We start from the raw sequence: 144,179 nt of genomic DNA on the forward strand, positions 1-144,179 counted from the left end.
TCTATGATGTGTAATCAATATTTTTTTCGCGGATAATTCAGATATTTCTCTCTGATTTCTCCAAATATTGAAAACCATTTGTAGAAATATTTTAAGAAACATTTTACACCAATGTTCCACATTTATTTTTGAATGTAAGTAATAAATTCGTATTTTAGTGGAAATCCCCATTCTTTCATTCAATCCCGTTTTTTTTTTTTTTTTAAATTCTCAATACATCTCAGTTCAGTCAGCCAAAAGTCTCTGCTTTTAATTAGATGGATTATTCGAACCAAGAGGAACTGGAATGGGGAATGGCGGGAAATTCATAACGAGGAACTGTATAATGTGTACCGTTTACCAAACACTGTTAGAGTCATCAACTCTAGGAGGCTTAGGTAATGTAGCCGGAATGTTGGTAATGTAGCCGGAATGGAGAAAAGTAGGAATGTTTTCAAAATTTTAACGGTAAATCCAATCGGAGAATGACCATTAGGAAGACCTAAGCGCAGATGGGAGGACAATATTAAGATGGATCTAGCAGTGATAGAAATACAAAGTAGAAACTGGATGCAGTTGGCTAAGGATAGAAGTCAGTGGAGAGTATTTGTGAACGCGGCATTGAACCTCCGAGTTCCATACGCCATAGAGTTAGTTAGTTAATAATTTACTATTAGAATAAATTGTACTATCCTATGTTATTTTAGTTCAGAGATTTTAAAACCCTTATTGATACTTCTCGTCTTTTCTCTGAATTATTCTGCACTTTCTAACGAAACTAACTATATGACTATTTCGGAAAGTATATCTCCTAATACTTATAAAATAAATAAATTTTAAGGCGACATTCAAAATCTTTCATGCAATGTTGGATGTCACAATTATGAACAGATCCATAGTAGCCAAAAGGGTCATACGCACTCTGATTCTTATTTTTAGTTCTTAGTTTTTTTCTTTTCTGGTCATCATAATTTTCTACAGCAATAATCTTATACACCAAGCTAACGAGCAAAAATGTCATTGTTGGAAGGGAATGTTCCTATGAAACAATATAGAACATATGTTTATTATAAAATTCAAAATCTTCGGTTTAAAAAACCAGTGTTTGCGAAGTGAATGTAATCATGATGTTAATGTTCTCAACCAAGTTGTTTCTTCTCCGACTTTGTAAAACGTTGAGCTTCGACCGACTTTCCTCACTGCCCTAAGAACAAACGGTGCTGATCTCTCTAAAGACATCTTTGAAGCGAAGAAACTTCACGGTAAGATTATCTTTGGGTGCTTTTCCTAGAACAGACCTTTTATGTTTTAATTTCTCATGTGATTGTACGTTTAAACCTGATGAAAATGCGCTACCTAGAAACATAAGTACACGGGTTGATCAGAAAGTGAGGTTACAAAGTCTGCAATGAAATATGTATATAGGGTGGTAGGTAACTCCACCGACAAACTTTGGGAGGCGACTCCTTATACGAAATGAAAGAAAAAAAGTTCTAATAAACATGGGTCGAAAAATGCCTCGTTTCAGAGTTATGATCCATTGAAAATTCGAAAAATCATTTTTAAAAACTCCCTAACTTAGAAACTATCCGAAGCGGTTTAAGGAATTACACAGGAACTAGTATGTTCTCTATCTAAATATCCATGTTTTACCATCCTCCGTTATGGGTGAAAGGAACTGTAAAATGGAAGTTGAAGTATAGGAATACTCCTTTAAGTACTAGTGGTGCGTTCGTTTCGCTGGTACCGGTGACTTCTGAAACATCGATATTTAGATAGAGCGTATACCAGTTCCTGATAATTCCTTGAACCGCTTGGGATAGGTACTATAGTCCTATAGTTTGAAAAATGATTTTTCGAATTTTCAATGGATCATAACTCTGAAAGGAGGCACTTTTCGGCCCATATTTATTAGAACTTTTTTCTTTCATTTCATATAAGAAATCGCCTCCCAAAGTTTGTCGGACATTACAGTCTCTCCGTAAACCTCTACCAGCTGCCGAAGAATTTCAGCCGCGGTTATGTGTTCCGCCGGCAGAAATCGAATAACTGAGTGGACTTCTTCGCGAGACCAGTTTTCCAAACGAATCGCCATTTGTTTACCTACAACTTGCGCCGTAGGTGTCGGGTGGCTGAAACTCTGCACAGTTGCCAACTTCATGTATTAAAATTACCACACAGTTCTCGTTCCTTTATAACAGACGAAACTCCAGAAATATCGACCTTGGAACCTTACTTTCTGATCTTCCCAGGTAGTAAAGATTAAAATATTTCTAAATCAGTACACTAGTCAACAGGACTTTTGTCACAGACTTGAAAATCGTCAGAAGCAAGTCAATTTTATGTACTATTGACGAACATGAACATCAAAATGTTCCGTTACTGTTCATTTTATAGTATATTATTAAAATCTATTTCCTATTTAGACACCTTTTGTGAAAGGCAGATGTTTTCATATAATCGTCTGTCTCTGCTACTAGAATTATGGTATTTTAATGAATTTGGCCTTATTGTATTAGTTTTATTTGGTTTTAAAATGCTTTCAACTAACTTCTAAATAAGATGGTTAATTAAGTTAAAATTGAGGGAAAATTATTAAATTCCCTAACAGAAATCTTCTGTTTCATTAGTTTGGATCCCGTCTTTACAAACTAGAAGTACGCACGGATTTAAAATCATCATCTAAAATACTCTGTGATATCACCAACAACTTTGGATAGTTTCGTAAACATCGAATGAATTATTGAGAAGAAACTATACATATATTAAAGAAAAATGGAAAACCTTTTCGCTTTGAAATATTATATCCCAGGTGGAAACACTTGTTTAGGATCTATAAAAAATATGACAAAGTATTTTAAAGAGATGTACGTCTTGTAGAAATTCACCGAATGCATTGTAGACCCTTCCTTCCTTTATAACTTATGTTCATACACACATGGTATTAACGAACGCATCAACATCTACCTGAAGGAACTATTTCGACGAAAGCAATATAGTATTTTTTTTTGGGGGGGGTAATTATAGCGTGGGATTGTATAGGCAACTTAAAACAAATGTTCAAAACTACATAGAACATGATATCCCAGGACTTTTGTAAACTAACATTTATAGAGCAGACGTGATGAGTTCTGGACCTGGGATGCTTTGTAAAGGCATCGAAAAAGGGTGAAAGTGGATAAGGATATATTTGGGATAGCAATAATTTACACAGCACTTGCCCTCGGCGATTCTCCAACGATGACTCCTTCGGCCTATTGTTGTCATCTCTCTGGTACATGTCCTCTATCTAATCGATGGCCAGATGGCTAGAATAGAAGTCCGGCGCGCGGATGTAGAGAAAAACTAGCGTTTCAGCGACGGTGAACTTAATCAATATACGGATGCTCTCCTAAATGTCGAGTCATTCTTGTCAAATATCCAAAGAACTTTGTGGTGGACAAGCACCTTATGCGTGGGTTTTCTCAGGGGTTCTCCCGTTTCCTCCGACTTTCTTCATTCCACTATTTAACTCATTTCTCATCATCACCGTCTCCTTTAGGCTAGCCGGCATAATCGTGGGACGTATAAAACTTAAAGATTCATTCAAATATCCAAAGACATATATACAGATATTACCCTTACTTACCGTGGTTAAATTTAGACTTTAAGACTAAAAAATTGTGATCCGCGCGTCTACATCTTCGTCGTAACATAACTTGTCTCCATAGCCTCATCATTCCGTCGTTTTTGTTCGACGGCCTCGGTCATTGTAATCTCAGTTCAATAAATTGCCAGGTGGATGATGAAAATGCAGTGGGTAGATTAACGTCAAATAAGGTGATTCTTGGAACGTGGACAAAGGAAACAATCCGCAGGTTTATTAAGAAATAGATAAAAGGAAATGAGTCAACACAAAATAGAAATTCTTTTATGTCTGAAATGAAACTGAACTGTTAGTTGCGCTAAAAGGAAATAGATTATATATATATATAACTTTAATATAGATCTGAAGATGAGAATTCACTGTAGATAATTTCAAATAAATAATGTATATAGTTTTCGCAGAATTTCAGTCCAATATAATGTCCCAAATTTGTTAGTATCATATATAATTCATCGTGTTGGACGCAATACCGTTACTGAAAGTAGTATTAATATTTCGCAAGACCAAATATATTACTATCATACGCTTTTACAAAGTTTGGTAATGTAACAGGAAGCCATAAATGTTTGCTCTGCCAGAAAAAAAAATCATTTAAAAATAAGAGAACAAAGTATCCTGACACCAGGGGTAAAAGTGAGGGAGAATGCGGGAAGACGCCGTTACCCCACTTCTAAAAATATCTATGGTGTCCCTCTACTTCCTAAGAAATTACAATGGGCAAAGATAGTCATGGGGGACGGCGTGACGTCATCCGTCCGCCACACATTTTCAGACCCACTTTTGTCCCTGCCGGTCACTCAACAACAACCAGAGGCAGATCTTCCGTTTGCGCTATAGACCTATTTACAGATGTCTTTCACATTAATAATAAACAAAATATAATCATTAGAATATTAGTTCTTTTTATTATAAAACGATAAAATAATCTTCTACATAAAATATCAGGAGTTAGTGCTTTTACTACTGACAGAGTAACACGGTAGTACCGTTGAAACTAAGAATATGTAGCAAGTGATTTTTGTTAGAAGTAGCTCACTATATTAAAATGACAGTGTAAAATTCTATTTAGTTTTGTGACATTTATAAATTGACCATACTATTTTGAATGTAGCTATTGGTATTCGCGTGGTACTGTAAAGTGTATTATTGAATTTTTCTGTTTTGGAGTTTAACGTCCCACTATTATGCTTCGAGGCTAAGGGAGGCTGTGATGATGAGATGGATGGTAATGCTCGAATGATGAAAATGGGAGGAAAACGGAAACACTCTGAGAAAACCCACGAACAGTATTTGTCCACTATAAAGTCCACTTGATTGATGCTGGGAGTGAACCAGGGATACCAAGCACCAGAAATGAACAAATCCATGAAAAACTGTGTCATGAATTGGAATATAGAACTTAAAATTGACGAACAAGGAAAGTTATTGGAAAGCCTTAATTTGTAGCTTAGTTTTCCACTGGAGTAGGAAGGGAAATGGATTTGTTGTGTTTAGTTTCATTTTTGGCAACTTTTGTCATGATTGGCTGAATCTGTTTTGATCAGCCAATCAGCGTTCAGAACCATTTTCTGGGATCCTGTTATATTTAGATGGAACTCTTTCTTGTTTTACAGTGTCTGATGAACCCAATATGTTCAGTTAGTTCGCGGAACTGTCACACATTTATTATTTTAAAAATAAACGTTGCTTTGCCTAGCGATTTCCATTTTTAGTGTAAGAAAAATAAAACAATTCATATCAGTTACATTTATTACATAATACAGTAATGAATAAACAAAATGTTTTGTTACGGTGCGTGAATCAAGCGAAATTCGTAGCTTTATTTACATGTCTCTAATTACATTCGTAAATCACATAATTGCATTGTGTACACTCTTACTGAACTTTTTCAGCGATATTGTCTTACTTTTTTTCTTTATAAAACTAACAGAACCTTTTTTTTCAACAAATCTTAACTAACTTCACACATGTCATCCATTTTTTTCATTTTTAAACAGTAATTCGAATAGTATAACGAAATTTTGCAGTACAACCACTGTGTTGTTATGCAACCATAATCACAGTAAAGAATGTATGGTTGCCTATAAGCACATTACTTGGGTGCAATTAACCCGGGATCCGTTCAGATATTTCATAGTCTAGCTAAGCTTCAAGTATTATCATCAATCGGGACCTAGAGAAATGTACATGGGACCACCAGGAAAGTATACTTTTTAAAAGAAAATAAATAAATAATTAATTAAAAAAAGAACACAAAATATGTATAAATGGATTGAATCGAGAACTTCCTCCATTGTTTGAAATGGGTTAAAATAGTTGCATAATGCGCAATCTTTGTTGCAAAGTCAATTTCACAGTCGGTTTTCTTTAAAAAGACTTTCTTGTAATTCTCATTATTGGCCTTGTTATGAGTTTTACCTTTCCAGGAAAGTAAATATAAAATCCTACGGACGAACCAACATACTTGTATACGAATATATACTTGTGTTCCATTACCTGCACTTCATTTCATCATATATATGTTACATACCATGCTCAAGTTTATTACAAAGACGAAGTAACTATAACTCATGTAGTCTACATAATCATAATTTTCATAAGTTCTGTATTTGTGTGAAGATTTATGATCCATGTTGAAAGAATTGAGAATTTCTTCCGAACCCTTCAAGCTATGCTGATGTCCTTTTCACTGCACATTTTTGTAGGCTACAGTTCACCATTCAGGATAGTTATTGGAAGTAGTCTTAAATTAGAAGAGTTCTTCTCAAGGTTCATATATATTTTAACAAACGTATACAGTATATATATTCTTGATTGTAAGTAACTAAGAAGAAAATCGTGATATGTGGGCACTTAATTACATGAAATTATATATTGTATGGGCAACCACGATTACCTTTATGTCTAAGGGGGGGAAATTAATATACCTTTGAATAAAACTGTACCATTTAAGAATACAAGTTTATGATAAAACGCGTTCCTTTGTTAGGTATGTGAGAGTTATTCAAGATAACTAATATCTTACGTTGCAATCGTTCGTAATCAGACTGTAAGATTTGTTAGTGTATTGAGCTTTATTAGCAATTGGAGATACATACGAAGTTAGACAAAATCGTGAAGGTAAAAGTGGGTGCAGTAGCTAATTGGGAAAATTTAACCCGAAATGATAGCAAAGACAACGTTGAACCAAATCTTGATTTTTCTTGTCAGACTTTAGTTGTTTCATTGTAGTAAATTTTCTACACACTTTTATCATTTAAAGTGAAACTAAATATATAACGTCCTGATTTTTATTCTGGAGTTTGGATAACTGACACTAAAACAAATGCTATTGTTGGATAAAAGGATCAGAAACAGAAAACGCTTCTGCTTACGGTTTTCTCCTTTCAATTACAGAGTTCTGGGGGAAAACATAACTAGAAGTCATGAGAGGTTATAGGATCATACTTGGATTGTTATCAATTGCAATAATGACACGGGCTGACAACAGAGTGCAAATTAGTGAAGACCAGTTTGAGGACACCAATGATGATGTTGTGATCCCTCAAGAAGAAGTGCTTGGTTTAACAGGATACGTTCCACAGGAAGAACTACTAGTAGAAGAAGATGAAAAAGAAGTATCTGGATTTTATGGTGATGTAGCGTATGCTAAATGTTTTACAAGGAAGGTACCAGATATTCCACGAATTCCAAGGGATCAACAGATTGCTTCTGGAAATTTCACAGCACAGAACAAAAGTTTTGAAGTATCGGTTTGTGATAGTTATACACCGGAGGAATTTCGAGAGAAAGTGGCTCTGTTAAAACTCATGAAAGGAAAATCGTGGAAGGAACTTAGAAATTTGAATTTGCTCTTTAAATCGCAATGTATTGCCACATGGAAAACTGTTAGGAAGGTAATGTCACCAATACTGGCAGATATTGGAGGAACAGAAATAATATTGTTCGTAGCTCCTCCAAGTAGTATGGATACCATGCGGAAAATCACTGCAGAAATAGTCAATGTAGCTCGCAAGCTTTTGTTCGTCGCTCCTTCAAATACAAGGAAGGCCATCAAAGCAGGATATTATACTAATGGGGCTGAATTTATTAAAGATGTTTCTCACCAACTGAAACTCAACAAAGTAGTCATTATAGATAATATTCAAAACATGAATGCTGACACTGCTCCTGCATTGTTATCCCTAACTAATTTGAATGTAATCCCTATTAGAGGCCTCGTATTACTAACACTGTCAGCAAAGCATGAAGGAGAGTACGACTTGAAAAAGAATCCAAACGAGTTAGCTTGTGCTTATTTGGCTACAACGTGGGCTACATATATTCAAGAGGAAGTTCTTGAAGAAATAGTAAAAACCATATTCCAGACGTCTATCTTGATATACCCCGAGGAAAATCATCTTGTTGTGTACGAATCTCCTGATAAAGAAATCTATACTAAATATCAGGAATCTGTAACTGAGTAAGAACTTTGGTAAATATTTGATGTGATAAATTCTTTCTAAAGCAAAAAAAAAAAAAAAAAAGTTTTAAATGCAAAACATGGAACGAAATTTAGCACAACGAAAATTATGAAGTCTGTAATTATGAATCTTTGTTTAATAATGTGTTACTTTTTTTAAAAAAAAAAAAATAGTATAGTATTTATTTTTTTAAAAAAGAAAATAAACATAGTAATGTAACATGATATAAATTAACATAATATACATGAAGTTTATTAAAAGTAACGTTTGAACTTTGCAGTGGGATAGAATGAAAACAACTGGTAATAATGTTCTATGATTATTTTTATTATGAAAAGTAATCAATAGCACTATGATCTGAAGATAATGTCATTCAAATGTCCTCCTCTGCTTTGATGTGTGACATGAACTTTCCAGGTCTACTTTTGCACACATAGTGAGCGGTAACTTTGAAATGGTGCATTCAATGCTCCGTTTCAGTTCATAAATTATTCCTGACATATTCTCACAGGCTAGAGCTTTGAGGTAACCGCATAGAAGATAATTCGTGAGGATGAGATTATATGATCTGGACGACCAGTTAATTTCACTATTTCTGGTCAGAATAGGTCTGGAGATTTTTTCGTGCAACAAGTCAAGAGTTTGGTGAAGCATGTGACAAGTTGCATGATCTGGTTGGGTAAAATATGATTTATGTCATAATTTGTCAGTTGAAGAGACAAAAAGCGTAATGGTTTAATTGTCATGTTCTCTCCTCCGAAAAAGATCACACCATTGGCCTCAAAACCACACCATATTTATGATGCTCTGAGAATATACTTAGTGAACTTAGTGGGGATTTTTATATGCGCAAATCAGAAAATCAAGTGTTCTGTAGATCAATTATGTTGATAATACATTCTTTGCAATGCACAAAACCTCTATGAAAGTCAACTTTCATTTTGATAATAAAGCAGAATAATTTCCATACTTTGTGGAACTGTGTATCTAGCTATGCTAAATTCAATCTGGCTATGCCAAGATCGAATACTGCTCCCCCATATGGGCCATAGCCGCACCAACACATCTCTCTAGACTTGATTCTATTCTTAATTTGTGTATTATTTGTGATGACAGAAATTTTTGCCATGGTGCGTATTTTCTATTTTTTATATTTTTTAAGAGTTGTGATGTGGTTATTAGAGGTTAGTGCAGAAGTCCCTTACTAACCTTTGTAAACGGAGCGTTAATGAAAGAACAACCATGTAGATACTTATAAGACCTAGGGGAAAGTTGTATTGTAGGTATGACCTTGACGGCAGCCATCTTGAAACCCGCCATTTTGAATTAGGGTCAAACTTTTTAAATGGGAATATGATAATATGATACATAATTTCGGGCTACAATTTAATCAGGAAGGCAATGGTGAAGCTAGTTTTGAGATACACACATTTGGGGAAAAGTTACAGGCATTTAATTGTTCACTTACTACGGGCGAAAGTGATGCCTAGCTGTGGATAAAATAGAGTCAAAATTCAGTCAAAATTCTCATTGAGAGCTCCTTCATGGCTAAGCGGTTAGCCTACGCGCCTTTGGCGTGGGAGACCCGCTTTCGATTCCCGGCGGAAGCTTATGTGGTTCGGATTCCACGTTAATCATTAGGTCCCGTCTCATATTGCCTCGCTGCTGAAAGGGGCGTTAAACTCAAAATCAACTCAACTCAAAATTCTCATTGAAAAACATTTCAATGATTGTGAGACACTTATCTTAGGGAATATGATTTTAGAGCTGAAAAAAGTTTCAGTACACGTTCTATACCTGGCAACAAAGAAATCCATCTAGTTTTACTGAGGGAAAGGACTTTCGAGTTTTCGACTTCCACGAAGTCATAACATTCAAGCTATGTAGCTTCACATACGATATATATGTAAAAGTATGAACATATTATCTGAACTACACCACCTATACAAAATGGTAAACAATCTAGGGAAGTTTGTATACAATTATTCACCATGTGTACATTATAATTAACACCAAAATTGGTTTATTTACAGAATTCTGAAGAATACTGTAAACATTCTTCTCAACGTTCCTTGCTGCACCACTAAAGTTTCAGTTGGTATTATTAGCGCACAAATCTACGACCTTCCTTTCAATTTTATACTCCGTTAACATCTGAAAAATATATATGAACACAATGTTATACCTTTCATCAGACTGATCTTGAAAGTCGAGAACATTAAGTTGCATTCCCCTCGCAGGATGAAGTTTTGAACCAACAATAAAAACAGTTTCGTAGACATATGATTTGAAGCGCCTCTATATACTGTAAAATAATTTACTCGATCCAAATATTTCTGCATTTCTGAAATCGAGTAGGGGAGAGTGGGGGAATCGTGCGGGTGGGGAATCATGGTGTGAGGGAATGGTGCGCTTCGGAGAAAGGGTGCGCACGATTCCTTGGTTTATAAGTTATAATTGAGTGCGTACAATTCCCCCAAATGACGTTAAAGGTAAAACATGTATTGATACCAAGGTTTCAAGTTTGTTCGCGCATGCCCAGAAATTACAACAGAAAAACTGAGAATTCCTACTCTCAGGAGAGTTTAAGAAACGCTTTGGATGCTATCAAAAATGAAAGAAGAAAAATTCGGGAAGGTGGCAGATGCTTCAACGTACCTGAGTCTACTTTGCTGGAAAACTTGTAGAAAATCATGCTATGCCTACTCCAACACGGCTTGGAAGAAAATCAACGTTTTCTGCTGAAGTGGAAACAGAATTGAAGGACTATATTTTAATGCTGGTAAAGTTATTCTACGGGTTAACTCCAAAAGAATTGCAACGTATGGCATTTACATATGCAGAAGATAATGAAATTCCACAATCTTTCAATAGGGAAAAGTCTGTAGCAGGTAAAGACTGGTTGTACAAATTTTTAAAACGAAATTCCGACGTAGCTCTACGACAAGCTGAAGGGACAAGTTTAAATAGAATTACTACGTTCAAGCAAGAAAAAACGAAGCTATATTTCTCAAACCTTCAGAAAGTTATGAATGACTTTAAATTTGAGCCAAGGTAAATCTACAACATGGATGAGACTGGCATCACCGTAGTCCCAAAGAAGTGCCCACAGATTTAAGCTCGGAAAGATGTGAAGAGGATTGGTGCTGCTACTTCAGCAGAAAAAGAGCGTACAATAACTGGCGTTTTTGTTGTCAACGCTGCTGGATTTTATATTCTTCCAATGCTCATTTATCCGCGGAAACGTATGATACCTCAGTTGCAAAGGAATGGTCCTATTGGGTGTTTTTATAAGTGTTCCAAAAATGGCTGGCGAAATGTACAATTGTTCATTGTGTGGCTAGTTCATTTTCAAACAAATGCAAAATCCACAACAAGTGACCCAGTGCTCCTTTATTTAGATAACCATGACATATTTCAATTGAGAGTTATGATCTCTGTAGGAATAACCAGATCCATATGGTATATCTGCTACCTCACACATCGGACAGGTTGCAGCCGCTCGATGTAACATTTTTGAGTCCCCTGAAAAATGCATTGTATAGGGAATATGATCTTCATTTAACTACAGCTGGCCATGAGAGAGTAACAGAATATGATTTGGCTGAACTCTTAAATAAAACTTTCATGAAAGTTGTCATAAGGGAGAAAGCTGTTTCAGATTTCCGCTCTAAAGGGATATTTCCCTTTAACTCTGACAAATTCCGGGGTCATGATCTTCCTTCCGTTCAGGACGTCACACTAGTTATTGCTGAAGATTCTGTCTCCCCCTAAAGGTTCTAACTAATCATATGACATTCCAAACAATGTAGATAAAGACTTAGTGAAAAAAATCCAAGTCATGATGATATTGTGCCTTCAACATCGGCAGGTTGTAGTTCGAACAAATCATGTAGCATTCTAAATAGTACAGACTTAGTGCGACAAACCCCCTTCCAAATCCTGAAGAACAAAATCATCCAAATCCTGACGGTCCTGTTCCTTCAACATCTGATGCAGGAAGTAATTCTTTCCTTGCCTTTGCCCCAGTGGGATTACGTCAAGGGAAAGTGGATACCAAATCTGTAAAGAATTCTCTGTTACCAGGACAACATTTAGAAATTTTGAGCAGTATGCCTATTAAACGCAAGTTAGCAGAGTCACAATAGAAGAAACAAGAAGGAAGTGAAAATAAATTGAATAAAGTAGCGAAGCACCATAAACGTCCGTGTGAAAAGAAAAGTATCAAGAAGAAGCTGATATGGAAAAGACAACTTTCAGAGTCGTCTGAGTCAAACACTGAGTATGAAGAAATTGTTTTTGATATTGATGAATTGGATGACATAGACTTAGAACTGGGACAAGGCCGTGCTTTGATCGTAGAAGAAACTAATGAACGTTGCAAAATTTGTGGTGATTTTGGAAAAGCCAATGACTTGTGGTATCGATGTGTTTTGTGCAGTGAATGGGACCATACAGAGTGTGTGATGTCGATACAGCCAACAATTACGTATGCGATTATCGTAAACGAAAACACGAGTAACTAAGATTACGAACACTTGGCGCGAAGGCGAAGCGGCACGAGAAAATTAGAAGAGAATATCCTCGAGATCGGAACGAACACACAGAACGCGCCACTTCGTTTCGTGCCACATAGCTTCGCTTCACGTTCCGTGTGTTTGTACAGAGTTAGCATTCCGACATTCATTTTTTTCAATTTTACATATTGAAACTTTTAACACATTCAATGTATATGTTTTTAATCTAATATATAAGTATATAATGAGTGTGATTTCCACATTTTTGAAAGAACATCCAACTTCAAATTTTTAACGTCAAAATTCGATACAAACCGAGCAAACCACTTACACCCTCCTAGTTTTGACTTTACCGCTAGCGGAATCCCTGCTTAATTGTCGTATTAGGTTTCACTGTAAAACCACTAAAGTAACACAAGTATGACAAATATAGAGGATGTCAGGAGAAAACAAGAAAATATCATAAAATGGGCTTATTGAGAAAATCGAGTTTTACTTGTTTAAACGTATTACCAAATATGTAATATTGTTTACTGTGGTCATTTATTAGTTTTAATCCTTCGTTCTTTGACAATGTTGTACTTCTTAGTTTCCCCAATAGAATGAACTATAAGTTACAGCACAAAATCGATAGATCTGTTTCCTCCCGACATCCTTAACAGTGACATTTTTGTACATTGCCAAATTTTCCTGAGATTTCTTTTTCTCTCCGAAATGTATTTCTGAGAAAAGAATAGGAGGAGAAAAGTACTAAATTTGTTGGTAAACGTATTAGAACACTAAAATATTATAAAAGGCACTAGATCTAGTACGAAGGTACTAGCGGTGGTCACACTGATTAACACTACTGAAGAGAGCGAAAATTTTCCGCATCGAAAGTCGCAAATGGGCAAATCAAATTCATTTGTATTATAATCAAGTAATAATGTAATTAAATAATTTCATTTGTACCATAATTAATTACTCATGTAATTAATATACAGTATGTACTTGTGGTCGTTTTCATTACTGTCATAACGTAAGAAACCTTTCCTGCCTTACAAACATCTTAACAAGGCTTTCTCAGTGAAAAGAATGTGTTTCAAAACAATGATTTATTGATTGTTTTTCTTTCCTAACAATACTGCAATCTTTTGACGAGTGTTGAAAAACAGCGGTTTGTTATTCAGAAAAAGAATGCTTATGATTCGAAATGTGAATAAAGAATGAAACATTAAAGTATTGCAAATATGTTAACAGAATATTTTACAATTTGTTTTTAAATGAAGGACATTTCTTGATTTTCTAGGAGTCTTGCAACACGTAGGTCAACTCTTTGGAAAATAGCACTGTACTGTGAAAATCAGTATGCCTGGTCACCCTAGGGGTAATAGGTAATCTTTTTCATTGATACTTAAATATATAGGCTATATATTTTCTGTTTCTCCATAGGTAGGAAAATGGCACACAAGGAGAGGGAAATATTGTGCTATCTTTTATCTCTGATCATGTTCGTTGGCCTCTGGTACTTCGTGATTAATGTTAGCCGAGTTGAAGAAAATCTTCTACATCTTCAGATACAAAACTTGAAGGCATCATTTCCTGTCCAAGGAGAGGAAAGCTGGGACACTATTGAAAGCGTATTGAAACCTGTTGTTGTGAAGAAAGCATGGTATCCAGCTGTGTTATTGATAGTGGCACCACCTGGAAGTAAAAACACTGGTCGCTATTTCGGCATCTATCTGGGAAAAATGTGCAAGTCACTTCTGAATCAAAACAAGATTGGTCAATGTTTGCCTCTTCTAGGTGAAGATTATTCTTTACCAAATTCGGGACCAATCTTGTTCGAACATGCGTTTGAAGAGATAAAAAGGGATAAAGTTGTACTTATCGAAGACTTGCAAAATATTAGTCCTAATGCCTCAATGGCTCTTGCAGCGTTAGTCTCTGGCGAGTATTTGACCAATCAGAATATTGTGTTTATTCTGACATTAAACATTAAAAATGTTGACGCTGGTGATGTGCATTTAGGGCCTACTCTTTTGGCGAGAAAGTATCTTCGTAAACATTGGAGACCAATTTTGAAAGAGAGAGATATGGAGCCTATATTGAAATGGATAACTATCAACTCCATCACAGTGGAAAAAGAACTTTCTCTATATAATTAATATTTCATCTTCTTCATTTTCACTTTTCAAATATTCAGGAAACATAAGAACCATAGTTTCGATGTATTTAGTTGTCACTTTGACCTTCGTATGTAACGTTTACAATTACGTTCAAGGAAATAAAGTGCTACATATTTAATGAGTTACTACGTTTGTTTTGTGGAGTAGCTGCTGTTATCCATACGTGACGTCATTGGGTGATAGAGTTGTTGGGAGATTACTATATTCTCAAATGCCAAAGTGCTGACTCACTTCCATTTGGCTAACTCGTTACCCTTATCAAGCTAATAAGCAAAATAATAAGAAATAGATAAGGCGTGTCTAGATTTAACCATTTAAATATGTAAATATGACGGAATATGTTCATAGAACAGTAGGCAGAAAGAAACGGAAACCGACTGTGAATACCAAAATACTACTACATTTTTCATTGAGAAACTGTTACCAATGCGATAGACCACGTTAGGAAGACAATACACTTAAGGTTAGAAAATGTGGACAAATCAGGGAATTGCGGAAAATATATCGGTATGGAAATTTTTGCGCTCAAAGCACGGATATGTCTGCTAAATGCTCACGTATAGTGACCGTAGTTGTTGGAAAAGGAAATATGGCTGGTTTTCTGCAGTACAAGTACTTTTACAAGATTGTCATAATAAAAGAGCACTACATGGCCAATTTCTCATTCTTTTGCTATTGTACACGATTAAGTTATTGTCGCGATTTCAGGAGGAAAATGGAAACTCCGGAAAAATTGCCAGAAAGTTTAAAATACAATATCAAAATTCATTTTAAAAAACCTTGCACTATACATTATGTTGCCGTTTATCACCGGACACCTATACGTTAATTCAATCTCGCAGCACCATATTAGTACTCTGTTGAGCCACCTTTTGCCGCAATGACGTCCGCAACCCTTCGAGGAAGATTTTCCATCAATTTGCGATAAATGTTGACGGGTATCTTGGCTCATTCGTTCTGCAAAGTGGCAAACAGTTCAGTGGTGTTTTCGGGCAGCATAGCCTGGCTCTCAAACGACGTTCCAACTCGTCCTAAAGGTGCTTAATAGTGTTGAGATCTGGACTTTGGACTGGTCAATCAAGTTTATCCACACCCATGTCCTTGAACTACGTGTTTATGAAGTGTACTCTATGACATGGAGAAGGCATGGGCCAATACCGAATTATGCCCATAATGTCAGCAGCACAGAATTCTCTAGAATTGTTTGGTGCGCTTCGACACTCATGTTTCCTCGAACAACAATGCCATATCACGAAAAGCAGGAACACACTATGCCACCTTCGCAGAATTTCACTGTGGATATGATATAGTCCTATAAACAGCGTTCTCTAGGCATACACCGCACTCACACACGTCCATCGGATCGCCATATCTGCACTGAAAAAAATCCATTTTCCGGACAGCGGTATATTGTACAAATGCACGGAATCCTCTTGCTTACTACAGAAGTCAGTATGGAGCATACGTCGTCCATATGGTACGCACTGCCCTTTGATGTTACATCATGCCGTTGCAGGACGTCCGACATCTAACAGTCTTCCGTATATCACATGCAGATACTTATGTTACATTCCTCAGCTATATGTTATATACGTCCATTTGTATGTGAGATCCTGTCTGCCTATATTATTTCATACGAAAAGTACGTACAAATGGAATTCTTATGCGGAAAGTATTATAAAACATGCGTTTTCAGTGATATACATCTCTTGTACGTTAAGTCCAAAAACTACAGGAATTAGGCATGTAACCTACCTTTTTAAGTACGCCATCTACATTTTTTCTCAGTGTGGTAGCGCATTTTATCACTCCATAGGATGGATCCAGGCCCATGCTGGCCCACCGGGACACCGGGACGTGTCCCGGTGCGCCCTCCGAAATATCACACTATTAATGGTACAAGTTTTTAGTAATAAATTCTTACAGTTTTATTGGTAAAGAACCCGTGAAAGGTGCAGTGCGCCGTTTACAATAGGCACCCTTCCGAGACCACATCAAAGATGAACGATTTTATTTACACTTCTGTATAGCACAGTTCTGTACAATAAATACACACAATTACTATTGGTGAAGAACCCGTGAAAGGTACAGTGCGCCCTTTACATAAGGTGCCCTATGAAACATCACATTATAGATAAGTGTGTTTAGTTATCCTGTATACCAGCTTTGTTTAATAAATTCAAATACTGACTGGTAGTACAGAATCTGTGAAGAATACAAGGCGCCCTTTACATAGGATACCCTGCGAAATATCACATTATTATTTTTATTTTATTCTTCTGTATTTCAGTTTTGTATTATAAGTTCATATAGTTGCTATTGGCAGAGAACAGGTAAAGAGTATAATCACTTACAAAAACATTATAAAGTTATATAGCTATAAAACGAAACAATGTGATACATCAAGAATAGTTCGGATAGTCAAACATACGATGCATTTATGTAATACTATACTGACACTAGTCTCTAATTTACGATTTTTACGGCATCGAAGCTTTCAGTCTTAATATGCATCCATATATGCGAGCATATTGATTGTTCCTGTGTGTTTTAAAGCAGCGTTCGGATAATCAGTACCTGTTGTATTTCTGAAATATAGCTATATTAATTTCCGTAAAATGTGGTCTTCCTGTCACCACGACACGGCGCGTCCTCAGGTTGTGGATCGAGGAGAAGGCCTCTGGGATATAGAGGTTAGCTGTGAATATACTGAGTAAGCAGTCGCGGACAGATAAGGGGTGATAATCCAGCTTGAGAATTTGGTGTGAGGCTAACAACCTCATCCTGTAAAAAAAAAAAAAAAAAAAAAAAGGATTGTTCAGATAAGTTCGCAGAATCCTCGGATCAGAACTGATAACTTGGCACGAATTCCGCCAAGTAAAATCGACATAAGATTTGGAACATGAAATGTAAGAAGTCTCTTTAGGGCAGGCGCGTTAAAATTTGAAAAAAAAAAAAAGTTTAGAAATAAAGGTTGGACCTAGTGGGATATCGAGAAATTAGATGAGAAGGAAATGGAGGAGTCAAGTCGGGAAATTTTACGTTCTTTTACGGGGAACAAATTAAAAATTACCAGAGCTTTCCGTTCACAAACGAATACGTAATATCAGCAATTACATAGGTTGAATTTGTTAATAATATATTTTCTTTTACTTCTCTTAAGGGTCGGTGGTGTAATATTATTTTAAATGCACATGCCCCAACAGAAAATATGGATAGCGATTTAAAAAAATACAGTTTTTACGAAAGAATAGAACGGGTATTTGATCATCTCCTGCAATACCATATGAAAAGTCTGTTAGGCGGTTTCAATGCGAAGGTAGGACCAGAGGGTATTTTCAAACCGATTATAGGGAATAAATGTTTGCAAAAGAAAGGTGACAATGGCGTTAGACTCATGAACTGTGCAATATCCAGAAACCTTATCGTTAATATTACAAAATTCCAACATCGCGACATTCATATTAAATAAATATACTTGGACTTCATCAGATGGAAAAACACATATTCAAACTGATCATGTTTTAGTAGACAGAAAAGAACAGTCTAGCACAACTGGTGCTCGGTCGTTCAGAGAAGTTGATTGTGATAGTAAGAGAGAGACTATCGTTGAATAGAGGAAATATTCAATATATGAAAACGAAGCGGTTTAATTTTTTTTAAAATAGAGGAGAGTCAGGTGAGAGGGGAGCCAGATTGAAGTGTCGAATATATTCTCGGTTTTAGAAGGTTCGGAGTGCACTAGTGTTCACGATACTTGGTTGAAATTAGTGATAACATTAAAATTTCAGCAAAAGAAATATTGGAGCACGCAGAAATACTTAGCACGCATTCATTGTTCAACCAGGAATGTACTAAAGTAGCAGAGAAGAGAAAACAGAAGAAACTGCGTTGGCTACAAAATCCGAAAGAAATAACAACATAAAGTTTCATTGTCATCTGGCAGTGACTTTTAAAACTTTTAGAACAAAGAAACGTGACTTTTGAAAGTTAAAATTAATTTAAGTTGAAGATAATAGTGAAAACAAACACATTCGGGACATGTATAAATGCATCAACGAACTTAAGAAAGGCTATCAACTTCGTACTTATATATTAAAGAAACCTAAAGGAACAGTTTTCACTAATACAGATAGAATCTTAAATAGATGGAAAGATTTCTTTGACGATTTGCTTAACACATAGCCAAAAACTAATGCGCGTGGAGAAAGTGAAATGCATGCAACATAACCGTATATTCCAGAACCTAACCAGACAGAAATAGAAATCGCTATTTAAAAAAAATAAGCACACATCTCCGGATGTAGACGAAATTCTAGTTGACTTAATTTTAGCTAGAGGGGAAAAATTGTAGAGCAAGATACACAAACTCATTATCTAGATCAAGGAGGAATTACCACAAGATTGAAGAGAATCAATCATTGTTCCAGTTCAGAAGATAAGCAACAAAACAGATTTAATAGTTATCGAGACGTTTCTCTTCTGTCAACATCCAATAAATCCTCTTAAACATTGTATTAGCAAGATTGACTCCATACCCAGGTGAAATTATTGGAGATTATCAGAACGGTTTTAGGTAAAATCGATGACCTATTTATCATTCGACTAATACTTGAAAAGAAATGAGAGAATACAACATCCTGGCACATCAATTATTGACTTTAGGCACTGGTAGGAGGGAAACATTGTACAGTACAACATGCTTACAGAATTTGCAATACCGAAAAAGGTAGATTAATTAAGATATGTTTAAATGAATCCCAAAGTAAGGTTCGAGTAGAGAAATTCTTGTTCACGAGCTTTCACGTTGAGAATGACTTGAAACAAGGAGATGCATTGTCGTCATTATTATTTAACTTTGTTCTGGAGAACACGATAAGGAAAATCAAACAGCAATCAGGTCCTAGAGCTGAATTGTATTTGCCAGGTTATGGCGTATGATGATGATGTAAATTTAATAAGTAATGATAGAATAATAGAAAGGAATACAGAAATCTTAATTAACGCTTGCAGGGATATTGGCTTAAAAATAAATGCAGAGAAAATTGAATAAATGGAAGTTTGTCGGGATCGTAATACTGCATTTTATTGATGCGTTCAAATACCAAATAATATTTTCTTTCGACAAAGTGGATACTTTCAAATATCTAGGATCATTATTAACAGACCAAAACTATAATCACTAAAAAGTTTGATGTCAACTGAAAGCAGGTATTTCATGCTATTATTCAGTTAAAAATCTTTTGTTGTCGCTAATTCTGTTGAGGAATTTGTAGCTCAAAATATAAAACGATAATCATGCCTGTTGCGCTGTATGGTTGCGAAACATGGTAACTGACTGAGGAAAAATCGCAGAGTGAAAGCATTTGAAAACAAGATTCTTAAACCAATATTCGAACTCCAAAATGAACGGGAATGGGGAAAGGCGGAAACTTCATAAGGAGGAACTGCATAATATTATACCGTTTACCAAACATTGTTAGGGTCATCAAGTCTAGGAGGCTCAAATAGTCATTTTATGTAGCCAGAATGGAAGAAATTAGAAACGCTTTCGAAGTTGTAACTGGAAATCCAAATAGGAAAATGACCGTTAGGAAGACCGAGGCGCAGATGGGAGGACAATATTAAAATGGTTCTCGCAGAGATTGAAATATAAAATAGAAACTGGGTTCAGTTTTCTAAGGACAGAAATCAATGGAGAGCTTTTGTAAACTCGGCAATGAGCCTCCTGCGTCCATATGCGTGCTATATTAAGTTGTTGATACATTTAGCTTCTTTTTATTTGACAGAAATGTTACTACAGGAACTAAAAAGTTTTTTTGTAGTAAAGAGGATTTCTATTTACGTAAATTTGGTGGTGATTTTGATATAAAATGGCACCCATACTTTCTTTCAAAGCCTCTCTCTCTCTCTCTCTCTCTCTCTCTCTCTCTATCTATCTATCTATCTATCTATCTATCTATCTATCTATCTATATATATATATATATATATATATATATATATATATATATATATATATATATATATATATATATATATATATATATATATATATATATATATATATATAAATTTATTCCCGTTTGTATAGGCGCCCTTTTAGTAGACTTGTCCACCGCCCTGATTATTATCCCAGCACTGCCCTGGATGGATCTCCATTATTCGAGAGTCCAATGGTGGCATTTCTTAATCATGTAAGTCGATAATATATGTAGCCCGGCATAGCATAGTCGCTAACATTTTTTCCTCTGGTGTGAGCGATCCCGGATTTGATTCTCGCTAAAGGCCTGAAAAGTGTAAAAGCCTTTTGAGGTCCGCTACTATGAGCGAGGTTTTTCCTGAGTTTTCCTCATTCACACCAGGGAAATGTTGGTATGGTACCTAACATGAAGGGTCCCACCCCGCTTCCTTGCTTCCCTCATATGTGATGGGCTATAATGGCCATAGATGTTGAAAGACCAGAAATATATAATTCTAATTCTTTCCATCGTGGTCAATAATATATGCAAAGAAAACCCTCCTGTTTTATATTATAGTAGATACCACTTCACGAGTTTATCATGCTGTGTTACAGGAAGAACAATATAATTCAAGTATAAATAAATTTCCCTGCGTACAAGCTAAGGTACATACGTGAAATGTCTTTTGAAGGGGGAAAATTACGCCAATTGCTTTGGATTCTATTATAGGTTGACTGTTATCAGTTACCGAATGTGGTGACCTCACTAGTACTAAAATGCTTTAATTCATACTAATACCACGCTATACATGCACACTCAGCTGTAACCTACTTGATTTGTCTGCTTATGGAGAAGTGACGCTTACATGCTTATTTTCTACTTACCTATGCTGTTCATATGTTACGTTACGGAAATGATCAACTAGTACTTAACAATACTTACTTGTGGTTCGTACTGTTAATAGTACCTTAACTCACTACTATGAACCCATACTAACTACTATAATATAACTACATGTTGCTGAATTCGTCTTTAAGTAATGCTCCATGGAATACACGCTTGGACTTTGATAAATTCATACATATACCTACCGTTTGTTGCCATCTGGACAACAGAAGATACTTTTGTTGTAAAAATAGCCCCCTAGGCCCCGAGTCAAAGAATGGAGATTTTTATTCATCAATTTATCTTTGCACTCTTCAAGAACCTAGCAGTATAAAGAAGCCTAGCCATCTTCAACATTGAAGCATTTGGTCATTTAGGAAGTTATCGTCGCTTGCTGTAACATCAATTCAATGAAGTCACACTAAGAAGAACAGTAGTTTATTTTTTGTCTTCTGTTAATTAAGTTTACTTCAATGCAGTAATTCAGTTGTTATTAAAACCAAGAAAGAATTCGTTAATTGTAAATTACAATAATAATCCTTAGACCAGCAGCTCTTCCGAATACAACAAATACCTCTATTTCCCTTAACTGCAATTACTTTATTTATTCATTCATTTATCACGCCAAGTTAATTCAATTTTTTCTGCGTATTTTATGGTCATTGATATATATTTTTTTCAATTCAATAGTCTTGTTCCTTGCTCGTGTGTTTTACAAGTCATGCTATGTCGATATATTTCACTATGAGTATGTAGTTTTGACAAAAGCCAACATTTTAATTCTACAGAATGTATTAAGATCAAGTTTTGGAGAACTGTCAAGCTTGAAATTCTTTTCCAGTTTTGTAATGTGGTTTGTTCCTGCCACATTGGAGAAAATGTAGATGTCATATTCACCTTAAGGTTGGGACATGAGAATTACATTACTGTACGACATTGAGGAAAAAATTACCTTTATATTTGTTAAAGTTCCACTGTGACATTTTAGCCACACGTGGAGATCATCCATCATTTCCTATATTACGTCACGCACGAGTCGGGAACAAAACCGTTGGAGTAGAGCTCTTACAGCCCTTTCTCATTTGGCGGCGAACTGCCGCGCGCGGCGGCGACGCATTGCCGCGCAAGGTAGAAAGACGTTGCAAGCAATGGAGCTTTTCATATATGCGCAGCGGTCGCCTTAAATTTTCGCGGCGAGGAAAAACAGCCGCCTCTCCCTGCTAGAAAGCGGCGCGGCAGATTGCCGCGTACAGCCAGGCGGAACATTACAAGCAATGGAGCTCTTTACATATAGGCGGCGATCTGCTGCTTGGGTGTTGGGGGACGTAGCAAGTGTTGCCAGGAAAGAATAGAGTGGTTGCGATAATATGGATGTGTGTGTGTGTTTTACGTATGTATATATGTGTGTGGAGTGTGTTTGTGTATGTGGTTATGTTCTAGCTTAGAACACATGGAGTGCTTTTAACCAAACTTGTTACATACAATATATGGGAAAAGATAATATGTAAAAATAATCGAAAACGACCGATACTACCGAAGTGTCGAATCGATAGGTCGTTGATTAAAAAGAGTCCAAATCAATACAAATTATTTTTTTAATTAATAGAACATTGGGATATGTGCGGGCAGCGCTGAGCAAACGAGCTTCTAATTTTATAAATTTCTGGTATCCCAAAATTGAAATATGTATTATCAAATATTTCAACAATATTACATATTTTACTGTCTTTTGCTATATATTTATGTACTATTTTGCTATATATATATATTTTGTTACATAAAAATTCGTAATCCGGATTTTAGTAATAATACTTAATGTACCTTAGCAAAGCAAGAGAGAATTCATTACGTGATATTTGATAAATATATCATATTTTATATATTTTATAACTATCTTAACACTTCTATGGTTGTAATTTCTTGAATAGTCCTTTGAATTCAGGGACTAGAGCAGTGCTTTGAAGAGATTTGAGTCAATAGTTGGAACGCTTAAAACAAACGAATAAACCCGAAATACTATAATAATAATAATAATAATAATAATAATAATAATAATAATAATAATAATAATAATAATAATAATAATAATAATAATAATAATAATAATAATAATAATATACAAACAGACCAGCCTTGGGTTCGGTGGTTGAGTGTTGACTTAGGATTCTGGGATAGATCTCAAACACCGACTATCCCGAAAGGACTTTATCCTGGTTTTCCCAGTCACAACAGGTGAATATCGGGGTTTATTTTAAATATCCAGAACCTTGCCGCTATTTTGCTCAAGTCTATTGATTGTAGAAACAGTATAGAAAAATCTCTTTCAAGGTACCACTTTTCTTAATAATAATAATAAAAAACTCATATGTGTCTCTTACTGTTTTTATTTATTTATTTATTTATTTCTCTCTGTCTTAACAAGGCGAGTAGAAGACACTTTTTGCGTCTGTCCATTGCAACCACCATAACACGATAAGAGTCACAAGGTTTTGTTTCTTCAGTTGCACAGCAACCCTGCTCGCATATTTTTCATTCGCGGCAAAGAGCCGCGTAATATGAAAGGGTACACTTCTCACGCGCCAAACTGCCACGAGCGGCGACGGCAAATAGCCGCCTCAATGTGAAAGAAGCATTAGAGATTAATTCAGGTTGATAGTTTTGGGATTGCATACATCGCTGGTGTGGGTGCCTGAGAGTGAGTTATACAGGACTTAGTAGAAAAAACAATCAGCAAATGATTGAGACAAATCCTAGTTGTAAGTTCTATTCTAGTTGAACTTCCTTAAATTACCTAATTAAGCTGCTACTTAATTTCCATTATTTAGATGTTTGGTTTAATTTAATTACTAACTTATTTTAGTTTTTTCATAAGTATTTATCTTGTAAAATTTGTTCTCATTCTATTCCTTTACAAACTAGAGGAAGAGTAGTCCCCATAATTTCTACCTATGAGAGTTTGCTCATACTAAATAGAATATTACATAACTAGGCAGCCCTATTTGTAATATTACCTTTAGTTTACCCTAGTAGTTACTTTTCATTACATGCTAAATAACTTACAAGGGAACTTTTTCTGGTGTCACACGAAATGTGGAACGAGACTATGGTCAATCGATTTGTGTTAGTGGAAAAGAAAATTCATAGGCGGGAAAAGCCCTCGATCGCAACCGTTCCGTACTTATGGGGGAAGAGTAGGGGCATTGCCCCACAACATGGATAATTAGACGAAATATGGCGCGAGTTCGATGAAAATATACATAGAAGCGCAGTTAAATATGTACTACAATGTGACATTACATTCGACAATACTCTGACAAGAGAGGGCAGAGGTGTAGCACGTAACAACATAGGAGGAGGGCGGGTACGTGGAGTATATCGTAGGGGAAATATTCCATAAAATGTATGAACACATACGAGTCGGACTTGAGGGGAATAGCATAGTAATATATAATAAACATAGTCAAGTACATGGGTGGAGAGTAGAAAGGCAAGGGAGCAATGGCCTTCACCTTCCTGAACTGATCTTTCAATGTATAGTGATGTATTGGACTTTGCAGTACATTCACAGAGGGGCGTATATTGTTGTCTTACTTTTATGTCATCGTCATCTTCATAAACATATGAAAGTGGATACCTACATGTATACACATCGGACGTTACGGAGGAAGAGGTCCGGACCCTACGGACAATCCCCTCCATAGCTCTCTTTCTTCTATTTCTGCTTCACAATGTCATCTACAGGCTGTCTATAGTTTGTGATTAATTACATGACCATGCATTATTACTGTGTCATTCCCCTGACGTCTTGCTTCTCCGTTTTCCTAAATTATACAACAATTTTTACTTGCGCTTACCCGCCCCCTCTTCTGTCGTTATGTGCTACGCCTCCGACCTCACTTGTCAGAGTATTGTCGAATATAGTGTCACATTGTGGTGTATGTTGTGCTTCTACGCATATTTTAATCGAACTTGGGCCATATTTCGTCTCGTTATTCACAACGTGTTATGTTGCCAGTGCCCCTACTCCCCTTCCCCAATGAGTACGGAAATGTTGCGATCGAGGGTTTTTCCCGCCTATGGATTTTTTGTTCACTAACACAAATCGATTGACCATAGTCTCGTTCCACATTTCGTGTGACACCAGAAAAAGTTTCCTTGTTAGTATATTTTATTCCCATTTCTACATCATAAAACTATGTGATTACATGCTAAATAACTTAGTATATTTTATACCGATTTGTAAACCATAAGATTACGGCTGAGTTATATTAATGAATAATGTCTTTCATGCACCATTGCTATAAGTTTTGAGCAGATATGTTACAATTTGACTTATCCCATCCAGAATGTGTGTAAGACGGAATGGTGTATTTTTGAGCGTTTTAGTTTCTCGACATCCAACCAGGATTTTAAAGGATAACAAACTAATTAGTTTTGAGTGGTTCAACTAAGCTGACTAACAACTTGCATTTATTTCAAGATTAAATTAAGATTCCAAGATTAAGATTTATTCCAAGATTAAGAGTATTTCCTAGTTGACAGAAGAGTCGATAAGTGTGTTTTATTTTCATTTAATTAATTTCGTTCAATTTCAGGCAAGCTACGACAGTTTGAACTTGCATCCGAAATCCTGTATTAATTTCGTGGTAACCAATTATATTGTAATTATTTTTTGTGTATTAAAATACAAGTATTATAAGTGAACTACACCAACCGTAAAGTCAAATGATGTGTGTCTGTCAAGGTATGTAAAATCAAATTGAAAACAAACTTTAAAACTACACACAGACACATACACACACTTGGCAAACAGTAATGCTTTCTTTATTCTCTTCTTTCCTTATGCGACCTGATATTACCATAAGTCTTGTATTTCAGTCATTCAAAAAATCCCGAAACTCTGTCAATAGTCACAGGCATGCGCAACGTGGGTTCCATGGGTGCCTTGGCACCCCCATTAGACAAACTTTTTTTTATGTAGAATTATTACAAACTAAGAAGAGAATGATCTACATTCTGCTTCAGAAAATCACATTTAACTTCCGCGTGCCAAATATAACATATTAATTTTATAATAGTTAACAGTACAATTATTTTTTTGTGAATTAAGAAAGATAAAGAGTGTGTGCGCTATGTTCGTAAGGTATAACGATTGAATGTCAGGAGAAGAGGTGTTTACAAAATAATTACGTGTAAATTATTTCCCGTCTGCATGTGTGTCGTGCGTCGCCGACGCAGCATCGGGTGCAACGACACTATCTTTTTTTTAGGGGAAAGGGGGGGGGGCGACGACATTCCATATAGTGGTACTTTAGATCTGGCACCCACATTCCCAATGTCCTGCGCACGCTAATGTCAATAGTTGTAGGTGTTCCGACATCCCTGCTGGAATCTGGACGCTTGTCATCCCCCACTACCACTACTGACTTTTATCCTATACATAAACTTGACAAAGAGAACGGTATTCTCCTCATAAAATTTTTGAATATCTCAAAATGTTTCGATTAATTTTTTTTTCGAAGTACGCACAGAACTTCATATTCACTTTGTTCCATTGTAAAATTCTGACGCGGTATTATAACAGAAGCCTATACTTAGCTCTGTTGGGGTCCTTGAAGAGATATTGAGCAGTGCGTACCGATACAGCTAAATCCACGGAAAATGAGTCAAGTACAGATTTGACTTCTTCAAAATGTTCGTTGTAAAACTGACTTGTCCATGTCCAAATGTCCCATATAGTAATAATAGATTCCGGAGGAAGTGGTACGCCTAGTAATTTGTTCTTGTAAATTTGAACGCATTGTGGTGCCTTGAAAAATCTTTTTTGTGGAAGAAATAAGTTGGTTGAAACTTGGCTCACCTCCTCAGCAACGCGTTGGAGAGCACGTGCCATGCAAGTGAAGTGGATCAAGTTAGGATAAAACACTATAAGTTGAGTTGATTTTAGTTTAGCGTCCCTTTCAGCAGCGAGGCTATATGAGACGTGGACCTACTGATTAACGTGGAATCCGAACCACATGAGCTTCCGCCGGGAATCGAACCCGGGTCTCCCACGCCAAAGGCGCGTACGCTAACCGCTTAGCCACGGAGGAGCTCTAAAACACTATAAGTGTCGTAGCAGCTTTTAACATGTATGCCACACTCCTGTGTACATAAGAAAAAAAAACTCTCTTGTTGTACGCCATCCAGATGCAACACTTTAAGACTATCAATCAAAATTGTGCTATGGTGGAATGATTTTTACACTCCAGAACTTTGCACCGACTTTCTCGCCGGAACAAATGCAACTTCGCCTTATCGCCTCTGGAGATCTCATCGACATGGCGGTTCGAGATCAAAATTTTCTGAAAACCCTCATTATGGAAGACGAGACCTGGTGCCTGAGGTACGATGTCGAAGGCAAGAGTCAAAGTATGGAATGGCGGAGAAACCAAGAAGGTGCGAAGTGAGAGATTTAGTACAAGACGATGCTCGTGGTGTTCTTCGACTCTGAGGGTCTCATCCATAAAGCATTCCTTCCTAAGAGTACCACGTCAAATATAGCTACATGAGTGGAAAAATTCAAACATTTGCTGCAATGCTGCAAGTGTCTTTTTTGGTGCAGCAGTTCCTGGCTAATAGGGGAGTTGTGTCACTCAATCACCCACCCTATTTTCCAGACTTGTCGCCGAAGGACAGTAACAGTTGTTTCAGGTAAGACAACAATCGATTCGAAATATAGACATACTGTGTATTCACCGAACTTTCTGGACAGAGATCTTATACGGACAGCAACCGTATTGGAAACGGCCATAGTGAACCAACATTAATCACGCACTATTAATTGTGGAAGTAACTAAATGAAGCAGTAGTAAAATAAAAATATAAAAAAATAATTTTCTTGCAAGCTATATTGAACACTCATTTAATTATACGATATTTCGTTCGTTTATTCATATTCTAACACCGACTTTAACGCTGTAATAGCAATTATCTATATACTTATACTTATCTTTATTATTATTATTATTATTATTATTATTATTATTATGATCATACTTATTTTGTTACCGTGTAGGAATATGTAAACTTGTTTTGTGCTCAATCTAAATATTTATGTTTTCATATAGGACAGTAGTTTCTACAAAGATTAATTTCGATATAAATTCCAGGTCTAAAAGCTTTCAAAATGCAGTAAATCGAAGTTGTCCACATAAGAATTTTAATTATTATCTACCAAATTTTCAGGAACATATTATTGTAGTAAGGAATTTTCACATTAGGTTAATCTACTACTTAAACGTGCATGATTTTATTAAATTTTTCGTTTGCAAAACCGGAAATCTTGAGGTATATAATACAAACAAAATTATACGTGTATCTATCTATCTACGATCAATGTTTCTTCCAGACATTTTTTTTCTTTGGGAGAGTACTTCCCCCCCGGAGCTCCGAGGGTGCCACCCTAGGTCTATAATATAAGCCTAATAATAAATCATACCGAAACTGTGTGAAAATAATATGTACCCCTCCGAAAATTAAGTGTGCCTCCCGAAACATTTTTTTCTGAAAGAAACTGTTTACGATGAGTGCAATTTTTTTCACTTCATGTAATTTATGCTGTAGATTTAGGTGTTGAAAAAAATAATTATTAATGGTGACATATCATACAAGGTTATGGCTTATGTTTTAATTACAGAGGACCCACAAGTTATCCTTTCCTCAACGCTGTTTGTAAACTGAAATTATTTTTCCCCACTCAAATAATGTAAATTAAACCAATCCCTTGTAACCACTGAAACAGAGTAGTTATTATTATTATTACTGTTACTATTATTATTATTATTATTATTATTATTATTATTATTATTATTATTATTATTATTATTATTATTATTATTTTACATTTTGAAGTTTGTTTTCGTATAATGTCCCACGATTATGCACTGAGGCAAAGGGAGACGTTGATGAAGAGTAAGATGACAACAGTGGAATGACGAAACTCGTAGAAAGTGGAAGAATCCCGAGAATGCCCACGCATACTGAGTTTGTCCACCAAAAAGCCCATTTGCTGGAAGCTGAAATCAAAACAGGAACCTCACGCGCCAGAAATGAGCGCTCTACAACCTTTCTTCAAAACTTACTGAGTGTTATTTTTCCTTTCAACCACTGTTCAGGACTGCTTGACCACTAAGCCTCCACACCCCCACATTTTAAAGTGTTTTTTGTGGTGAAGAATCTACTATTAAAAGTGATTGTGCTTGCGACTTTATAGCTCTTAACCCACCCGACCGATCTCAATCAAATTTTCAACATAGATGAGGTTCTGGCCTGGGATGGTGCTTATCATTTCACTTTGACGTTGCAACTTACAGGAGGTGGATTGAGGAGATATTTAAAAATAATCGAAAATGACCGATATTAGTGTCGAATCCGTAGTTTTCGGGGTCGCTGAGATGAAGAGTAATACTTCTAATGAAATTGAAATCTAAATTCAACTCCGCTACTTGGGGCGAAGGAGAGGGGATATATATAGGCTATATATGATCGAAAATGAGCGATATTAGCGTTGAATCCATAGTCATATCGGGGTCGCTAAGACGAACACTAACACTAACACTTCCGATGCCGTTTAAATCCAAATTCAGCCTCCATTGCCCTTTATGTGGAAAATGAAACGCATTCTCCCCGTGCGAAGAACGGATAATCTGGTAGTATAGAATAAAATTAACATTAATACTTTTTACAGATATATAAGTAATAGATACTAAATTAAACTAAATATTTGAGAACTAAGAACACAAAAGCACAGAAAAGAACAAAAAATATTTTTGAAACTCAGAACTTTGTCAAATGAACAAAACCTCGAGTAGTCGTGTACAATTGCCGATACAGGTGTGTATAAGCGTTTGTATCCCGATATACTGTTCAAAAATAAAGGAAAAATTGACAAAATTTGCTCGCAAAGGGAATCGTTCGAGAAACAAGGAGTTCGTAAACAGGTGGTGCAATGTGTATCACGAAGTTCAATTGAAGTCAAGAAAAGTGAAGTTCGTTTTCGTTTTGCTAAATCGCCGGCGTCAAAATGCACTTCTTTCGTTGAGAAATGTATTAATTGTGGCATTATGATAGAATATAAAAAGACAGCATAATTACAATAATTTAATTAACAACACTTTAATAAATAATGAGAGAAATATGACAACTGAAAAATATGAATATTTAAGAAGACAAAGAAAATAATAAATATATTATTAGAGTGTGAAACGAGTCGGAATCTATGCGAAACATAGCGGAGAGGATTACATATTGTGTGCTCTTCCTAAGGTTGAGGACTAAAATTTTTATGAGTGTTAGGCCCGGCACACACGTTCCGGTATACCGGTCAGGTTTACGTGTACGGATATCTTACATGTAAACCGGATAGTGTGTGCCAGCCGCTGCAGGCCAAACAGTGTGAATCACTCCGGCATACCTGTACAGTGTTTACGTGAGTTGTAGATAGTTCCTTGAACAGGGAGCGTCGGTTATCGTCTTCTTGTTTGCTCGCCATCTCTCGACTAAGGTAAAATATTCAGGTTTACTGTTGCGTGTGTGCGCTCTAATGTGCACAAGTATATTTTTCCGGTATACCGGTGACGGTGAGGTTTACCTGACAGGTATATCGTAACGTGTGTGCCGGGCCTTAGGGAAGTTGTTCGCTATAACCAGTATATATATATATATATATATATATATATATATATATATATATATATATATATATATATATATATATATATATATATATAATAGTTTTTCTCTTTTTTAAGCATGTTTGATGGACGCAGGGGTTTACATGCTCTTCATTAACATAGAAGTTTCGGATTCTTAAAACGTGCCTCAGAATTCAGTTTTAAAAAGTAAACTTTCACAATGAGGTTATCTTTAACTGTTTATAAATAAAAAATGCAAGTATTGAGAAAGCATTTACTTTTCTGTGCTTGAAATACAGTGTGAATCCAAAAGGACATAGAACAATGAAGTTGCTTTACAAATCTGAAAGTAATTGTTAAAATTCTGGTTCCACTATAAAGGATGTTTGCGAAAGTTTAGCCACTATATTAGTTATAAGATCCTCAGAGAGGTCCTTGCCCCAAGTATGTTTAAGATAACATCTAGCTAACTTGCACGGCGTAGAGAATTGGGGAAGTCGACATTCATCTGTTGTTGGAGAACTCAATGTTAGTATCAATACACCATTTTTAATTGGTGAGGTGTTTTTGTCCATTAGCGAAAGCAAAGCTAAGGCGGCCTCTGAACCCACATCTTGAATATCATACACAATCACTACCTTATTTTTGACAAGCGATTCACAGAGACTTGAGTAAAATTTGGGAGCAGATTCTCTAGTTTTAAACGCGGCTCCACAAAACGAATAACCAATTTTCTGGCAAATCTTCTTCTTTCCACACATTGAAGACGTAAAAATGGCTCGTACAGTTTTACCCAAATATATTGCAAGATCCTCCGTGGTTTTCTTGCTTTCCGGAGATGCCACCAAAAGAATGGTTTGCAATCCATTTTTTCGCCCCGAGAGCATTGGACACAACACTCTACTGATTCCATGCCACGTATTTCGCGGTTGGTTAGGAAAATTTCTTTGAAGAGTCTCCAGTTCCGACTTCACAATATTTTCAGCTATTGATGGATTGAATATACCAAATATGATTGCTAGGACAAATGCAGTGATTGACAGCATATTCACAACATTCACAAAAAGCGCCGGCATAAGTAATAAACTGTAAACAGAAACAATTGAATGATAACATCAGATTTTTTATAGGGAAGTAATTGATTTAAAATTTATTAATGACAGAAGTGATTTTCTACTTTTAAAAGATTTCGAGCTTCTAAATCTAAGACTGTACTATACTATATTGTACAAATACAATTATGGAACTTGAGCGAGAGAATCTAAAACTCTTAAGAGGGAGGGAACTTTGAAAGTTTGATTCCGTAACTAAAGTTGAAGAACACACAGAGAAAAATCCGTTCTCCGGACAGCGGTATATTGTACAAATATACGGTATCCTTTTGCTTACTATAGAAATCAGTGCGGTGCATACGTTATCCGTATGCTACATAGGCACTGCCCTTAGATGTTACATCATGCCGTTGCAGGATGTCTGACATCTAACAGTTTTCCGTATATCACATGCATATACTTATGTTACCTTCGTCAGCTATATGTTATATACGTCCATTTGTATGTGAGATGCTGACCGCCTACATTGTTTCATACGGAAAGTACGTATAGATGAAACACTTACACAGAAAGTATTATAAAACATGCGTTTTCATTTATACGTCTGCTGTACGTTAAGTCCAAAAACTACAGGAATTACGCATGTAACCTATCTTTTTAAGTACGCCACCTACAATTTTTTTTTTCTCAGTGAACATGAGAAATGATGAAGACCATTTTTGAATGGAATAAAGGCTTTATTACTTTCACAATTCATACGAAACCCAATCCATAGTCAAATCATATGGACTATATCAATTAGATGTAGACCTACAATCTTGTTGAAAAAATCTTCACCGCCAATCCTAATTTGAAAAGTTCCGAGCTCGTATTATATACGATAGATTTATATGCTATATGTGCTACAATTTTCTTGATTTTTCTAAACCTTTGTTACAATCCTTGTTAGTAAAATGTTGCATCCGTGGTTTGTGAATAGAAAGCATCTGAAGGAGAGGTGGGTGGTCATTTTTCTTTTGTCAAGACTGTGCAGAGGTTAGTAGATAAAACTTGCTTTCTTATGTGAAGAGTGATTCTTAACATAGTCGTAATCCTACTGGCCCTTAATCTAAGTTCTATGCTGTTCACTTACTTTTACAAACAAAATCTTATGATCATAGGAACATTTAACGTGGGTTTCATTAAATGTACATTTATATTTATTTTGAATGACGATAGGAGAGAAAAAAGTGGTGATCGTCGGTGAATACGAGTTTTCAACGGGTTTACACGATTCATGGCCCCTACACGCCGAAAAATTATTTTTTGGATATCTGTCTGTTTGTCCTGATGCATATACACTCGCCTAAGGTAATACTGTTCAACGTATCCAAACCAAATTTTACATTTATAGTTTTTCTTAAGGTTTCTTAAATAATTTTTATTATACCTAAATAACTAAATAAATAAGGGTACCTTACTAGAAGGTGGAAGTCAAAATTAGTGATTTTTCTTGAAAATGGCTTTAACGAGTTTGCTTATATTTCATAACTAGGTAGATATTTAGTTAATATTTAATGCAGACCGTATGACGTAAGTCATATCTCAGGAAAAAAAAACTACATAGGATAGATTATTCTTAGGGATGAATTTAATAGAATTTCTCAAAAACCGTTCAGGATTTCATAAGTACACTCTCAATAATAACCCTATAACGTAACATACGTTACTTCTCATGGAAACATTCATAAGAAATAGTTTACCCTTGGGGTAAGATTCTTTCGAAGTTTTCCAAGAACGTTTTAGTAATTTTGCTCATATTTTACAAATAAATTTTTCAGTAATAGCTGCAGCATTGCTTAATTTCAGAAATTGGAGAGAGAAAGTTTAGTTAGGTGGATTGTACCTTTTTTTTTTTTTTTTGTTTATTTGTTTGGAGTTCAATGTTCCTTTACGTAACGAGACTATATAAGATGTTAAAGTGAACCTTTGTATAGAATTCGTTCCACACGTAATCATACTAAGAATGGGACTTTGGTTTCATGATTGACGTGTATAGGGCACACATTCAGTAATTAACAATAACTGGAATACGGTACATGCTTTATTTTATGAAAATAACTGGTAAAATATCTCTGAAGAACAATGATGAATGACCTACTCTCTCCTGAAATTATAGTGTTGCTTCTTCTATTCCTCTTCGTGCCAACTCAAGCAGCGTTTACCTCAAAGTACACGTGCCGAATATTCCTTCAATAATGCATACAATATAAATAGCCACTCGTGTTCAACGGGATCGCAAAGAAGGTCTACACGGAAAACGATCTCTCACATCGCGAGAGGACATGTCGCCACGACACTCATGCGTGTGTGGAAACAAATGTGAAAAGAGAAAACACAGCGACTATCATTCGTACAATATGGCGCATCATGCTATGGCAGACATCTTGTCTACATGTCTGTGACGAACCGTACAATGTTTACCACAGCACTACGTTGCTCAACGCCTGGGCTAGCACTATAACGGATGGGGAGTAGTCGAGTTTGACGGCGTCTACTAAATGTTAGACTAGCGACCATTGTTGAATTCAGATTTTGGTACACGAGGGGTCAATACAAATTTAAGGGAGGGTTATGTTCTAGATTGCAATAGAGCAGTAGACATCTGTCGCAACAAAATTCGCGACTTGTTATTGTCTGGTCGGTTGCAATAACCAACATTTTTCCCTAACTAACGTCATAAAGTATTTGTGTGCGTCTGTACCTAATTTCCAAGTTTTTCTTTAACTTCAATTTTATACGAGAACGATGTTTGTTAATTACAAATTAGGTTGGACAAAAGAAGAAACTAATTTTCTTAAAGAAACAAAAGTCTTTGCTTTCAAGACTCTTTTATTTAAAAAAAAAATAATAAAAATAAATAAATAAATAAATAAATAAATAAATAAATAAATAAACAGAAAAAAGCAAACATTTTAATTCATATGTATAGATATTCTAGAGGGGGTGCATATATATATATATATTCTAGGGGGGTTCAGCCCCCTTGAACATGCCTAAATTCAACACTGCTAGCAACACACTTACTTAGCTTTCCATTGACCCAGAATTACAAACGCCTCAGGCTGCAATGGACACTTGAACATCGTCACTGTGAGATACAGCCGTTTTTCGCACTAGTTTTACATAAGGTACTATATGGATTTTTGTTCTACAGTGATGCTCTGATAAGATTAATATCGAAATTTTGAGTAAAATCTCAGGCAAGACGAAACGGACAAAATGGACGAAACGAAACGAAATAATTTAGAAAACCACTTAAATGCTAAACTTCACAGTTAAAGATTATAATATGTCATTCAGACAATACAGTCGAGAAATGTACAACAGGGCCGGATTGAGCACTAAGCTCAATAGGCCCAGGTCTAGTGGCGCACGTCGGACGAAAACTCAATAAGTAAGAGGAAAAATGCAAATGTTAATTAATTAATTAATTAATAATAATAATAAACATTATTCAAGTAAGAATAAACTTCCTCTAAGCAATAATCGTGTGATTCTCTTTGCTGTCTTTAGCAGACTTTATTATTATTGTGTTAAAATTTCACACGTGGGAGTAGGGGCGGCAACTATCTTTTGGCCTATAGGAGGCAAAACATTAAATAGACCAGACATTTTTATTTTTGAGTTCTAGGCGGGAAGCCTAGGGAAAAAAAAAGACCTTTATATAGATCAAGAAAAAGGTTGAAGGTGATATAAAACATGGTCTTTGAGAGACTGGAGATTATATTCCAAAATTAATTGCTATACTAAGAATAAAAACCTTAAAAAGTTTTCTATCTCTGGATATGAGCTTTCGTGTTCCTTAACTTACACAGAATGTAGCTGAAGATCTACGTCACTCACAATTTATCCATTATGGGACGGATGATTACTTTTACAGACCTGCCTTATATCTTATGGCTGGTCCATTAAGTGCACGAACTTTTTATTCAGAACATCTTCCGGCTCGGTCTCCTATTGCATCATCCACAACTCAGAATCCTCCAGAAATGGATTATGGGTTAAGTTAATCAAACTCGACAGCCCTAACTTCCAAATTATCAGGTTGGCTTTAGGGCTTGGTTTTGTACCAGTTATACCTACTGGTCGATGGGACTCCCTTACCGAGTAAGAGTCTAGTCTACCATTATAAGCAGTGTTGATACTCGAGCCTTATAAGGCAAGCTCATTTCCCCTCTTTAAGTTCTTAAGTTATACAGCTTAGCTTAGTTTGGTTAATTAAGGGTCTTCGCTAAACCCATCGCCACGTTTTAAAATTTTTTTATTACATAACTTAATGGCAATAGAGAGCATAAAAAAATGTAGAAAGTAAGGCAGGAAGTATCTACAAAATGCTATTATATGGATTAATAGTTGTTTTCAAAGAGAGATTGAGCCTCGAATTTATTTCCGAATCCGTAGTACATGGGATTTAAAGGTTGAGCGTTTCCAGGCATTAGTATTGCCCACGAGACGTGAAATAAAGTTTCCTTATCTCGACTCGTTTTTTTTTTCGAACTATCGTCTCGTCTCGATTCTCGAAGAATTCTCTTTCGTCTTAGGTCGACTTTGAGCAATTCTAGGGATAGAGCCTGTTCATTAAAAAAATAAAATCGCAATTCCGATAGAGCCACGGACCTCCTTTTCAGGCTTCTCGTCAACCTTAGACTCAGATTCATAACTTTAAGACAATAGCCACGAGTAGTAGACCATTTCGGACAAAAAAAAAAAAAAAAAAAAAAAAAAAAACACTCAAAGCTTTTCTCGTCTCATCTGGTGTCCCTTTGTAAAATTATGTACAAAATTTTGACCTAATTTTCTTTTTTAATTCCATCTAGAAGTTGTAAGAATTCTTCCGTGTCACATGAAGTCCACAAAAGTTGTGATATAACAACATTTAAACCACATTTACTATTGTAGTACACTGTGTAATGAGTTGTGTATCTTTGAAACGTTGATAAATGCTTTTCATTACAACCACTAAGTTTTTATACTATGAATCATGTAACACTAAACATAATTTGTGTTCTAAGACTTTGGTGAACTAGTGCTGCCCACGAGATTCGAGAAATCTCTCATCTCGTCTGGAATTTTAAAATGTATTTCTCGTCTCGAGGGCAACAGTACCCGCCATACGCATAAGTAAGGTCGTACATAGTTGCCTAAGCGTAATAAAGGATTCAAAAACAACAGTGGCCCCGCGGAGCGTAGTCACTAACGCTCTCGCCTTCAGTGCGAGCGGTCCCGGGTTCGATTCCCGGTGGGAACACTCGGTCGAAAAAGTGTAAAACTTTTTCATGCTAGCCACCCTGAATGAGGTTTTCTTCATTCACACCAGTCAAATACCGGGTGGTACCTGACTTACAGGTCCCAGATCGCTTCCCTTTTCTCGGATAGTGTGCTCGTCGAGGGACGTCATCCCTCGAAACGTGACGGTCTAACATGGCCATAGATGCCGAAAGCTCAGGAATCTAAATCCTCAAGAACAGCTTTCTCCAATTACTTGCGTGACACTTTGAGAAATTTGTGCTTTCGTGATTCATTATTTGGAAAACACATTCAACAAATGACGTGTTTTGGTTTCACACATTCTCAAGCTCCGCTCTAAAGAACACCAGTTATAAATACTTTCTGTAGCTGCAAAACACATTAATTATACAGAAAGACTAAAACTAATTCATTCTCCATCAATATCTAAACTAAAACTAATTCACTCTCCATCAATATCTAAGAGATAGCAGATAATGTTTTTGAGAAAGTTTATGAAAGAGAACACTAAATCCGAAAAGATGGTAATAGTTAGAAAGGGTGTTATGTGGCAATCAGTGAGATACAATGAACCAATGGAAAGACAGAAGAAGAGAAGGAAAGGTCAAAACTAAAGTACAAGAAGCTCTTGCTTACCTTCAAATTATCACATCTATAGAATTTATCTTCATGCATGCATAGTGGACAACAGCTAAAAGAGATCTATGATTTTAGTAAGTGCAGACGTAACTGTTCGTAGAGCTTGTAAATCATATTGTAGGAAGATTGAATTATAACAACAAATTTTGAAATAATTTTTTGAAATTTTAATAGTATTCCAGATTTGTATCTACGAAAATGACGATGATTCCAACAATTAAGATAAATGTATCGTTCTTTCTCTTTATAATATTGTTGACTGCATAGACACTGAAACACATGAAACAATGTAAATGAACTAACTAAAATTTTCGTTGTGAATTCTAAAACAAATCTTTATTTGAAAAAACTTAGATGTCTCTGTCCCTGACATGTTTACTTTGTTCTTCAAAATCTAGTCTTATTTTAAAACTCGAGGAATAATCAGTAGTCTCTTACAATAATAGAAATGGATGGTGATTTAACTTGATAAATATGTACAAACTCTGGAGACAATGTTTAGATTATCTTTTATAAGCAAAATCAAGTTCGTAGCTGAAATATTTCAATTCATGGACAAACGATTCTCAAATGCAGAGTATTGGAACATTCAAATATTTGTACATTTGTTTGTTTAACTTCAGTTGCTAAAGAACTATGTTTGGCAAAATAAATTTCGTTTAATATCTGATTATAGAACTGGTAGATTAGACCTCACATTATAATAGCGAAGCAGTTGGCTCCCGTTGTAGTCTTTAGTGTTTATTCTATGGAATCATGGCCTTACCGACTATAGTTATTTCTGGTGTTTTAAGTAGTTCTATGTTCACTGCCTACAAATTGGTTGCTGATTCTGATGACCAAATAATAAGGCAAGAAAAATTAAAATGTCAAGTTATGGAACTGAAGGAGACATTTCCTGACCAACCAGAAGAAATGTGGGTTAAAGTCTTTGAAGTAGTGAAGCCTGCTTTGGATAAGACATCGGGATGTCCACCTGTATTACTTTTCATGACTAATTTAGAAACAGAAGCGATTATGGACGAAGTGGTGACGTCGTTAGAAGTCATTTGTAAAAAATATTGGATTCTTGAAGAAGGAACAGAGATTGTTCCAAATCCTCTTAGTTACTCTACAAAAGCAAGTTTCGACTTTATGAAGATCATGAAGGAGAGATTACAAAATGAGAAAGTTGTAGTTTTGAAAGATTTTCAGAACATAAAACCTAACGATGTCATATCTTTCTTAAGTTTAACTAATGAAGTACTTGCTCCCATACAGGAAGGTATCATTCTTTTATCTGTTTGTTGTCCTATAAACTGTTCATGTTGTCGTGATTTTAGCTGCTCAGCTTTTTGTTCTATATCTAAATATTTCAAAAATACTTTAACAGGTGCAGTCAACGAACCTGAGCTAACCATGTTTATTGAGAAAATAACACAAGCAGCATTTTTACTGATGCCAGTAGATTATTTGACAAGTGACAGTAGCAAAATTTCAATTTCAAATTGAAAAATTGTTGTAACAATGATTGTTCTTAACCATTAGGTACTCTACTTTCTCTTTACTACTATATGTAGCAGAAAAAAACTTTAAATAAATAATATTTGCAAAAGATTACCTTCTTGTAGTAAGATAGTTGTAAGTGAAAATGCAATTAACAACACTCTGCACACATTTTTCAAATCCAAAGCAGAATTTGTGTCTATTGAAGGCATGCTCAACTTAGGAATAAGGCCTGTTTTACACTATAAATCCTAGGAAATATCTGAGGATTTATCTGAAGAAAAATGTTACGACATATCTGGTAGGAAATCCCATAATGTAACTGCACTGCACATCCTACTAATATTGATACCAGGCGCTCTAGAGACATAAATTACACACCTCTAAAAAGCATAAAAATCAGAAGATAAATTAGCAAAACGCCTCATCAGTCTCTAGACGACTCTTCATTTTGTAGAGTACTTTTGCTCTTTCGCCCACATACGGCTGGCGGGGAGAAAACAAATTTGTTTCCACTTTCTCTCACCTGATGTCACTTAAATCGAAATCTTACAAATTTTCGTTCCGAAATAGAGCGTGCTCTAAACACGAAAACTCTCATAGGATAGTTTAGAACTGTGCTATTCAACCTTTTTTTTATCGCGTATCCCTACATACAGTTCGCCATCCAATTGTGTACCGCTGAAGCTCTTTAAAACAAATTAAATCTAAAAACTTATTAAATGAACTTATTAAACTTAATAGACATGTTCTGTTGATTAAAAAGGGGGACAAATAAAGACCCAACAAAAGGACAATCAGTGTGTCAATCAAAAGACTATTTACAGGGGGATAAACAGTACATCTGGAAAAAAAATTAACATGGGAAATTTCAAAATTTTCTTCAACTATGATCATTTAATAAATATTGGAAATGTGCTTATTTTAGGATTACGTACCCCCAGAAAGATGTTCACGTACCCCAGGTTGAATAGCACTGGTTTAGAACATAGGAAATGACGTGCGATCTGATGCCATACACGTTGAGATCTTGAAGGAACAATCGTAAGAGATTTCCTAGGATCTATCCTATAGTGTATAGCTGGCCTTATTTTCAAGGTCCCAACATGCCACTTAGCGTTTAATAATAATAATAATAATAATAATAATAATAATAATAATAATAATAATAATAATAATAATAAACAGTACTCAATATTTTCCTTACACAACTCACTCATTATTAAGGTATTGTCTTCTGGGAGTGTTAAGAAAACAAAAAGAAGCTTTGCGGATAATTTCTGGTATAAGCAACACACACATACTGCAAACAATGATTCAAAAAATACGAATCCTGAACGTTCCATGATAGTACATTCTAGAAATACAGTAAAAATGAAATTGTTACTACCAATACGTTACCGGCGCACTTTAGTACACAAAAGCCCACGAAATATGGAAATCAATATTTATAATTACCTTTCTTGAGATTTTGGGAGTGAAAATAAAATTGTATGGTTCAAGAAAAGGGTCAGAAACTTTGTATGACAGTGTTAAAGAATTTTGGGACGTTTTTTTTTTTTTTCATGTACGGTAAACTACATCCTGGGAATTGGGTGGCACGGCACCGCAAATTGACCGAAAAGATATAAAAATTAACACGAAAAATCTTTTGAACAATCTTTATTTACAATAGGAGGCCTACGCATACAGATGACTTTATAAAGAGCAATTTTCTGTATTTTGAAATGGAATTACTCTGTATGCTAATGTAGAAGAAAGTTATAAATTTTAGTAAGTTTTTTCGTGCTATCAACTAGGCGAAAATACTGACTTCCAACGTTTTGAATGCAGATATTGCCTTCATCTTCAGAGATTGTTATAAATTTTGTAGTATTTTTTATATGAGTTAGAGAAGCTGATTGGGAAAATCTTTGGCGTTAGTATTTTTCGAGCGATCGTTAGTTGGCAGCATTTCAGAAAAATTAAATGAAATCTTTGAGTTTTACGTCGCACAGTTATGCCGGTTAGGGTAGGAGACGGTGATAATGAATGAAATGGTGAAAGTAGGAGGAAACGGGAGAATCCCGAGAAAACCCATACACACGGTGTTTGTCCACCACAAAGTTCACTTGGCGCGAGCTGGGATCGAACCAGGAACCCCATGCACCAGAGGTGAAAGCTTTACCACTGAGCCACCGAGGTGTAGCAAGCACTAAATGCGATGGCAGTATTTCAGTCGGTCAACTGGTTAGGTTATGTTTGCAGAGTTCGCCAATAGATAATACGAGTAATTTATCAGCATATCTTCTGCGTAGTTTTCCCATAAAGAAGACAAGGTACGTTGAGTGAAGTCGGCAAGTTATTAAAATAATGTATTTAAGATGAATAATAATGTATGGTAAAAAAATTTGACGACTATATCGCTGTTAAAATGGAACAGTTTTGACTAAATAGGCATTTAAGACAGTTATGACAAATGAATTGTTGATATGCTAAAGTTTGTTGAATATATTTAGTTTATGTTTTATATGTCAGTTAAGGAGTTACCGTTAAGTAAAAAATTAACTTGTGTGAAAATTGAAGTTTGGTTTGTGAATGTTCACCTACTATTCGCACTTAGATTTGAAGAAGTAAATTGGTTTGATGAAGTGGGAGTAAACGTTAATTTAAGTGGGAAAGCAGAAGATTTGAAATTTGTGTTACCTCAAACTCATCAACCCTTTCATTCTTTCTAATTTCTTTTGAGAGTCGAAACGGAGTTGATGACAAGCACACGTCCATAGTTCATGTGCATGGCTTGTACATGATTTAAAAGAAATAAAATTCTAATATGTTACATTCACATTTTTAGTAATAAATGTGTATATTTATTAAATTTATAATATATGGTGACTATATGGAAATTTTCTGCAAGTAGCTTCTTGCAACATTTATTGGAGGTTGTTAAACAACACTTGCCAAAAAAAAAAAAAAAAAAGTCTTTTGTAAATTTGAAGTTAATGAACGCTTTGGCCTTCAGCCAGTTTGGTTGTAAGGAAACCATATTTCCAGAAAGAAAAAAATTAAAAATAAATTATTTAGTGTATTTTCAGAACATTATGGAAGTTCATATACAAGTACATTGAAGTTGTTTGCGTACGTTGACATTTGCGTAATAAATGTTATTCGTTGTTACATCCAAGGATGTTATAAAATAGAGGATATGCCTACACAACAAAATCGTGAAGCCATACGTCACAGCTTCGCCGTACCTACTCTGCCCACTCCGCGCCACTAAGATCGCAATGTTTCGAGCCAACTATCATGGCGGAAGCGAGAGTAGCTAATCAGACGATGCTCGGTTGTTTTTTGGCTTCCTTGAGTTAATATGGTGAAGACACGTTTGGGCAGATCCTCTATTTTATAACATCCTTGGTTACATCTTGGTTTATATTGAACGCAAAATTAAAAAAAAAATGAAAGCAATAAGCTGTGAATTACCATTTCACTCTAGTATGTTTTGAGTTGTTCTAAAGAGGATAAATTAGACATTTTGTTGATAATTCTCTTTTCATTTGTTGTTTGGTTGGCCTTCTCGTCTCTAGAACTAAGAAATTTCGGTGGGTGTGTTTGTGTACTGTTGCAACTTACAAGTTTGTCAATTTACTTTTTTTTTTTAAAAAAAAAAGCAAAAGAAAAGTCAGCGGTTTTCTTCGTGTTGTTAAAATACCTCCTCTTTATTAGTGATTGAAGTTTTTGTTTAAAGGACAGTGTGTTATAAAGTTTATTAAACATTTTCTTTTAATACCGCAATTTATCTTCACGAAAAAGGAAGGAAAAGGAAAGGAAGACAACCGGATAATATACCTGCTGATAACAGAGTATTTACTGTATCAGCTATAATCTTTTACGTTTAATTTCGCATACATTATTTAAGATATGCAATTTAATATACCGGCATACAATATATTTATATCTATCAATCAATTTATCTATCTACTTTGGGGGCACGATGACTCAGTGTTAGAGCTCTTATCTCTGGTGCGTGGACCCCCGTCCAAGTAAGTTTGTGGTGGACATCGTGTCCGTTGGTTTTCTTGGGATACCCTTGAATTTTCTCACATTTTCATTCCACCAATTATTTTACCGTCATTTATTGGCCTTAATCATTCGTCTCCCTTAGCCTAACAGGTATCATTATGAGACGTTAAACTGAAATATTTCATTTCACGAGGAGCGTACTATAATGATTTACACTTATTTTTTTCAGACACATTCATACAGATTACACAGCAACTGATGTCACCTTCTCAATATAATCTCCCCTTACCTTTATGCACTTTTGCCAGTGGTATGCAAAAGTTCCCTGCACACATCCACTCGACATTGCTTTGCTCTATACACAAGAGTTTTGGAACCCATCTTGCATTGACCTTTCCACGTGTAAATAGTTGTGCACGATGAGCATCAAGATGTTTCTGTCTAGTCCTGTGACAGCCTTCATTTTAGAGAATGTGATGCATTTGTTCTCTTGAATAGTCCTATCTCTATCACGGCGATGGTGGCTGGTGTTGCCACTACCACTTTCGTTCTAGAATTATTCCACTTTTTAATCGAGGTGCTACTCACTTTCCAACATTCTACCCAGTTGTGTACTGTTTTCGGCGACAATCCATATTCTGCATACGATGCCACAAATAATCTAAGTATTTCAGCAGTAGAAACGCCCTCTTTCAACAGGAGCCACGACCTCCAGCGCTGTCCTCCATAAACAACACATATAAAGTTTAGGAGGTGACACAAATGCTTCCTTTCGGAGTTACAGGCTGCCAAAAACATGAAAAAATGATCTTTAAAAGTCCATAGCTCCAATACTATGGGACCTACCGTAGTCGGGTCAAGACTTTGCTTAGGAACCAATATGTGTGCTACCCCAAAATACATGTTTCAGAATTCTGCGATACTCACGCAACAATTTTTATAGATGGAGTTTGGCTATGGGCATATAATTTGAAGTACTCACCAACTACCTCTATAAACATTGTTGCAGATGTACAGGTGGATTCTCAAATATGGATATCTGGATATGGCACATACTATAAATAGTTTTGACTTGGTTAGATAGCATTTATGTTTTTTAATGGACACCAAGCACAAGTTGGTTTGTATTTTTAAGTCGGTTCATGTTTTATGTAATGTAGTATTATGGCATATTATGTAGCCATTAATATAACTTCTCCCTTAAGGAACACTTTCTAAGGCAGTGGTTTGAAGCCAACGATTTTCATCACATATAAGTTTGCCGCCATGTCATCAATTTGAACGAAGTTATTTGAGCATCCGCCAAAAAATAACATTCTCTAGTACACATTAGGGTATTATTATAAGTAAAATAATTGATGTAAAAGAATTTTATGAAGTAGGGCCCACATTTCCTATCTGCAAGGCTCCGAAATCAGTGAGGATTCCGTTGTTTCCTTCTTTGTTTGGAATGCCAATGTCAACGTAACAGGAATTATTTAGGTTTACATTTCTTAGATTTGTATACATATTCAGGATTGCTAACCGTTGTTATGGCACCCAACTGATTGTAAAATCGTTTCGGTCGAAACAAGAAGCACGTAACTGTTAGTCAATCTTGTTATTCTGCTCTTATTAAGTAAATATTAATTTATGAATGAGATATTAAATGCTTAAATATATTTTAATGATACTGCGAATAAATGAAAAATTGTTGTATGATTAACGTTGTAATCTGCGTAGCTTCTTTTCTTCAAATAAATAGGATCTCTTTTTGTTAAGCGTGTAGTTTTATTGAAATTTGAAGAAACAAAATACAAGTTCCACAACAAAATGAAGTATTATAAAAATATTATAAACTTTTTTTTTTTTTTTTTTAAATTAAGTCTAAACATAGTTTTATTCCAGATACAGACAAATAAAAGGAACAACACTTTTAACAACCCTTCTCGGAATGTTCCGAACCTTGTATTGTAAGTAATATATAAAACTGTTGTAAGAGCAAAGGTCAAATTATCATGTGAGTTTGGATCAACACGTGGAGACTTATCATAAAGACTTTGAAATTGGACTTGATGATCCAGCTTCTTACTGCGTGATGTAGACGCGCGTAAATTATAACATTTTCTTAAGAAAGAGAACTTTACAAAAAATGAATATTATGAAAGTACATAATAGTATCATCACAGATGTGTGATCCTTCTGTGGCCTTATATCCTGTTTCTTGGTTGGCACATTATCAACATCTTAAAGAATAAAGATTCGTCTTACACAATATTAACATTGATTTCAGAAATAGTATAAGTAACTATGAAATACACTAACTTATAATGAACCTAGAACCTTTATATACAATATATACAGCGACATTCCAGGTAAGTTCTAAAAACAGGGGAAGTGCATGAAAGGTGATAAAAAAAATAAGAAAAAGAAAAAATAACAGTGAACTAAATGTTCATACAACAAAATTGCTTCTTTATATTATTTATTGGAAAAGTGGAGATTGGTACCGTAACTCATATTGTTTTTCGTGCGCTGTTATCTTTTAGGAACGAAGATATTCATTTATTACTAGAACTAATGTTATATGAACTTCTGTGTCTGTCTGCATTATCCTGCTGTTACCTGAGAAACATTATCTGGTGAAACGAAATAAATAAATCTACCCCAGAAATGCTTCTGTTTTTTTTTCTTGTTAGCTATTAATTAACTACTGATAATTCCTTATATACCAATACGCGCGTTTCTCTTCCGTATGGTTTTCCGCAAAATTTTACTTCGGTTATTGTAGCACACTCAATCAGCACACAGGTTCCCAGGAATACCAACAAGATTTAGGAGTGTTGGTAGAACTGTATCCCAATTTTAATGTTTTGTATAGTATGGACAGTATCAAAGATGAGAATTCTGCTGGCTGTGCCTTCGTGTGATACAGTTGTGTCGTGGCTCAGAATTTAGTCTGTATGACCTGTGTGCAAAATTCACTGCTGAACTAACAGCAGTTAAGAAACTTTTGTCCTCGACCACGTACTTCAGGTTTTGCTTATCTGCACTGACTCACAAAGCGTTATTATACCTAGCAGAACGTCATTACTAAACACGCCATTGTGAAAAACATTCTTGAGAGATGCTATCAGCCACAGAAACAGGATTGTGTTATTGTTTTCTGTTTAGTGGTGGGAAATTTCAGCATTCGGGGACACGAGTGACCTGAAATAGCAGTCAAAAACGCTGCATTTACAGGTGCCATACTAGAGTCAATCTGGTGTGCTTTGATCTGTTACTATTTTCTACAACGAATGTGTTGTCACTGGGAAGCGACATATAGAAACCTATTTTGGACAATGATTTACTTCGTCACATTCTAATCGTCGCGGATGAACGGATTTACATATTTAAATTTATTGTGTGATGTCAATCGTCCCATTGAATATTTGGCATATTGTTGTAGAATCTCTTGAATACGCACATTTCAGAGAAGGTTTAGGACAGACTAATATTTGTAGTCAAGTGTTGGAGGATAACTGTTTTCGGTAATCGTATTCGTGCTTTGTACCCACCATTGAAATAGTTCACGTTCCTTGAGGCTATTTGTATTGTATTTAAATGGACTTGTTTTATTGATATTGCTATTTTTAGTTATTTTTCTTGCTTTATGCTTTCTATATTGTTATTTAAACATTATAAATACTTCTGCTTTAATTTTCTACATTCTTCTGTTTTGTTCCGTTATTTCATGTAACTCGTTTTAAAATTTAAGTAGTCTAATTTTTGAAGTATTGTTTTAATTTATGGAGTTATTTTTAAGTAACATGTCTTAGCAAATTTCCTCCAACCTGACGTACCCATTATATATGCACAATCAAAGTAATCTATAATTTCTTTATATACATTATTATATTACTTTGTTACTTAACTGATCACGAAATGATTCTATAACTTTTTTATAAGTCTTATTTTTGCCGTATTTTATATTTAAAATTTTTCTTTTTCTTATGAGATGTATGTATCTGTCCGACCATTGGCTATTGATGGTGAACAAGAACACTGACGTTCCCATTAAATACCTAAACCAATCTATCAACTAATAACACTTATCCGTGCCTTTTGCCACAATAATATGAATGTTTTGCCATACTAATGGTAACCTTCAGCTTGGAAACCTTTCTTTTCATCCTTCCACTGCAGAATTTAGGGACTCGGGTTAAAATCGTGTATACTAAATAGTCTGCAACAGATCTATAACAATGATGTGATACATAGCAACATCTTCAGCAATAATTTGTAATCAATTGAGTTAAAACTCAATTGTTGTGATAAAATTCAGCATATAATGACAGAAGATTTTTGTATTATTTTTTTTAATTTTCAAATTTTACAGCTTAAACGAAACAACTGATATACCTGGGTAGGTATGACTGCCCATACCTACCTAGGGCAATCCCAGATAATACAGGTGACAATTTTTGAATGGCCTATTCAACTTGAAAACTCAAAGGTAAGTAAACATAAGATTATGTAGTTTCTCGTGAATATTTAATATTATTTTATGTCAGTTTCGATTTAAAATGGTGTAAAAGTCAACTACTGAATTTTGTCAAAGTGCATTCAATGCCTGAAAAGAACGTTGGATGAAATGCGCCACACTAAATGGAGGCTTAGGATTAAAATATGTTCACCTAAAATTTCATTATCACATTGCAATTAATATATATTATAATCATCTGTTCAAAACTTATTGAACGTATAAGCAATGTTAAATAATTTTCAGAAGAAAATGGACAACTTTAAGCCTAGGCTTCTTATTTTCAAATCATTAATAGTTAGATCATTATTGCACCCAGGTCCACAATCCTAAATCTATAAGACTGTCATAGGATTCATGACAAGATTATAGGTCTTACCAAGGCTGCAATAGACTTAGTAGTTCCCTGGTTCCTATCTTACTTTAGATCTACCATTAATACAAAACACATAATTAGCCATCAAATTACTATATTTCAAGGCTGTAACAACTAAGCACAACTTGCAAAAACGTTTAGTTTTGCAAACAACAGATGCAGTTTACTTACTTCAAGATAACTTAAAGAAAATACATGAAAAATACACTACTTCAGAGAAATACAAGTACTCACATTATCTGCAAACAACGTGAACTCTGTTGAATGAACAAATGAAGGATGTACGAGTTGTTAGGATTAGGAATGGGAGGGGAAGTAAATACGCACACATCCTGCATTTTTATATTTAGGTTCAACTCAGAGTGGTTTGTAATTCAAGGCTATCCGAACTCGGAGTATAAAATAATTTTCTTGTGACAAAGCTATCTACAAAGAAAACGCCTAAGATAAAGTCTGTTACGGTAAAATGAAAGGAAATTAAACTCACCGTGGTTGCTTACTGGAGTGTACGCTCGCTACTCTCTCTATACCTATTGAAAAATGAAGTTACCCCAGCTTAGGAACTCCAGAGGATCATTGTTACAGCACCACAATATTGTCAGTTTAACCTATTCTGTGTCGAAGCAATCGAAAACGGATTAGTTTTGACCCACTTGCCTTAGATAATAATTTACATTACTTTTCATTCGTTTCTTAGCATACGCATAGGTCTTCTCCCTTACGTTTTATATATTCAACCTTTTCAAAACAAAACGATTGGTATGTATAGTTACAACATCTTCATTATTTTATTAATCATCAAATTTGATAAATCTACCATTCATTAATTATAATTAAACTTTGTGAAAGGATATTTTCATTAATAAAATACTAATTTGATTTACAGAGAAAATGCAGAGCCTACTAGTCCATATTTTGACCTTGATGATTATAGCATCTTCGATATCTGCGGTCATTCGTTTATCACCGAATGACAAACAGACAAGACTAAAAGAAGAAATGAGGAGATTGAGAAAATCATTTCCAACACAACATGTCAGAAGTTGGGGCACTCTGGCTGAGGCCTTGTGGCCAATTTTGAACGAAACTTCTTTGCATCCAGCTGTAGTTCTACTTCTTGCACCTAAACTCTGTGAGGAAACATCAAAGTGTTTAGCCAAAACAATAGCTGAATTTAGCAGAAAACTCTTAAAACCAACAGAATATGACTATAAACCCATACAAGGGAGTTTATATAGTGCTACACGAACAGCACCAATGTTTTTCAGCCGTGTCATATCAGATCTGGATAAGAAAAATATTGTCATTATAGAAAACATTGATAAAGTTAGTCAAAGTGCGTCCTTTATGCTCTTAACACTGTCGGATCCTGGCCTTGCTCCTATTAAGAGAAGTCTCCTCATAGGAACAATATCCATGAAGAATGATTCAGTGGTGGGAGTTAAAAATGTTCGGGAAACAGCAAAGGATCTGCTTCGGGAAGCATGGGGATGTCAAGTGAAGGAAGAACTACTGGGCAAAATACTTGACGTGATCACAATGTACTCTATTTATATATTTCCTGAGAAGCCATTGCCTTCAGAGAGTATCTATGGAGTCAATATAGCATCCGTTGAAACAAAAAGAAGTGAAGCAGAAAAAGGAGATAAACGTGACGTGTACGAATATATTAATTGGAATTCGAAAATTAATCAAACACGCTCAGATCAACATAACACATCTCTGGGTAAAAATGTTACTGTCAAAGGAAATATCCTGAAGAATAAACCACACAGAAATACTTTCATTCACGAAATTATTTATGCGAAATTAACGAAGCAAGGCAAAAATATGTCAAATTCAGGATGTATTTTCATTCCTAGCCAGGAAAATGATGAAGAAATATTAAATCCGGATTCTGCAAATAAAGCCAGAGTACCTACGTTACAAATCGTGGATTATCTCCGTGAAACAACAACAACAGCAGCAGAAGAAGAAGATACAAAAGAAGCAGATAATTATGGTGGTAGGAATGTTGACTCTATCTTGTACAATAAACACTCAATGTTCATTGATGATCAGAAATCGCTTCAAGGAACTAATCCTATCGTGACAACTAAAAGAAGAAATGATATAGCATCTGTTGTTTGCAAAAACGTTCCCTCTTGGTTGAAGAAGAATAAGACAGAGTTGCAAGTACTAAAAGTCGACAATGTACATACGACTGAGGGAGATAAATTGATAAAATATACTGATAATAATTTGGAGAAAGATACGTCAAATTATTTCTTTATGGAACATAAGATACAACATATCAAAAACATAGCTAATAAAACAATAGGAACAGAGCCATTGCCTTCTCAAAGTACCTATGGAGTCAATATAACATCCGTTGAAACAGAAATAGCAGATAAACTTAAAATGTACAAAGATATTCATTGTAATTCGAAAGCTGGTCAGACGCAGTCAGATCGACATAGCATGTCTCTCGGTAAAAATGCTACAGTTAAAGGAAACATCCTGAAGAATAAACCAAACACAAATACTTTCCCTGATGAAAATATTTATGCGAAATTAACGAAGCAAGGCAAAATTAGGTCTGATTTAGGATTTCTTTCCATTCCTAGCCATGAAGATGACGATGAAGAAATATCATTAAAACCGGATTCTGCAAACAAAGCCAGAGTACCTACGTTACAAATCGCGGACTTTCTCCGTGAAACAACAACAACAGCAGCAGAAGAAGAAGACGATACAAAAGAAACAGATGATTATGATTATAGTAATGTTGAGTCTAAGAAACGCTCAACCTTGATTGATGATGAGAAATCGCTTAAAGGAACTAATCTTATCGTGTCAACTAAAAGAAGAAATGGAATAGTTGTTGGTTGCCAAAACGCTTGGTTGAAGAAGAATAAGACGGAAATGCAAGTGCTAAATGACGACAATGTACATACAACTGAGGGAGATGAATTGATAAGACACACTGATAATACTTTGGAGAAAGATATGTCAGATTATTTCTTTATGGAAGATAAGGTACAGCATATCAATAATACAGCTAATGGAACGATAGGAATGGAGCCACAAAAGCAGAACAACGTATCGTTTCCACAAAGTAAAGAAAATTCAGCCCCTGAATACGAATCTCCGAAAACTTCAGTGTTTATACGAAATAAGCCAGAATTTTCTTCGACTCGTAAACGAACATTCTATGAAATGATTGACGATTTTATAACATTAAGAAGGAACACTGAAAGAAAGAAGGCTGCAGTTGATGAGCTCTCTGACGCCGGTACATTTAATATTAATCAAGGTATTGTTGAAAACCAAATACATGATAAAGTTTCAAAACAAGAAACAAACACTGAATTTAGTAACAAAGAACAATCGAGTTGGTTTGAAAGCGTCTTTCAAATTCCACGATGTTCATGGTTTAGATTCAGTGAGTCAAAAAATAGAAAGAAAAAGATAAATCCGAAAATTGAAACAAGTAATTTAACTGTCGCCACAAAAAATGATTATAAAAATTCTTGTGGTTCAAAAAATGCTTCTGAGAAAGTATCTGAATTGTCTGAATCAGAGACTCCTAGAGCTGTAGACGATGACAAATCAAATGTAAATGATGTCGGTAAGTCACGAGAACATCAAAGTAAAATATCTAAAGATGAATTAAGCAATGATATCACATTTCATCTCAATGAGGACCATCATAAGTTAAAGACCGAAAATAAAATCCCCATTTTTTGTATACCTGAACGTGATAAGAAGCCAAAGGAAAGTTGCACAATAAACCATTTTCAGTTAGCTAGAAATGAATCAACTGAAAAGAAAATCCCCGAAGATAAGATAAAGTCGCCGAAATTTCCAGAGGACCAAGAATATATTGTTAATAGTAAGTCAAAAAGAAATGATATTGTATTGTTGTCACAGATATCAGAAGAGTTGGATAATAGTACTGTACAGTCAAGAAAACCTTCGTTGAGAAAGCAGTTAAGTATGGACTTGCAAAAGAATGGAGGAAATATGACTCTTAAGAAAAGCAGACATTTACCGAAGAAAAAACATTTTGGAGGTGTACCTAAACGTAAAGTAGGAAATAATGAATTATTTATGGGATATGTTACAGCATTCTTTAACAGCCAGATTGCAGATCAATCAATAGGAGGAAAGATGTCTTCATCTGCAAATAGAATGTATGGAAAAACATACAAAAAACTAGCAAAGATAATTGGTAAAAGATTACCTTCTGCACACGGAGACGGAAACAAGAACACGATAAAGGATATTGCTCAACTGCATAACAACACAAGAAATGCAACTCTTTCTTCAGTGTTGGGACGAGCCTTGTCTAGGAGACCAATAAAATCATATAAGAAACCAAAAATTAAGCCCTGGCCAACAACAGAGAAAGAAAACATCAAACATCAGAATTCAGATTCAAGCCACATCATTAGTGATTCCAGCATTGTTGAAGAGTATGCTGCAAAACTAATTAAGTCTAGAAGAAAACGAAAGCCTTTTCAAGTTAAGATTCCGAAAAATAATATCCAGGGTATGCTTTCTGCTTATCAGAACAACGAAATTCCTATAGATTTAATCAATCAGTGTCCAATTAAAGGAAAACTAATAACTGAAAATCAAGATATAGGTTTATTAAAATCAAGAGTTATTAGTGAACATGTTCCAGTTTCCTCATTGACTCAAAGAGGAAAATTTCGTAAACTATCACAAGGCCAACAAAACTGGATTTCGTGGATTAATATAGGAAGAAAATCTCGAAAATTCTCCGGCAAACATGATTAAATAAACTGTGTTCTTTTATGTATATATGTGTAAAGAAATCATGTCAAGAACTGAATATGTTAGTTCATATTTATGTTCGTATGTTAATAACTACAATAAAGATAAGTGTGAATAGGTCCTTAAAATGATTTCGGTTTTTATTTACTTAACAATCTGCTTCAACGAACGATCATTAATGTACGTAGTGATTCATGAAAAGTTGTTTCACTTATTTTTCAGACAAAAATCCTATTTATGAGAAGCTGTTACACTTCCTTGTTGTTCCTCATCGTATAATTTCATTGGACCATAAACTTTCTTTTTAATAGACATCACATGAAAAAATAGAATAATAAAGTGAAAGATCTAACAATTCTTCACTTCTGGAAGATACATATGTTAGAAAAATTTTATCCTCTACATCTCTAGAATTCAACTTTGATCACAGAAAATCATAAAATTTACAGTGTATCAGTTTCATACGCGTAACACAATGTTTTTCCAAAGTTTTACCACTTTTCTATATTTACATAGTTCCGTCACATATTCAAGGTATCAAATAAAGGGATTTACATTGTTTGAATGTTAATAACAGAGAAGGTATTAAAGATAACAGAGAAGGTATTAAAAATAACAGAAGGTATTAAAGATAACCTAATCAAATTGTTATTATTTGGCGCTCTCAGGACTACTGTGCGAAGACATTCACTTGTTTTATTTTCTTTTCCATTCATTTGTTTGTTTTCTTTTATTTTCAGTTTAGTTGCCCTTGCGATACCTGGGAGCATTTCTTTGAGCAACAAAAGTGGTCTTAAAAGTGCTTCTGGAATTGTGAATACATGAAAGAAGTGCAGAAACGATGGCCTTAGAATTTGAAATTGCGCCACCGTCACATATAACAATTAACTTACGAAATCACGCAACAAGTTTAAGAAGGAAGTGAGTGTGATCTGAAGAAGGGACTCTGTGGCACAAAGACATTAGTAACGAACGAGAGAGGGGTGGAAGCAGTGTACCAAACTTTCACAAGACCCCTTCAGAAGTTCATACGACAAGCTTCGCGTGAATAATGTGTAAACAAATCAAGTGTTCACCGGATTCTAAAACAATTAAAGAGGAAATACTACATTCCCAGGTTGCTTGACGCAATCAACGAGGACAACCCGGGTAGACGCCTTCAATTTTGTGAATGGATTTGCGATAATGAACTATAGACTGCTTTCATTGTTTGTTCTAATGAGGCGACTTTTAAATTGAATGGACTCATAATTGCCTTAATTGTGTACACTGAATAAGAGATAATCCCCATATTATGAAAGAACGAGTCGTTCATCTTCTTGGTTCATCAGTGTGGTGTGGTATGTGTGTGAGAGGACTTTTTTCGGGCCACTCTTTTTCTAAAGGAACAATAATATGCATAAGGTACATTAAAATGTTGCAGGAAAAAATATACCAGCTGTTCATCAGCTTTATCGTGATAAAGATTGTTTTTTCTTCCTTTTTTTTTTATCAAGACGGCTAACCGTTAGACTCACATTACTATGGAGACGTGCGGCAATTTCTAGATGAAACATTTGTTCAGAGGTGGATAGGCCGACGAGAAAGTATCGAGTATCCACCCAAATCTTCCGATCTAACGCCGTTAGACTTCTTTCTGTGGGGAACTCTGAAAAACACTGTCTTTGTTAACAGAATGTTTTAGAGAATTTTACAGGATGTTACCCGAAGAGAGATGCGTTGATAAATATTACAATCAGTTATGTCTGCTGTCTTGTGAATTGGAACAACGATTAATTTTTTCCACTCTTGTGGCAATTCCTCCTTGTTCCATATACGGAGAACGAGTTTGTGTTTAATAATTATTCCCCTCCAGCTAAAATTAACTCAGCCGGAATATCGTCTACATCCAAAGATTTGTCTTTCTTTAATTAAATAAATAATAAAGAATATTAAATAAATAAGTACAATGCCAGAAATAAACATTTTAATTCAAATCAACGAAAGTAATAATCTTAAATGATAAAATCCAAATGGCATCTTACGGTCTAGTAATAAGCTATTACTTAGATAATAGTGAAAATATTAAGTGAATTGCACTTAAAACTACTTCATACATGAAACCATTTTAACATTAATATTTTAAAAAATCCCCGTTTAATGGCACTCTAGTCCTTCTAGCTTTATATAAACTATTTTCTATAATTTTTCACATATAATACAAGACAACTGGAAATTACACAGTTCCGCGTTAGAAACGAAAGTGACATCAACAACAGGTGTAATTTCAGAACAGATTTTCCAAACTTAAAGGTTTTGTAGCCACCACGTTTGCTTCGAACGAAGTAGAGTGTACTTTGAGACTACTTTGTTCAATTATATGAATTAAATTAGATGACTATTTTTCAAATCTAGAAAGATATAGATTAGTATTAAATACATGCAGGGAGTTTTTAGAGTAATTTAGATTCAGATCATATTTTCAGTGTTAAATAATTAACCTTACTTTACTGTACATACTGCATCTATCTGGTAAGACAAATTCTACAAGCAATTTTTCTCTTGTTTCATCATCTTTCATCTTGAGCTCCTCCGTGGCTAAGCGGTTAGCGTACGCGCCTTTGGCGCGGGAGACCCGGGTTCGATTCCCGGCGGGAGCTCATGTGGTTCGGATTCCACGTTAATCAGTAGGTCCACGTCTCACATAGCCTCGCTGCTGAAAGGAACGCTAAACTGGAATTCACCTCACCTGATCATCACCTCACCTCATCGTTTTTCTTGCCTAAAATAGTCCTTTGAATAAGAAAATATGATTAGCATTTTCGCTGACTTGATTTTTGAATTAAGAATATTATTTACATCGTACACGATCGATGCGTACTTATTTTGTAAACTCATTGGACCTTATGGAGAATCGTTTCGACGTATAATTAGCGTCATACTAAAGGCCTGGCTACTGCAGGAAACATATGTTAGTTGAGCTCTTTAGTATAGCACTAATTACGCGTCAGAACGTTCTGCATAATGCCCATTAGATCTTGACCAAACGTGGCATGTTCATGGACCTTAACAAATGTAGTATGCATATGAAATATTCTAAGTGTAGACTTCTTTTTTGAGTTATTGAACATTAAAGTTGGCGTTCGGGGAAGAATTGACGAAATTTTCGCTATAATACGATAGATGAAAATCTTCTAATCTTATCCAAATTTATCATAATGGTAGACGTTAAACTGCTTAGTACAGGCCCGTAGCCAGCCCAAAAATTTAGGAGGGGGGGCGGTAGAAGTTAGGGGGGCCCGACCCAATCATATTATACTTCATCACCATATTATAGTTCATTTGCAAGCCTACCGTGAAATTTTATGGGAGCCAGCCAAAGTTTAGGGGGGCCGGCCCCCCTTGCCCCCCTATGGATACGGCCTGGCTTAGTACACAAGTGATTTTTTTTAAAATTATTGACACACACTCAATTATTCAGTTAGGATACCGGTATATAACTTCTCCGATGTACGGGGACGCCAAAGAAGGTGTATTCATGCGAACTTTCATCCCGTGTGAAGATTGTGCTAAGGAATGAATTTTCAAGTGGGAAATATAAGGATAGATCAAGAAGTGAATTTTGTAAATAGAAGCATTGGTCCTTCACCACTTAACCTATACGTAATTTTTATCTCCTGTTGTTGGAGGTAAGGCACTACGGTTTATTAACGTAACACCCTGCTGCGCCATCGTGTAATGATCAAATTTCTCTACTAAGCCGGAACAACTCATCAACATCGATTCTTAATCAGCTGTTTCAACATCCAGGACAAATCATGGTCAGATAAACTATCAATCGTCATTGAGGAACTCATCTGAAAACACCGATACATTACCACAAGACAAATCAAGGACCATACACGTATGATGAAGGCTCTGTGTTAACGATAATCCGACGATTGGTATACAGAAACATTTATGCTAGACGACTGTTGACAAGGGAGATTGTGCAAGTCGGAAAGAAAAAAAATGAAATGAAATGAAATCTTTAAGTTTTACGTCCCACGGTTATGCCGGTTAGGCTAAAGGAGACGGTGATGATGAATAATGAATGAAATGGTGGAATGAAGAATGTGGGAGGAAACGGGAGAACCCCGCACACGGTGTTTGTCCACCACAAAGTTCACTTGGCGGGGGCTGGGATCGAACCCGGGACCCCAAGTACCAGAGGTGAACGGTCTGCCACTGAGCCACCGCGGCCCCGCAAGTCGGAAAGAACTGTGTGATGATCTTCTGCGAAGTTTCTTTGTAAATTGTTCAGAATTCTTTCATGGTCATCCAGAAATGAAACCTGAGTGTTTTATTTCTATCTCGAAAGTAAAAGATGATCGATAGAATGAAGGTAGTCAGGATTTTTTAGCGGTAGAAAAAGCGACTTGTAAGATCACACAATAAGTTAATGATGACATTCTTTTGTGATCATAGGAACTTTCATGGCTTTCTCAAACGTGGTATGAATATTGCCACGATATTGTTCATGCTTGGACAACCTGCAGCGTATCTTACAAACAAATAGGCTACAGTTCCATGCAAGAGACATCATGATGTATCACGACAAACCAAATTTGCATTCAGCACACATTAGAGTTCAGAAAATTGAGCAAATAGAATGATGGACAGTGGCACCACAAATCTCATACAGTCCCAAACTATTCTACATGTTTAGACAACTAATGACTCATCTGAATGGGAAAAATTTCGAGATGATAATGAGCTCATTGTGTAAAAGAGTGTAATGACTAATGCCTGGAGCATTATGAGATTAACAATCCACTAGATTTTCCCACGACGCTTACACTCAAAATTTCCCTTTAAACAAGTATTGAAAACCAGCATATTTAGTGAGAAAATAACTGAATTGGCAACACTGATAACGAACCTAAGCACCAAGTTTTTGTCCAGCACTGGTGTAGCCAGAAGAGATGATAGGCAACTTGATCTAATATATTATACTTAAAATCTTATATTTTTTAAAATATAAAATTTAACTATTTTTGTCCGCTATTCAAATCGAGACTGTTGGTTTGCAGGCCGGTAGCCAGCCCAAAAATGTAGGGAGCCCGGCTGAAGTTAGGTAGGGGGCCATCCAACCATACCATAGTTTATCACTATATTATAGTTCATTTGCAAGCCTACCATGAAAATTTTAGGGGGCCAGTAAAAATTTAGGGGGTAGCGGCTCACCCTAGACCCCCTAGTTACGGACCTGTTGGTTTGGCATACTTTTAGATAACTGTAGATTTTTAGTCTTTTGCGATATATTTGGAAACGGCTCCAACAATTTTTTAAAACTAATATATGAGCAGCTGTGCAAAAGAGATACAACTTTTTATATTTCATTCGAGCGTTGCCAGATACTTCAACACCTACTTGTTCATATTGCTATCAGCTCGTCCTTAATTAAACTAAATATTGGTAGATGTAAAGAAAGTCACCTCATATTTCCTCTCTCGCCATCTATCTATCTTCTTTAAACTTACTTCTCTTTCTACATGTTTACAAACAATATTCAATTGCAAGAACTATGTTACTGAGACTTTAACAAGGCACGCTTTTAGAAGAATTGTGTCTTTCTTACAGTGCTCAGGGTTATATTTAAGATGCGTAAGGTTAAAACGTCCAACAACTGTGCCCTTCTGCTAAACGAGGCGGATGATTAAATATTTACACTGTACTCCTAAACTTATCTACTCTACTTACCTAACCTACCCTGCTTATTAATATAACCTAATCTTCTCCACTAATATAAACTTACCTACCTTACTAACCTAACCTCACATAAAACCACAAAATGAAATAAAAAATATTTCTTTTTTAATTTGGCGACCTATTCCCAATCTGCAGGCTAAAATATTACAGGAAAGTGGACACAAAGAGCTGGAACTCTAAGTATGTAAAATAGTTACATATTTAAGATTTTATGTAGGTGTATGCTATTCTCTTAAGATTTCATTTTGAAAGCAATAATTTGCACCCCATTAATTTTTGTATCTAAATGTTAAATACTTCGTTTTCGCTGTTATCTGAGTGAGGAAAATTGATCACTTAATTTGGTATAACACACTGTTCTATGAAGGATGATTAGCGATAAGAAAATTGTAAAGGGAAGGATGAAATAGGAAAATTTCGCTATAACTATACCCTAACAATATCCCTTTCTTTTTATAAATAACAATATTCCTGTACATTGTTTCAAAGTAGAAATAACAAGATAAATACATCCAGTCTGTATCTATGGCGATGATCTAAACATACTATTTAGTTTTCAAATTATACGTATATAAATGGTTATTTACAATGAGGGAACCTAAAATTCTCATTTAATTTCTGAATCCGTTATCAGAAATAAAATTTCGAGCAAATACTTCACAAAGTCAGTGAAAAATTCTTCGTACTTTTTGGACCATGATTTGGATGTAATCAATCAACGGTAAGACTTCTATACTTAACTAGAAAAATATATTATATTCATATTTATAATATACCGTGTATATATACAGTGAAACCTGTCTTCAGCGGAATCGAGCGGGACTCGCAAAAATTTCCGTTAAAGACAGGTTTCCGCTTAATGGAGATAGACCTTTCCGTTAAAAAATATATATGCTTATAACGGACATAATGAGAAAATATATTGATGTACGCAACTTGTTCAATTACAGTACTTTTTCCTTCTACGGATTAATATCCAAAAAACTTAAAATAAACACAACATATGCTGTGCACACTTTCCTTTATTTTTCCCAATAGTCAAGCAGGAATTTTTGCATACATTGCTACTACTTGGCTGCGGTATACTTCAGGACACAGAAAAGCTTTCTCTGGAATTTTGAAAGTCCTCTGAACTCTTTCCTCCTTGTTTTCACGACACGTGATGGAGATATATAACTTCTGCTTTACCTCAATTCCTTTTTTTCCAGAACTTTGTTGTGTCAGTTTTCTTCTCATTTTTGTTGGCTGTCGCTAGTTGCTACACAAACGGAACAGAAGTACGCCTACAAAGAAGACTGACAGCTGACATGCTACGTAGGACTAGCGAAAAATTGTGGGAGCTGAATATGAGTAGTGACTGACGAAGATCAACACTGCCCATAAAGATTTAACAAAAGAACGAAGTATTTATCGCAGACAGTATATGTTTACCCTCTCACAGGATGCTTAAAAATTTTCTAAACGATGTAGTCTGAAACTCAGAATTTTCCGTTAAAGGTTTATTTTGCTTTCCGTTGTCCGCATAACACAGTTTCCGCTTAATGAAGGGACTTTTACATGTCTTTTACTCCAAAATCCATGGGACCATGAAATATTTCCCTTTAAGACAGTTTTCCGTTTAATAAAGGGTCCGTTGAAGGCAGGTTTTACTGTATATCCATTATTGAGGCCTTACCAATACTTACCCTACGGTATATGACGAATAGTTTAAATGCACATAATTTTCTTTGATCAAAATGTATCAATACATTATCACAAAAGATTAAGAGGCTAGGCTTTCCCGTTGATTTAGTGACTAGTGTCCGCTAATGATGGAAGCTATATTGGGTTTAATTCTCGATGAGAGAGGAAATTAAATACATTACGTTTTTTTTTCGAATTCCGCCTTAAATTGTAAAGCCTTGTCTCATATAAAGCCTTGTCTCATATAACCTCTGTGCTGAAAAGGGGCACCAAATTTCAATAAACAAATAAACAAAGAGTTCAAGTTGTTTTGTCTCGGAAATGGTGTCCTAAAAGTGGTGTCACGTCTAGGAAAGTGTATTTATTTCAATTGGCATTGCTCTGTCCTGCTTTGTTTCTAATCACACAAATTAAGTCTTGTCTCGTGGGTAATCCCATCACAAGCATTCTCCTATTGTTGCAGAACGTTTGCTGCAAAATGAGTTTCAATGGATCACTGTCCGTTCTTTGTTTAGTTTCTTGTTTTGGCAGAGAAGATATCACCTTAACAGTGTTTGAATTATATGAAAAGTTACTTTTGTTTTCTCTGAAATTAAGTGGAAAAATAATGTTTTGATTTTAGCTATTTCTTGTTCAAATCTATTTAATTGTCCCTAAGCGAAGATTAAATTGTGTTATTGTCGTATTTAAGGTGGATCACCACCCGGAAGTCAATACATATTTGAGCTCGTTACCTTAATTAATGCGAAATAAAACGTTACATATTATAAATATTGTACTATAAGATAGAATTTTATGTCAACTACAACACAAGACACTGATTCATTTGGTTGTGTCTCCTGATATCGAAAAAGATAACAAAAAATATTTGATTCGTTTTAGAATGACCATACAAGATGGCACTTGCTGTTAGATCTTACTAGAAGTGCTTAGTTCTATGAAATGTTTATTTGTATGTGTAAAATATTTTAAAGTAGCGACCTTATTACGAAATAGATATATTGTTTGACCGTTTCTTTTTGTTATGTTTCACATTTTATTTAAATATTAATTTGCATGTAAGGATGTAGATTTTGTGAAGAAACTTGCTCAGAACACCATAATGCGTTGTTGCCAAATTTGTTCGTTTACTATGGTAGTCACAATAAGAAAATTTCTGGATTCCAGCATTGCAGTTCGAAAAGCGGAACTTAGCTGTGAATTGCGGTAAGGGTCGAAAACTAATTTCTACAGTAAGTATCCAAGCAGAATTCCATAATTACTTCCTTTATTATCCAGCGGCGTAGCATAAGGGAACGCCGGTATGCCCGGCATCCCCTGTTAATAAGAAAAAGTACGTATTTCATTATATATAAATTGTTTGCTTGTAATTATCACAATTATTTCCACTGCAATCTTCTGGCGCGCTCTCTCGACTTACTTTGACAAGAGGAACCTACGCATGCGCGTCGCTCAGATGCACATTTTCTGTCTTTCCTCCTGTCGTACGCTATTTTCCTCGGGCTTCCAGGCCTACTGAAAGCATCGGAGTTTTCGTCTGCTTTCTGTTGAATGCGCATGCGCAATACTTCCCTTCTCACTCCTCCTCATCACGACCCGCTCGGGAGAGTAATACTCCCGGAAGTACGTTTTTCCGCGCGCTACTCTAGACAGCTGTTTTACGCGCTATCCTAGCCATTTGTTTTAAGTTGGTCACAAAATTTATATCATGAAGTACAAGGGGAACAAAACGACCCTATATCATGGAGTACAAGGGCATAAGTACTACAACTACTTATCTGCATAAAAATAAATAAATCACTTTTTTAAGTTTTATTTTCATATTATTTTAATTTAATAAGTGTTATAAAAATGTAAAAAAAAAAATGTAAAAAAACTTTCCTCGGGCGGGGTTTGAACTCGCGCCAAAAGAGGATTTTATTACTAGCACATAGCGCTAGCCCACTCGGCCACTGAGGCCGACAACAGTAAGCGTTTGTTGTCTGCTATTTGAATGCAAAGTGGTAAGAAGTGGATAACGCCAACCAATCAGAAATCTGTTTCTCGTTTCTACTTCCGGGAGCATTACTCTCCCGAGCTAGTCCTTCCTCATCCTTTGCAACCCTACATTTGCTTTAGATATACGCTGGCATATTCTAGTATTTCCAACTGTATATATTTTGAACTAAGCTATAGTTTCTGAACAGAACGTACGAGCCCTAATATAAAGGAAATAGAACAAAACGGAAATGGTTAGTTCAACGCATTTTTGAAGCATGCCGGTTATGTAAATAATAGTATTAAAATAGTTATGCCTTAATCGTAACTAAATGCATCGTAATTGTAATCTTCATCGTAAAGGAGCTCACAGACACAGGCATAAATTTAAAGCATTCTGTAGAATTACGGTCACCGATCTGATAGGACAAGAGAGCCACCACTCCCCGTCACTCGCAAAGATTGCGCCAGGGCCCTTCAGTCACTGGCACAAATATCGGGGACATAAGGGGAACATCTTCCCTACAATCTTATCCACCCCCCACCCCCAATAATCCGATTTGAGATTGTGATGATGATGATTTCTATCCGATTGCCACAAAGGAAACTGACGTCCTTTGACTTGTTTCATTTTTAAAAAAGAATCGTATTCTTTAATATTTCATTGTCATTAATTATTAGTAGTCTATTTTCAACTATTTGTTTAATTCCTGTAACAATTTCTATAATACTATTGTAGTAATCATAATTTTGCTCAGATAAGAGTATTGTTGCGCCAAATATAGGCCTGATTGATTTTCTTTCATAGTTCTGGGGAAGTCATTATTTGTATTGTTATAAAACAAATGTCCTAAAATTTTAATGTGGATCATTGTGGATGCATAAGTAGAAACATGTCAATTATTATTATGCATATATTCAAATTTCAGAATGTGCTCACGGCACTGAGTTGTAATAATGATATGTACCACTATTTCATCTACATCATTTGGTATATAATATACGAGTACAACAGGTTTATCTCAGAAATCTGATTCATCTACTGTAATATGAGTCTCTTCTCCCATCCCACGAACGTTGAAGACAGATTTGCGCCCTTGACTTCAGTATCTGGATACAGAAACAGGCCCCCAGAGTTGGTTTAAGTGCTTTGTATTTACATCTTCAAATGATATATACACTCAGGCCCATATTCACGAACGGTCGTCTGAGTTCCGGACCCAAGATGACAAATTTCTAGGGGCGATATATTTTTTTAAAAAAGAACGAGATTGACGTGTGGTATGTGGAGAAAAAAGCCGCCCACGAGAAAGAAATGAAGGGAACGATACTGGAAACAATGGAAACAATGTTCATACAAAAGTGGGGCTTAGTTTTCTCGTCACAACGGTACTGGCAAGAAGGAGCTGAGACAATTGGTTATTAAATTCTAACGTAATCCACGCATTCTCTTCTCTATGCCCCACTAGACATCCAATTAGGGGGGCTTCCTCCTAAATTTTGTATAACCCTATAATTCCATTCGGAATAGCTATATATTGCTGCTTGCAGTAGTACTATATCGCACAAATGACTAACTTTGGCATCCCCCTTTCGGAATATCACGCTACGCTACTGTTATTATCTAGCATCAGTAAACACTCGACACAATCTGGCAACGCCGCACTATTCAAGCAGCGTTTAGCATAGGACCGAGGACACCTAGTGATCCACCTTAATAATCAACTTTCAAATGTTTCTGAAGAAATACTTAAAAAAAAAAAAAAAAATCAGGATAAGGTTGTTAGCCTCACGCCAAACTCCCAAGCTGGAGAACCACTCTTTCTTGTTTATCCATAACTGCTTATTCAATACATTATCAGCTTACTTTTATATATATAATATCCAGAGGGCTTCTCATCTATCCGAACCTAAGGATGCGCTATGATATCGCAACAGGAACGTACATTCCGAGACGAATATTCGGACCAGTCGAGTATTTTGGATTTTGCTTTGGGCGGAGGCTATGCACAACATGGGAACTTTCTCACTCCGATTTTTTAGAAACCTAATCGTGTTGTGCTGTAGTTATTAATGATACTTTTGTTTGTGTGAAAAATGAATAAAAGTATAAGGTGTATTCGCTTCGCTCAAAGAAAAGTCATTCACAAAAGTAAACTAATCCTTGTAAATTTATTTGTAAGGAGTAATTTACGCAACATTACAGAGCTATTGATGAAATATTTACTTATGAAATACTGTACGAGCAAAGTCGCCTGAGTTGTTTTTTAAAAGTCGTCTAAAAAAAAAAACCTCTCCACCAAGAGTAAGATTTTTCCCAGAGAAATGACATATACTGCGTTATTAGGTTGCTATCGAAACATTGATTTATGAAATAAAACAAGATTTTTAGAACCATTTTTGAGAAAAAAAAATATTCATTTTCACCCGTCAGTAAGCTACACTGAGAAAAATCCGTTCTCCGGACAGCAGTATATTGTAGAAATCATTACAGAGCATACGTTATCCGTATGCTACATAGGCACTGCCCTTAGGTGTTACATCATGCCGTTGCAGGATGTCTGATATCTAACAGTTTTCCTTATATTACATACATATATGTATGTTACCTTCGTCAGCTATATAGGCCTATTATATACGTTCATTTGTATGTGAGATCCTGACTGCCTGTATTGTTTCATACGGAAAGAAAGATTAAACACTTATACCTACAGAAAGTATTAAAAAACATGCGCTTTCAGCTATACTCTTGCTGTCCAAACACTACAGAATTTACAAATGTAACATATGATTTTACGTACGCCACAAACAATTTTTGGCGAAAAACTTTGTTCCACGACGACAATGCACTCTGTCACCGTGGTCACCTCACACTGAGTTTCTCACCAGAAACAAAATTATCACACTTCCGCATCCATCCTACTTGCCAGGTTTGGATCTTCCGGACTTCGCCATTTTGCTGAAGTTGAAGATCCAGCACATAGTTCGCCGTTTGGACACCACTGCGGAAATCCAGAAGGTGCGCTTCGGAAAGACTTCCAGGTCATATTCAGTAGAGGCAGAAACGTTAAAAGCGCTGTATTGCTTTATAGGGTCACTAATTTGAAGGTGATAATGTGTAAACACAGATAAATAAAGTGCTTTCTTGTATAAAGAACTAGCATCGAAACTTTTTGATACCACCTCGTACTATTTTGGCTCCTCCAATTTTCATGTTATCTACTTTAGTATTATAAAAAATTATAAAATATTACCAAGTTATAACTTCCCACAACAGTATTTATTTATTCTTTTGATTAATACCCTTTCGAAAAGTTTTCCAATCATGTTTAGGAGGCAAATTTGCCTGTATGATTTTGGATCATTAAAATTACAGTCAAACTAGCACTGCAAAAATACTGGCGACTCTTGTTGAGTACGGTTGGAGAGTGCAATTCGTAGCTCTAGGGTAGAATCCCCCCCAACCACCTCCTGAAATCATCACTGATGTTAAGAGTCATTTCACTCAAAACATTACCCAATGGATTTGCCCCTGCATAGTAAACATGTTACATGTTACATATGTGATACATTATTTGAAAAAAAAAGTTTAAGAAATATAAAAGTAGGAAAAATATACATTGTGCTGAAATTTTTTTTATTTATTTCATTTATGCATATTTATTGGCATTAACAACATGTATGACCTTAAGCGTATCATGTGTAAAGGATGACGTTCCTCGGTGAGCACACTACTCGGGAAAGGGGAAAAGAAGAAAGGAATGGGAAAGGAAGGAAGCGGTCTGTTGCCTGTATGTTAGGTACCATCTCGATGTTTAGCTGGTGTAAATAAGGAAATCTTTACTCAGGATGGCTGCCCTGAAAAAGCTGTTACACCCTATCGACCTAGTGTCCACACTGGGGGATCGAATCCCTGGCCGCTCGCACTGTGATTAACTTAATGTTGTTTAAAATAACTATAATAATAAAAGGGAAAGGTTTTAGTCTATGCGTCACTCTAATTCTAATAATAAGCAGTCACGCTAATATGTCGTTAATTGCGCTACCGCTTTCCCAACTGCGACGACGCTAACAAAAGCCTTAGAATAATTGCATAGTTTTGGAATTTAGGGTAGTTGGTGGGCAAATTTAAGGCGAAAAAAGTTAAAAGTTAAACGATTAAACATACAATTTTAGCGTATAGTGTACTTCTAGCCAAGGCTCTGATGGAACAGCTAGTAACAGTAAAATGTAATATCATTCGTTGATCAAAGTCCAAAGACGAAGTGGCTGAAAAATTACCAATATTAATGTTAATATTTATTTCTTATTTGTTAAGATAGGCAGAGCTCCCTCGTGGTTATGTGGGTAGCTCACGCGCCTTTGGCGTGGGAGACCCGGGTTCGATTCCCGACAGGAGTTCATGGGGTTCGGATCCCACGTTAAATTATAGGTCCAAGTTTCATATACCATTGCTGCTGAAACGCACGCTAAACTCAACTACATCTAATCCAATGTTAAGATTGGCTTAATAACCTATTTCAAAATGTAAAAAGTGCTTTTACCTGTATTCATTACATTCACGTAAAAAATGTACGCCTAAAAGTCCTGGGTTTGTAGCTACGACTGCTAAATAAACATTGGGTCTTAAAGTGTTAAAATATTTTCAAAATCAAACGATTGAGACAGTAATAACCAAATTCTGCATGGTGATTGTAAAGAATTTGTCAAAATGTTAAACAATAACTCGAAGAAACTGGTTCAGCTTATTTAAGTAAATGAATATTATAAAATATTTTATAAAATCATAATGCCGATTTAAACGAGAATATCTCGGAGAAGAAAAAATCTGACAAGGTAAAACGATTACCTGTTAAGTCGCGGAGTAAATGGAAATTTTGAAGTAAGATTTTATTTCAAAATAATAAAGCCAGTTTCAGTATTACATTATCACCTTGTTTATGTTACAGGGAAACTTGATTGAGCACATACTTGAATGGAACGATATTAAAATCTATAGTAATTTCTTTGCCCTTATTACTACAATGAATCACTCCGATTGGGAAGAAGATGTAGCGTTGTTAACAGCAGCTTTTAATAATCTGAGAGTAGCTTTCCCGAGACAACCGTACGCCACATGGCAAAGTTTAGCTGAAGCAGCTTTCCCAGTTGTTCGCAGGCGCGCTAAACATCCAGCAGCGTTTATGCTTATAGGCCCTCCTAACAGATCAAAGACTATACGCTGTCTAGCCATTTACCTCGCTGCAACTATGGCTAAAGTTCTAAGAAGACAACCAGATTATGGATTGCGTGATGGGTCTGCGGTTATAAGTAGTCCTTCACCGTCACTATTGACTGCAAGTGAAGAACGATCACGTGAAAATAGCAGACGATCTATAGAAACAGAAGTTGAAATGCGTGACACAAGTGAAGGTTGTAGTCTCAATACGGTAACAGCGACAAGTCAGACACCCGAGGACATTAGTACAAGCAGACGATCAACAGCAACAAGTCAGCCATCTGAGAAAATAAATCTAAGCAAGCGTTCAAGTCAATTAAGCGAACGAACTGTTTCAATTAGAATAAAAGGCTCCCAATTCTCACACCCTACATGTGGGCCAGAGTTTCACGATAAAATGCTCTACCTTTTGATGCGAGAGCATTTAACGTTAATTGAAAACGTCCAGAATTTACACTCTAATGCAGCGGTAATGTTTCTGGTACTTGCTGACCATGTGATTGCTCCTGTTAAGAACAGCTTTATGATTTTTACCATAACAACAGTTGCCGTGAGAGACCACAGAGATAACCCAGAAGAATTAACACGAGAGGCTTTAAGAAAAACTTGGGGTGAAGAAATAAGTGAAAACGTTCTCAATGGTATAACCGATCGAATTGGCAGAACGATTATTGTTGTAAGGGATGAAGATATTAGATCACCAAAAAGTAGTACTATTGAGGATAAGAAAGATATTACAAAAGGAATATCGGTACTGGATAAAATTGAAGAAATGAGTGAGCCGGAAGAGGAAGAGGAGTTAGACGAAAATTTAGAATTAGAAGAAAATTTAGTGGTAGAAAAAGTAATAGTAGAAGAATGGAAGGAAACATTAGAAGTTGAAGAATGGAAGGAAACAGTTGAAGAAGAACAAGAAGAAGAAGAAGAAGAAGAAGAAGAAGAAGAAGAAGCGAAAGCATAAGTTAAAGAGGAAATAGAATTTAAAGTTGAAGAAAGCAGTACAATCAATGATTCCATTTGAATGCAACTGACTGGATTAAAATATTCATAGATATTTGAATTAATAAAACTAATGTACTGGCTGTTGTAAATCAATAAGAACGTCAAAAATTTTAAACATGAGAAAATTGAATGTATCAGCACTCACACGTAATAAGTGTATAATTACTATTACTTCCATAATATATATGTTAGAAAATAAACATTGGAGAAAGTAAACTCCTATTGAGTGCTATTTAACTTCCATCACTCAGCATTGTGCCATTTTAAATGTTAGAATGTAATATATTCTTTAGAAATTTTGATCTATAGTTTTGTTTCGTATTCCAACAAATATAGTGTTAGTAAGTCTATACATGGCTTTGGATTGATTATTTTAACAAAAGAAACACTGACCAAAGCTTAAAACACATTTTATTTTAAATTACAATAACGGTTTTGGATATCTAACATATCCTTCTTCAGACGATATCGAAAATAAATGAAAATACAGACATATATCTACAGAGACATTTATACATCTGTATAAATGAAAATACAGACATATATCTACAGAGATATATGTCTGTATTTTCATTTATTTTCGATATTGTCTGAAGAAGGATATGTTAGATATCCGAAACCATTATTATAATTTAAAATAAAATGTGTTTTAAGCTTTGGTCAGTGTTTCTTTTGTTAAAATATAGTGTATTTTAGATATAATATTCTCACAACAGATAGGCCTATACAGTAAAACTTAAATGTCTAAAATTCTTTTAGCCCCTCATCCCCACCCTGCTAGTCTAGTGGTTAGCAGATGTACCTTTTGCGCAAGCGGTGCCAGGTTTGATTCCCGTTGGGGCACCACTAAAAAGTTTAATTTCACAATCAGTGACTTGTATTGATTTGTACGTGTCTTTTACCTTAAAGGGTATAAACGTTGGACTTTAAACTTAAAAAGAAAATTGTAATTTCATTCTCCTTTAAAATAATAATTTTGATTTTTTTTTGAAAATAAGGCGCGTTCGGAAAGTAACCTCTGATTGGTCACTGTGCATGAAGTAATGGAGGCAGTGCCACCATCTTAAGAGTATTTGCACACGTCCCCGGCAATGCCGGATCCGGCACCGACAATGCCGGAACCGGAACCGGGGCTGCTTTGCACACGCAGCCGACAAAACCGGAGCCGGAGCCGGCAATGTCGGTGCCGGCGCTGCTTTGCACACACATCCCGGTAATGCCGGTGCCGAAAGGTAGTTTGAGTTTGAACGTGAAGGAGAGAACATGAGTCCGTTTTATACATTATATGAAAAGCTGCGTACATATGATTCGAAATTTTTTAATTAATTACTTTCGCATGTCTAAACAAACGTTCGATTTCTTAGTACAACGAATTAGTAATCATATTCAGCGCTGTTCAGATTTTTTGCAAGAGCCGTGTAATATTATAGACTGACTTGAATAAATGGAAGGGTCGTTCAATATCTGAGAAATAGCTCAATGCAAAGAACAAGGTTAATTGTATTACGTCAATCAAGTGAGGTAGGAGCATTAACGTCTAAATCCCCAAATATCTTTTCTTTAGTACACAAAGGTATATTTGCTCTTTGTGTGTGTGGATGTGTGCGGACGAGGTATATGACCTTCTTTTGGTTTCTTTCTCTTTTTTTCACTTTTGTTGCCATAATTTTAACATCTATTTAAATTTCTCAAAATTGAAACATGCTGAGATCAAGCTATTTAAAATAATAATAATAATAATAATAATAATAATAATAATAATAATAATAATAATAATAATAATAATAATAAGTTCTACAAAGGCAACATTGCGGCTGCCTATTCACTCAGTATACAATTGTTCTATGGAACAAATACCAGACAAGACAGAGTACATATTTTTATTATGATCTATGAGGTAAAACAGTATGCAACCACAAGAATAGAAATTTTCTTGTTCTGTTTGTGCATTTTGAGTTCTTTCTGTAGCTTTGTTGTAGTTTTTATTTACTTTAATTTTATTTACAACCTTTGTTATGCTTGAAAATGCCTACTTCTACGATTATGATGGATATTTATACCGTACATACTAGGTTGCATAATTAACAGGATAAGCACTGGACAACTATCCTAGATTCATAATTTCTTCGTATCCCCATTTTGTTCATTTCCGCCAAGTTGATTTTTTAAAAATTATGACTTCATATATGCTAAGACATATTCTCTATCAAAACGAATCCAACGACCCCTTTGTTTAAATCGTTTAAGTAAGTTTCAGCTGTAGAAGATAACAAATTAATATACATACATACATGTGTGAAACTCACTTTACGCGTTGCCGTAGTTGGATAATTCAAACAAGATCCGAATTTCCCTTGCTGAGAATTTATGTAAATAGCAAGCCACTATATCTGTGGTACCTCACAGCCATTTTTATTATTTCATTCTTCATTACATATTCATATGATGTGAAAAAAAGAAAATAACAAAAAACCTAAAGTAAACAAAAAATCCAAATACAGGAAAAGAAACAAGAATACACAACGCCTTGCCACTCACTCACTGTACCTAGATTGAAGAAACCTATCAACAAGCCGGCTCCGTCTTTGCCGGCTGCGTGTGCATCTACGCATAATAAAACATTGCCGCCGACAAAATCGGAGCCGGAGCCGGCACCGACATGTCGGCGGCTAGTCCGGCTGCATTTGCCGGAGCCGGGAGTTCCACCGGCTTTTTTGCCGGGTCGGAAAGCGTGTGCCAGCTACCATTTGATTACATTGCCGCCGACTCCATCGCCGGCATTGTCGGAACCGGATCCGGCATTGCCGGGGACGTGTGCAAACGCTGTAACACAGACGTGCGCGGTAGTTCAGTCTGCATCCAGCAATAGTAGAGTGAAGTTTGTCTGATCATTTGTTCCACTTTTATAGCGTTTCAGAATGTGTGCTGCAACAGAAAAACTCCGCCAAGCGCGAGGTGTGACCTGTTATACGTTTTATTACAGGAAAACAATATTCGGCAGCAGCTATTCATCCGGAACTTTGTGCCGTTAATAGACCAAATGTGATGAGTGAAGGAGTTGATCGTGAATGAGTTCGTTTATTTTAACGTGGACGAACAAACATTCATGACGAACAGAGGAGTGACAAGCCAACTCTCGGTCACTGATGAACTCGTTCCATAAACTTGATGGAAAAGTTTGTGAAAAGCGGAGCTTTCGCAATCTCGGAGCTTTCCGATGAATTTCCACAAACTTCCAGAACTGTGTTATATGATGTGATGATGTGGAGCTGAAAGATGTGGTCACAGGCGGGACATTTTTATGCTGATGGAATTTCTAAGCTAGTACAGAGATATGATAAGTGCTTGAATGTTTATGAAAAATATATTGAAAAATAGAGCAAAGTAGTTTTCAGGTGTATATAATACATTCTTCTTATTTACTTTGGTGTTTCTTTTTTAACCAATCAGGAGATTACTTTTCGAACGGCACTTGTGTTTATATTAAGTACTCTTCAGCTAGCTCTGTATTAACTTTGTTTAACACCAACCCGATGTTTTGTAGTACTACTCGTATATCTTTCATGGCAAGCAGTGAAGTGTCTAGCACTTTCAGTTTAACATATATTAAAGCAATGCGTGATTAAAGGAGCATACGTGCCACTGTTAGGAGAGATAAACGACAATATATACAATTAGCTATAGTCCGCGTCACCCGAATTGACGTGTGGCATCAGCCAATAAGCTCGCAGTGCGCGTTTACTAAACCTTCAGGGGAGAAACTAAAGTTCATTCAACGAACCTTCTGATCCTGATGTAAACATTGCAAAATTGTATTACTTCGCCAGTTATCGGATGATTGGCTATCGGTCAGCGCTTCTTTCGAGAAGCATGTGCTTGTACTCTGTCGGTGTTTTACATATCCTCCGCACATGGCCATATTATTAACTGTGATTTGCGCGTAAAGTAGATCAAAGCCACACTCTACGCATGCGTATTCTCTTTTATTGTATTAATTCAATTTAGTTCTTAGATACAATGTTGTTTATGTTATTTAATTGTAAGGAAATTTCATTTCTGATAATGAGCCTTATAAGCAACAAAAACACTGGAAAACAGCTTACTTAACAATGAACTATTTTCTTCTGCTGCATGGATGTTCCAAGGCTCTTTAACCAATAAAATGAAACAATCACCACGTGTATTTGTTTACATGAGGTACTGAATGTTCCGGGATTAAACTTTAGTCATTCATAATTGTCCACAAATACGAACAAAATCAATTATGAATGATTAGATTCCTCCCTGAAGGTTTTGTAACAGCGCACTGGGAGCTTATTGGCTGATGCCACACGCCAATTCGGGTGACTCAAACTATAGTTAAGAATGCATTTTGCTACTTATTCAGTACACAAATAAATAATTCCTTCCAGCAAATTAAATATTATCAATTGTTGTTGGTTACAAATAAGATACATTTTGGCGTCACAAAAGTTCGTTTTTTTTTTTTCGATTTTCTGGAAAACTACACACGAGAACTTACCTTGCAGTATGTTCTTTTGTTTAGCTCGAAGTGATCTATCGAATCGTATGTTGTCTTATCTTTGAACAAAACATAAAATTTAAATAGTTAACAAAATATTGTACTCTATATACGGCCATAAACCGTACTATGCATTGTCATCTTGTTAGTGTCGTAATGACTTGTTTAAAGGAGAATATATTTCAATATTAGTTTCCAGTGGCGAATTTAGCCTGGGGGCCGGGGGTGCCCCCCAGTGTTTTGAGTGAGAAAAATATTTGAAGCTATTATTTATATATTTTTGAAAGTAATTTTTTATTCTTTAATGGAAAATTTTGGAAACGTTAGATATAGTTTCAAGTTGCAGTTTTTCTGTTATACAATGTGTAAAAGAATACTTGAGGTCCGCAATGTTAACGTCTAAATATCCTAGCCATAATATCCATCGGAAGATAATTAGTAAGTTACAAACTTCTGCAGAATCCATGAAAAATTGTAAACTCATGATATCATAATATGGGTTCTGACTGCCCGCCTCTCCAGTTTTTACCTTCTAGATCTGACACCATATTTTTTTTCTACAAGTGGCATGGTTTTCCTTCAGCACCAATTTTTGTGTTTACAAAGAAATGAGTTTTCCTCCAGTCTCTCTCAAGAGATTCACATGAAATGTTACTAGTGTTGCCAGTGACAAGAGATGAGTAAGAAGGTTTTCATAAATTTTGTTGGTCTCGTTTCGTCTCAGTAGCATAGTCGCTAACGCTCTCGCCTTCCGGTGCGAGCGGTCCCGTGGGGACACTCGGTCGAAAAAGTGTAAAACGCTTTTTCAGGCCAGCCACCCTGAATGAGTTTTTCCTGGGTTTTCCTCATTCACACCAGGCAAATGCCGGGGTGGTACCTAACTTATAGGTCCCAGGCCGCTTCCTTCCTTCCCTAATTCTTTCTTCCTTCACTTATCCCGGATTGTGTGCTCGCCGAGGGACGTCATCCCTCAAAACGTGACAGGTTAAATGGCCTTAGATGCCGAAAGCCCAGAAATCTAAATCCTAAACCCGTCTCGTCTCAATTCTTGAAAAGTTTTTCTATTTTCGTTTTTTTTTTTTTTTTTTTTTGTAAATTTATGTAGAAAATTTTTGTCCTGATCTTTTTTTCTTAATTTCATTTAGAAGTCATCAGAAACCTTTCGCCGTTACGGAAGATTCACGAAGGATTTGATATAACAACATTTAATTCATATTCTTATTACTGGAGTACATTGTGTAATGGCTTGCTTATCTTTAAACCTTAATAAATACTCTTCATGGTGTTCGTACAACCACTTCTTTTTTCAATTTATAGATTTTATACTATGAATCATGGAACACTACAACGGTGTTTGATATCTATATTTTTTCTTAATAGCTAACAATATTGTAGAATTCATTTAAGTATACTATCACTTTGGAAGTCATGAAAAAATATTAAAAACTGTAGGACCTCAAATTCACATAAACTCTTAAAATTTAATTTGAAGTTAAAATTACAAGTAAAATGCTGACGTTAATGTATACTTCCTGATGACTAAATGGGGAAGTGTGTTCCCCTTAGCACAAGTAAACGCAGATATGATCCTCTTATGAACATATGTTTTATATGCAAAGATGTAACGAAAAGTGAGGTGAATTTACGATTTAATGAAAAAAGATGCAGAGATAAATATCTGAAATTGCATCATGTTTGACATTTGCCATCATACTAGTATTCGACACAGGAACCATTGCGGTTCAAACATGCATTCCAACGTGACACCAAATCGGTCGTGCCTTTTACAAAGAAATGTTGCTCCAGGTTCCCTGACAAGGCAATCGTCGCCTGTTCTGCCTCTTCCACTTTGCTGAAGCCAAGTTGGTCATGGATTACACTTCTCACTGATTTAATGCATGCAGATTTGCAATGCTTCTGCAATGTCATCATGAAATGTCATTATTCTGTCTTCACGAATCATCGCATCTACATCACACACATTCCTCTCGATGATGAACGTTACTGGTCCTACCACTTGTAAATGCATTGCACCACAACACATTTACTTGTTTCTGCGACATAACACTCTTCCTGCAGACCTTTACCAATTCTCGAAGAATGTAAGATTGTTTCTGTTCCGTGGCCCATAAGAAACGAATAATACCGCACACCTTCTCCTTGAAGTAATGTTCCATGCGCCATCTTTATATTGCTCAAGATACCAGACAGGTTGACGTAGAAGGTTGTAATTGCCATCAGATTTCCCTCACCTTGGTATTTACAACACAAAAAAGATTAGTTACACAAAAGACTTTCTGTTCTGGAGACAATTTCGCCGGTTCAATTTAGATCCATTCTGATATAATATCTGCTCCGAAAAGGGACATTGAGTTGTCAACACACTCTAAAAGATCATCGACGTGAACATTTGCGAAGAGTATTATGCTATATTGATGAATCAATTTCCTTTATAGGCAGGATAATGCTTTCTGTGTTGGGTTAGAAGCTTCATTACTATGAGGAGTGCCATGAACATAGCGTATTATAAGTTATTAATATTACAGTACTTACCAGTCTCGAATATAGAACTCTCTAAGGTTTTAATACGCTATACGATTAACTCTGTTTATCTCAGTAATATGCATCTTTTTTCGTTGCAGACACAAAAAATATGGTTTATTATAGCTGGACGAAGTTCAGTTTTGTTCTGTGGACCCTATTACTGTTGGATATCAGAATTGTAAATTCAACAACTGAATCAGATTTAACACTTGATACATTCTCAGAACTGCAAGCTGCTTTTAAGAACCATCCATGTCTAATATGGGACGAGATTATCAAACAAACGAAACCAGTTATAACTGGAAATGCTGCAAAGCCAACAGTAATACTTCTTGTAGGTCCTCCAACAGTCCTAGAAACACATGAATGTCTCTCACTGTGTTTGTCGTCAAAGATTAACAAAATTTTAAACAAGAGAGCTGATGATGTCAGTGCAATACCTACACGATTATCAGGCTCATGGTACTCAACTAAGGATTCAGGTCTGCAATTCTATGATAAAGTTGTTGAAATTCTCAACAATGAGAGAGTTGTAGTTATTGAACACATCCAAGATATGCATGTTAACACAGCTATCATGTTCCTTGTCCTTGCTGATCATTTTGCTGCCCCAGTTAAAAATGGTGTCATAATCCTTACAGTAACATCTTCTCGTGTCGAAGACTCTGAAGAAAAATGTCCTCGTGAGTTGGCTTCTAAATATCTCAAACGTGCTTGGAAGAAATTAAACACTGAACTTTTTGACGCTATCATGGATCGGATTTCCGGCACTTCAATCATGGTTGTTAATGAAGATGTGTCTAACATCTACACCAGAAGCTGTTTTAGTAGTTGTCAATGTTGTTTGAAGAATACAGAATTTGATCTAGAGAGTGGCACTTTCGCTACACAAATAATAAATACATCATTCGCAAATACCTCTGTTCATGCCAAAGACGATCCATCGCGTTTTATACGCTCTAAAGATGACGAGAATTCTATTGCAAAACAGCAGAATATGTCGATTGGAAACGTGCTTATTTCTGGTAAAGTTGAACCACACTCTTGGGAAGTCCATGTTGAAGATACAATAAAAGCCGAAGATATTCATATTGATATAAGTCACACGTCGACTGGAAACATGTCTTCTGATAAAGTGGAACCATGCTCTAGTGGAGTTCATGTAGAAGATAAAATGAAACCCGAAGATATTCCTGTTCATGTAAGACACAAGATTATTTCACACGAAGAGCCACAAGTTATATCGAGAGGACCATCATGCGTATGTGCAGAAAATTGCCCATATGTGGAAGAAATGTTTGAAGGTATCTTAGCACCTGAGAAGACGATATCAGAAATACAAAAGACAAGAGCTCAATGTGGATGCATTATAGAGGACAATGATGAGATGCTAACAGAGGATTGTTGTGTTGGCAAAGTGCAAGAGCCACACGGTAAAATATTGGATAAAACTCATGCATACTCAGAAGTTGTGAACAATAAACAAAGTGGTAATAAACCAGCAACAGGAAGAGATAAAGCCGGAACTTGGCGAAGAAATACTCTTCTGCCTTTCAGCGGATGGGCTAACCGAAAAATTTACAGTCAAACTAAGGAATGATTTGCTGCAATGAAATATTTCCATCAGATGAAATTGACTTCTAAAAGTTATTTATATATTTTACTCAAAGTTTTTCAATATTAATGTTCAAACAGTGTATTGAAAATAATACGTTATTCCCTAATTTTAAAAAAATCTTGTCAGTTAGTATTGTATTAGTTGATTGTTCAGTTGGATGGAGTTTAGCACTGAGGTTATGTGAGAGTAGATCTACAATTTAAAGTAGAATTTAGAACCACCGTAATGCATTCAAATTTCAAAGCTTTCCGTCCGGGAACTAACCCGGGACCTCGTACACCAAAGGCGCGCACTAATATTGAATTAATTGTTGCAAGATTACTTCACAGTATGTGAAATTTTATTGCTACTAGAAATGAATTCCTTACTTTCAAAAGCTTTGCACAGCTTTTGAGCTAACAAGCAATGGTGGCAAACAGGCTTCTCCAGCCTCCCGCAGAACTTTAAAAAAGCTCTAACTTGAAAGGTTCCCTGAAACAGTGTTTAATCCAGCCTTCTCGTTTCGGTAGAGAATCTAAAGGTCTAGGGGAGACCATAAAATTTTTGTATTGCTTCAATGGCGTATTTAGGGGGGCTTCCGGGCTTAAGCCCCCCGAAATTTTATTTACTATATTAAAGTAAATGAAATATCTTGCACCATTTTCACATTTCTAGGACAAAAGTTAGCAAATCCCCCCCCCAGAAACAATATCGCAAATACGCCACTGGCTACAACTATAAGATAGTAGCAGTCAGCAGTCAGCTTTTTTTTTTAAAAAACAAAAAGTCTTAAAAAGTAACTATGTATCATGAGCAACTGACATCTTATGCTCCTCCATACGTTGAGTTTTTTTTTTTTTTATTAATTACTGAGATAAAATTTACTTACACCAGGGGCGGATCCAGAACTGTCTTGAGTTGGGGATACAGGTTTGGGAATTAGATATATTTTTGATATTTTTCCTTTATGTATTCTCATTACTTTCCTTTATGCTTCAAAGCTCAACTTAACATATCAACTCTCAAGTTTCAGAACCATAAAATTTGATATTTGTATATAATATTAAATTAATTGTTTGGTCCCTTTTCATATGATATCATTCGTTACCAAATATGACTAATTTATTATACTCTGAAAGAAAAGAAAAAAGGATTATGAATACATTACACATTACATGTATTCAAGCTTTTCAATAGTTCCAAAATTGAAGATAAGAAAGTAAAAATAAATTGCATTTTTGTATATACAATTTCAAGAAAAAGGTAGTATATGCATTTCACACGGTTCTTGTTTTTTGTTCTCTCATAACTTATGTTGTATAAATGGAAAAAGAATGGGACAAGTATAAAATTGTTCGGCTACATGCACAGACTTCTTTTAATTATGTATACCTTTTCAAAGGAGGCACATGTAGAAAATGGAATGTTTCTTCATGAGTTGTTATAGTATATAAAAATTTCGTTCTACAGCTTGTATAAAAACTTATGCATAATTCAATTTGAAAGTCGTTTGGTTTTATTTGTCAAATATGCCTGTCCACTTTTTCCCTAACGTCCTTTTATTATGCACCGAAGCTAAGGGAAAAACGGTGACACTGAGATGGATGATAATGGTGAAATGAAGAAAATGGTAGCAAACGGGAGAACCCTGAAAAAAACAACATGCACACTGTATTCGTCTACCACAAAGCCCATTTGGCGGGAACTGGGGTCAAATTAGGAAACTCACCCACCAGAGTTTAGTGCTCTACTACAGAGCCATCGCGACTCGATGTCTGGCCAGTTTAAGTAGGCTTCTTTCTTCACTTTGCCGTTGGGTAGTGTTGTAAGAAGACGAAAAAGAAGGTTTTCTCGTCTCGCGTTGTAAGTTACTGTAAAAGTCTCGTCTCGTCTCATTCTATAAATTTATGTTCAAAATTTATGACCTAATTTTATTTTTAATTTCTTCAGTTAGTCACTTCATCGTTATTCCTACGGTATCAGAATCCCTCCGCGTCACGAGAGGTCCTCGAAGGGTGTGATATAACAACTTAAACCATATTTATTGTTGGAGTATATTGTATACAGATTAGCGTATCGTTAATCGTTGATAAATCATTGTCATTATGTTTATCAAATTTTAGTTTTTATCCTATCAATCATGTAGTATTAAAACAATGCTTGAGATTTAATAAATGGGTGAGCTAGTGTTACTCACGAGATTAGAGAAGTTTCTTGTCTAGTTTTCGATACGAAAATTGTTATGTTTCTCGTCTTATCTTAAATTTGAAAGTGTTCTTCTTGTCCCGTTGGCAACATCAGTGACGGGGATGATGGGGCTCATCATCACAGAAAAATGTCTCGAACAAATATATATATATCCTAGACTATCATAAAATAAGCATTGCTGTTCAGAGTAGTAATGAGCGCAAGAGTCTTGGTCTTGCAGTTTTTGCAAGAGTCTTGCATGCAAGACCAAGACCAAGACCAAGACCAAGACCAAGACCAAGACCAGGAATCCCGATGCAAGACCAAGACCAAGACCATACCTGCAAGACCAAGACCAAGACCAAGACCATACCTGCAAGACCAAGACCAAGACCAAGCCTCTTGCGCAAGAGTCTTGCACAAGTATGACACTACTTGATTTTTTATAGAATGTAAAAAGGAAGGGGAAAAATCATTATATCATTCACGTGAACTTCTTGGCTCCAGTAAAAATACCGCCGGAATGAATGTGTTCCCAGTAGTTTATGCAATGCATGTGAGTCGATCTGCTCCTGTAACATATAGCTACAGTATGTCGTTTTTTGAATGGGTTGTTCACGAGACGACCGACAGCATAATTCTATGAATTGTTACAAGCTATAATAACTTCAGTGTCTGATTTACTTTGGTCATCATTTGATCATTCACGACGGCCCATGATTGGATTTTGGGAAATCATACGAAGAATAGTTGTGTCCATAAGAAGTGGATAAGCAAAAATAAACTAAGGACTGTATCGAAAAGTAACTATCAACATGTATCATTAACAGGAATAAAAATGGAAGGAGATGTACAAAGGAAAAAGACAATTTGTTACACTACGGTACTTGTTGAACACAAAGAGAAAAAAAGTATACATTTACAGTTCGTGTCTGATGAATAAACAAAGCTTTCGTCGAACACCACCCAATAGTTTCTGCACAATATTGGCGGTGCATTTTCTCATTGCGTCAGACCAATATTTTCTGAATTCAGCCATGTTCCTGGCAGCTTTACCACCCTGTTTGACATTTTTCTTCACAAGTACCCAATACCGTTCAATAGGTCGGAGCTGAGGGCAGTTTGGTGGGTTCACCTGTTTTGCAACAAAATCCACTTTGTGTTTAATGTACCAATTTAGCGTAGATTTAGCGTAGTGGGCCGTCGCCAAATGCGGCCAAAACAATAGGGGAACACTGTGCTTTTTATACAAAGGGAGCAATCTTTTCTGTAGACATTCCTTTTCAAATATTTCGGCATTAATAGTTCCCTGTGTATAGAAAATTCCAGATCGTAAGGCGCACGAACAAATTACTTGCCGCACGAGCACTTTTGGTCCACATTTGTCAACTGAAACACATTTGACCGAGTCATCCACATCTTCATCTTTGACTTTTGTATAATATTGAGGGCCAGGAAGTGTTGTAAAGTCCTCTTTCACGTAAGTTTTATCGTCCATCAAAACACATTGTCCTTCCCTGCTCACAAATCGTTCATACAATTTGTGAACTCGTGATTGTGCTCTCAATTTCTGCTTAGACGATTCTTTGGCTATATTTGTTTTCTGTAGGTTTTCAAATTAGTCCTAGTTTTAATTCTTTGAACCATTGCGATCGTAGTACCTGCCTTTTTCGCTAAATCGCGAACAGATAATGATGGATTTTGTTTAATTAACCTCACCACTTTCTGGCCCAGTTTTAGGTAACCTGCACCCTTTTTTCGTCCCGATCTCGGCAAATCTGTAAAAGTAAAATGATTACCAAATTTTTCAATAATAGTTTTCGCACTTGCTTGTTGCACTTTCATCTGTTTTGCTATCTGATTGTAGGTAGCTCCTTTTTGGGAACACCATTTGTGCAGAATTTTGCACCTCACTTTCCTCGGAATTCGTCCCATAGCCTATGCAACTCCTCACACGGCATTCAACATGGTACAGCAGCTAAGTACAACTTGCGAACTAACCCACAGACTGTGTGGACTCACTTTCAGCTGCCTGGCCCGTGCCTACCAGCGCTACCAATGTTGATAGTTACTTTTCGATACAGTCCTTAGAGCATGTTATGGACACGGTAGCTCAGTGGCAGAGCGTGCACCTCTGGTATATGGGGCCCTGGTTCGATAGCAGCTTGCGCTATGTGAGCTTCTTTGGTGAACAAACACCCTGTGCGTGGGTTTTCCCGTTTCCTCGTGCTTTCTTCATTCCACCATTTCTCATCATCACTGTTTCCCTTAGCCTCAGTGTAACAATCGTGGGACGTTAAAGTAGATATTTCATTTCATTTCAAAACATATTAATGGTGTTCTTCTTCCAAAACTAAAGAAATGTAGTATTGAACATCGGCAATTCCGTACACCATAGATGTCGACTACATGGTTATGGCATTGGCTCTGAGGTTCAAGCATCCGTTGGAAATTTTTAATGTGTACTTTTAAAATTAATATTGAAATAACATTGTCATGACATTGACAAAAACTTAGCGCATGTGACCGCAAGTTTGATTTCATAGGTGGATGCTTATACGTTGAATAATTGTTTATCAATATAACTTATAGCCCCCTTGGGTATACGGCATATCTAGGATTCAACGATATAACATTATACAAGAATAAATAATCTATATTCACAACTGAGAGTGATTTCGTACTTATTTCAAATAACTTGAAGTTTGATGCCGTTATTATGTATTTCTAATGTAGGTCAAAAGTATTTATATAAATTGAGTTTACACAAGACATAGACAGTTGAGTCGTTTTCAGTTTTCACTCAAATTATTCTAAAATATTGGGGCCGCGGTGGCTCAATGGTAGAGCGTTCACCTCTGCTGTTTCGGATCCCGCGTTCGATCCCAGCCCCCGCCAAGTGAACTTTGTGGTGGACAAACACCATGTGCGTGGGTTTCCTCGGGGTTCTCCCGTTTCCTCCCACTTTCTTCTTTCCACCATTTTCATTTATTTTTCATTATCACCGTCTCCTTTAGCCTGGCCGGCATAATCGTGGGACGTAAAACTCACAAATTTAATTTCATTTTATATTCTAAAATATTAAGAGGTTTAATTATTATTATTTTAATTTTTTCTCTCTATTTTGGTCAGTATTGCAAAACATATCATCATCGTCATAATAATAGCTATTCTGCCATTATTGGCAGGTCACTTGCTGCAGCTGAGAAGCTTCGATGACTGTGGTCCTCAGCTAGTCTCTTCGTCTTAACGTAGCAATTTTCTGTCTTAATATCTTTCTTCAACTACAATCTCCTTCGCCCCTCCCCCTAGAGCACGTCCCTCATAATACAGTTCCTCCTCAGCCAATGTCCTCCTCTTCATTACATCTAAAATTCTTCTTTTCTCCCCTACTTCTACTATTTCTAAAACCTTCGCTTTCGTTTTCCGTTCAACCCAGCTGATTCTCTCCTTTCCCACATTTCGAAAGTCTAAATGTTTCATCGTTTTGCATAATGTCCTTGTTTCTGCCCCATACAGTACATATTAGAATCAGTAAAACTAAATTTCAATATTTAATTGGGAGTTTGTTCAATACAAAGATGAGCTAATCTTGGTTGGAAAGAAAAAAATCTGACGCCTTTAGAGAGTAAAAATAATTTTGCAATTTATGGTATTTCAGTAATCTGTGCCGTCTTGGTTTTCTTTCATGCGTCTCACTGTCAGGGGTAGCCTCCCCAGTTTGGGAACCAGTGGAGTATTGGATCTGTTAAAACATATAAAAAGATTACGAAATGTTGTGATTTATCTTATAAGTAGTGAAGCGTGATCACCCATTGAAAAAAAAAAAAAAGTAGAGGTCATCGCCTATGTTGTACAGTATCATCACACTTACACGAAGGTAAAATATATTACATTTAGAAACATACATTGTATTTCCCTCACTATTGACGCATTGTACGATTTATTATCCCTTATATCCAGAGTAAAATTTACTTATGAAAATCATAGATTTCTTAAAAGCAAAACTTGCAAGACTCTTGCAAGCAAGACCAAGACTGGGTGTGCAAGACCAAGACCAAGACCAAGACTAGGTGTGCAAGACCAAGACCAAGACCAAGACCGAGGGTTCCAGTGCAAGACCAAGACCAAGACCAAGACCACCCGGGTCTTGGTCTTGGTCTTGCATCTGCTCATCACTAGTTCAGAGAACTCTGGAGATGTAACCACTCGACAGAAAGCAACCAAACTTGGTAGGAGTATATTCGGGAACATGCAGAAGCGATTGGTGCAGAAAGTAAAATTAGTTCCAATTTTCACCACCAGAGATAATTGTGGCGCTGTGCAACGCCAAGTAAGTGCAGCCTGGAAGAAAAACGATACTAGTGATGCCAAATGATAAGAAAGCGTGTAATTACCTCTCCTGTGGGTCTTGTGGAATTTGTGTGCTATTAACACCCTGTGGAGGTAGCGGGCGTACGGGATGGATTTTGAGCTGAAGTTTCCTTTAAATTCCGGTATGTCATCACCCTCATCGCCCACAACACATCACTACACCACGGAGTTATTAATAGGAGTACAATTCAATAACACGTGACGCACGGAGGACATAATTACGGCATTTCTTTCATTGAGCATCAATAATATCATTTATTTTCCATACTGCACTTACCGTACTTAACACTGAACAGCAATACAATAGCCTCTGAAGACAAGATTTGACCTAATTTTTTCCCATTTTTTTTCGGGGAGGGGGACTGGAATTTATGAACGTAGGAAAGACTAACATTTACTTTTGTTTTTGTAAGATATCCAAGAATTCTAAAGGGACGCTTCAACCCAAAAGACCCCCCTTCCGGAAATCCGCCACTGACTACGGGGTATTAATAGCACTGCTAATCAATACCACGAGACTCACAGGAGAGGTAATTACACTCTTTCTTATCATTTGGCATCCCTAGTGTCGTTTTTCTTCCAGGCTGTAATTACTTAGCATTGTACAGCGCCACAATTGCCTCTGGTGGCGAAAATTGGAAATAATTTTGTTTTCTACACCAATCGCTTCTGTATGTTTCCAAATATACTCCTACCAAGTTTGGTTACATTCTGTGGAGCGGTTACGTCTCCAGACTTCTCTGAACAGCGATATTTATTTTATGATAACCTGGTACTTTGAATGGGATAACATTGTTGTTTGAAAAACATAAAAACTTTAATTGGTACAAAATCAGCCTCAGTACTTTTCTAATACACCTCGTATAATGGGGGGTCTACTACTTGTGTTCATGCTAGCAGAATGAAAAATTTTAAATGGCGTTATTACCTGACTAGCGTTAGTTTATGGTAGTCTTACATTGGAACTTACGACTAACTTCTAGAGCAGATATGAAAACAAACTACAGGGTGACGTTTTTTTTTAAAAATAAAATTTTCAGTTTTACGTCCAACGCTTATGCCGGTTAAGCTAAAGGAGACGGAGGGTGTCGTTTGAGAAAGTGGTCCGTTTATCATATAAATAATAATGGTAGTGATCTTGTTTGCGATCGCATTACAGGAAAACCGCTGAACCATTTGAAGTAAATTTATTTTGAAACATAGTACGTACCATGAACTGGATCTTTTGTCATGTCAATTCGATTAAAATTCATTTCCTAATTGGAGAGGGGATTAAAAATGTTTGGAAAAATGAAGAATGTTAGGTGTCTCTCAAATTAGGAAGAACGTAGATTTCAGTATTGCCGAAAAAAAAAGATCCCTATCTCTCATAAAAAGCAAATTTTTGTAATCGATAGGAAACGTATCTACTTACTTTTAATGAAGAGATATCCGGGTTTCTTCATTCTAATGTGAGCTTCTCGTTAGACACTCAATATTTGCCGGAAATTTTGAATCCCTTTTGTCTTCTTAGGATAAGTATTTTGTTCAAAGTGATATCATAAAAAACTCAGCTAGAGGTAGATTACTAACCAGTGATGATTTCAGAAATTTCCCTGAGGGGATTTCAGTACACTGAGCTGGAAAGGAGAACTATAAAAATATTACAAATCCATATTGAGGTCGATAGAAGACATGATCTACCCGTGAAATCAACATTGGTACTATATTCCAAAATTCATTTCAAACAGTTCAGCCGTTTTTTCGTTATAATAAGACAGACAATACCTATTTCAATGTGGTGAAAAATATATAAACTGTCCCATTAAAAGACAATAGTTTGAAAAGCACTCGAACATGTTTTCTCTTACTTTTAATAGTAGTATATATTCCGAAACTTGAGGCGCTCCTAAGATTTTAGGCAAAAATATTGAAACACTTCTCCTCCCTTAAATTGGTATAAACTATAATCCAAAATTCATTTCAAATGGTTTCACAATTTTCGGGTAATACGATGACAAACAAGAAGTACACTTTCATTTTTATATATGTGATACATGGCTACTTTCTCGTGTGCCACTCAGTATTATTTTCATTTCCGGCTTTTGCAACCCAATACAGCCAGAATCCAATATTCCACGTAATGGTCTACTCGCAATTCATTAGATTTCTCTGTTGGGTTTACTCGCAAACCAATATATTCACTTTACTACATTGTTTATTTTGAATCTTGTCCGTAACTTACTGTTTGTACAGACTTAAATCTGCCCAAGACTTCGATCATCTTCAAATTGTCTGTAAGCTGTGACATCTCTCGATAGGGGGCGTTAGGTAGTGGCAGCTCAGCTAGAGACAACTATTTGCCTTGTAAACTGTTTGGAATTAGCTGACTGGCAGACTGAGGCGTCTTGAATCTATAATAAGGAATATCTAAATACTTTCGCCTAGATGTTTACAACCCACAGCACTTAAATGTTTTCAAGTTTGCCAATTAGCGTTGCTCACAAACTAATATATTTTGCTTTATAATAAAAATTCAACACTCATAGCTTAATACCTATTCAATCAAAATTTCGGACCAACTCTGATGCGACGTGGAATGGAGTCATAGAGGTTACGAATTGTAGCAGTAACCAACGTTCCGCGTGCAATGCGTTACTCAATTCTGTGAGAGAGGATGGAGGCGGAAATCTCCGTCGAATTCTTGTCTCCAAAACGGGTCAAAGATGTTCAATATGTTCAGGTTCGGAGATTGAGTGGCCAAGGAATGGTGTTTAACTTTATCTCCATGTTCTTCAAATCACGCCGCAATGGCTATAGCTGTGAAAATTGGCGTATTATCATCCTGGAATATAACGACATTGCCCGGAAGTAACATCTGAGCTACAGGGTGAACTTGTCTTATAAAACGGCAACGTAATCACTAGTTGCGACATCATATGATTATCCGAAGTGGACATTTCACTCACAACATCACAGAGCCGCTATCATATTTTATAGTTGGGGGAAGACACTGTGGATCGTACTCTTGTTTGGGGTGTCCGCTACACATAAAGCCAGTGGTTTTTTATAAGTTGGATGATGATTCATCCGGCCATACCACACGTTTCCATCATTAACAGTCAATTTTGTATGTTCACGGAACCATTGGCATCGTCCTAAAATTATGGTCCCTTATCAGCAGTTTCGCAAGTGGAACCCGAGCCAGTATGTCCATGCAGTAGTAGAAAATGGATCGATCTGGCTCATACTTGCTCAACTCAGGAGCCCCTGGGAAATTGACCACCGTGCACCGTGAGCCCACGGTCTTTTACGACCTCCATTTTAGGGGTGAATTTGTTCCCTTTTATGAGCACTTTTTAGGGGGTGTATTCGTTCCCTTTTATGAGCACCATTTTAGGGGTGTACTCGTTCCCTTTTATGAGCATATTTTCCAACCCCTATGAACACATAGCAGAACATCAGACTACGTAACATAACAGAAGATCAGATAACAGATAAGAATATGAAACATAGAAGGGGTGAATTCATTCTCTTTTATGAGCATATTTTTCAACCCCTACGAACACATAACATAACAAGGATATACTCGTTTTCAACCCCTATTTTAACATAGCAGATAGCACAGCTAATAAAAGAGCATGGCTTATTTTTCAACCCTTATTTTAACATAGCAGGCCTCCATTTTAAGGGTGAACTCGTTCTCTTTTATGAGCATATTTTTCAAGCAGCACATGTAAGATAGCAGTTACGAACACATAGCAGAGCAGATAATAAACACAACATCCTCCATTTTAGGGTTGTATTCATTCTCTTTTATGACCACTTTTTTCAACCCCTATTTTAACATAGCAGAAATTACACTGAGACAATGAACACACAGCAGACCAGAGAATACGTGAGATTCATTCCCTTTTAAGGGGTGTACTCGTTTTCCAACCCTTATTTTAACATAGCAGAGAATAGGGGTGTATTCGTTTTGGATTCCACCCTTATTTGAACATAGCAGAGAATACATAAAACTACTCCAACCCCTATTTTAGCATCTTACATAGCAAAGACTACTAAGACAATAATGAGGGTGTACTCGTTTGTATTCGTTTCACCCCTATTTTAACATAGCACTGATTTCGTTTCCCAACCCTTAATTGAACATAGCGCATCAGACAGAGACTACGAAACAGTGAACTCGTTTCCAACCCCTATTTGAACATAACGAACATAGCAGAGAATAGGGGTGGTGAACACACAGCAGAGTGGAGAATACATAAGATTCATTCCCTTTTCCAACCCCTATTTTAATTACGAAACATAGCAAGGGTGTGTTCGTTTTCAACCCCTTAGCATAAGACTATGTAACATAGCAGAACTAGTAGAAGAGTATGGCTCATTTTTCAACCCTTATTTGAACATAACAGATAATACAATCGAACTCTATAGCAAAGATTCTTTTAAGGAGTGAACTTGTTTTAACCTATATTTGAACATAGCAGAGATGATTATTTAAAGAATGCGAAACTTCCGTGTTTTGTTATCAGTTACATAATAACTTCCGCCATATGTAGATAATTCTCATTACGTCATTCATCCGGATTTTAAAAAACATTGACCTAGTTTTCTCTTTAACAGACAATAACTTGTCATTCAACGATAGGAATCCCTGAACGTAATGTAATCAATCACAAAGGTATAAAAAAAAGAGGGGAATTCCCGAGGATGACTCATACTATTGCGCAATATGACGTAATGCTGTCAGACAGGTATAAAAGACTGACCGACATGTTTTTTTGTAATCACTTCATGTTTACCGTGTGAAGCGTAAAGTTCAGATATTTTGTGTGTATGTGTTTGCGTTTATATTATTAGTGTGGTTTATTAATAGTGTGGTTTTGTTTTCTTTTGTAAGTAAGACATTTTATAATAATAATATTAATATTATATTATAAAAACTCAGTTCAGAATTATTATAGTAACTTTGAAGAGTTAGTTTTTTAAAAAAAATGGCAACAAAAAAGGTTAAATCAAATATTATCAATTCTGATACTCTATTTAGTAATAATTTAAAAAAAATTATTTTAAAATGTGATACTGATTTAAATGAGGATAGTGGATGTTTTTTAAAGAATAAAAGAAAAGACTGTTTAGATATATTAAAACAGGAACAAGATAATTCAGCATTTAAAGTAAATTTTTCTTTGGCTACAACTTTTGTAAAATCAGTAGATTTAGAAACATGTCGATTCTTTGTAAATAGTGGTAACGAAATTATTTTACCGAGTACAGATGTGAATTCTATAATAGAAAAACTATTTAATAAAATTTTAGTTGCAAAGAAAATAGAGCAATTAAGAAATCAGGGTGGTCTTTATGTTCTGAACCAAACCATCACTTAGAAATTAAAATCAGTAAATATGATCCTCTTTCCGCTTCTTCTTTTATAAAATTACCTCAATGGATTTTATCCACAAAATGTGTTTTAAATATTCAAAATAATGATAATAGATGTTTTATGTACTGCATTCTAGCTGCGTTGCATCCCACAAAAGATAATCCATATCGTGTGAATAATTACATACAATATATTAATACTTTATTACCATTATTTGAAAAAACCAATATAAAGTTTCCCGTTGAAATAGAACACATAAGCAAATTTGAACATATGTATAATTCCGTATTTCCTAAGGAACAAATTTCCATTAATATATATGGCATTAACTATGATCATGAAACTATTTTCCCGTTACGTATAAGCGAAAACACAGCTGTAGGTAAACGTATAGATTTACTGTATTGTGAAGAAAATTGCAACAGTCATTATTGTCTTATAAAAAATCTCAATGCGTTATTGAAGAGTCATAAAGAGAAAACTTATGTAAAATTGCCTCAATGGATTTTATCCACAAAATGTGTTTTAAATATTCAAAATAACGATAATAGATGTTTTATGTACTGCATTCTAGCTGCGTTGCATCCCACAAAAGATAATCCATATCGTGTGAATAATTACATACAATATATTAATACTTTATTACCATTATTTGAAAAAACCAATATACAATTTCCCGTTGAAATAGAACACATAAGCAAATTTGAACATATGTATAATTCCGTATTTCCTAAGGAACAAATTTCCATTAATATATATGGCATTAACTATGATCATGAAACTATTTTTCCGTTACGTATAAGCGAAAATACAGGTGTATTTAAACATATTGATTTATTATATTTAAACTCTCATTATTGTTTAATTACAAATTTAAATGGTTTAGTCAGACATCAGTTAGGTAGTCATCAAACATTTATTTGTAGACGATGTTTAATATCTTTTTATAACAAATCAAAATTAGATGAACATGACAAATTATGTAAAGAACACACTCCAACCAAAATTAACATGCCGAAACAAGGAGAAGTTTTAAAATTTCGAAAATTGAAATTGTTATTACAGAATGATGTGATAATAATTGCAGATATGGAAAGTTTATTAAAACCTATAAATAAACAAAGTGGATCTCATACAATACAAATTCACCAATATATACCATGCAGTTTTGGTTATATTGTATGTTGGAGTAACAACTATATGAAATCAGATTTAGTTATTTATCAGGGAGAAAATGTATCGATGAAGTTTATGTCTGCTATGGAGAATGAATTAAGAAAAATCATAAACATATTAGATCAAGAAAAACCATTAATACCATTAAATAGTTCTCAGTTACAGGAGTTTAACCTATCCACTGAATGCTCAGTTTGTGATAGTAAATATACGAGTAACAATAGAAAAGTTAAACATCATAACCATTTAACTGGTCAATTTATTGCCACGGTGTGCAACAAGTGTAATTTACAAATTAAGCGTCAAAGTAATTTTATCCCTGTCTTCTTCCATAATTTGTCTGGGTATGATGCACATTTATTTGTGAAAGAATTAGGTTGCACCCCTGGAAATATTTTTGTAATTGCTGAAAGCACTGAGAAATACATAACATTCTCTAAGCACTTTAATTTTAATGGTAGACCTATCGAGTTACGTTTTGTAGACTTATTTAAATTCCTACCGTATAGTCTTGAAAATTTGGTGTCAAAATTAAAACCTGAGCAATTTGTCTATACAAAGCAATATTTTTCTGATGAAAAGTTTCCTTTAATTCTCCGTAAGGGAATTTATTTTTATGAATACATAACAAATTTAGATACATTTAAAGAAACTGAATTTCCTGGAAGAGAGGCGTTTAGTAGCAAATTGAATGGAACACAAATTTCCGAGACTGATTATCAATATGCAAAACTGATTTGGCGTGTGTTTAAATGTGAAAATTTAGGGGACTACCACGATCTATATTTAAAATGTGATGTACTTCTCACAGCAGATGTGTTGGAGAATTTTAGAAAGACATGTTTAAATGCTTTTTGTATTGATCCGATTAATTGTTTTACTGCACCTGGGTTGGCATGGCAAGCCATGTTATATAGAACAAAAATTGAACTTGAACTTTTATCAGATATCAATATGTATATGTTTGAAGAAAAATCGATTCGCGGAGGTATTACTCAAGCTGTGTTAAGGTATGCCAAAGCTAATAATCCTTACGTACATGATTTTGATGCGGAAAAAGAAAAATCTTATTTACTGTATATTGACATGAACAATCTGTACGGACTATCAATGATTGACTATTTACCATATGGTGGTTTTCGGTGGGAGGATAAAATTGACAATTGGCAAGACAAACATAAAATTATCAATTGGCCCACGGATAGTGAATGGGGATTTTTTCTAGAAGTGGACTTAGAGTATCCAACTTATTTACACGAATACCATTCTGATTTTCCTTGTGCTCCAACTAATGAAGTTCCACCGAATGGTAAATATTCAAAATTACTATTGACACTTAAATCGAAATCGAATTATATCTTGCATTATAGAGTATTACAATTTTATCTAAAACAAGGTTTAATATTGGTAAAAGTACATAAAATATTATGGTTTCGTCAATCTAAATGGCTTGCATCTTATATTCAAGAAAATACTCAACGCCGTGCAAATGCTACAATTGAATTTGAAAAAGATTTCTATAAGTTATTAAATAATTCTGTATACGGAAAGACAATGGAGAATGTACGAAAACGAATTGATATAAAATTAATTAACAATGAAAAAAAGTGTAAAAAATTAGTAGCGCAAAATCAGTTTGAAAATTGGGTAAAATTGGCTGATAATTTGGCATTGTTTCATATGGTAAAAAAATTGGTAACCCTTAATAAACCAATTTACGTAGGAGCGACAGTTTTAGAATTATCAAAATTAGCTATATATAACTTCCATTATAATATAATGAAACCGCGATATGGAGATAAAATTAGAATTGCATATATGGATACTGACTCTTTCATTTACCAAATTAAAACTAACAATATTTATAACGATATAAAAGATATGATTGAGTATTTTGACACCTCAAATTATCCTGAAAATAATTCTTTATATAGCACACAAAATAAACACGTTTTGGGTAAAATGAAAGACGAATTAGGTGGAGTTCCTATGATTGAATATGTTGGGTTACGAGCAAAAAATTATGCAATAAAAACTGGTGAAAATAAAGAATTGAAAAATGTAAAGAGATCAAGAAAAATATAGTTAAAGAACAAATTACGTTTAACGATTATAAATCATGTATATTTAAAAACGAAACGATCTATAAAACACAATTTGAAATTAAAAGTAAATACCATAATTTAACAACAAATCAGGTAAGAAAATTAGCGTTAGATCCGTATGATGACAAAAGAAAAATTTTAAATTGTAATATACACACTGTTCCTTGGGGGTATTATAATAATAAAGATGTAAAATGTACGATTTGTATATTGTAAATACGATATAATTTTTTTGGATATATTAGTATTAAAAAAATATGTCACAATCAGTTCGAGAACAAATAGTTGCAGAATTACATAACAGTGCAAGACGAAACTATCCTCGAATACCCGTTATAACGAAAGGGATTCATGATTTATGGCAAGCTGATTTAGTTGAAATGAATAGTGGAAAATTGAAAGGTCTAGCAAAAATTAATCGAAATTTCAAATATTTATTAACTGTGATAGATACATTCTCGAAATATGCTTGGGCTATTCCTGTGAAAAATAAAACTGGGAAAGAAATTACACAAGCATTTATAACAGTACTGAGAAAAGCAAACAAAAGCCTTAAATTTTTACAAACTGACAGGGGTCGAGAATTTTATAACTCAGAGTTTCAGAAGGCGATGAACCAAAATAACATTAAACATTATTCCACGTACAGTAATGTGAAAGCAAGTATTATTGAAAGATTTAATAGATCATTACGTAATTTAATGTGGAGAAAATTTACACTGCAGGGAAATTATAAATGGATTGGCATTCTGCCGGAATTACTACATAATTATAATAATACTATTCATTCCACTATTAAAATGAAACCTATCGACGCTATTAAAAAAGAAAATGAAAAACATCTATTGACAAACATCTATTGCAAAAAGTTTTCTGTGATAAAAAGAAAAAGTAAATTTAAGATAGGTGAATATGTAAGAATTAGTAAACTTAAGCGTCCTGGTTTTGATAGAGGTTTTACACGCAATTGGAGTACAGAAATTTTTCGAATTGCTAAAGTTTTCTTCACTAATCCTCCGACATATCACTTAGTAGACTCAAATAATAAACCTATTGAAGGAAGATTTTACAAACACGAATTACAATTAACGAAATTTCCAAAAACATATTTAATTGAAAAAGTGTTGCGAAAGAAAAATAATAAGGCCTATGTGAAATGGTTAGGTCTGCCAAAAAGTGAAAATTCTTGGATTGATTTAAAACATACTATATTGTAAAAAAAAAAGAGAAGTCAAGAATTTATAGGTGAAGCATGTCGTCACAAATATTTCAAAAGGTGAATTTTATATTTTAAATTCTAGCAACACTGTAAATTTTCGTTGCTTAGTTAAATTGTCATCATCATCATCATCACGAGGTCTATCAGTATCACAAGTAAAAAGTATATTAAATCAGATTTGTTCTTCCACAAACGCTGTTTTTTTATGTAAAGGAGAAAAGAAAGCAAAATATTTAAAAACTCTATTTAAAATAAATGCAATATATCTGTAATAGAGATGGAATGGAAAATTCCTTTTACATGTATGGTAGCAGGTCCTACAGCTTGTGGAAAATCATATTTTGTTAAAACATTTCTTGACCATTATAGCAAGTTATTTAAATATATTGTATGGTGTTATGGTGAATGGCAACCATTGTATGATACTCTTTCAAACTGTACGTTTAAAGAAGGTTTACCTCAAAATAATGAATTTCAAGCACATGAGGGTCCACATCTTGTCATTATAGATGATTTAATGCGTGAGTGTGACCATCGGATTGTAGATATATTTACTAAGGGTAGCCATCATAGAAATATAAGTGTAATATTTATCACACAGAATATTTTCCATCAACAAAAAGGAATGCGGGATATTTCGTTAAATTGTCATTATATTGTTTGTTTTAAAAATCCTAGAGACCAAGCTCAAATTAACTATCTCGCACGACAATTGTATCCAGGCAATACAAAATTTATTCAAGAAGCATATCAAGATGCAACTCGAATTGCACATGGTTATTTACTCTTTGATTTAAAACAAAATACTCCTGATGAGCAGCGAGTTCGAACAAATATCTTTCCAACAGATTCTTTTAATTATGTTTATGTACCTGTAAAAAAATAATAATTGTAATATGGTTTATATTCTAACAACTATTTGTGCTTTAATAGCCGTAAAAAAATGATTAGTAAGGAAAATGCACATTTGTTAAAACTTTTAGCAAAGTCAAAACCGAAAGCACGTAAGGCAATTTTACAAAATGCAGATCCTGATTTAATTCGCTCTATTTGTGAATGTTCCTATAACGTATTACAGGGAAATGTTCCATTAAATAAAACAGAGATAAATAAGCTAAAAAATATAAAAAGGAACTGAGATATTTGGTAAAAAAGGTCCGTCATTAAAACAAAAGAAAAAACGAATAATTATACAAAAAGGTGGTTTTCTTACTGCTTTGCTTGCACCTATTATTGGAGGTATACTATCTAGTTTAATTAAATAATTATGCAAAACGCCCAAATACTTATTTTAATCGCACCAGAAAAATTACATCATTATCAAACGATATCTAATCTTGATGATGAAATGAAAGAAATTTTAAATAATAAAAGTTTAAATGTAGAAGAAAAATGGACAAAATATAGAGAAGTCTTACAAAAATATTTAAATATAATTCAAAAACCGGCAGCAGTTACAACAACAGCAACAACTACTACGGAGGAAGAAGAACAAGAGGACGAGGAGGAGGAAGAGGATGATGATGAAATAATATCTACTCTCCCTGAAATTTGTAAACGTAAAGCGAGACCTTTATTACGTAAATTGAAAAAAAATCCAAATATTCAATGGGACGAAAATGGAAATGTGAATATTAATAATAAATTAATTCCAGGTGCAAATATAGTGGATTTGATATCCGAGTTTGTTAGATGTCGTAAGAAAAATATTTCAGTTGCCGGCTGGAAACCTTTTGCTACATTATTAGCAAAAGCCAATATACCCTTAGAGTACATTGGTAATCCTCAACGAATAGATTATATTAGAAAACTAACAGAAGACGAAGAGGACGAAGAGGATGGTCCTCCACCCCGTAAACGCAAATGGTGTACTTATAAGCAATAATAATAATATTCTATTGTAATCTATTGATATTTTTAAGTATATAGAAAGAAAGAAAGATGAATGAGTCCTACCTTAATTATTACATATATCAAGCAGGAGGTAATTATAACGTGTATAGAGGTACAGCATATCAAGAAGGTTATGGCATTGGTAGTTTTCTAGGAGGTTTATTTCGTACTGTATTTCCTTTATTAAAACAAGGTGCAAAAACTGTTGGTAAAGAATTGATACGTACAGGAATTAATGTAGCAGGAGATGTACTAGATAATAATAGACCTAGTGAAGAGTCTTTGCATGATCGATGGCAAGAAGCTAAAACAAATTTAAAAAATAAAGCTCAAAATAAATTAAATCAAGTGTTGGAAGGATCTGGAAGAAGAAGAAAAAGAAAGAAAGTTCATTTTAGTGGTGCTGGTGTGAAACGGATAAAAAGATCCAAAGATATTTTTGATTGACTATGGAGCAAAGTGATAGTTTTTATCTCACACTTCCTAGCAATAGTTCTATGGAATATTTTCCTCAAAATACTCTTGCTTGTTATACTACTAAATTATATCAACCTATTGTACTGGAGAAGGGAGTGTGGGAAACAGCTGTTGTTGAAGTGCATTATACATGTTCATTTCAGAATGTTTCCAAATATACAAATAATATTTATTATCGTCTCATGAATACAAAAAACTGGAACATAACTCAAATCTTACCAGGCCACTGTTATCATGTTGATGATATTCTATCTCAAATTAATCATAAAAGTGATATATTAAATTTACAATTAAAAGTCAAAGCATCAGTGAAACGAATTGAGGTTAATAGAGTAATAAAAGATCAAGAGAAGCATATAGAAGTACGCCTATCTCCTGAACTAGCCAGAATACTAGGCTTTGATCATATTCAACAAGAAGATATTGCACTTGTTCATCATGCTCGTTATCCACCTGATTTACAAAAAGCGCTACCTACACTTATGTATATTTACAGTGATATTGTAGAACCACAAATGGTGGGTGGCACCGTAACTCCGTTGTTACGTATTATAAATACAAATATTACAGAGCATGGTATTAATAATGTACATATTTTTGATAATCCTCATTATGTCACTGTGCAACGTAAACAATTTGATCAAATTATTATTGATTTAAGAGATAGTACAGGTAATCCACTTCCTTTCCAATATGGCAGTGTATGTGTAAAATTACATTTTCGTAGACGTAATATGGTATTATAAATTTTACCATGTGTGAATATTAATAGTAAGAAAAATGCAGTGTGAGTGTATGAAATCAGAATTAGATTTATTTGCTGGTTTACCCACTCAAACCAGTATTATAGGTAATAAAATAGTTCCATATAAACCTGTGGCTTAAATAGCTGATAATGCACCAATAGAATTTGTAGTCCCCGGTCATGGGGATGACTATATTGACTTACCGCACACAATGTTATATGTTAAAGGTAAAATTACTAAATCAGATGGTTCTAATTTAACTTCTGCCGATAAGAAAATCGGCCCTTTAAATGATTTTCTCAATGCAATGTTCAGTGAAGTGCAATTATATTTAAATAATCAAATTATTTCCTACTCTTCACATACATATCCATATCGATCGTATATTGAAAAACTACTAAATTATAATACTGAAGCTAAAACAACGCATCTTCAAACATCAATGTGGTTTAAAGATACTGCAGGGCATATGGACAGTGTGGCCGATGCTAATGTAGGATTTAAACAACGTTTTCTTCTCACTGCTTTAAGTCAGTCATTTGAATTATTGGGTTATATTCATGCTGATATTTTCAATCAGGAGAAATTTTTACTGAATGGTGTACAATTGCGTATTAAACTAATTCCAGCTAAACCTACATTTTGTCTAATGGGTGACGCAGATGCTGATTGAAAAGTTGTAATTACAGATGCAACATTGCTTGTGAAAAAGGTTGATGTATCACCAGCAGTTAAAATAGCACAAAATAAAGTATTACAAAATCCTAAATTTAGAATAAAATATCCTATAACAAAAGTGCAGGTGAAGACAGAAACTCTGCCACAAGGAATTATGGATAGTACACTTCCAGATCTGTTTTCAGGCATAGTGCCTAAACGTATTATTATTGGTTTTGTTACTAATACTGCTTTCAATGGTACTTATCAAACAAATCCATTCAATTTTCAACATTTTAGTATGTCATATTTTACATTGTATGTTGATGGAAATCCAATGCCCTTCAAACCTTTACAACCAGATTTTGATAATAAGCTATATGTACAAGCATATTCTACGTTATTTACAGGTTCAGGTATTTATTATTCTAATCAAGGTAATAATATTTCACTCGCTGAATATCCTAATGGTTATACTCTACTGGTGTTTGATTTAACTCCTGATTCAAGCGCAAGTGCTGCATTTCATACTAGTCCACAACGGCAAGGAAATGTACGTTTAGAGGTACATTTTAAAGAAGCACTGCCATCTCCCGTAACAACAATTATTTATGGTGAATTCTCTTCAGAATTAGAAATTGATTTCCAGAGAAAAATATATATTAATTAAAGAAAATGTTAAATACAATTGAGCTTTATGAAGCATTACAACAAAATTTGCCTAAAGATCATTTTATTGGTGTGTATGCTGCTGATGAGTTACCTTTGTTTATTCATACATTTCCAGCCGCCATAATTATAAACACTGATTCTAGTGATAAGCCTGGTGAACATTGGGTTGCTGTTTATATATCTAATATGTGTGTGGGAGAGTATTTCGATAGCTATGGTATACCTCCCTATATACAACATCATATAAGGTTTTTAAAACGAAACTGTCTGTATTATACATGGAATAATAGACGTATTCAAGGTGATTTATCTCAATTTTGTGGACATTACTGTTTCCTATATTTAGCATGTCGTGCATCTGGTTATTCGATGCAGGATTTTTTAAACAAATTCTCACTCACTACTATTGATGCTAATGATATTATGCTTTATTCATTTATGAGAGTATGATGATGTTATTTTTTTAAACTCCGCCATTGCCGGTCCCAAGCCCTGGATGAGAAAGGAGGAGGGTTGGGGGTGTTCCTACCCCCGTAAAAGAAAATAATGTTGGGTTGGAAACGAGTACACTTCTATTCTCTGCTATGTTCAAATAAGGGTGGAATCCAAAACGAATACACCCCTATTCTCTGCTATGTTAAAATAAGGGTTGGAAAACGAGTACACCCCTTAAAAGGGAATGAATCTCACGTATTCTCTGGTCTGCTGTGTGTTCATTGTCTCAGTGTAATTTCTGCTATGTTAAAATAGGGGTTGAAAAAAGTGGTCATAAAAGAGAATGAATACAACCCTAAAATGGAGGATGTTGTGTTTATTATCTGCTCTGCTATGTGTTCGTAACTGCTATCTTACATGTGCTGCTTGAAAAATATGCTCATAAAAGAGAACGAGTTCACCCTTAAAATGGAGGCCTGCTATGTTAAAATAAGGGTTGAAAAATAAGCCATGCTCTTTTATTAGCTGTGCTATCTGCTATGTTAAAATAGGGGTTGAAAACGAGTATACCCTTGTTATGTTATGTGTTCGTAGGGGTTGAAAAATATGCTCATAAAAGAGAATGAATTCACCCCTTCTATGTTTCATATTCTTATCTGTTATCTGATCTTCTGTTATGTTACGTAGTCTGATGTTCTGCTATGTGTTCATAGGGGTTGGAAAATATGCTCATAAAAGGGAACGAGTACACCCCTAAAATGGTGCTCATAAAAGGGAACGAATACACCCCCTAAAAAGTGCTCATAAAAGGGAACAAATTCACCCCTAAAATGGAGGTCGTAAAAGACCGTGGGCTCACGGTGCACGGTGGTCAATTTCCCAGGGGCTCCTGAGTTGAGCAAGTATGAGCCAGATCGATCCATTTTCTACTACTCCATGCCATTTAACTCGGGGCGGACTATCATTGTCGACACAGACAGTGGCAGACGCTGCTTGAGTTTCTTTATTGCTTGCAGCGCAGCCGCATGACGGTCCTGAGTGACAAATCGCTTTAATGCTCGGTGGCACATGTCAATGAAGGTTTTATTCGACCAACGTTCCACTTCGTCGATGTGGCTTTCTCGTGAGTTCTGTAGGCCATCATTACCTTGGACATTGTTCCTCGCTACACATTAGACACATCTACCACTTTTATCACGCTTACACCACATATCCCAGCGCCCTCCTTGAAAACGAAAGAGATTGTTCATTTCATGCTACCACCATCTGTTCAATCCACTGTAAACCGTCCTACTCCTCTTTACGTAGTGCGAAGTTTGCAATAACACACCACCAGCAACAGGTTGGCGATACGGTCTCCGTTTGACAGTTGCCAACCTAGACATCTGTCGTGTTTCCAACTCCATTGTTTCTATGATCTTGATAAATATCTGTACATACAGAAGTTATATTGGAATACACAAGTAGCACTTCTTTTAAAGAGTATTTTTCCGGCAATTGTTTCTTTGCATTGCTTTCTACAGTTTTAAGTTTTGATATTATCATTTAATGTTGGTTAACATTTTATGTGCACAATGAGATGAACAGTTTTCAAACAATAGAAATGAATTGACTGTCAATTTTTTATTGGATAAATACTTAAATAAAGGTCTAGTTATTATTTTGTTTTTACCCGGAATCATCTATTTTAACCTAGGATTGGAAGCCCTTAAATTGAGATCATCTTTATATACAATGATGTATAGTCTTATTTTAAAAAATCTTGGTCTCCCAGCTTGCTTCAAAAGGCCATATTTTTACATTCGCAGATAGAAAATCGTACTTTTTTTCTAAATAAATATCTCAATTGACAAAAGAAAATCAACATTTGTTTGATTTAGTTCGAACTTGGATGAGGGTACAGTGGTATTCAAAGAAAAATGAGTCGTCAGGTTTTTTAAACAAGACTGTAGACAAGGCAAGGATATAAACAAACTCACTCAAAGTTAATGAGAAAGGATTAATGGCTCAGTGCTCTCCTCTGGTGCGTGGGGGTCCCTGATTAGATTCCAGCTCGCGCTAAGCAAAGGGACATGAACTTGCTACTAGACCAACGGGAAGGGCAATGTTAATTACAAAGCAAATAAGAATAGTATATACGAGTATATATTCAATTTTCAGCGTATACCTACATACTGTCCTAATTTAAAGTCAGTATACGCTGTACTATAAGCATTTAAGGTTGGTATACACCATCTATTCCCGTATACCCTCGATTACATTTTGTCTTCGAAGCTACTTGTAAGCGCACTTCCACTTTTCCATGTAGAATGAAAGGTTCGTTTTTTTTTTTTTTAAATCAGGTTAAGAGCAACGGACCGAAGACCACCTTCCAGATATACTTACTGATGGAGGAAGCTTCCCTAGCAAGTGTGAATTGACCAACATCTCCAATGTCGGCACTAGTCGTTCTTTCAGAAAAAAATGTTCCGGGGGATCACACTTAGTATTCCGGAGTGGCACTGCTAGTATTTTCTATTTATTATTATATTGTAGACGTATTATTTTGGTCTTCTACAGAGGGACACTCTCAGAGCTCCTGGGGAAGGGGGGGGCAGTGAAAACAGGTCTGGAAGAGACACTAGTCGGCACAAGAGCATTTTAAGGCGTCCTGACTCGCAATATACCAAATTCCATGGTGTGACTACAGCTTTTTAAAATCCAACTCATGCATTCCGAACCCCGTTGAAACTAGTCCTGTCTCAGTCCTGTCTATCTTAAAGCAGAGATAAGGAACCAATGACTTCTGCAATCGTTCCATTTAGGAGTGAGACGAATCTCCCTTCTCCCTGTAGGATGTCTCATCACACGTAGTTTACTTTTATGAGAAAGAGAACGCCAACTTGTATCCCCAATTACTTGTAACCCCAACACACTTAACTCCCCAATTACTTGAACCCCAATAGATTTAACTTTTTAAAAAGATTCCAATTCAGTCGTGGCCATATGATTAACGCATGCGTCTTCGGAGCAGGAGGTCCTAGTTCGATTCGCGGCGGGAATTATGTAGTTCGGGTCACATGTTAACATATAGGACTTGAGTATTAGCTTCGATAGAAGAAAGAAGTGCGTTTCGTTGCGCTCCTGTGAAGGAGCTCGTTTCAGTGTGAAGTAGTGAGTTTTTTGTGTAGTGTGTGTGTTCTTAGTGATTGTGAATGTTTGGAGAATACAATGTTGTAAACAGTACAAAAATCAGTTAAGTGGTGTGAAACTAATAAGCAAAAACAAAACTAATATTCAGTGTTAATCACCATCATAAAGCATTACACGTAGCGTTTAAAAAGAAGAATATTTTAAAAAGTAAAAACTCATGTATCATCACTTCCTGCATTGCTGTCGGAACATATGATGGACTTCAATCTTGAGGTGAGTGTTCTGTAATGTTTTATTATTATCAGTGGATAGGCAACCCTCGTGGTAATTGGACAGGCCAGGTTGCATAAATACATAGGCGTAAATACACACAAACACTGAAATCATCCGTAGATAAACAATAGTCATCTTATCGTGGAGAAGCATCCATGTGCATGTAGGATAGGCAACCCTCCACACGTGCGCACGTTGCGGGTTATCCGTATTTTTTAAGGGGAAAAAAATGCAGAGAACTCCGCCTTCGGGAATAAAAAGCACACAGGAACAGAGACTAACGAGGGAACAATCTCCAATTGTAAATATTAATCCGACAATGACATCAAAAAAAAGGATGAAGGTGAAAAGAGGAAGAGAACCCAAGAAGAGGAATCCCCCGAGCTACAAATTCCGAAAAGATCCATGGAGGAAACCTTAGGTTTTGACACTATGTACCAATATGAACAGGAATTGATATACATAGAGGGACTATTAGATTGGAAAAAGGTAGGCCGTGCCCATTTAGAAAAGCTGAAAAAACGTATGGCCGTATGGGTTAGAGATAGGTCTCAATTGGAAGGCAAATTATCACAAATGGAGAAGATGAATAGCAATCTTCAAGAGAAATATGACCTCCTTCAAAAGGAGAAACTAATGCTGGAATCTGATCTAATGTGTGGGCAGAGAGAATCAAAGGATGAAGATACAAAGACCATAGAAAACTTACAGGAAACTGTAGAGAAACAAAGAAAAGAAATAGATGAATTAAAGGAGGAAAAAAATGAAATCAAGAGTGTCAGGGACAGACAATATAAAAGAATGGAAATATAAATATCAGAGACAAGAAGTGAAGCAAAAAGAGAGATACAGGAGAAAACAAAACAGATAAGAATCTTAGAGGATCAAAATAGACAACTAGAAAAAGAAAACATTAAGATAAAAGAAGAATTAAAACTACTGGGAGAGCAGCTAAGGAAGCAGGAAAAAGATAAAATAAGGGAGACATCGATTCTGAGGGAAAAACTAGCGGAGGTAAAAAATGGAAAAGAGATAGATACTGAACATATGACAAAGGAGTTACGAGAAATATCCAAGAAAATAGAAGACTTGAAAGTCGGAAAATTGGAAACCGAGGAACAAAACGCCCCAACATGGACAGAAGTAGTCAAGTCAGGAAGAAAGATCACAGAAAAAGAGAAGAAGATTATAGAGGTTACGGCAAAAACAAAACCAACTCTGATTTTTAAATCAAATGATGGGGAATCAACTAAACAAACAGTACAACGTCTTACAGGAACAATCGACCCTAGGAAAGACAAATTAAAAATCAGTGGAATGAGAACGACGAAGGACATAGTTGTATTAGAAACAGCAACAAAAGAAGATCTAAACAAGATAACATCGAAGGAGGAAATCAAAAAGAACTTTACCTTTGAAGAAAGTAGAAAAAGAAATCCATTAATGATAATTTATGGTATCCCTTCAGAATTGAAAGATGAGGAAGTAGTGACAGCACTTGTAGAGCAAAACTTCGAGGAAAATGAAATAGAAGAGGCTAAGCGAATTAAAGCCCCTTTTAGAGCGGGAAAAAAAAATCAAAAAAAAGTGTCACTTGGTCGTAGAAGTTACTCCACAAATAAGAAGACTGCTAATTAATAAAGATAAGGTCTATATAGACTATGAGTCCCACAAGATAAAAGACTTTATAGTTGTTCCAAAATGTTTTGTTTGTCAAGAGTTTGGGCACGTAAGTAAATACTGTGATAACAAGGACAATCAAAGATGCAGGTACTGCGGCACATTAAGACATAAAAGCGAAGAATCCGAGGACAAGCATAAAAACGTATGTGTTCCATGTAAACTGAGACATAAAACATGCCAGACCCCAAATACAGAAGAATGCATTTCATACAGGGTCGCGAGAGGAAGAATAATCAGTAAGATCAATTATGGCTGAGAAAAAGCAGCAAAAAGTAGTAATAAAGAAAAAATCCCCAAGCAAACAAAAAAGAGACAAAAAAAGATTGGAAGAGTTCCTAGAGAGGAAAAGAAATGGAAATAAATCATTTAAAAATAAATACGTGCAAACTGACTTATTTGAAATAAATAACTCTAAATTAGAAACAAAATCTGAAGGAGAATTAAAAACCCTCTTGGAAAATAGAATGAAAAACAAATACAAAAAACAAAATACTATCCAACAAGAATTTAACCAACAAAAAATTCCAAAATTAAAAGATTCCTTTACACAAGGAGAAGAAAAATACTTATTTCCGAAAAAAAAACAAAAGCTATTCAAGATAACGCAATATCATCATCAGAATCAGAGGCAAAAATTAACTCACCAATAATAACTGAGCCCCGACCTCTGTACGAAAGAATGGAACATAAATATAAATTGGCCAAACTAGAGGATAAACAAATTCTAACAGTAGCACTTAGACAGATTATCAGAGATTTACACGAAAAAGGAAGAACCATTACATATCCTGTATTGGAAGAAGTGGACAGAATGGAGCTCAGAATATATGATCTACCTGCAAATGGTTGGGAATTAATTGATTTGATTGATGAAGCATTTGAAAGAAGAGGAATATACTGGAACATTGATAACGTATACAAACAAATGGTAAACGCCCTCGGTAGATTATACTTTGATTTTAGTAAAACGGGATCGGAAGCAATGGTACACACCAAATATGCATAAAACGTCCAAAACCTTAAGAGTTTTGCAAAATAACGCCCATAGATCAAAAATTGCAACGATGGAACTAAGAAGATAGGTAGAAATAAATAATATAGACATACTAATAATTCAAGAACCTTACTTAATAAAGAACAAATTGGCAGCTTTCTTAGCGACTGCAAGAATTATTTATGGGGGAGATGATCCAAAGGCTGTCATTGCTATCATGAATAGAGAACTCGAAATCCTAAAAATATCACAACACTATGACGATTGGAACGTTTCTATAGAAATTTCATATGGACATGTTAGCTTCTGGCTCATAAATGCTTATTTTCAATATAGCATAGAAACTCAAGTATTTCTACAAAAACTACAAGACTTAATCTGGAAACATCCTAACAAAAAGTTTATTTTATCGGCAGATGTAAACGCTAAATCCACTGCCTGGGGTTCACCTACCACAGATATAAGAGGTGAGGCCGTTGAATATTTTATACAGCAAAATGGATTATTACTACTAAACAGGGGAAATAAACCAACATTTGTGGGCCCCAGAGGGGAATCATTCATAGATGTTACGTTATGTACTTTGGGCTTAGAAAATAAGATAAGTAATTGGACAGTCCACGACAGAATAACTATAAGTGACCATGAAGTAATATCTTTTGTTTTGAAAATAGGCGAAATAGAAGCTCATAATGAGACAACAAACATTCAGAAAACAGACTGGGAATTATTCGAGAAAAAGCTTATCTTACCTCAGATAGAAGATTCAGAAAATGTGAATGGACTTGCTTTACAAATTGAAAAGGCCACTAAGCTAACTTTACAGGAATCGACACCAAAGTGTAATCCAAAACCTGAACACAGCGAATTCTGGACTCCTAAATTAGAGCGCCTAAAGAAAATCCTAAAATCTAAAAGAAAAAGTTATCAATCAGCTTTATCACCAATAATCAAACAGAGAAGATTAATCATATATAGAACTGCGAAACAAGAATATACTGAAGATTTGTTTGAATCTAAGAAAAGAAGCTGGGAGAGATTTCTAAGAAAAAACATAGAACTGGATCCATGGGGCCTACCATATAAATTAATAATGCAAAAAATAAACCCAACGACATTATCAACTATAAAAAATAATGACGGTTCATACACCCAAACTTGGGAAGAAACCATACAGAAACTATCTAGCAAATTTTTTTCCAAGGGACTTACAAGATAATGAAAATGAAAATCAACGCAAAATAAGAAAAGAATTTGAGAACATTCAACCCGTAGAAGTTTTACACGATATTCAGGAGATAACAAATACCGAAGTAGAAGAAATTATAAGAAAACTAAAAACAGGAAAAGCCCCAGGCTTGGATGGCATAAAAAATGAAATTTATAAAAATAAAAAAAGTATTTGGATTCCTTATTTTACAAGACTGTTTAATTTTTTACTCAGAAAACAGGAATTCCCAACCATTTGGAAAGAAGCTAAATTAATAATATTGTTAAAAGGACAAGATAAAGACCCAACCGATGTAAGTTCGTACCGTCCTATCTGTCTACTCAGAAACATAGCGAAAATTTTTGAAAAAGTCATAGCTAGTAGAATTAATAATGTTAGGAACACTGAAAATGATAAATTACAATTTGGCTTTAGGCCCGGCAAATCGACAGAAGATGCTCTCAACACCTTTGTAGAACAAATTAGAAGAAGCTGTTCAATAAATAAATACGCGTTGGCATTATTTGTGGATATCGAAGGCGCGTTCGACAATCTTTGGATTCCTTCATTAATTCAAAATCTCATCAAAATAAATGTACAGGAGTACTTATTAAACATTATTAAGAATTACTTTACAGATAGAAAAATATTAATTAAAGGCGAAAAAGGGAATATTGCAGTTAAGACAGAGAAAGGATGCCCCCAAGGATCGATCTTGGGACCGTTGTTGTGGGACATAGAATTGCAGCCCTGTCTGGAAATTCTAAATAGTAAAGAAGAAATAGATCGAGTAGTGGCTTTTGCTGACGACATTGCAATTATCATCTCAGCTAATTCACGAAGAGAATTAGAAATTAAAGCAGAATTAGTCATTAATATCTTACAAAATTGGAGTAACAAAAGTAAGCTAAGGCTATCTGCGAAGAAAACAAAGTAGCTATATGTTGTTCGGTACACAATTGCGTAGGAATCCAACAATCAAATTAGGAACTAATACGATAAAAAGGAAAGCAGAATTCAAATACTTGGGTATACACATTGACGAAAAACTCAATTTTGGGCCACATATAAGATATATAGTAGACAGGGGTCATAAAGTTGCAAACAAGTTAATATCAATAGCAAATACCACGTACAAACTACCAAGGAAAATAATTAAATTATATCAAGAAACTTTATTAAGTGCAACAATGGCATATGCTTCAAGCGTGTGGGGCCACAGATTGTTGGAAAATAATACCTTAATACAAAATGTCGATAGACCTCAAAGGAATTTATTATAAGATTAAGTGGAGCATTCAGTACGACACCGCTTATTACGCTAAATGTCTTGTTAGGAGTCAAACCAATAAGTTTAATTATCAGGAAAAGAGCTGCAATTTATTGGTTAAAAAAATCAAACATGGGGAAAGTACAAGAATTACTAAGCACTCAAAGTAAAACGGTCGAAGATATAGAAAACGAACTAATAAAAATTTGGAACAAAAATTGGCAAGAAACCAATGTCTCACGTAGATTGTATAATATAATACCAAAAATTGATATTCGTCTCAAATGGCAGCACTTTGACCCCAACCCAGGACTGATACATTATCTCTCAGGACACGGGCCATACGAACAATACTTGTACAGAATGAGTTTGAAAGAACATCCCAGATGCCAATGCCAAGAACTAGGCACGCCGGAACACCATATTCTATGGTGTCCCCTCTTGGAAGATCAATTACAGGGAAGAGATGACATCAGAACAAAAGAAACAGAGGAAGTCTTAGCTAAGGAAGAGGACTACAAAATATTAAGTAGAATAGCAAAGGAATATTCTGATCTAAGAAAACAATTATATAAAAGGCAACAAGAATAAGAGAAAGACTTTTTGGAAATGTGATACAGGAATAAACAAAATGTAAAAGAAAACACTAAGGAATGAAAATGAATGTATCAGAGTGCAAATGATTATCTTCCAGGACCGGAGTTTTTGCTCCAGGAACGCTGGATTTCCGCGTGCCCCGGAAGAAGTGTGAATGTGCGCTCGACGCATCCCCGGCATCCAGCCGGATTGGAACTCCGGATGTGTTGAGCGGGTGTGCACGGAAATAGGTGGTGGGAAATAGCGTAAACTTCAAAACAAAGCAAAAATAGCATATACATAACATACACTAAAGATCCTATGCACAATAAAAGCCAATTACTCGGTAAATGTCATACAGTGTCCACCTCGAACCTTGTTCGTGTAGGTGTCAACACCGGTCCCAGCGCTCACGGCGGCAGGACACAACTGACCAGGGCCTGCACTAAGTGCTCCGAGTGGGTCCTGGACCTCAAACCGTTGCACTGAGGATCAGAACCATAGAAAACAAGTGTGGAAAACTGAAATGACTAACTCCGCTTAGGATCAATAAGGAAATCAAAGTTTGCGCGATCGCAGAAAAGTGAATGGGTGTTGTAGTGTGCAGTGTGGTGATAGTGGTATGTTCTTTTTATTACGGAAAAGTTGTGTTTTCACACACAGGAGTGTGTAGTGCTTATTTAAGCATGCAATATTTAAATGTAAGTGTGCAATAATGATGCTGAGTTCAGTGGTGCAAATATTATCATCCTCTATTAGAAGAATGTAGTAAAAATTTATTTTTAAAAAATCACACAGGAGGAAACCTAAATTTAAAAAATGTCAAAAAATAAAAAGAACAAAATAAAATAGGTGGAAAGCCTATCATACAGGTGAAACCTAAATCCAATGAAGATGATACAAAAAATAGGTGGAAAGGTTATTATATAGGTGGAAAGCCTATCATACAGGTGGAAGGCCATCACAGGTGAAATCTAAATCTAACGAAGATGATGATAATACAAAAATAGGTGGAAAGGATATTATATAGGTGGAAACCTAATCATACAGAAGAAACCAGACTCAATGAGCAAGATGATCATAAAAACTAGGTGGAAAGCCTATCATACAGGTGAAACCAAGACCTATGAAGATGATGATAAACATACGAGAAAGGCTAAGTATGATAAAAGGAACGAGGATGAAACAATTGAAGACTAGAGTAAGCTAAACTTTAGTCGGGAATAGAATAGAATAGGAAAATTAGAAGATGAACAAATATTAGGTAGTTAGGAGTTTATATAAAAAAAAACTTTTTTCTTTTTTTGTTGATTTTGTCTAAATTTATCTTTTGTTGTTTCTTAGTGTTGTGGTTTCGTCCATTTTTCCTATCCCTCGTCCCTATCCACCCTTGTCCAAATAGAAAAACAAATGAATGATGAAAAAATAATAAAGCAAAAAAGATTGCAATGATGATAGCCCTGTTTCGGTTAAACTTTCAGGTGCCGAAACTGAAAGGCGCGATCTGAGCAAAAAAAGAATATATATATATATATATATATAGGTCCACGTCTCATATTGGTTCTACGCTGAAATGGATGCCAAACTTCAACTCAACTATAAAAAAAAATGATCTACTATACGATCCTACGGGGGACGAATCAGTGTGACACTAACATAAAAATTGAAGGAATCGAAGTGGTGACGTGTTGAAGCTTGTTCTCCGTGGTAGATGGGCTGTTGTCCTCCTTAAGGTCTTATACATATAGCCAAGGGTGGATAACTTAACGAAATGTGCAATATTTACAATTTGTTATCTGTTACGGTTACTATTTTGTAACCCATTTCTGCACCTAGTTAATAACGTTATTAGTCAGTGTAACTTTTAAAATGGTACGCTTTGAATTGCGTTACACTGAGTAACGTTACTCAATGGAACATTCTGCATTTTGGTACTGTAGTTATAGTCACCAAGGGATTAGCGTTACTCGAAATACCAACCTATGTCGTACCTGCTTGAGATTGTTAAGATAAAACTGGTTCCACTGAATACCAGTTCTCTCTCGAACCCAACGTGTTTTGTTCCTTAATTTTAGCGATATGAAACGTATTGAAATTCTGCAAAACATTTTTGTGTAAGTAGACATATTTTTGTTATGATGAGTATATCCTGACCAGCCAACGAGTGCGGGCGGCCGGTTTTGGAACTAAAATGCAAGCAGCAGTGTTTCTAACTGGATTACTTGTAATCAATCTATCAGAGTTCTTTTTGTCCTGTTCGTAATAAATCACTTCACGCATATGCTCAAGTCAGGGGCAGATTCAGGGGCCGGGGCGATTACCCCCCCCCCCGCAGAATAGGATATTTTTAATTTTAAAAATAAAATCTAAGAATTTTCACTTTTGTATTATAAATGTAAAATAAAACCTAAAATAGGTAAGCCTTACTTTTTTTTTTACATTGCAGAAGTCAAATAAAGCAATAAATTGCAAGAAATTACTTAATTACTTGCGCAATAAAATGTCCACCTTCGAAATCGCAGGTGGCCATTTCTGTTCTAGAAATTGCAGAAAATCGCTACTTCTTCTTTACTAAAATTGTTTTACTTTTTTTTTTTTTTTTTTTTTGCAATTCACTCTTACCTTGATTTGACTTCGAACGACCGCCCTCCAAACATTCAGTCTGGATCCGCCTCTGGCTCAAGCTAAGACAAACAGTTTCAAAAGTTATTGAAGTTATTTGCAGAAAATTTTAAGTAACAAGCAAAAAAAGAACTACAACAAAAATACACCCTCCACATTAACTTGCGAACAAATTAGCGAGCAGCGTTTTACAGGCTGCTCCTGTTTTATAATGACATCGAATAAAACGTAATCAATTTTTATACAATCTGCTTAATACACGGTAGAAGCTCACTGAATTGTCAATTGTTCTATGTTGTTCTTAGCTTGGCAATTTCCATTCATATATCACTATCCACAATACATCTGCAGTACTGCAGGAATGGTTCATTACAACCACACAACTTACGACGTTTTTTATTAAGCAAAAAGAGATTAGGCTATGCATAACATCCAAACTGCAACTTTTAAAAACCGTTGGATACACTGCAGAATGAAACTCTCCGCTCCCCTGTCCTACCGCGCTTGCCAACAAACTGATATAAACACAACAGCAGCGCCATCCTTCCAAAACCGCACTGCTATCCTGGTCAGGTAATACCATTTCTATGTTTCTCTTTTCTTTATTGGTTACCTTTTGTACCTGTATTTCATCTTCTTCAATTCTGAGGGTCTTGGAGTTACACTTGAGTACCGTGGAGGAACCACCGATAATGTCGGCGGTGAAATCGACTTCAATGTATTCAAATCGTAGCTTGCACACGCCACCGATATTATCGGCCGATCCTCCGACACGCAGATGCTGTCGGCCAAGCCCCCGATACTGTCGGCGGTACCGCCGACACCGATTTTGTCGGGGACAATGTTTTCTTATGATTGGATGCACACGCCACCGATAATGTCGGCCGGTCAGCGGGTTAGATGAAGAGAGTGAGTGACAAGGCGCTGTGTATTTTTGTTTCGTTTCTTGTCTTTGGAATTTTGTTGTTTCTATTTTTTCTATTACAATTGTATATTATTATTATTATTATTATTATTATTATTATTATTATTATTATTATTATTATTATTATTATTATTTTGTCCTATAAACAACGCCGGAACAGCTTATTATTTTTTTACAGTCTCTGTTTCGGAGTAGCTAATTCCCTTTATTAAATAAATATAAAATGTGGGAAGTCTGAAGAGTACTGGTTTCCCTCTAAATAGCTATTACCAAATAGAATATAGGAAATTTAGATAACCAATTTCTTGATTATTTTCCACTCCTTTTTTATTTTTGTTCTTTCTCTCTCTCACACACACACAGTCTTTGATGGTATATTTTTTAATCTATTAATGCTTTTCAATTTTAATACATTCTGGAAATTAATTTAAGCGTAATTTTCAAAGTTTGATACACTGTGAACATAAGCATATGGAAAAAATTCTGATTATTATTACTTTCTTTTAGTTTCATCAGAATTGTGTGCAAATCGCTTTTCCCGGTTCCACTGAATAAGCAATGATTGAATAGAATATTTGTTGACAAGTCAAAGTAGAATTATTATTACAGTAGAGCGTCGATTATCCGAAGTAATTGGGGGACATGGGTGTTCGGAAAACTGGTTTGTTCGGATAATCGAACTGTACTGTACTGTACTGTACTGTACTTCTACAGCCAGTGCCAAACCGACAGAAGTGTGCTGATTGTTGAAACACAGCGACTGGCGGCTTGGCCAGTCAGCAGCGCCTTATGAAGGCCCCATTAGAAGCAATGTTCCGCCAGCGGTGGCTCAGTGCGGCGACTACTGTGGAAACTTGGTTTGGGAGTGAGGGGGATGATGGACGGTAGGGTGGGAGAGTAACAGGTGCGAGCGAGTACACAGTTCGGTTAAGCGGTCGTTCGGTTGACCTACGTTCGGATAATCGACGCTCTACTGTATTTTGAAACGAAACCAGCACAATCAAACACTCTTTCCAAAGCTCCAAGGACAAGTTACTCATTTGGCATTTTCTCAACAATAGGGATGTGACTTCATGCTTCACTTGTTGCAGATTTTTTCTCTCATTTCCAAAACTATCCCAAATCCCCCTTTTTAAAAATAATTTGTGGAATGGCAATTGAAAACAAAGACCAAAGCTATGTATCCAAGTTTTCCCTCTCCTCTTTGTACCGGGATCGACCCCCTGATAGAGTTCTGTAGTTTAGCTACAGTGACTGAATGAAAAGATTGTGTATTATTGCATTCGTATCTTTCTAGTTTTGCTTAGATTTTTAGAGATGGCAGGAATTTTTCCATTCGATATTTTAACCCTTATTGAACTTGTGGAATGTAGACCTTGCATATGGGATAAGATAACAGACTCTTTCAAGAACAGAATTGAAAAGCAAAAAGCATGGCGAAAAGTTTATGCAAGCCTTGCCCAGGATTTTGAGTTCATGGACAAAAAGAAACGAGGAACGACAGGTATGTATGCAACAGCGCAAATCTGTCTTCAACATTGAAGTGTGTGGGGGGCGGGGGCGGGAAGGATCGTTCCTATATTATATATATAGCGATGTTCAAACTATTTCTGTAGTCGAGAAACAATGCTGTGGAGGATCAGGGGGCAGAGTTGTCTTCGACATTGGGAGGCCGACAGATTTGAGGCTTATTCTGAGTGGACATTAATTTCATCTCACTTTCCTTTCTGGCGATCGGACACAATCAAATTTCTCTCCCAAAAAACACATTTCAAATCTGATTATTGGGGGGGACAATTCCCCAGTTCCAAGATTGGAGGGGACATGTCCCCTTCATCCCTCCGGGATTTGCGCCAGTGTATGTATGGAGCAATGTAAAACAGAATTACTAATTCGAATCTGATCATTTAATCTACTATGACATTAATATTAATTGCATGGAAAACAAAATAATATACATACAATATGTAACAGTGTTCCAACAGTTTGCAATGTACAGCAGCATCAATTCTCATCGAAACGAAAATAATATGTTTACATCATCTATTTGAAACGGCACTGTTAAATCTAAACATGTTTAGGCATAGGACTATTTTTTCTAAGTTTTGTACCGTCCTCCACACCTCTTCAGAACAATTTTTGTAGTCCTTGTTTTTTAAAAAAAATCCCAATTATTATTTTTTTATTTGTTTTCATATATGGAGAAGATTTTTTGTGTGTGTCGCTTACTTCGCTCATCACCAGCAACGATATTGTCGGGGCTTCCACCGATATTATCGTTGCCGTGTGCAAACGCTATAAGGTTGGCTTTAAAAAAATCTCTATTATACTAGTAAATAAATTCCACGTTTTTCAGTCTGTTTTCTTTTTCCTCATACTTAAGATTCAGTAAACACCTTAGGCCCCGAGGCACATGTCCTTTGAGAATAGCATTACTTTGATTGCTCTGTATTTAAAAAGAGGAAAAAGAGAAATGATCAAAGAGTGAAGTTTTTAATATAAGCTTATTGATAAGATTTTTACTTCTTGTGATGACACTGCTGATAGTTGAGTTGATTTGGAGTTTAACGTCCTTTTTGGCAGCGAGGCTTTATGAGACGGGACCTACTGATTAATATGGAATCGAAACCACATGTGCTCACGCCGGGAATCGAACCCGGGTTTCCCAGGCCAAAGGCGCGTACGCTAAGCGCTTAGGCATGAAGGAGCTCACTGCCGGTAGTCAGCATATATGTTTATTTTACAACAGTCTTGCACTGACCAATGTGGTTGAAGCTCAACCTCCCTTCCCAACAAGGATCAAACCCGGAGCTACATACACCAAAGTTACACATACACTGGCCCCCAGGAAAGCAGGAAGGACATTTCATTTGCTTGCAAGCAATTTAGTTTATAAATCAAATACATATCAGACATCAGTGGCGTAGCGAGAAACTCATCAAGGGGGACCAACACACAAGATTTGGGAGAAAGGATCTTCTGAGGGGGTGCACCAATAACTACCAGTACATTTGAATTGAATTGGAATTTTTAAAATGCCTTTAGGTACCTGTGGTGTGAATGAGGAAATGCCATGGAAATCCTAAGTATCTGTTCTCAGTGAATCCTTTTGTTGAACTTTTAGAAAATTGACTTAAACTATCGATTTTGAAAACTTCCCTTTGATTTAAGCCCAAATCGAAAGATGACAGAAGAAAATTTCGGAAAGTGTTGCTATTTTCACTCCTAGCCTCTCACTTTATGTAGTGTATATTTACAAGGAAGGGGTGCACGTGCACCTTTGCACCCCAATAAATCCGGCCATATATATATATATATATATATATATATATATATATATATATATATATATAGGTGTGTGTGTGTGTGGGGGGGGTGGGGGGGTGGGTTGAAAAATCCGGATTGCCAGGTCACCATAGCAACTAGAAATATGAATCTGGTGCAAGGTTGTTTTGTTTAGAACAAAATGTTTTAAAAAAAATTGTTTAAATCAAATTTTATATACGTTTTAAACATTTTGTTTTAAACATACATTTTTAAGACTTGTTTTAAACATATTTCTATTTTATTTTATTTTATTTTTGTAAAAAAAATCTGCCAGATAAAGAAAATTGTCAAAAAGTGCTACCCATTCAGAAGACTATTTTCTTCTCATGTGAATGTTTTGACTTCTCGTGGCAATGTGGTAATCTATAGTTTATTTTGTTTCATTTTCTCCCTTTGTTTTTTAATGTTCAATTTATTGTTTACATGCTTATAAGTTAACTTGCGAGAAAGTGTCATAGTCGAAGGTTGTACTCAGGGGTGTAGGGTGCAACAGACTTGCGCACACTTGAGATCCAAGATTGCGCACACTTTTCAGTTATACAGATCAAGATCCAAAAAACCAGGTTTGCGCTTAGTTTTTTTTACAACGTTGCCAAACTTAGATGTTTACTGGGTGTCCCAAAAGTAGGTATACAGTACCATTATCTTTCAGAGAGGCTTAATTTCTTTATTATTTGTTTTTAATGTGTTTTTACTTACATCTTAAGCTAGGAAGAGCCGAAGCAAATAAATCCATAAACTAGAATGTTATACTTGATCAATGCAGGGGTGTATACCTACTTTTGGGCCACCCTGTATTATTATGAAAATGAAAAACTAACTTTGCGTTAACCAGATCAAAACAGCATAGTCAATGTGCCAAAAATTTACTTTAATTTCTCTGGCAAGTATGAACCATTATTTGAGACTCAGCATCCACGAAAACGGACTTTTCTCCTTTCGCCGTAATAACATCTTGGATCTCTGTCGTCTGCTTAATAGCTTGGAAAGTGCATATGGGTCGAGTAGAGGCTAATTTATTTCGACAATTATACATTGCTTCTCTGCAACTCCTCATATCTTTATTAGGGATGGGCACGAGCGAGTTTTCTTTGAGACTCGACTTGAAACTGACATGTTTGAGCTCGACTCGAATTTGGGTCGAGTTTCGAGTCGAGTCGAGTCAAAGCGAGCCAATTCGTCCTAAATCCTGTGTGTAGTTCCAAGTAATCTCTTCAAGTATTCTACATAGATAATATAATTATCAATGATACCACTACTGCATTTATTATTATTATTATTATTATTATTATTATTATTATTATTATTATTATTATTATTATTATTATTATTATTATTATTATTATTATATGAACACCGTGTATAATCTTTGAAAGATATGCGGTTTGTATCTGAATAGTAAAAGCTAATTGACTGTCGATCTCGGTCGTCTGAAGTCTTCAGAAGGCAAGGAGATCGGTCACGAGGTTCTGGGTTTGAGTTCCGGAGGATTAAGTATTCGAGCTCCAGCCAAAAATTGTTAAAAGTTATAGGGCACCTGCCAAACATGTTCAAAACTATTCGGCCCGGGTTTAGGGTCATCAACGGCTAGAGCGGCTCGGTTCACAGCTCATTCACTGTCGAGCCGAACCGAGAAGTGAGACGAGCCAACTGCTCACTCAATCGAGCCAAACCGAACCGAGCTGATTACTCACCCCAACCGAGCCGGTTCGAGCTATTGGTTGATTGATTGAGTTTAACGTCCCTTTCAGCAGTGAGGCTATCCGAGATTGCACCTACTGATTAACGTGGAATCCGAAGTACATGAGCTCCCGCCGGGAATCGAATCCGGGTCTCAAACGCCAAAGGCGTGTACGCTAACCGCTTAGCCACGAAGGAGCTCGTCGAACCATTGGCTCACATGAGCCGAGTTGGTGGCTCATCCCAGCCAAGCCGGCTCAATTAATCTGAGCAGATGGCTCTTCATCCCAACCGAGCTGGTTCGAGCTGTTCGCTGAGTTAAACCGAGCTGAGCCGGTTGACATCACTATCCGGATTAGGCTTATGCTTGGGCTCAAAACTTAGACCGTGCAGGTCTCAGCCTTGACGATAACAATTACAGTATATATACAGGGTGTTTCAGATAAAACGTCTAGTGCTTATAAATCAGAAACGGCTAGGAATAAAAAGATGAAACAAAAACTGAGATAGGAAGCTGTCATAGAGCACATCACATAGCGTTGTTGTAGTGACCACAGGGTCCCTCCTTGAAGGGGGCCCAGGGACCAACTTCAAATTTTCAAATGGGAACATGAACTGAATCATACCTCATTCCATAGTCCTTGAAAAACGAAACAATTTTTGTAGGAAACAGTTTTCGATTTAGGCCACCGTTTACAAAATGGCCGCAAAAAGTGGGTCCTGTATCAGATGAAACGTCCAGTGTTTATAAATCAGAAATGGCTGAGAATAAAAAGATGAAACAAAAACTGAGATAGGAAGCTGTCATAGGGCACATCACATGGCGTTGTTGTGGTGATCACAGGGGCCAACTTCAAATTTTCAAATAAAACATGTATTGAATCATATCTCATTCGGTAGTCCTTGAAAAACGAAACAACATTTGTAGAAAACAATTTTTGATTTCGGCCACCGTTTTCAAAATGGCCGCAAAAGTAGGTTCTGTGGATCCATGTGATGTTCCCTATGACACTTTCCTATGATCTTTTTATTTCCAGCCGTTTCTGATTTATAAGCACTGGACGTTTTATCTGAAACACCCTATATATATATATATATATATATATATATATATATATATATATATATATATGAGAGAGAGAGAGAGAGAGAGAGAGAGAGAGAGAGAGTATATACAATGTCTCGTTATAAAAAATCTATTGTCGTCTCGTTTTCGAGACAAGACTAAATGCACTAAAAGTAAGAGATGAGATGCACCCCTGTCAAAAGCATCACTAAAAGGATACCACGTTACTGCTTACATATGGCTTTCGCTTTCCAATCTAATCAGGCCATGATTTCAAAACGAGTTAAAACGAACTGAACGAGCGAGCCATTTATCAAACTCGACTCGACTCGAAACTCGAACTCAAAATACTGACTCGGCTTGGAACTCGACTCGAGAAAATTATCTTTGACTCGACAGGTGCTCATCTCGAATCTTTATGGGCAAATTGTACACAATCGTCATCTTTGAAAGCTCGTGCGTGGTAATCTTATTAGGTTTCTCACTAACATATTCCATTGCTTTTCTCTTACATGCTTCGCTTAGAATATGCTTCTGAAGTTACTATTGGACTTGAACATTTTATAAAATTATTGACCTGCTGTTAGATTTTGAAAACTGAGGAAAGCCGAAAAATATTACAATTGAATCATTTAGAATAATTTTGATTCCTGATACCCTGAAATTTGTATTTACAAATAAAAGTAGTTGGTGGTGTTTCCCTTCCAAGTACGAATAACTAGTATTTCAGATTTAGCATCCAGAAATCTCATTTTCTTTTCTTTATTAGATGTTATGCACAATTTTGTTTTTATTACCTGGCAACGTCGATTCCCGATCCTGTGCGCAATCCTGGCCAAAGATACTGTCAATCAATCTCTTATATGGCATTTGCTGATAAAGAAGATAAGTGTGCGCAAGTCTGTGACTCCCGGGGTGTAGCCAGCAGGTTTGTGTAGGGGGGTTGTCGTTTTTGAGGAAGGGCCAGCTACAATGTACAAAGCCAAAAAAAAAGTGTTGCTGCTATTGTTTTTGAGGCCTGAAAGAAAGGAAAATTTTGGTTTTCTTCTGGAAAACTAAAAACACTATTTTAGCTTCTTCTTCTTCTTCTTCTTCTTCTTCTTATTATTATTATTATTATTATTATTATTATTATTATTATTATTATTATTATTATTATTATTATTATTATTATTATTACTATCCATAAAATATATTCAAGATAGTTTTTATTATGCTTAATCAAGAACTACTGCCCGGTACCAAACGCTATACTTTGGTGCATAACTATAAAGGTAACCAAGAAAGTTCTGTCCCTTTTCGTGGAGGTCTGGGTTCAATTGGACCTCACACCGTGAGTTGAATGCGAGTGGAGATAAGGCGAACGTCAGTTGTTGGTATGGGTATATCCAACATACTACCTGGTTGTAGCAATTCAGACACACCGTGAACTTGCTTAAAGACAGAGGGAACATGGGACATCCACAGAGCGTCATAAGGGCATGTATGCTGAACGAGTTCAAATGGAGGTCAAACGCCGCTGTAGCGAGACAGAAGATATGCCAGGCCTTTGGTGAGGGTGTCGTGACGACGCGGACATTGCAGCGATGGTTTAACAAGTTTAAGGACGGTGACGAAACACCCGAAAACACCACGTGCCAGAAGACCAACACATGTACAAAGAGGAAATGGGACTACAAATCAGTGTGTGGAGAAACCATTCGGCAGCACATCCATCAACTTGTGAAGCACTACAAGTTGGGTCAATGGGTCTCACATATTTTGACTCCGGGCCAGAAGGCAATGCAGCTGTCGCCTGTGTTTATTTACTGTTTTGGAGCCATTTCTGGACAGGGCGTTGATATGTGATAAAAAGTGTGTCCTATACGAAGCTCCACGGCGCCGTCATCATTGGTTAGTATCCCATGAACCGATTTCAAAACAGCCGAAACCAGCACTGTACCAGAATAAGGTCCTTCTGTGTGTTTGGTGCATCGTGCATCGGGAACTGCTACCAGTTGGTCAGAGTATCAATACAACTGTGTAGTGTCAGCAGTTGAGCTGTGCTCAACAAAAACTCAAAACTCTGGAGCCATCGCTTCTGAATTGGAAATGGGTCCTCCTTTACGGGACAACGCTAAACCCCACGTGGCTAAGATGACTCAGGACACCATTTTCCGCCTTGGATGGGAAACAATATTGCAACCACTATATTCCCCGGGTATTGCACCGTCCGATTATCACCTGTTCCATTCTTTGAACAATCACCTTAGAGGACGCCAGTTCAAATCCCTAGTAAAAGTCCAAAATGCACCTGATACTTTCTTCGTTTCACGGCCCACCAAGTTCTACCGCGACGTATTCCATGGCCTTTTAGAACGTTTTCAGAAGGTCGTCCATGCTGATGGGGACTATTTTTGATCTTCCAGTTAGGTGTCATATCAATGTTCAAAGGTGCTGGTGAAAAAGAAAAAAAAAATTCTTGGTTACCTTTATATTTAAATTTAAGACCTTGTATACAGAACCTATCTACACAAGATTGATTTTCTTTGAAATTTCACTTAATTTCTTTACGGTTTCCTGATAAAAATATTTTTTTATTTGTGACTAAAAAAATAATAATTTTATTACACTGAGTAGAAATAAAAGAGAGAGCGAATGAAATCCAAATTGAATAATAACATCGTTTCTCACCAAATTTTCCATCCTCTATGTCTTTTAACCGGTTAACTGAAAAGCTCGAGTATATTCGAGATTTTAATTTTACAAATAATTTAAAAACTCGAGTATATTCGGGCATCATACGGCATTATTACAATTGATCACCAATGAACCGTACAAAGTTTACATGCTCGAGTATATTCGAGGTTTTATTGAAAGCACATTTTAGACTTACCTAAATCATTGTTGCCTTCAATAAAAATAATCACACTGTTGCCATTCGTTTTGTTCCTAAAATGTTAGAAGATGTTAGATGTTCGAATTTAGCAATAAAAAAATAGGTAAAAATTGAAACGCTCCTTTGGAAATAATTGGTAAGTTAACAGAGCATATAAAAATATACTGTACTTACAAATCAGTTTAGTACCTTTGTTTTATACCTGTATTTATAGTACCTTGTTAAAACGTTTGTCTTCAAACTGTCAAAGATAAATTGCAGTAGATTGTGTAATCTGCTATCACAAAAAAGTATCCTATTTCCCGATCGGTATAAGGAAGAGATACTATACTATTTTTCGATCGGTATGGAAAAAAACAATATTTCTCCTTACTATTTTACCATAAATTATTAATTGTCAATAAAATTTGTTACTTTTAAATGAATGAAGCGAGATAATTTTACTATGATGTTTTAAAGGCTGGTCATTTGGGGGGGCCAGGAAACCATTTCGGGGGGCCCGGCCCCGATGGGCCCCCCCTTGGCAACACCCTTGGTTGTACTACTTGTAGAACTGATATTAAAAAGTAAATAAAAGAATTATCATGGAAACAAATTTTTATGTTGTATTCAGAAAACAAATATAGGGTTCTTGCGGTTCTAAATTGCGGTTCTGAAATTAATATATTGCAGGCATTCGTTGATATAGTAGCCTACATGTTGGTTCTCACCAGGTACATTCGCGAAGTGTCCCCTCGAGATTCGTGTAAAATTGATTTAAATACAAAGTTCTCTGCTGTCTAATGTGTATTGTACTAAATTTAGCTGCCCATGCCGGTAATTGGCATATTTATGGGCCACACTGCCATAGCGCTCGGACACAAAATGTCTTTTAGTTTCTTTAGATGTCATTGGACATGAATATGTGTATATGCAAAACAAATTGGATCAAGTACTGCTTCTGACACATGTTACCCATCCCGGCCGCCATATTAGATTTTACTTTCGGTTTTTCAAATGGAAATGGGTGCAAGTGTTACATCGGACATTTCCGTTTACATTCACTGGTGTAATGTATTTTACCGTAACTTGTACCATTTGGAAGGTATTACCTGTTCATTCCCTCCAGGCACTTTGCGAATAGACATTGCAGATTAATATCAGTTACGCTTACGTTTTTGATGTTGACAAATCAAAACAATTTCTAACTGGAAAACTCCTTACAACATAGGTGTCATAATCTTATTACATTTCCATGAGTGATTGTTATTACTTCCATGTTATACTATAATAAGGAAGTATTGTATTACTGTCAAAATGCCTAATGTAGATCCAGATACAGCCAGATTTGGGTGAAGACCTACCATTTCCGTATTGACATCTGTGTGTCTGCATGTATATAAGTTCAGAGAATATTCCATCAACGATAACACATAAAAGATTGCATATACACACAGGGCCCTGCACAACTTTCTATTTGGTTCAATATGAAGTGCTTGACATTTAATGGTATAGATATACAAGCTACGATAAAACTCACAAGGAAGGGTCACGCAGTGGCTCCGCTGAGATCCAAACGAGACAATTGTGTTTGCATTTGAAATGCTGTAACTAGATGAATCCCAAAGTTATACGTGCCACCGGGACGAATATCGTGAGTTAAAACATATTTTGTAATGTAAGAACTACAAAAAAATTACATGGCAGAATAGTTTGAACCGAGTCATTTGTTCGCAAACGGTTGGGTAAGTGGAAAACTCGACCAACACGTATCCCATCATTTTCAACAACAACCTTTTTGGGGTAAAAAACTTTGTCCCAGGGTCCCCCGCAGGGTCCCAGACGGGGTCCAACTCAAAATTTTCAAACGGCAAGGGGGGTTAAGTGGCACATCATTTGAAAGCTGTTGTAAAATGAAAGAAAATGCAGCAAGTCTCGACTCTCTACAACAACCCTGTGCAAAATGACGGAGGGTCAAAATGTAAACAAAAACTTAATTGAAAAGTCCATGGTCACCCCTATAAATCGGAAATGGTGAGACTTGAAAATAGGAAGGGAGTCTGGCATTATGTTCAAAGTACAACAATTTAAGTGAAAACGTCTTGTCCCAGGGTCCCAGGTGGGGTCCAACTAAAAAGTTTCAAATGGCAAGAGAGGTTAAGAAGCTCATCGTTTGCAAGATCTTGTTAAATGAAAGTAGGTGGAGCAAGTCTCGACTTTCTACGACAACCCTGTCCAAAATTGTGGCGGGTCAAAATGTAAATAAAAGCTTAATTGAAAAACTATGGCTACCTTGAATCCAAGATGGCCGCTTAGAACCTATGCCATTCATAACAGTACAAATCTAAATCTCTATTTTTCTCTATTATGTATTTAGAAATACTAGGAAGACTAAAGAACAATTGAATTTCGATTCACTTCAACTATTATTTCATTCGGTAACAACACATATATGGTTTCTTCTTAATGCACGTTCTTCACGGTTCTCTCGACATTATTTACTTGAATATAACGAATATGCGATGAACACACAACTATGACTTCCTAGTCATAGTGCAAAAAAAAAAAAAAAAAAGTTGAATACCTTGGAGTATTTTTCTAATTTTGTCATACGTAGTTCATACAGAAAGAACTTGCTGCACCAGTAAGTTGGGGGCTCTATTGTAACGTATTCGTGATGGTTACATTTGTATGTCATTCGTTGGTTTGATCTCAATACTTCAAACAATACCAAATAAAAAAAAAACATTTGCAAGATTGGAAAGTAGTACCAAACATATGTAAGTCATTTCAGTACATCGAACTGCGTCAAACTTTGTTGGCTTGGTCACAGTATTCCAAGAAATAACATGTTTATATACAAACTCATTTTTCACGCTGGCAGCCATATTGGATTACAGATTTTACTCTGATATTTTGTGAACTACTAACCATAAACGTTCACTTCTCCAACACCAGTGGTGTGAGCTGGACATGCGTTCGATACATAGTGCGGCATTTTGAATTCAAGATGTCGCGTTTTTGAACATTTTGCATATTTTAGTCACTTACTAATCAACATTAATGCCAAATTTGTTTTCCTAGCTTCAGCAGTTTGGTATGCTTATCCTTTCGATATAGGTTTTAAGCGGCCATCTTGGATTGTTTTCCAATTTGTTTACATTTTGACCCACCGCAGTTTTGGACAGGGTTGTCGTAGAAAGTCGAGACGTGCTCCATCTTCTTTCACTTAACAAGAGCTTTCAAACGATGTCCTACCTCTCTTGCGATTTGAAATTTTTTAGTTGGACCCCACCTGGGACCATGTGGGGACCCTGGGACAAGACGTTTTCACTTAAATCGTTATACTTTGAAAATAATACCACACATCCTTTTTTGTTTCCACATTTGTCTCACCATTTCCGATTTATAGGGGTGACCATGGACTTTTCAATTGTTTTTGTTTACACTTTGACCCGTCGCCATTTTGCACAGGGTTGTTGTAGAGAGTCGAGACCTGCTGCATTTTCTTTCATTTTACAACAGCTTTCAAATGATGTGCCACTTAACCCTTCTTGCCATTTGAAAATTTTGAGTTGGACCCCGTCTGGGACCCTGCGGGGGACCCTGGGACAAAGTTTTTTACCCCAAAAAGTTTGTCGTTGAAAATGATGGGATACGTGTTGGCCGAGTTTTCCACTTACCCAACCGTTTGCGAACAAATGACTCGGTTCAAACTATTCTGCCATGTAATTTTTTTGTAGTTCTTTCATTACAAAATATGTTGTAACTCACGATATTCCTCCCGGTGGCACGTATAACTTTGGGATTCATCTAGTTATAACATTTCAAATGCAAACACAATTGTCTCGTTCGGATCTCAGCGGAGCCACTGCGTGACCCTTCCTTGTCAGTACACCAATGAAATTCCGAGAAAAGTTTACATTAATTTGATGTATCATTTGCACCTATTGCCATTTGAAAAACCGAAAGTTAAATCCAAGATGGCGGGCAAGGTGGGTAACATATATCAGAGAAGGAGTACTTGATTCAATTTGTTCTGCATATGCCCATATTTATGTCCAGTGAAATCTAAAGAAACTAAAAGCAACTTTGTGTCCGAGTGTTTCCAGAAGGCCTGGAGGAGGAAAATTCAGTGTAGGAAATTTCGGTGTAAGAAAACTCGGTGTAGGAAAATTCGGTGTACAGAAAATTCGGTGTACGGAAAACTCGGTGTGGGGAATGTTAGATGTAAAGAAAGATCCGTTGTAGTAGAGCGTAGGATTTATTAAAAACTCAACTGAGGATAAATAAGCGTATTAGTTTTAAGTTGTAGAACGTACTTTTACTATCTACTATACCAAATTTTAAAAAAATGTGATCGTGAAATAATTTGAATTCTAGATTTCGACGGATTTTAACATTTCATGGAGCTTACATGACGAGAAATTTGTTTTTTGATGTCCGTTCGTGTGATTTAGCGAAGTGACCATCGCTACCAATTGACATTTAATTTAAAACTTAAGTTTTTATGTTGTTTTGGAGGATGTCTCCTAGAATTTTCTACTTCAAAAAGAAAAAAAAAAGTAGGTTACAGAACGGGCAAAGTTGAAAATTGTAGATTTTTCAAAAAATTTTCTGACGAATTTATGTCTATTTTATAAATAAATATTTAAATCTAAATTCTTCAAAAACGACATAGTTTATTTATGTTACTCAAAGGTGTAAAAATAAATGCCTCAACTAAAGTACCTACGCCTGATTGGAGGAGAAGTCAATAAGGAAAAAAATGAAATGAAATTTTGAGTTTTACGTCCCACGGTTATGCCGGTTAGACTAAAGGAGACGGTGATAATGAGTAATGAATGAAATGGTGGAATGAAGAAAGTGAGAGGAAACGGGAGAACCCCGAGGAAACCCACGCACACGGTGTTTGTCCACCACAAAGTTCACTTGGCGGGAGCAGGGTTTAAACCCGAGACCCCTAGCACCAGAGGTGAACGCTCTACCACTGAGCCACCGCGGCCCCGAAGTCAATAAGGAGTCAATAGGGTTGCAGTGCTTGTTTACATTAACTTAAGGCAAACAAACTAAAGTGTCTGATTGGAGGAGAAGTCAACTATTTGTACAAATATTATCTGATAAAACCATCCTGCTTTATATTTCCCTTTCCACTAAGACTTTTTTGATCAATATATATTTGCATCTTCCGTATGTATATGGAGAGTGATTCTTTCAAAACTCACGGATTTCATTTGGCTCTAGAATTTCTAACTGAAGTCCGGTTTTCATGCGGTTTGTTGCAAATCATCAAGGGTGGAAGGGACATTTATTGGACTATATTTACTGGTTTAAATTCATCCGGGGTAATATCGAGCAGGCCGCAAGAAAAACAGCAAATATTCGTCATTGTACGTTACAGTTCGAATGAGATATTGGATATTTGAAGCGAAATTGAAGAATACAAATTAAGTGTTAGTGAGAATACAAATTAAGTGTTAGTGGTAACACACATAAATCACATGTTGAATAGCCGGTTTCTCACTACAAACGACAGAGAGATTTCTTGGGTGACTTAAAGAGTCGGTAATTGATATCTTCCACAACATCCGCCAGCGGGATCCGATGCTTCCCTGTCTTACTCAGAAGGATCCTGCTTCCTGCAATTTATTCACTAACGACCATATTATGTTCCTGTCTGGGGCAGAACGTGAGGCAAAATTGCCCTTTGCGTAGCAACAACAGATCCCGGTCTCCAAAATATTTTTAACGATAAAATCACGTTGCTCCAAAGAGTACATTATTGTAACTGTGTCCTGATGATATTGGTACAGTAGCACAGCATAATTCTCAATACAACGGCCCAGTTTCCTCTTTCTTATTTACCGCTGCGAGGTTGCCATCTAACGAAGAAACTCAAATCTCCACACCGCACCTAATCTAATTCCAATTCGGTACAGTGGCAAATATTTGCTGCTTTTCTAGAGGCGTGGCCGATATTACCCCAAATGAATTTAAACCAGTAAACATAGTTCCATAAATCTCCCAACGTTCCTTGATCATTTGCCACAAACCGCATGAAAATCGGACTTCAGTTAGAAATTCTAGACCGAAATGAAATCCGTGAGTTTTAAAAGAATCACCTTGTATATGTTCTATGATGTACTATAGGAAAGATGTTTTTTTTAGTTGTTCCTAAAACTATTCTCTGAACTTATAGTTGTAATTGTTTTATTTCTGACAAAAAGTGTCAGCTTCATTGTGTGATGAAAAGTAGTTTATAGTAATACCCCGCAAAAGACATGCAAGAGGTATTGGACTCAAGGCAATAATAATAATAATAATAATAATAATAATAATAATAATAATAATAATAATAATAATAATAATAATAATAATAATAATAATAATAATAATAATTTGCTTTTTTAGAAATAGGTAATAACATTTTATTCGTTACATTTTATGGTTTTCGTTTTCACAATATGAAGTGTCGTAAGTGGTAATATTCAATATGTACAGGTGTATTACACCGAATCTACCTTACACCTAAATTTCCCCACACCTAGTTTTCCGTACATCGAATTTTCTGTACACCGAATTTTCCTACACCGAGTTTTCTTACACCGAATTTTCCTACACCGAATTTTCTTACACCGAATTTTCCTAGACCCATGAAGGCCCATAAATATGGAAATTGCCGGTATGGGCCGCTTAAATTAGTACAATACACATTGGGCCACGGAGAACTTTGCATTTGAATCAATGTTACACGAATCCTGAGGGGACACTTCGCGAATGTACCTTGTCAGTCTCCGTACAACTTGAAATCGGTTAACATTAGTTTTACGGGAAATAAAAACGACATCATTTGGAACAACTTTCCAGTTTCGATCATCTGTATTTCCTCCTTATTTATTCGATGTAAGGACCTCAAACTTATTTTGTTGGGCCTTGCTTATCGAAAGGTTTCTAAACCTGCCTTACTGCCCCCAAAGTCTGGGGTGGGGTGGGGGCGGATGCCCTGCTGCCCCATTGACGCCCCTATCTTGCGGGTGTCATATGAAACTATCCCACGGCCTTTTACGTGGTTTTAGTTATATTTATTGCGGACTCTTGACTGCGAAAATATTACGTTTGGAAATAGAATTCATTTGCTGAGCAAACCTGAACCTTATTGAAAATGGACTTGGATCCATAGTGCTCTGAACGCCTCAAATATTACTTTTCTTCAATGAATTATTGACTTAAAAAACAACCAATTACACAGGCTTGCAGAAAATATTCTAAAGTTAGCACAACATGAAGCGTGCTTCAAACTGTCATTACTTTTGGAAAATTTATTAGTTTAAGATAATTTTATTAGCATGAGTGTTCTGAAATAGTAATCAAATTTTTGCAACTAAAAATCATACCCGCCTCCATGAAACGCGATCTTAGCCCCTAAGAGCATAATTAGGAAATTTACAGAAGCAATACCTCCGAAATGACTTGTTTTAAGGCTAAAGTAACCGCACAAGCGTATTTCTGGTAAAGTTCTAGCCTTAAAACACTTAACATGACTCCATTTGTATTTGAAATTTTGAATTCCAATCAAAGATGGCAGCCATGATGTGTCAGACCACTTAAAAGTTTCATCATTCTCCCTCAACCCGTTCTCAACGCACAAGGGTGGTGAGGACTTTTGTTTCACCTTGCATATTGATAGATTGTGTGAAATCTCCACAGTAGGTAGATTTTAAAAGGGTCTAGGACGTTTCGGTGTAGGATTTTTCGGTGTAGGACGTTTCGGTGTAGGACGTTTCGGTGTAGGACGTTTTGGTGTACGGATGTTTCGGTGTACGTACGTTACTGTGTAAGGACGTTTGGTGTAAGGACGCTTGGCTGTAAAGGCCGTTTCGGTGTATAGCATAATATTTGATTGTATTAATCATATGCTTGTAATGAACAGTCATGAAGTGTCATAGTGTAGCCACTCTGCAATAGTGTAAACCATAGATGTTCATTTTACTTCGACCTCATTCACCCTCGCCCTCGTAGTAGCAGTTGGCCCTCGCCCTCGTCCACCCTCGCCCTCACGAATGGAATTGTTCATCGCCCTCGCGCGCCCTCACCCTTGTTGTCGAAACTTGTCCTCGCCCTCGCGCACCCTCACCCTCGCCATCGAAGCTTGTCCTCGCCCTCGCGCAACCTCACCCACGCCATCGAAGCTTGTCCTCGCCCTCGCGCACCCTCACAATCGCTGTCGAAGCTTCTCCTCGCCCTCGCACACCCTCGCCCTTTGTCCATTATCCTCGCTCGCCCTCGCCTTCGTGCTCAGAACTTTTCCTCGCCCTCGCGCACCCTCGCCCTCATATCATTGAGGGCGAGGGTAATTGAGGGTGAGGAGGCCTCGAGAGGGCCTTCTTCGTGAGGATCAGAGCATCAATTATTCAACCTATTTGTTGAATTATTTCCTTATCGTCAGTGGCGGATCAAGGGGGGGCGATCGCTCCCCCCAGAAGAGGAAACTTCTTTATTTTATATATACAAATAAAACGCATCCCAGAGTTTGGAGCTCTTAAAAGTAGCTCTAAGTAGCAGTATTACAACCCACCACCCCCACCAGAAGTCCGTCCTGGATCCGCCCTTGCTTAACATACGTCCTAAAGAAAGGAAACTAAACATATCATCGTATAACTTACTGTGGAACACTTAAAATGGAACAACTGTTACAATGGAGATCTCGGTCGATAGTGACGTTTACATCATTTATCAACAATCTGAAGAGTGTTCCTTCCAGACATGTTTTTTGGGGGGGTACTGCCCCCCGAGGCTCTGAGAGCCTCCCCCCGAAGGAGACCAAAGTAATACGTCTATAATATAATAATGAATAGAATAGTACCTGCAGTGCCGCCCCGGGATACTAAGTGTGCCCTTCCCCCCAGAACATTGTTTCTGAAAGACACACTGCTTATGAAGGACTTCTTTTTCTGCGAAATGTTATCTTAATTAGTTCCAAAGCGGCTGACTAACATATCGAGCCCTTGTAAGAAGAAATGAATATGAAAGTACACTCGGATAGGTTAATTTTTGAGCCATTTTTCGTGGCAATTAAAACGCAACTCCTGTAGCTTTCTTAACTGCACGGGAAGACAACTAATACGTACTCACGGAACGGCAAATATTTTATGGCACCATTTTCATTCTATGAACCTTAATACATACAAAAACTTTATATTTCCAAATGAAACTATATAGCGACATTAATGGGTCATTTAAAAAGAGGGGGGGTAACTGTCCCCCTTTGCCCCCCTAATCGCCGCCCATGCTATGATGTGTGGCACATTTGTGCGAAATTAATAATAATATGATTAAACTGTTTACCCACAACAAAATCCTGCTCGTTTTGCTGAAGTGGCTTTTCCTAAGTTTTATATGTTTCATATATCCTACAGTTTTTTTCAGGCCTTTTTTTTAATTTGTCCAAATTTATATTTCTCCTTTTACCACACAATCGTTCAATACTTGCTCTATAATATTTACAATGAGTATATCATCCTGTAACGTATTTTATTCCTAATAAAAATCATTGAACAACACAACATACAAACCCTATCTCACTGGCTTGCACGCGAACCTTTGGTGCATGGGGTCCTGGGGACAATTCCGAGTGGGAGAACATTGAACGACAGTGGAACGAATTCCGCGTTAAACCTATAGGTCCACTTCTCATATAGCCTCGCCAACGAAAGAGGACGCTAAACGGTAATCAGTCAACAGTTGCAAATTTCGGCTGCATAAACAACTTATGTCTTGTGGAACTTATTAAATTTATTTTGTTAAAGCAGCTCTTTTAACAAAATTTCAGTATTAACGTGTCAGATATTTCTATTTAAGGACAAGAAAAAACATATTATTTAATTTGTAACTAAATGATAGCTCTACCCACGTAGATTATAAAAACAGAAACAATGAAAATCGATACAATAGTTACTGACATTATTTTAACAAATATCGATTCAGATAATAGTTTGGGCTGTCACAAAACTATGAAAATTCCGATTAATTGTAACAACTTCATCAGTGGTGGAGATTGGAGGAGGATGTATGCTATTAATCAGCCCATTTCATGGGCATCCAAACTCACGAGCCCAACGCTCGCTAGCTCGGCATTCGCGCTCAACCGTTCTCGGGTTCAATAATTAAGCGCTACCCCGAGCGCCAATGAAATACGTCAGAGCGAGTCCAACTGAGGGAAGTGAGCCCGAGCACGATTCCCAAAGGAATAAATGAGCGAGAGCCCAGTTGAAAAAAATGAGCCCGAGTCCGAGAGAATCCAGAGCAAAATGGCCATCTATGAACCAAAGTCATTCCATCAAGTCTTTTTCCATCTGATCTACTGCATTCTGATGGTTCTCTCATTGATTGTGTTTGTTTAGATATCAGCGCTCTTGTCATTTACAGCTGAATGACGTGAGTGACTGTCTGTCTGTCTACCAACACTCTTTAAACATGACAGTGTAGTAGACACTTCTTATCTAAAACGTCTCCAACACAGGGAGGGCAACAATGAGGCACACTTACTTCTTACTGTAGCGCTATTTCTACCCGGAACTTTCATGGGAAAAACCAAATATTATTCTTATTTGCATTATTATTTTTAATAATTATGTACGTACACAAGAGAAATTTAATTGAAAGGAAAAATACGATTAATGTATAACCTTGCTATGACACTAACTTTTCATCTAGGGGACATGGCAGATGATATTTTCAATTTTGCCTCTCTCCAAAAGAGGTCAAAGAGCAAACTCCAAAACAGTTGCTTTTAAGGAAGCTTGTCCTCCTCCCTCGCGTGCCCTTGTTCTCCTGAAGGAAGTTGTCTCTAGCCATCGTGCACCCTCGCTTCCGCAGTAACACTTGGCCCTCATCCTCGTTCACCCTCGCCCTCTTTGTCGAAGTTTTTCCTCGCCCTCGCGCACCCTCACCCCCGCCATCGAAGCTTGTCCTCGCCCTCGCGCATCCTCACCCTCGCTGCCGAAACTTGTCCTCGCCCTCGCGCACCCTCGCCCTCTTCGTCGAAGCTTTTCCTCGCCCTCGCGCACCATCACCCTCGCCATCGAAGCTTGTCCTCGCCCTCGCGCACCCTCGCCCTCGCTGCCGAAACTTGTCCTCGCTCTCGCGCACCCTCACCCTCGCCATCAAAGCTTGTCCTCGCCCTCGCGCACCCTCGCCCTCGCGCACCCTCGCCCTCGCGCACCCTCGCCCTCGCGGCCAAACCTTGTCCTCGCCCTCGCGCTCCCTCGCCCTCGCGTCACTGTGGGCGAGGGAACTTGAGGGTGAGGATGCCCTCGAGAGGGCCACCCTCGCGAGGGTGAACATCTCTGGTGTAAACTGATTAACATTGTTATTGAGTCTCATTGTTATTGAGACAGGCTGATAATACAACACCAATCCATTCGTGACAATAATTTCGATTCAGAGGTGTCCATATATAGAATATAGGTGTCCATTTTATAGAATAATAATAAAATCTAATTCAAAAATCAAATTTACTGCAAAGTATTCAGCATCATTTCTAAATAGAAATAAATATATTGCACAAAGTTCCTGAGACATAGTAATAATATATACAAACTGAATAATACCTCAAGGGAATTTTGTTCAAAAATTTAAAATTACATAGAATCACTCAACTCAGAATCTAAAATTGTACTCAATTCCATTTAAGATTGTAATTACATCATCAGATTTGTAATTTTGACAAACGTTGTTCAGACTTTTCGTAACGTCGGCGTATTTTTTCTATGTTCTGACTTCATGTCCGCCAATTAACTTATTTGTTCCATTTGAACAGCACTAACAAGGAGACTTACGGAAGTGTAATTTACTGATTTGAATGATACTTTCCATACGTGTAGAATATCAAAAAATAATCGTCACTTTTTTTTTTATTTATTTTGGCAATGGTGCGGGTTTAAAGGTAGAAACCACCTTTTGAACGTTCGAGGTGGCCTCCAAGCATAAACAGAAAATAATCATTAAAATAGAAGATTAAATGATACGGCCAGCTTACTGCTAAAGGGTTTCAGGATAGGTGATTCAGAACCTGACGTTAAAATTACATCCGTTGCACATTCTTCATTTTTACTAGGTGCAACATACTTAAAAGAGCGTAGATCCGTAATGATAGCATGAACATAATTGATTCCGAAAATAGCAATAGAGTTCTTTACCTTCATCCTCACTAAGTTGTAAATATTTGTCTTGAAATTACGCACTCGTTTTAATCAATTTTATGGTCTTATCTTCTCCTTTCCTGCATTTTATTAATGGCTCTTTTCTACAAATTGTTTTATTTTTTTCAAACGTGTCAATCTATCCCTGTTAAAACATACATCTTTGATTTCCGATCCATCATCTTCAAGCTTCCTGATTTTGTTGTACATCTGATTTTTCTCAATGTATTCACAATATTTCTTGTCCTTTATACTTCGAAAACCAAGCACAAATCCATTAAAACAGCCGCTGAAATTAGCTGTTCCATCAAAAGAACATAATATGAAGTTTTCATAACAAAGTTTACATTTAAAAAACAAATCTTTATTAATCGCTAAAAAAAAGTTGATTCAGCATCGGTATCGCGTGGATCAAACATGAAGATAAACCTCTCTCGAACTTGAAAAGAAAGTAGGGCAACATAACGAACATACAATGGCTATTCACTCTGACAGGTGGGGATCCAAGGGACAGTGATCGGGGTGATCGCCTTTCCCAGAATAGAACTTTCTTATTTTATATATAAATAAAGCCCATTCCGGAGTTTGGAGCTCTTAAAACTAGCTCTAAGTAGCAGTATTACAACTCACCGCCCTCCCCATAAGTCCGTCCTGGATCCGCCCCTGTACTATGATTTTTCAATATTTGTTGATTTGTACACTATGAGGGAATAACGTCAATTGCGAAGAAAGGATTCACACTGACTCTCTAAAACCTCTTCAATGCAACTTAAAAGTTCTAAAGCTGTGTTTCTACTCACATAAGTAGAACGTTCACTTTGACCTTGAACTTAGCTCTCAAGACAACTGTTATATTTTGTAAAATTCCCTGAACTAAAAGTTCATATTTATTGCTGTGAGATATTTCTTTTTTAATCCAAAAGTACACACTTTGAACAAATGTACGTAAAGCGGTTCGATTCACTTCTTTTTGGTTTCATTTTGCTAAATTACTTGATAGAGAACAGGTATTTTAAGATCCTGTAGTTAGTCTATCATTCTTCATTGAAATAGCTTTTAGATGTTTTTCTCAGCTAGCATGATTTTCAAATTTCTCAGCTTCCTGTTGCCTTTGGAAAGATAACAAAAGGAATGGAAATGAATACTCAATTTATTTCTGGCAGAGCTTTTACATAATTTCCTTAAATCCCTTCACAGAGATTGAAAAAAGAAAAAAAAAATCACCTTGACCACGATCATATTAAAGGCAAGCTGTACTTACTTTCCCATTTTCTTTGATATTTGAATTTCCATTCGTTTACACTTACATGTCTTTCTATGCAGTGTATTCAATTTTACCCGTAAATTTTGCAATGTGGTCTACCTAAATTTTGCAATGTGCTCATTTCTATCCACTACCCACGGCAAGGCTCGGGCTCACGTTTTGGCTCACTTTCCTCAACTGAGCTCGGCCCCCTACCCTCTGTTGGAATTGTTAAACTCGTAGACAATAATTTCGCTCGGGCTCGGAGTTCAGTGGAGATTAAACTCATTACTTTCAGTAGGGCTCACGCTCACTCTGGTCCGGGCTTACTAACTTCAATTAACTTCGCGATCAGGCCCACTTCCAGTTGTTTGCTTCATATTCAAGAAATAGCACATATTTAATTTAACTTACGGGACATTGATTATAAATTGAGCCAACAAAGATGATAGAGTGAGTAGATGTCGTGAAGCTGTGACGTATAGCTTTATGATTTAGCAGTGCGAGCACATATTTTTATCTTATAAGAACTTTGATATAAATGGCTCAAAATTATGGATTATTAAGTTTTTGTAAGATGTTCTATGGATAAACAGACACGGCTTTCCAAAGCAAGCTGGTGGCGGATTTCAAACAAGAGTATATAATCTTGTAAAAATAAATGGTCAATCTCCACTCTTTTCATAAATCTGAAATTATTATTAATAAAACGAGACTATTTAAACCAATATTAAATTTCTTAAGACATTTATTTCAAGTTTCTGAACTGTTCTACATATTGTTATGAGGGAATGTCCTTTCAGAGAGAGATGAGTGACCCGAGTTTATGAACAAAACTGTTAATACAGTCAAATTTATAATGCAGCTACGATACACTTTTTATGACTATCAGTATAACGAATAGTATAAAGTTTTCTGTGCTTTAGGGAAGAGCTCAAAGGTGGTACACAGGAGTTTGGACTTTCCCATCACTTGTTTATTATAATAGTTTCCTTTTGAATACAAAATATTACAAATATATATATAGGTTCCTCTAATTTTTTTTAGGTTTGCTGGTGAAGTTGAAGAAGCCCGATGACCATGCGGCTTAGAGAGTTGGTGGTTTGATCAAGCAGGCGACATTGATGATATCTGTGGTGTTCAATCTCCTTTTATAGGGGCTTGGGGGCTATAGCCCCGGGCCTATCCAAGTGGACAGGGGCTTCCACTCTGATCAAAATCTCAACTGGCTATCTAAATAGAATCACGAAGATTCAATCATCATCATAAAACAAAACTTGACCAAAAATATGAAATATATTCCTATAACCTTTCTATTGTACTTTCACAGAAATGTATTAGGTGAAGTTAGCAGGGGTCACATATTTTTACTATTCCCGGGACTCCAGATAGATTAATCCAGCCCTGGGTTGAGAGTTTAGTTTCTTGACCGAGAAAAAATAACGATTTTAAATCCAACAGAAAGACATCTAAGTAAGTTCACTTTCGTGATTTATGATATAACGGCGTCGTGCCGTTGCCTCTGTAACAAGATCCTGTAGTTTTGGCATTCTTGAGTCACTCATAAGTGTTGCTTTCACCTTTCAGTAGTTGCAATTTTATCAGCCAAGAAGTCGAGCCGCGGTCAGTTATTCAAAGTGTGAGTCACTGTAGGGTAGTGTTTGTTTTTATCTTGTCGTTTCGAAAATTACCGTGAGAACGGAAATTATGCTATTGTAACAAGTGGATTATAAATTCAAACTTCTTGAATCTACAGCATTGGTAAGTGAAAAAGTTATTAAATTCTTCGTACGTAGGTTTTTCCTTGAAATAAAACTGTGGCTGATGTTGAATCCGGTTTTATGGTTTTCGTTGTATATTCATATGCTACAATTGCTATTACAGTAGAAACTTGATATACACTTAAATTTGGAATAAAATTACACTATGTGATCAAAAGTATCCGAACGCCCCAAAAACACGTTTCTCATATTAGGTGCATTGTGCTGCCACCTACTGCCAGGTACTCATTATCAGCTACCTCAGTAATCATTAGACACCGTGAGAAAGCAGAATGGGGCGCTGCGCGGAACTCACGGACTTTGAACGTGGTCAGGTGATTGGGTGTCACTTGTGTCAGAAGTCTGTACGCGAGATTTCCACACTCCTAAACATCAGTGGGTCCACTATGTCTGATGTGATAGTGAAGTGGAAAGGTGAAGGGACACCTATAGCACAAAAGCGTACAAGCCGACCTCGTCTGTTGACTGACAGAGACCGTCGACAGATGAAGAGGGTCGTAAAGTGTAATAAGCAGACATCTATCCAGACCGTCACAGAGGAATTCCAAACTGCATCATGATCCACTCCAAGTACTATGACAGTTAGGCGTGAGGTGAGAAAACTTGGATTTTATGATCGAGCGGCTGCTCATAAGTCATAGTACTTATGTAAGGTAAAGTAAGGAGCGTAAGGAGCGTAAACATTGGACGATTGAACAGTGGAAAAACGTTGTGTGGAGTGACGAATCACGGTACACAATTTGGCGATCCGATAGCAAGGTGTGGGTATGGCGAATGACCAGTGAACGTCATCTGTCAACGTGTGTAGTGCCAACAGTAAAATTCAGAGGTAGTGGTGTTATGGCGTGATCGTGTTTTTCTTGGAGGGGGCTTACACCCCTTGTTGTTTTGCGTGACACTTTCACAGCGCAGGCCTACATTGATGTTTTAAGCACCTTCTTGCTTCCTATTTTTGAAGAGCAATTCGGGGATGGTGATTGAATCTTTCAACACGATCGAACAACTGTTCATATTGCACGGTCTGTGGCGGAGTGGTTACACGACCATAACACCCCTGTAATGGACTGGCCTGCACAGAATCCTGACTTGTGTCCTATAAAACACCTTTGGGATGTTTTGGAACGCCGACATCGCGTCAGGCCTCACCGACCTACATCGATACGTCTCCTCAGTTCATCACTCCGTGAAGAATGGACTGCCATTCCCCAAGAAATCTTCTAGCACCTGATTGAAAGTATGCCTGCAAGAGTGGAAGTTGTCATCAAAGTTAAGGGGGGGAGTCAACACCATACTGAATTCCAGCAGTACCGATGGAGGGCGCCACGAACTTGTAAGTCATTTTCAGCCAGGTGTCCGGATACTTTTGATCACATAGTGTACGTAAATCGAAATAACAATTCATTACACCACTTTCTGGTAGGAATATTAAGATTTACTATTGATAATTTATTTCCTGCTTTTCTTTTATCATGTCGCAACCATAGTAAGTAATTCCATTACGATCACCTGTGGGCCTACATGTGCACACGATTTGCATATATACTGCCAATCTATTTACTTGACATAGTTCGTGGACCACAAGTGCTTAATAATAATCATGTCTTTACAAGAAGCTTTTGTCGTGCTTGTTCGGGAGGGTATATGCCCCCAAAATATTTCTGGCTATGTGCAGATGGCGCTGTTTCGCAGCTTATCGTACCCCTTGTTCACGAGTACTGAAACTGCCAGTGCTGATTTTAAATTCATTTGTCCCTAGTTCTTAACCAACAAGTTAAAAAATTCCGCCATTCCAATGCGAGATGAAAAAAACAATAATACTAATTTTATGGTTACTGTCTGTATTATTCTCATTAATATTATTACGTAACATATAGCCTACCCTGATTTTATATTATGATCTATATGGAATAAAGTACGGTGTGGTTACTAAAGAACAGCACAGTAAGATATTAGTGCTGTATTGTAGGAAAACAGTGGGCCGTTGCGGTAATGGTGGCTGAGGGGGGTTGAGAATTCGGGGCAGACACACTATGTCAGCCACCGGGGCCAAATAGTAGCTAGTTCGGCCCTGCCTCAGTGTTATACGAAGAAACACTGAGAGCTTTGTAGCATTCGAGTGTAAGGAATTTGAGTTGTACATTTTGTAACAGCGCTTTCATCGTTTAAAGCAAGTTCTACTATTGTGTAGTTGTGAGATTTGTCTTCGAAATTGCGACCAAGTTGGACCATGTGATCTCCGATCGATTGTCTAAGCAGTGTCTTGAGTAACAACATTCTTTTCCATTGAGATCATATTCGAATGTGTTGCAAAGTACTGTGAGAGAGAAACTTATAATCTTTCACCTCCACACTACTAACCGCCTCCGAAGGAGACTTGGATTCGCCTGTGATTGAGGTGATAGATAAAGATAATTTCTCTGATGTCTAACCTGTCATTATTTAGTATGGTTTGGTAATTTAAAAAATCCAGTATTTCTGCCACATTTTGTAAACTTTATTTAAAAGAGATATACACAATTTTTCATTGGGGGTGGTAGGGAAGCGATTAAAGTTTAAAGTGTGATGTCTGACAAGTGAAGGTTCCTTATAGCTGCAGTAAAGTTCAGAAAAAATGAATTACGTACTTGAAAAAACATACAAAAATACATTTTCAGGGTAAATCTTACAGGCATTGTGTTATTGTAATAGTGAATCATTCCTGCATTCAATAACAGCTATATATGTTTTGGCGTTCTTTTTTAAGCGCAAGCAGATTAGGCAACTTATAACATGTAAACTGCAACTTTTAAAAATCGTTGGATACAGTGCAGAATGACACTCTCTACTCCCCTGTCCCACAGCGCTTACCTAGAAACTAATGTAAGAATTCTTTCACCACTATTCTTCAGTCATTTTAGCAAATACTTAGTATAAATAGTAAAATTATTTTCTATGGAGAAAGAATGCACTTATGTCAAAACAAACAGAGAAACATCAACTTTGTAACAATCAGCTATCCTAATGGCAATGCTAATTGTTATGGTAATAGATGTCCTAATTATCTGCTAAAACAGTAAGTTTATATTTTAATATATAAATATTCCTATTTTCCATCTAGGGCCTAATTGTAATTTGTAACTGTTTGTATTCAGCTATTGACATACACTTAATACTAATGCTATCAGTGGCGTATTTACGATTTTGTTTCAGAGGGGGGGATTTTTGCTAACTTTATTCTTGGAAATGTGAAAATTCTGCAAGATATTTCATTTACTTTAATACAGTAAATAAAATTTCGGAGGGGGCTTAAGCCAGGAAGCCCCCCTCTTAAATACGTCACTGAATGCTATCATAATACCACAGCTGTTTTAAACTATAAGGCCCTCTATACACTACAGGATGGATTTTTAGGAAATCTCTCACGACTTTTCCTAGAGTCAAAATTTCAACATGTATGGCATCAAATCGCATGTCATTTCATATGTTCTGAACGATCTTATGAGATTTCTCTTGTTTAGAGCACGCTTTATTTCCGAACGAAAATTTGTAAGATTTCTATTTAAGCGATATCACGTGAGAGAAAGTGAAGACAAATTTGTTTTCTCCCCACCAGACGTATGTGGGTGAAAGAGCAAAAATACTCGACAAAATGAGGAGTGGTACACGGACTGTAGAGGTGTGATTTGTTAATTTATCTTTTGATTTTTGTTTCTTTAGAGGTGTGCAATTTAACAATATAGATTGAATGGTATCAATATCAGTAGAGTGTGCATTGTAGTTAAGTGTTATGGCACAAAAGGGTAGGATTTCTTACGAGATATATCGTAACATTTTTTCTCAGATAAATCCTAAAATAACCTGTGACTTATCTCATGGTGTATAGCAGGTCTTATTTTCAAAATGACAAGAAGTGAGTGTGGTACAGTGTTGGGTAAGTTACTTGTAAAAATGTAACGCGTTACAAGTTACTTTACTTTCTCTTAAAATGTAACGCGTTAGTAACGCGTTACTTGCCTCAAAAAAGTAACTGTTACTTTACTTTGAAAGTAACGCGTTATTAACGCGTTACTTTTAGGTCCGAAACTTTGAATATGTGGAAAAATCTTATTACTTCAGTTTTCCGTACTGCTACTACTACCGCTATTATTATTATTAGTATTATTATTATTATTGCACCTTCTGAATCGATTTATGTAAATTCAAGGACAAATTTTTACTTGACAACTATATGAACATTTTAATGTAATGTAACATTGACTAAAATGCCATACTGCGTTACTCGTAGGGATGGGCATGAGTGAATTCGAGCAAGTTTTTTTTGAAACTCGATTCGACTAGAAACAGACATCTTTGAGCTCGACCCGAGAACTCGGCTTGAAAAATTTTCTCCAACTCGACTGGAATTCGGGTCGAGTCGAGTCAAATCTGGTGTATAGTTTTGAGTACTCTCTTCAAGTATCTTACATAGACAATATAATTATTATCAATGGTACTACTACTACAACAATTTCTTTTTCTTCTTCTTCTTCTATTATTATTATTATTATTATTATTATTATTATTATTATTATTATTATTATTGAGTTGAGTTGAGTTGATTTTGAGTTTAACGTCCCTTTTCAGCAGCGAGGCTATATGAGACGTGGACCTACTGATTAACGTGGAATTCGAACCACATGAGCTCCCGCCGGGAATCGAACCCGGGCCTCCCACGCCAAAGGCGCGTACGCTAACCGCTTAGCCACAGACGAGCTCTATTATTATTATTATTATCATTATTATTATTGTAATGTGAATATATTAAACTTCTGACAAGGGTCTTAACCTACTAATATTCATTCTATATCACAAATTTTCTGGTCTGTTTTAAATGATTGTATAATAGTCTTAACATAGTGCTGTATTTTTGCCAATGAGCTGTTCACGGCACTGAAAATAAAGTTATTATTATTATTATTATTATTATTATTATTATTATTATTATTATTATTATTATTATTATTATTATTATTATTATTATTATTATTATTATAACAACGCTGTGTATAAACATGAAAGATAGGCGGTTTATATATGAATACTAAAAAAGTAGTCGATTGCCAACCTCGGTAGTCGTGAAGTCTAGGAGTAAAGGACATTTTTCACGAGCTTCTGAATTTGGCTCACAGCTCATTCACTATCGACTCAAACCGAGAAGTGAGCTGAGCCAACAACTCACCCAACCGAGTCGGCTAGAGCCCTTTGCTCAGTTGAGTCGAACCGAGCAGATGGCTTATCCCAACCAAGCCAACTCGAGCCGATGGTTCACCCCAAGCTAGCCGGCTCGAGCCATGGGCTTAGTTAAGCCGAGCCGAGCTAAGCTTGTTATAAAAAATCTCTTGTAGTCTCGCTATCGAGACGAGACGAGATGCGAGCAGTGCCCCCTCTCGTGAGCAACACTAAAACTATTCCATATTACTGCTTAGCTTACATCTCTCATGGCTTTCGCTTTACAGTGTAATCAGCCCATGATTTCAAAACGAGTTAAAACGAGTGAGCCACTTATCAAACTCGACTCGACGCCAAAAACAGTGAATCGGTTCGGAGCTCAACTCGAGAATATTACTTTTAACTCGACTTGGATTCGAGTCGAGTTTTAGCTTGACTCGTGCCCATCCCTATGCGTTAGCAAAAATGGTTGCTTATTATTATTCTGCTAAACTAATTATATAATAATAACAATGTTGCTATGTAAAATTAAAAATACAGAATATAGAGAAACATTACACTATAACTGACGAAATGAGAACACATGATGGTAAATCAAAATTGCCAATAACTCTAAAATCGATACATGCTTTTTAAAGCTAGTTGTTCCAAACTCTATAATCAACGGGACTTTAGGATATGCAAACTGATCTAAAAGAACCCTAATATTACATACCATCAACATTACATCAATAAAGTAGGCCTGCTCATCAGAACACCGTTTATTCATATTAAACACTTACTGAATGTCGTTCATTATGGCTAGGGTTACCAGATCGTGAAAGTGAAAAAAGAGTACACTTAGCAATGACTCTTGAAAGAAAAAAAACATAAATGAATAAAGTGTAACTGAAATTTCACTGTAATAATAATAATAATAATAATAATAATAATAATAATAATAATAATAATAATAATAATAATAATAATGAATTATACAATTTCCCATAATTTATTAATAAAAATAATTGTAATAATGAGTTTGATAACCAACAAATGTTCAACATTCTTTCCACTAAAATATAGTCAAGCCACGATTATTCGCGGGATTGGATGGCAAAGGATTACCCGAAAAGAGAGACTAAAAATGAGGTGCAAACACGAAAAAAAATATTTTAGCATAAAAACTATTTTCTATTGTACAAAAAAAACATAATAAAACTTTTAATATATTGTGCACTACAACAGAAACTTTTGCTCTTCGTCTAAATCACTAAAATAAAGAACAATAAACAAAGGACAATACTATTCTGTAAAACAAAAAAAAAAAAAAAAAAAATAGTTTTCAGTTACGCCTTTTTAAAATGAATCAGTCACTCATCTTTGCTTCTTGCTTTCGAAACACCTTTTTGCAGCACTCGCGGATTATCGCGGCTTTACTGTAACATTTTTTAAACATTGACTGTGATAATTACTATATCAAGATTAAAAGGAAGGAAATGAAATCCTAATTAAAATAACTACGATTGTCTACAACCATGCTTAAAACAAAGTTTTACCTTACAAATTAGTTGTACTTCGATGAATTTCTGACTTTCTGAAGTAGGTCTCTGCCCTTCAACCAAAGTTCGTAGAATTGGACGCAACTAAACAACTAAAATCTTTGAAGTTGTACTGAGTCAACAATAGGTTTTTAACTGAATCCACTGACAGTCTATTTCTCTCTTGTGTGCACTGTGATTTCATTAAACTGAAAATCCTTTTCACGTTGGCATTATGAGCAGATATTGCATAGAAAAACTGACATATCTTCAAAAGTTCAGAATAAACCGATACTTTATTAACACTGAAATAGTTCACCCACTTCTTCAAGGAAGCTTAAAGATGCTGTTTGTGTAGATGATATGAAATCGAACGATATATGCTTATTCACAGACATCTGCGTCCTTAAGGAAGGCCAAGAACCCGGCAGTTGTTTTTGTACTTACTGAACACCCCTTTTGATTAGTTACCCTCCGCTACAAAAACTGCATTTCTTACTCTCCGTGTGGGTAAGAGATAGAGAGAGAGAGAGAAGGAGAAAAATAACATTTTGGTCTCAGCTAAGGTAAAGTATTAGGCAGGACTACGCTATGCGAGATGCTAAGACAGTTCAAGTTATGCTAGGTTTCGCATAACTATGCTAGGATTGGCAACGCTGCTAATGTGACTGAAGGTGCATTATCTTTCTTATCAAGCACTATCTCTTTCTAATCAAGCACTTTTTTAAGAATGGATCACTGCTTGACGTAACAGTGATTTTATCATATGAGTGATTTTTCGTTCATTTATGCTATGCTAGAATTATTACTTTTATCACTACAAATCGTTTCTTGAGTTTAAAATTATATCTAATAATGAACTGCAATATAACAAAATCCCTGAACACATAATTTGTACATATAGTAGGGCTATTTGTTTGTTAGCATGTTGAAATTCACATCAATTATTAGCCCACGTAAAAAGAGTACAAAAGAGTACTTCACTGAAAAAAGAGAGAATACAAAAGTACATGCCTTGAAAAGGAGTACATATACTCTTAAAAGAGTACGTCTGGTAACCCTAATTATGGCACCTAATTGTTGATAAATATTTCCCACCGGGGCACCACTTTACTTTTAAATTCTGTTCAGCAGTGACGTACTTACGATTTTGTTTCTGTGGGGCTTTGCCTGAAAATGTAAAAATTCTGCAAGATATTTTATATACTTTACTATAGTAAGTAAGATTTCGGGGGGGAGGGGGGCTTAAGCTCGGAAGCCCTATCCCTAAATACGCCACTGCTGTTCACCATCATCTTCAGGTTTTAAGAAAAAGTATTCTTTCAAATGTTCGAACGATAAAATATTTTCGTTCTCCATCTTTATAAAAACAACACCATTCAAAGTAAACTAGAATACCAGTACCATTGCACTCGTAGTTCACTCACTGAATGTATTGATTTGGAGCTGTCAAAATCTAAGACAAAATCTTCCAGGTGCTTGCGATCAGTACACGTGATTTCCCTGAGGCTATCCTCATCTTCCAAAAGCAGCAAGTGGCACTATATTTTGTTACTTAAATAAACAAATCAAATTGTATCTATGAATGTATTTGCAAGCCTACCACCGTAAAGTTCGTAAGGCGAAAC

At 36.0% G+C, this 144,179-nt stretch overlaps 4 protein-coding genes across 5 annotated transcripts in view; all 4 read left to right on the plus strand.

Annotated features, from left to right (window-relative positions):
- Positions 1–1,014: 1,014 nt before the first annotated feature.
- LOC145690303 (uncharacterized) lies at positions 1,015–8,198 on the plus strand. Its single transcript, XM_081765079.1, has 2 exons — positions 1,015–1,241; positions 7,022–8,198. Exon 2 carries the CDS (start codon positions 7,051–7,053, stop codon positions 8,089–8,091), a length of 1,041 nt encoding a protein of 346 aa, XP_081621205.1. The 5' UTR covers positions 1,015–1,241; positions 7,022–7,050; the 3' UTR covers positions 8,092–8,198.
- A 39,858-nt stretch (positions 8,199–48,056) lies between these two features.
- Positions 48,057–53,540, plus strand: LOC145690304 (uncharacterized). Its single transcript, XM_081765080.1, has 2 exons — positions 48,057–48,238; positions 49,528–53,540. The coding sequence occupies exon 2, from the start codon at positions 49,533–49,535 to the stop codon at positions 53,424–53,426; it is 3,894 nt and encodes a 1,297-aa protein (XP_081621206.1). The 5' UTR covers positions 48,057–48,238; positions 49,528–49,532; the 3' UTR covers positions 53,427–53,540.
- Positions 53,541–59,657: 6,117 nt separating this feature from the next.
- Positions 59,658–77,834, plus strand: LOC145690305 (uncharacterized). 2 transcript variants are annotated; one of them, XM_081765082.1, is made up of 2 exons: positions 59,658–59,874; positions 67,763–69,296. In XM_081765082.1, the coding sequence occupies exon 2, from the start codon at positions 67,838–67,840 to the stop codon at positions 68,990–68,992; it is 1,155 nt and encodes a 384-aa protein (XP_081621208.1). In that variant the 5' UTR covers positions 59,658–59,874; positions 67,763–67,837; the 3' UTR covers positions 68,993–69,296. The 2 variants fall into 2 exon arrangements, with proteins under 2 accessions (XP_081621208.1, XP_081621207.1); XM_081765081.1 differs by lacking the exon at positions 67,763–69,296 and adding an exon at positions 76,198–77,834 and having other exon boundaries at positions 59,661–59,874.
- A 61,001-nt stretch (positions 77,835–138,835) lies between these two features.
- The window catches only part of LOC145690306 (uncharacterized), a 14,202-nt gene continuing 8,858 nt past the window's right edge, over positions 138,836–144,179 (plus strand). The window contains exon 1 of the mRNA XM_081765083.1: positions 138,836–138,896. The gene's annotated coding sequence lies outside the window, so the exon portion shown is untranslated. The remainder of the gene's footprint in view (positions 138,897–144,179) is intronic.

This window comes from Thermobia domestica, chromosome 7 (assembly GCF_964235325.1).
Source record: "Thermobia domestica chromosome 7, izTheDome1.hap1.1, whole genome shotgun sequence".
Classification (NCBI taxonomy): Eukaryota; Metazoa; Arthropoda; class Insecta; order Zygentoma; family Lepismatidae; genus Thermobia; species Thermobia domestica.

Coding starts and splice junctions, on each gene's coding strand:
- LOC145690303 (XM_081765079.1), top strand. CDS start 7,051: ATGAGAGGTTATAGGATCATACTTGGATTGTTATCAATTGCAATAATG.
- LOC145690305 (XM_081765081.1), top strand. CDS start 76,209: ATGGTTTATTATAGCTGGACGAAGTTCAGTTTTGTTCTGTGGACCCTA.
- LOC145690304 (XM_081765080.1), top strand. CDS start 49,533: ATGCAGAGCCTACTAGTCCATATTTTGACCTTGATGATTATAGCATCT.